The sequence below is a fragment of the Camellia sinensis genome, chromosome 2, assembly GCF_055761805.1.
Source record: "Camellia sinensis isolate YWXY chromosome 2, ASM5576180v1, whole genome shotgun sequence".
In the NCBI taxonomy this organism is placed as follows: domain Eukaryota; kingdom Viridiplantae; phylum Streptophyta; class Magnoliopsida; order Ericales; family Theaceae; genus Camellia; species Camellia sinensis.
The window spans coordinates 44694128-44838306 of NC_138962.1; the positions used below are offsets into that span (position 1 = coordinate 44694128).

Genomic DNA, 144179 nt, shown 5'->3' on the forward strand with positions numbered 1-144179 from the left:
TCTGTATGAAATGTGATTTGGTTCATGTTTACTTGCTTATGTGAGTTTGCTGTAGCGTTTCTTTGCATAACATTTGCATCTAGATGTTTCATTACAACCCTCATTGCATAATCATAAGTTATGTTTTGCATCGTGCATATCATTTGCATCTTGCCCCAGAACTACGCTGGTTTGATTCCTTACAAAAGGATACATAGGCAGCCTGCTGGCGCAACCGTTCTTTGTTATGTTTGCTTGTTTGTCTGAGTCTTCGGCCTTGTCAAAAATGGGTCGTCTCTGGGCTTTGACATTCACTCCCGTCATTTCATGACTTCCGAGTTCTGTCAAAGAGGGCAACTGTAGACACCCCATTTTTGACTGACCTTAAGACTTAGACGTCATCGTTTGTGCACTCAATGATTATGCTTGTTTTGAGTGCCCGAAGTTCTCGACGGAACGCCTTGTCTTTGAGCCTCTAAACCCTTTTTGTTTTGTACTTGTTTTTGGGCCAAACCTTGGTGCCTCCTTCTTGGAAGAGGGAGGGGCCTTGTCGGCCACTTTTCCCTCTTGTCGACTACTTAAAGTGGTCGGTCGGCTAGTTAAGGTGGCCGGTCGGCCACCTAAAGTGGCTGACAGCCATTTGTTCCCTTTTTCAGATATTTCTTTGCCAGCTGTGCCAGCTGTTGTTCACTGAAGGCTATCTCCATACACGTGTATAAAGGGATGAATACAAGCCTTTAGCTTGATTTTCTATATATAGGGGGGTCTCTCTCCCATTTTAAGAGGTTGGATATTTTTGAGCAAATTTCTCCTTCTTTCTTTAGAATTCTCTCTCTCTCTCTCTTCTTGTTTTATGCTTGATAGTTAGAATTCTCTACACATTTGCACACTACCCCTTAACCAAATTGGACCACCTTGGAGCTGAGGCCTCTTGGAACCTATTTTGGGTTGTTGGAAGGTTGTTTGAGGCTAAGAGAGTGGCTGTTTTGTGCTGTGCTTCAAAGGTATAAGACTTACCTCATTTAAGCTCTTTGTACATAGTTGTTTTGCCATCTCTTTATATTGTTTTGGGCCTAGTTTTCAACTATAAAAAGTTCTGATTTTTGGGCCTTAACATGTTAGCGTGAAGTTATTTTGTGATAAGAGGTTGTCTACCCTTCTTGTTGCCTATTTGTATGAACCTTTGCACCATCTTTTAGCATATTAAATTCAAACTTTTTGGGCCTTTATACCACTGAAATTCAAAATTATTTCAGTGGTAAAATGCATGTTTTGAAGTCCAAATTTGGAGGGGTTAGCCTCCCCTCCTTGTGTCTCACTTGCATGCCTAGTTAGCATCACATGATGGCATGTTTTTGTGGCTTAACTTAGCTTATTTCCAGCATGTGTTTGCCTCTTATTTGACATGATTTAACTCTGTTTTGGGCTGCTTTGGTCATGTGGGCCTAGTTTTGTATAGTTGTAGTGCAAATGGCTTCACTAGCTTGGCATTTTAGGCCCCTAAACATGTTTTTCTTGAGATGATTGCATGTTTCAGTGACTTTTTACATGTAATTTCACTGTATACAGCTCTGTCACATGCTCTTTTATTTCACTCTTTCATTGCTTTTGAGAGTTGTGTCTTGAGTCTTGTTTGCAAGCTAACATGTGAACATGCTTTTCTAGCACTTTGTACCTCAATCTCAGCATCTTTTAGCCACTGTTTTGGCATATTTTAACTCTGTCCAGAGCTGGTTTGATCAATTGAGCTTTGTATTGCATGCCTATGGTGTTGTGATCTTCACTAGCTTAATGCTTTAGGCTCTTAAGCATGTACTGCATGAGTTGCTTGCATGATTTAGTGTCATTTTGCATGCCATGTCAGCACTAAAACATCTGCAACTTCCCTCTATTCTTCACTCTTTACTTTGTTTTGAAAGTGGCTTTGAGCCTCTTGTCGGCCTGAGTGTGGAATTGAGGCTCTCATGCCTAATGGTTTTAATCCTCTCTTGAGGGTTTCTACTAACCAACAGTATGAGGCATTTTTCATGCTCAAGGCACTTATGGTTCAAGTCCTCTTTCCAGTAGAGGACAATCACCTTGGACTTAATCGACTAAAGGACTAATCGGTAATGTAAAATGTGTAAATAAAATGAACAAAGTAAAAAAGGCAAGATAATCATGTTATGTTGCATTGCATGTGTTTGGATCGAATGTTAATCCAAACACAAGAAAAATGGAACGTTTCATACTTAAAGTGATGAAACATGTCATTTTTCTTGGTCACTGTCACCCTTGATCATGCATGATAGGGTGGTGGTTATTTTGGTCTCGTTTGTGCACTCATTAACCTTGTACAAGCTTGACTCTGTAGCCATCATGCATTGAAAATACTTGGTTGATGGCTTGAGAGCCAAAAGCTACACTCCTTTGAGCTTAAGAGACAATAAGGAGGGTAGCAGTACATACATTTCTTGAAAATACATTGCTTTGCCTCTGTTTGCTCTCTGTTGCAGCAAAAGCAGAAGTCCAAAAATGGGGGTAGCCGACTGGCCACTTGGAGTAACCGACCAGCCAATTGAGGTGGCCGACAGCCACTTTTTGTGGCCGACCGGCCACTAGTGAATTTTTGTACAAATGTGTTTCTGTGTTGGAGCAGAGGCAATCTGGAAGTTGGTACAATTTTCGATGATCAAATGAGTACAAACAGAGGCATCTGATGGCAAGGTAATGGCATTTTTTGGGTGGAACAACTGAGCAGGCATGCATCCCTCGTCCCTCGAGGCCGTTTAATTGCTTTATTAGTTTGTTGTAGCTAATTAATACAGGTGTTGTAATTAATTAGTTTAATTTGGTTTGTAATATTTTAGCTAGCTTAGAATAGTTAGTTAATTTATTTCAATTGTCGTAATTAATTAGCTAGAATAGTTAATTAGGCCTCGTTTGGCAACAAGTCGGTTTAGCCAAAAAGTCAAAAAGTTACTAAAAAAGCCAAAAAGCCAAAAACTCATACCAAAAAGTCAAAGATTCTCTTTTCTCTCTACTTTTTGCACATCTTTTCGTAAAAAACTAAAAAGTCATCCCAAAGATACTAGTTTTTTTTAGCTCATATTTTAGCCAAATAGCCAAAAAGTTACTAAATTAGCCTGTTCCCAAACGAGGCTTAGTTTCGTTTTGTAATAATTAGCTTAGCTTAGTGTAGCTTAGCTTATTCATTCGGACCCTCCTTCGCAAGGGCGTGATGTTGTAATAAGTGTACGGGTGTGTGTGCACGTCTTCCAACCCCATGTCTTTCTCCCTTTTATTTATCTGCTTTCGATGGTTAGATTAAGGATCATGTTTTAATTAGCATATCTTATGCTCGCATGTTTGCATCATTCATTTGTTTTGTATGCACTGAGGCCCAGCGCATCATTCAAATTGCATTGTATTTCAACACTTCTTTGTATACGTGTTTATCACATGTTGTTCAAATCGAATCATATGCCATATTAGTAGCTGAGCCTATTAATTGCATTATTGCATGTGTTGCATTAGGCATCTAACATAGTTAGGATCATGCATTGTTTCTAACTAGCTTTTGTTTCGGCTTGGAGTACTCAGTAAGTTTTACGTTTTAGCATACTTGCATGAGTGTGAGTGTTGCCATGTTTCGCATGCTTGCCATGAGGCTATGTGCTTAAATGATTAACTGCGTGAATGTCTGTGGATGAAGGCTATGTGCTTAAATGATTAACTGCGTGAATGCCTGTGGAACAATTCGACGAATACGTGTTTTAAGCCCACTTTGCGAAGTGGCAAATCATGTTTTAAGCCCACTTGAGGTGGCAAATCCGCGCTTTAGCCCACTTGAGGGTGGCAAATTTATACCATTTTCGAAAACATATATGAGTTGAATTTGTTCCAATTCTTGCAATTCTAGTCTATACTTGCTTGTGTGCGTCACATAGTAAAGTTAGCTAATAACCGGAATAAGAACACATGAGGTTTATAAAACAACATATCATGATTAGTAGAGGCCGATCTTTTGATCGGGTCAGCGGGGGTGCTCATTTCATGACCTTCCCCCTTCGTAGCCAAGTTCCCGAGTCGAGGCAACTTTGGTGATGACGGACACGTGGCCTTTGGCACGAGTCAAGGTTTCCTAAATTTTCCAAAATAAAATATTTAGGTGGCGACTCTGTAATCTGGCAAAGCTGTCTAGTTTTGGTATTATTTGATTCAAAATCAATTTTCCAAAATGATTTGCCGAATTGGACTCTTTGGTGTTTATCAGTCTCACATTGCACTTTGTGAGATTAGATTCAAAATCGTGACAGGAGTCCGAACTGTAGGACCAATTCGAGCTCTCCAAAAGGGAGCGCAAAGAAAGTCAAGCTATAAGTCCTCTTGGTCCATAGTGAGGTATATTTGAGACTGGTTATCCTTGTGGTACTGGATGTTGTTGAGAGTATGGTTGACCTTTCTGAGCCAGTCCTGCGAAAGGACCTGCGAAACGTGCTGCAATAGGAGGAACAGGTGTTGTTTCTCTCTCAGCCTCAGGAAACCCTTGTAACCCCCCGGGTGTGAATTCGAACAGAGGGTTAGTGAAACCCTTTGTGCTAGGCATGGTTTTGAACATGGGATTTGGAAACATTCTCATAATATTTTCTTGTGTTGGCCCAGATCCACCAATTTGTATGGCTTCGTTGTTAGGTACAGAGATATTTTGATTTACCACAGGCCTTGAAAGAGGCTCATACCATGACTGAGGTATAGGTGATGGTCTTCCATAATTTTGATTACTAGTCCGACCATTAGTATGTTCATTACTTTGCGTAGGCTGTTTATCTCTAGCCAATCTTTGCTGAAGAACATTTAAATTTTCCTCCATATGCTTTGTGATAGTTGGTTGATGGGAATTCATTCGATCCATGAAAGATGTTACCCATCTTTTCATTGTATACATTAACTGCTGTCTCATGGCATCTACCAAGCTTTCTCACAGATTCATTGGCTGGGTAGAAGGAACAGTGGATGGTCCAATTCCATGGTCTCGTCCAATATTTTGAACATGTGGTGCATGTTCCGAGTTACTGGTTTGTTCGACCATATGTTCTGATGAGATAGGTGCTTCCATAGGATGTGTTATCACATTATCCTCTAGATCAGGTACTTCTACCTCTCCCTCTACACCTTCTTTCAGGCGTTCGCTTTCTCCTTATCTTCTACGTTTAGCCATTTTAGAGTCCCACTGGGCGTGCCAAAAAAATATATTGGTTTTTTTGGCTTTCGAATGTTAATAATGTAATTTTAAGCGTGATGATAAGAATTAATTAGTCCTTACAGAATATTAATTGACAATTAGTTATCAGACGATTGTGTTATAGTTCTCTCAGCCTCAATAAAGAGGATTTTTACTAGTGGCTTGTTTAGGAGAATTTAGTAAATAACAACAAATGAAGAACAATTTCAGAATCTGAATTTCATTAAGTAAATGAAAACTTACAATAATCTGACCCAGCCTCGTATAGGTTTACAACAACATGTTATTTGAAACTACTCCTAGGAAATGAAGTGCAGTACAGGAATTGAAGTGCAGAAATATAAAGAACTGTAAAAACTGGAAGGAAAAATGAAGTAAATAAACTGATTTTTTGATCTAAGTCTGGGGCCTTCATTCTGGGGCCTTCTCTGCTATTTATACTCTTCAATGATAACCATTGAAGTGGGCTTCCCACTATCGAAATGTCCTTCCATGATCACTGAACATGCTCTCTCACAGTCAGTCCCACTACACCACTCTTGCAGTTAGGTTTCCCTCCTTATTTTAAATTTAAACTTTGTGAATAACCGTTAGGCCACATTATCTTGTATCCTTCGATTGTTTCAATGCGACGCAGATGTATTATTACTAATACGAACTGCCATGTGTCTGACTTTGGTTGGCAACTTGTATTAACTCCCCAAATTACCCTCTTCGTGCCACGTGTTAAATTGGGATTGGCTTTTACAAATTATACAGCCAACAATCATACAACTAGTAGTTGACCTGTGCAATGCACATGCTTTTTAAAACAAATATTTGATAATACAATGAGCGTTATAAAATAAAAATTTAAATTTTAAAAATTTAAGTATTATTTTAATTATTTATTTTGATAATATTGGCTTTACATTCTATAAAATTGTTGCTTGAATACTTTTATATATATATATATAGATAGATAGATATATTAATTTAGTTAAATTGTTTGTGTATTTTGATAATTTTTGTTCTATCATATTATAAAAATATAATTATCATATAATAATTTTGCATGATATACATTAAATTATAAAATAGTAAAATAAATACTCATTTTGATATTAAAAATAATAGTGAAATTAGAAGAAGAATTAGTAACATAAATAATTCTAACTATTTAATTTTCTTTTGTATTCATTTGGAAAATAAAAATATGTAGAAATATAAATGATATAAAATTTATTAACAGCAGTGCTGGGGACCCCTAGTGGGGGGGACCCCAGCACCCCAGCTCCATGTGAGGCTCTCTCACAACAAGACTAAAAAAAAAAAAAACAATTTTGAGTCAATCAAAAAACAGTGGGGGTGGTGGGGGTCACCCCCACTGGGAGTCCAAGGCATTTTTCATTTATTAAAATAATTAAACATAAATATGTTGCAGTTGGATTATCATATAACAATTTTATATGATATATATATATATATATATTAAATTATCAGATTGTAAAATAAACACTCTTAATTAAATTAAAATATTAACTATATAAAAGAAATTCAACAATGACTAACTAATAAAAAATCACATAACAACAGCTAAACCCAAAAAGAAAAAATAATGAAAACATCCAAATAATAGAACAGTGTGTGAAGTGATTAATCATTTATAATGTAATGTCAAAACATAAATAAACTTACTGTTTAACAATTGAAAAGGTAACTCAAACAGTAAATTCAAACTTTAGATGTTCCCTGAGAGCATCATTGTTGTGCAAATTTTTCTTCTTAGGAGTTGTGATTATATAAAATAATGTAGAAAATGAAATATAATTTCATATATAGAATCATTATAAAATTTAAACGACAAATCCGTAATATAGAATAATGTAGAATTTGTATTGGGTATAAAATAATGCACAGGAAAATAAGAAGAAGAAGAAGAAGAAAAAGAAGCAATTTAGCATTAAAAAAAAATCCTAATATTCTTGAAAGAATTAAGAAAAAATAAATAAAACACAAAAGTGGTATTGTGTTTGTGGATTATCTCAATTTACCATAAAAAATATATGAAAAATAAATATTTGTCGAATAGAGTTTATATAAAATAGATAAAATTAGTACAATTTAAATCATGTTTGGATTTGTATATAACCTTATATGTAATTAAGAAATTCAGGCTGACGTAGCTCTTTTATAAGAAAAAAAAAAAAAAGCCTTTATAAAATTGTATGATTAATTTTAATAATATGAAATATTACTTTTAATAATATATATATATACGTATGAAAAAAAATATTACTTTTAATAATTATATATATATATATATATATGTATGATTAATTGGATGTAAAGTAACTGGTTCCATTGGATTAAAATATGTAGTGTGACACATGATCGAACCTTCTTTTAAAAAAAAAAAAATGAAACGGCAAACATATCTTGTGCGGGTACACCTAGTTCGTACTTCAACCAATTTAGTTATGGCTATGCTTTTATTACTCCATTGAGGTTACTTTAATGTGACGTAATCCATTATGCTTGCTTGTGGATTTGTGCAACGAGCCAACTTGGTGAAGAAATATGTTCTGTCATTCAAATTATAAAATAAAATTAAAAAAAAAAAAAAGTAAAAGAAGCTCTAGTGTGTAGTGCGTACACGTTAGTTGGCTCAGATATCTTGTGAGAAATCAAAAAAAAGTGTGTACGTGTTTACTTAATGACCATTAAATTACCTTTCAAATACTAAGAAAAAAGAGATCATTAGATGAATTTTATCGAGTTCTTTTATCGATGATTAGTTTAAAATTGTAAATTTCATATTTAAAAAAATGTATTAATCTAATCTAAAATTATAATCTTTCATTGTTCTGAACTAATGAAAATTTATTTTTATTTTACACCCTTTAGTAGAATGTGAACACCATTTCATTTACATAGGGTGATTAATTGAGACTGTTTGGCGAAGGATATTATGTGCTCTTTTGGGAACACAGTTAAAAGCTGCGTTTGTAGCTTAGGCATAGAAAAGTTAGCTTGGCTTTTTTTAGCAATAAGTGATTTGGAAAGTCTAAAAAAATAAGTTGTGAAATTACAATTATACCTTTTGTATTGATTAGAATTATACATGGATAAAAATATAAATTTCCTAAATTGGGTGGGAATATTTTGATCATTTGATTGTTATGTGACATCATAAATAAATATTAACCAAAAAAAGTTAAAAGTAACTTTTTACCAAATTACTTTTTAAAAAAGCCAAAAAAACTTGCTTAAAAGTCAAAAATTAACTTTTAATCATTTTCCCAAAACACCCTATATTCATATGTTTTGTTAGTTTCCAACAAGTCTAATTCTAAAGGTAATGTTATATAAAAATAAATTCTATATAAAATATTGTGACATTTTTCAAATCAATAAGTTCAATACAACACATGTAATACAATGTACGGGAAAGAAATAAATCTTCTCGTATAATCCTATTGACCAAGTCTGCGCTCCTCCATACAACGTCGCCTTATCACCTGAAAACACAAACGTGAGCTAGCCGGCGGGTGTGTGCTGGAAACCTCTCTGATGCCTAAGTCAGCAAACTTGACAAATAGATAAAGCTCTATGAATTCAAAAAGCAAAGTTGTGTATTACCTCTCCCAATGTGATGTTTGTGAGCTTTTATAGGTTTCGCGTGGCACAATCCAAATAGGACTTCTACTCCTCCATGTAGAGTCCCCCTAGGATTCATACTCCTCAAAGATAATGCTTATCCTTCAACACCCCCCTCACTGCTTAAACCAAGTGAGATGGTTTTTAACATGGCCGAACTACCACATGACCGAAATAACACTGGCTATGCTGAGCCGCAGAGTAGGCCGAACTATCCTTAGTTCGGTTCTTTCTTTTCTACTCCATATCTCGGTTCTTTCATGTACAAACCATGGTATGTTCAAACTGAGCTACCGAGTAGCAAAGTTTTGATCATTCTAACCACAATACGTCATGACCGGACTAACTTTGAGACCGGTCTAACTCCAAGTTGCTTCCGGACCGGAGTAACTTTATCTTTCTTGGGCCGGAGTAACTTTTCGGCCTTTTTACCCAGTCCTTCATACTTTGGGCCATAAAGTCCATCTCATAGCTCGGCCCAATTTTCACCAAAAATTACCCTCTCAATTGCCCCTTAATTCCATCTGCACAGCATGATTGGGATTACTTGTCTACTAGCCAAGCTGAAGTTTTTAAGCCTTTCCAGCCGAGCTAAAAACCGTTTAGCCTCTCTAGCCGAGCTAAAAAACTCTTTAGCCTTCCAGCCGAGCTAAAAACTCTTTAGCCTTCCGGCCCAGCTTATTTCACTCCGGGCCCTGCTTGTCCGGTCAAAACGTCTCTTCAATCACAGCGACTGTAACGCTTCCCTTTCCAATGACACGTGGCAGGCTCTGATAGGCTGTGGACAGCTGTCACGCCGCCCTCGCACTACGAAAAATTTGAACAGTTCCCGCTTTTTCTCTCTCGTCCTTTTCACAAAACAACCCCTCTACCCTTGAATCATTCATCTACACTATTCTTCGTCTTCTCTTTCTGTGCTTCTACTTCTTCAACTACCAAGCTCGTGCTCTTCATTGCTGCTACTGTTTCCATCTCCAGTTCCCTCTTCTTCAATCTGGTAAGCAAATCCATTTTCCTTCCCCTATTTTTGCTTTCGTATTTATTCTATGCATTTTGTTTACTGTATTTTTGCAAAACATTTTCTTCCATTTCTGTTTCGCTTCTGTACTTTCATGGAAAAACTTTAACAGTAGAACACATGAGCATATGATACATCTTGTAGAAAACGAGCTTTTGATCCATAATCATGATGCAACCGAACTAGGACACTGTTTATGTTATATATGTAGATCAATCCAGACAATAACCGAACTAGAACTCGTAGAAATAACAGTAGTTTCAGTAAGTTACCAACTCCTGAATCACTCTAGCCGAGATAAGCTCACCGAACGAAGTTTGAACTCATTAAACTAGGAACCTCGGTCTTCAACCGAGCTAAGCCGTGGGGCTAAGCCAGCTTTCCTAGTTTCTGAACCAAACTCAGAAAGCTGCCCTTAGAGGCTCTACCGAAGTAACAAACTCATAGTTCAACCGATTTAGACCTTTGGGGCTAAACCAGCTTTCTTAGTTTTTTAGACCGAACTCAGAAAGCTGCCCCTAGACGATGAACCGGTCTAACAAAATTGTTTCCAAAGCAAGTATGCCGAGATGTTTGCGAAGGTCTGGCTAATAAAAACCCTGCTCAAACCGAGCTACCAAGAATTTTGCCGAACCGAGATAGAATCTGTCCACAAAATCGAAGTAGGGCTCTTTTACCTTGCTTTTAATTTGTAGCACGGTCCAATGATCTGTGCTTAACCCCTTCGTTTTCTACTTTGCAGACTTACGTTGCCCAGGCACTCCTCTGTGCGCTCAACCGAGCTACTGAGCACAACTTTTGCACCGATATAAATTATTCATAATTTATACCATAGATGGGGAAGTATAGGTACCTAGTAAATACTCTGGGCGGCTTAGCCGAATTCAGAAAAGACTACCATATACCTGATGACGTCCACCTGATTTTGGCCGAAAAAGACGTCATTCCCTGGGGTAATGAAGGCTTTGTCCCCTTCACCATTTTATCCATTATTGAAACCGGACTACGATTTCCAATCCAACCTTTAATCTGCGAGTTTCTTAAACAAACTAGATTATGCCCAACCCAACTATCCACCAATTCATACCGCATCATTATAGGAATAGCCGAACTGAACCGCCAAGCCGGACTAAACCTTGGCCTGGCCGAAATTTTCCACCAATACTCAATTGGTTCAAAAGAAGATGGGTGGGTCTACTATTTGAGAATACGTCGTCGTCGAGAGAAGATAATAAAACATACACCGGATAAGGACTTAAACGACGATGACTTTTTCTGGGTGTCTGAGAACTTTGAGGATCATCAAGCCCAAATTCCTGGCCGACCTATAAATTGGAAAAAAGGAGAACCCGGTATACTTACTTCGGTCTTCTTGCTTGTTTTTTTATATTTCGGTTTTTTAATGTATCAACCGGACTAACAGTTGTCCTCTTTCGCAGATTCTGCCCACCTTCACTCTTTATACAGTTACCTAAACCTAGCCACTTTGCGCGCCGCACTACGGTATCCAGAGCGTAGCTGGGCCAAATTGCTGAAGTTCGAGCCGACCTACAGATACAGTGGTCACCGAAAAGCCAGAATGACTGATTTTCTTCTTGAAGATGCCCTAGAGCCGGACCCAACCTTACCACAAATCAGACTAATTCCACTCGCTGCTGAAGAGGAGATGGCCAAAAAGAACAGGGTAAGGGCTCTCTTGACCGAAACCAACAGGGCCGAAGAACTACCAGCAAGTCAGACCCAAGAAATGGTGGTGGCCCTTCCTATCCAACAACCGTCCTCATCCCGCCGAACCAAGCGCGCCCGGACTGCCGAAACCGAACAAAGTTTGGTTAACGAAGAAGAAACTGCTCTTCCACCAAGCCTGCCACCAAGCCCCCAACCGGAGCCTTCTGACCGAACTACTACTTGCTGGGTACCAAAACTTACCTTCAACAACCGAGATATCCAAGACACTGACTCGGTTGTTGCTGAGAAGGATCATCATTTGGCCTTCAACCTGGCCAAGAGTGTGTGCCTCCCCAAAGATATGGAGAACCACCAAAAGCAATTGAACACCGAACTGAAGGGCATCCGGTCTTCAACAAAATCCATGATCTTGGTAAATAGCTCCGTCCGTTTTTCTGTCTAATTTCTCCAACTTTCACTTCGGCTCAAGGGAAGTCTTTGTTTTGTCAGGCCATTCAGAAAAACAATATCACTTACAGGAAGGTGGTAGAGCTCAGGAAAACAACAAGGCAAGCCGTGGCAGAAGCTGAAGCGAAGGCGACCGAGCTAGAGGAGGCCAGAAAGCAAATGGCCGAGCTACGAGCTGAGAACGGCCGACTGGCCGGATTGGTTAGTTCGGCCGAGGCAGAAAAGCAAAAGGCCACCATTGTGCTAAAAGACAAGTATCTGCGCGAGCTGGTGAAGCTTGAAAAGAAGAAAGATACTGTAGACACCCCATTTTTGACCGACCTTAAGACTCAGACATCACCGATTGAGCGCTCGGTGACGTTGCATATCGTGCTCGTTCAGAAGTCTTAGAGTCGCGGCCGTAAGCCCCGCCTCCAGATTTCCGAACCCTCTTCTGTGCCTTGTCTCGGTTTGCGAACCAGACTCGGTTTTCTCTGTTTCTTTTCCTGAGGGGAGGGAGAGGTCCCGTAGACCATCTCTCAGTGGCCGTGGGCTACACTTGGTGGCCGTGGGCCATTTTGCCCATTTCAGAGCCCGGTTTCCATTTTTTCGGGACCGTTGGCCGTGTGACTCGGTTCGGGACCGCCTAACCATCTCCATTTGCTCTGATTTTTGGCATACATCTTATTTTCTCCCTTTTGAGGGACACTGGGGTCTGAGAAACCCACTTCGTGGCCGAACGCCACTTTCGGTGCTTAACAGCCCATTTTCGGGACCCCGAACTGCGTGTTTTGGCCCCCGAGCATTCGTTTTGCATCGGTTTTTGTTCATTTTTGGCAGGTACCTCTGTTTTATCACCGGGAAGGCCGTAGAAGGGTGGGAGGCCAGCAATTATCTTGGCAACCAGTTATGTTCCATTTTCGCCCTCCGACACCCGTTTTTCGCACTTCCGGGCCAATGTTGAACACCTTGGAGCCATTTTCTTCAAACCCAAACCACATATTTGTGATGTACACACATGGGAGGACCCTAAAAGTTCATGGCCGGCCACTAATGTTTCTTGACCCTTTTGAACCCCTCCTTCCGGGCCAATGTTGAACACCCTTGGGCCACTTTCTTGAACTTTGAACCACATATTTGTGTTGTACACACATGGGAGGACCCTAAAAGTTTATGGCCGGCCATTAATTCCATTTGAACCTTTTGAACCCCTCCTCAAAATGGCTTGTTCTCTCTCCTGTTTTAGAGTTTCCAAATTCGAACCACAGGGTTGTGAAGAGGAGACCTGGGAGGCCACCAATATGTGGTGGCCGGCCACTAAAGCCACTTGGCCTTTTTGACCCTTGGCCGGCCGGCTATGGGGGGTGGCCGGCCGGCCACATCCAAGTCCAATAATGGGCCGGCCATGTTCCTCACACTTTGCACTTTACAGCTGTATAGCTGTTTCCCCCAGAAAATATCTCAATCCGGGGGATATTTTGTGGGGGAAAGCTTGCCTCCTTTTTCCCCCACCTTTACAACCTCTTTTTGTTCCATATAGCCAGCTGCCAACACTTGTAGGAGGGGTTGGAACAAAATTGCTTTGAAGCTTTACATACAACTCTCCCTCTATCTCTCCCATTTTCTCAAAAATATCCAAGTTCTACACCTCATTTCTTCATCATTGTCAAGCTCTACCACCACCCCTCCATTCCAGCAGCAAGGGGAGGAATTCCAGCAGCTTAAAGTCATCAAAGTTGGTCCAAGAAGCAACAAAAGCATTGGTCTTCAAGGGTGAGTAGCATTTCCCCCTTTTTGGTCCATTTCTTGCACCTTTTGTAAGCCATACATACTTATTGATTTGAGCTCTGACCAAAACTGAAAAGGTCATTTTTTTGAGCTCATTTTCTTGTCTCATTAAGGGCTCAACCCTGTTTGAGCCCTCCATATTGCACTTGCTTCAATATCCTCCTTGAATGCCGTTTTCTTGCATGCTTTGGCAGCCTATCATGCTTCTGTTTTTGGTCTTTTTACAGGCCTAGAAGTAGTCTTATTTTGGCCCATTATTCATGTTTCATTAAGGCTCTTTGGCTGTTTGATGAATATTTTGTATACTTTGTGTTATAGCCTCTTTTGAGCCTCATTTTGCATTGCATTTCTAGCATGTTTGTATACTGTTTTGGAGTTTTTACAGTTCTGTAAATATGCTTATTTTTGGTCCCTCTTCAATGTTGTAGAAGGGAATTTTTCAGTTTGGGCTTTGCATATACCACTTGCCTCTTTGGCCACCTTTTGGCCCTTTTTATTGCATAAGAGCTTAGCTATATCTATGTTTGTTTTTAGGGTTTTTACAGTTCTGTAAAGTGGCTTATTTTTGGCCCCTCTTCAATGTTGTTGAAGGGCCCTAACCTATTTGGAGTTAGCAACTGTGAGTTGCTTCATAATCTCATGTTTAGGGCCATTTTCGCATGCCATTGTTGCCCTATCTTTGCTTGCTGTTTGGCCATGATTTGTACTGGTAAAATGCTTATTTTGAGGCTGCCTTGCTTCTGTATTTTCATTGCATGTCCATATTGTGCATGTTTGGTATAGCTATAGGCCATTTCGGGTGCCAAAATTCATATTTCGGGAGAGATTCCATGCATCGGATGTGTTTTCGCCTCATTTCAGGGCTGTTTTCCCCCACATTTCAGTGCTTAAATTCCATTAGCATGTTTTCATATCATTTCCATGCCATTGCATTGCATATGGCATCGCCTCGGTTTGCGTGCCCGTGTGCACGCATTTCGAGGCACTTCATTTTCAGCCATCGGCCTCTTATGTGAGTGTGGCTGAGGCTCTCTCATGTTAGTATAAGTCCATGTTGCATTTTATATATCATTTTCCATGCCATCGCATTGCGTATGCCATTGCCTCGGTTTGCGTGCCCGTGTGCACGCATTTCGAGGCACTTCATTTTCAACCATCGGCCTCTTATGTGAGTGTGGCTGAGGCTCTCTCATGTTAGTATAAGTCCATGTTGCATTTTATATATCATTTTCCATGCCATCGCATTGCGTATGCTATTGCCTCGGTTTGCGTGCCCGTGTGCACGCATTTCGAGGCACTTCATTTTCAGCCATCGGCCTCTTATGTAAGTGTGGCTGAGGCTCTCTTATGTTAGTGTAAGCCCATATCGCATTTCATATCATTTGCATTGCGTACGTCATTTTCTCGGTTCGCGTGCCGGTGTGCACGCATTTCGAGGCATCTCATTTTCATAGCATTGTGTATGTTAGGATTGTATCTTAGTTGCATTTCATGCATGTCATGCATATTGCATCGTGTTCGGAATAGGAGTTAGCCCGGGCACGGGAAACGAGGTGCATTTCGTACTCCGAGTGACGGAATGTGTCTCAATTCCCCAGTCACCGACACTCCGGATCATCCATGATGGAGTTAGGTCTTATTGTGTTTTCATGTGCAATCATTCTATATTGAGTTGTGCAATTCGACTCCTCGGCCATCATGCCTCGGTATGCGTGATTGGTGGCACGAGGATCGAGGCATGCATATATTTGTGAAAATACATTGCTATGCCCCTTTCTTGCTCTCTGTTGTAGCAAAATGAAGAATCAGCAACTTTTCGGGACTTGGCACGCGTTTCAAGAATAACTGCTAAACAGAGGCTAATCGGGGCATCTCGGTGGATTTCCGCGCAAGACAACCCGGACATGCATCATCCATCAGAAGCAAGGCAGTCCCTAGCTTGCATGCCAGTTTTATTTACTTTCTTAGTTAATTTATTAATTAATTAGGAATTTGTATATTATTTGGACTGTATTATTTGGACTGTAATATTCTTTTATTCGGGACTGTATATTTATTCGGACCCTCTGCGCGAGGGCATAACTGTAATAAGTGTGCGTGTGTGTGTTGTATGTCTTCCAACCCCACGTCTTTCTCCCTTTTATTTATCCGCTTATGATGGTTAGATTAGGGCATTTTTTTTATTAGCATACAGTATGATAGCATGTTTGCGTTCATTCATCTGTTTTGCATGCACCGGGCTCGGCGCACCATACTAACTGCATTGTACTTTCAATTCCAAATTGAATACATGTTAGTTGTAGCATTTCATATGCCATGTTTAGAATAGCCGAGCCTGCTATAGTTTGCGTTTTTGCATGTGTTGCATTAGGCATTTCTGTATACTTAGGATCATGCATGATTTCTAATAAACTTCTTTTTGGCTTGGAGTACTCGGTAAGTTCTATGCTTTAGCATCCTTGCATGCGTGTGAGTGACTGCCATGAATAGCATGCTTACCATGAGGCTAATTGCTTATGTGATATATTTGCCTGAATGCCTGTGGGTGAAGGTTGGGTTATTTGAATTGGAACAATTCATCAAATGTGTGTTTTAAGCCCACTAGATAGTGGTAAAATCATATTTTTCTAAGCCCACCTGAGGGTGGCAAATCCACGTCTTAGCTTACTTGCGAGTAGCATCATCAAACCATTTTCAAATAAACAAGCATGAAATGTTTTGTTCCAATTCAGGCGATCCAGTCTATACTTGTATGCTGTGCGCATCACATAGTAACCTAGGCTAATAACCGGAATAAGAACTCACAATGTTTTCAAAAATAGATATCATGGTTAGTAGAGGCCGATCTTTGATCGGGCGAGCGGGGGTGCTCACGAAGTGACCTTCCCCAATCGTACCCAAGTTCCCGAGCCGAGGCAACTTTGGTGATGACGGACACGTGGCCTTTTGGCACCGAGTCAGGGTTTCCTAAATTTCCCAAAATAAAATATTTAGGTGGCGACTCTGTATCTGGCAAAGCAGTCCATGTTTGGCACTTCTTTCAAAAATCTGTTTTCTCAAAACGATTTGTCGGATTTGGACTCTTTGGTTCAGACTCAGAAGCGTGACTACTAATCGAGTCCGAGCTGTAGCGAGGTCCCCCGCGGGCTGGTTACAGATACCGAGATAACCCAGCTGAAGGAGAGCGCAAAAGGAGCCGAAAAGAAAGGCTTCAAGAAGGCAAAGGATGCATATGTCAAGCAGTGTGAAGCCGCCAAGGAACTTTTCTTTAAGTGCGGCTGGAGGGCAGCCGTTGAGAAGCTCGGCCACGATCCACAGACCGAGCTTTTCAACCCTCCAGCCTACTTCATACCGAACTCCCTAGTGGAGTATGCTGATGCCATTCAACAAAAATTTCTCGAAGGCTCAGATTCTGACGAAGACTCTGCTTCTGAGGATACTCCGGTTGTCAATGCGGACCCGTCAGTTCGGCCGGAGCCCACGGTGGAAGACCTAACTATTGAACAACCAGGTGAAACCGTTGTTCCGACCGAAACCACCCTTGTGACCGAGAACGAGCTCCCGCCTGAAACCGGTCTTCATGTTGATGCCGATGCTGCCTTTGATGCCGAAATTGAAGATCTTTTCTCTTGATTTTGTACTCTCTTTTTTTTTTTTTTTGGCTAGCTTTTTTACTTTTGTAACCGGGCTACGGCCCCTTCTTTGTATTTGCTTTTTGGTGAATGAATATTTTCATTATCTCTTACTTCGGTTGATGTGTATGTTAACACTTCCAACTTTTATCTCGGTTTTTGCTGCTTAAACTAACTATGCTTACCAGCCAACCACTCCTTATCCGACATAATTACTTCGGCTGAGGAGTACTCAGAGTTGGTTTATTCCAGCCAACCACTTTTCAGCCTTATCCTTACTTCGGCTGAAAAGTACAAAGAGTTGGTTTAATCCAGCCAACCACTCTTTCAGCCATATCCATACTTCAGCTGAAGAGTATAAAGAGTTGGTTTAATCCAGCCAACCACTCTTCAGCCATACCCTTACTTCAGCTGAAGAATACAAAGAGTTGGTTTAATCCAGCCAACCACTCTTCAGCCATACCCATACTTCGGCTGAAGAGCACTAAGAGTTGGTTTAATCCAGCCAACCTCTAAGTTAGTTTTTCCAGCAAACTTAGAATAATGTTTGGTTATTCCGACCGAACGTCCTGCAGCCTGGATCCTTATCCTGGGCTTAGGAAGGGTGTTGGTTTATTCCAGCCAACCTCTAAGTTAGTTTTTCTAGCTAACTTAGAAGAATGCTTGCAATATTCCTAATTTCACTAAAGCTAAGCTTTTACAGAGAACAACTCATGCTGGAAAGAATCGATTGTTTTATTGAAGAAAAAGAAATTACACATGTTTGAAAGGAAAAAAGCAAAAAATAAAATAATTTGAGATTGGCCGTGTTCCATGGCCTAGGGATTGCTTTGCCGTCCTTGTCTTCTTAGTGGTATGCCCCTTTGCCTGCTAACCCAACCAATTTGTAAGGACCTTCCCAGTTTGGCCCTAACTTGCCATCTCCTGGTATCAAGGTGTTTCCCATCACTTTGCGCAGTACCCAATCTCCGATCTTGAATTGTCTTGGATGCACCGTTTTGTTGTATTTTCTGATCAACTCTCGTTGGTAGGAGGCAATGTGAACTAGTGCTCTTTCCCTTCTTTCTTCTGCAAGGTCAAGTTCTAATGCTATGGCTTCTCCATTCAAGTCTGGATCAAAATTTTCGCTTCGAATTGTGGGGAGGCCAACTTCTAGTGGGATTACTGCTTCCATTCCGTAGGCTAAGGAGAATGGTGTTTCTCCTGTCGATCGCCGAGGTGTGGTGCGGTAAGCCCATAAAACATGAGGAAGTTCATCTGCCCACTTGCCTTTTGCCTTCTCTAACCTTTTCTTCAATCCATCCAAGACGACTTTATTTGATGCTTCTGCTTGACCATTTGCTTGAGGATATGCCGGTGTAGAATTGTAGAACTCTATCTTGTACTCTTCACAAAAGCCTCTGAAGATTCTGCCGTCGAACTGAGTACCATTGTCTGAAATTAGGGCTTTTGGTATGCCAAACCAAGTGATGATATTCTGCCAAACGAACTTATTCACATCTTTTTCTTTGATTGATGCCAATGCTTCTGCTTCTACCTACTTTGTGAAGTAGTCTGTTGCTGCGAGGAAGTACTTCCTGTTGCCGGGTGCTGTTGGAAGTGGTCTTACTATGTCCAAGCCCCACATTGCGAAAGGCCATGGGCTGGTTAATGGTAGGAGTTCTCTTACTGGTCGATGTATTTGGTGTGCGAATTTTTGGCATTTCTCACACTTTTTCACATATTTTTCTGAGTCTGCCTGCATGTATGGCCACCAGTATCCTTGTGAAATGGCCTTGTAAGCTAGCGATCTTCCTCCTTGATGGCTTCCGCACACCCCTTCGTGTATTTCAAACAAGAATGCTTCCACTTTGCTGGGGTGAACACATTTTAGGTAAGGTCCTGAGAATGACTTCTTGTATAATGCCAAGGATGGGAAGAGCCAAAATCGCTACGACTTTGCTCTTATTCTGTTGGCTTCTTTTTTCTCTTCTGGTAGGATGCCGTCTTTTAAGAACAGGATGATGGGATCCATCCAAGAGGGGCCTAGTTCTGTGCAACATACCTCTTCTGCTTCAGGGTCTTCTATGCTTGGTCTAGGTAGGTAGTCGATCAGTAGTGGATGAGGTATGGAGGTATCTGCCATTGAGGCGAAGCCTGCTAGTTCGTCTGCTCTGCTATTTTTCTCTCTGCCGATTTCTTCTATCCTTACTACTTCAAATTTCTTGATCTCTGTTCTGACCAATTCTTGGTACTTGGTCATCCTATCATCCTTTGCTTCGTAGTCGCCAGAAATTTGGTTTATCACCAACTGTGAGTCGCTGTATACCATTAGTTCGGTGGCCTTCATATAGCATGCTGATTTGAGTCCTGCGAGAAGTGCTTCATACTCCGCTTCGTTGTTTGATGCTGGGAAGCCAAGGTTGATTGCTTGCTCTATAACCAGGCTGTCTGGGGAGATGAGGACTATGCCAAGTCCTGCACCATGCCGGTTGGATGCTCCATCTACAAAGAGCTTCCACATCTCTCCAACGAACAACTTCCAGCAAGTTGAGGGGTCAGATGATGTCGTGGGGTCAAGAATGGTGTTTTCTTCAAGGTCCATGCTTGCTGTCTGCCCCTCGCCATCTGATTGTACTGTTGGTGAGTATTGGTTTGTTTCTTCCTTGCTGTCTTTAATTTGGTTTGCCTTGGAGTCTGACCGAGTGCTTTCTGCTAGGGGTTACGCTATTCCGGCGTCAACTTCCATCCCTAGTTCGGTTGTGTCAGTTAGGTCGACTGGGCAGATATGATGACTTCCTGGAGTAAATTCTGCAACGAAGTCTGCCAAAGATTGGGCTTTTACTGCGGTTCTCGGTTGGAATTTGATGTCGAATTGTCCCAGCTCTACTGCCCACTTTAAGATTCGCCCAGAAAAGTTTGCCCTCTCAAACAAAGCTTTTAGTGGAAAAGCTGTGAGGACAACTATGGTGTGGGCGTGAAAGTAGTGTGCCAATTTCCCGGAGGCCATCATTAAGGCTAATGCTAGTTTTTCCAGTGGCAAATACCTTGTTTCGGCTCCCAGCAATGTCTTGCTGACATAATAGATGGGCAGGTGTTAGATTCCTTCTGTACGAACCAACACTGCGCTAACTGCGTGCTGAGAGACTGCCAGGTATAAGAAGAGTTCTTCACCAGGTACTGGAGTGACGAGCAATGGTGGGGAAGACATATATTCCTTCAAGCTTTCCAAAGCCTGGTCGCATTCTTCATCCCACTCAAACTTGGCTTTTAAGGCATGAAAAAATGGTTGTAGTCTATCTGACGACCTGCTTATGAATCGATTGAGCGCAGCTGCCATGCCGGTGAGATGCTGCACTTCCTTCACTGAGTTCGGTCTCTCCAAATCTTAGATGGCCTTGATTTGGGAAGGGTCTGCTTCTATACCTCGGTTGGTCACAAGGAAACCCAGGAATTTGCCAGATCCTACTCCGAATGCACACTTGGACGCATTAAGGCGCAACTTGTGCTTCTTTAAGATCTCAAACATCTCGCCTAGGTCTTTAAGATGGTCATTCTCATCCTTGCTCTTGACCACCATGTCGTCGATGTAAGCCTCCATTGTTCTGCCTAACAATGGTTCAAACATCTTGGTGACCATCCGTTGGAATGTTGCCCTTGCGTTTTTCAGGCCAAAGGGCATGACCTTGTAACAGTATAGTCCTCTTCGAGTCGTAAAGGACGTGACCTCCTGGTCTGGTTCATGCATGGCGATCTGGTGGTAGCCTCTGTATGCATCCAGAAAGCTAAGTCGATTGTGCCCCGCCGTTAGGTCCACCAGTTGATCTATCCGTGGTAACGAAAAGCTGTCTTTTGGGCATGCTTTGTTGACTGTTTTGTAGTCAACGCAGACACGCCATTTGCCATTCTTCTTTGGCACTACGACCGTGTTGGAGATCCATTTCGGGTAGTGCACCTCTCTAATTGCTCCTGCCTCCAGCAGGTTACCTACTTCTTCCGCCACTATTTCGGCATGGTGGAGTGCCGATCTGCGTGTTCGTTAGATGATTGGTCTGGCGGATGGGTGGACATTAAGTTGGTGACTGATGAAGTTTGGATCAATGCCTGGCATGTCGTAGGGTGTCCAGGCGAACACTTCGATGTTAGAGGTCAAGAATTCCAAGACCTCTAATCTCTCAGTGCTGGACAACGACGAACCGAGCAAAAAGAACTTATCCGGGTTCTTTTCATCTATTCTTACCTCTACCAAGTCCTCCACTGCCTTCTGATCAGCCTCTTTGCCGACATCCGCGAATAGCTCATTACTTTCAGGTTCTTCCACCGAATGAACGTATCCTTTGGCAGCGCGGCTGCCATTCACCGTGGCGAAGCATTGCTTTGACATGATCTGATCCCCATAGACTTCTTCAATTATACCGGTGTCATTGGGGAACCGCATTACTTGGTGGTAGGATGACGCCACTGATCGCATGGCATGCAGCCATGTTCTGCCCAAGATAATGTTGTAAGTGGAGGGGACCTTCAATACCCAGAACTCCACTTGTTTTGTCACGCTTCCTGCTCTGACTGGAAGAATTATCTTACCGACGGGCCATTCTGGCATGGAGTTGAATCCAATTAGGGGAGATACAGCAGGCACCAAGTCTTTGTCTTGTAGCTTTAATTGTTTAAATGTTTCGTAGTACATGATTTCACATGAACTGCCCTAGTCAATCAGAATCCGCTTGACGTCAAAATCCTTGACTCAGAGAGTGATGACTAGGGCATCATTGTGAGGACAGTATATTCGATCCAAGTCTTTATCCGAAAAAGACATGACGTTTGTTGCCTCTGCCTTTCCCTTCTTGATGGCAGGTTGGGCACTTAGCACCTCTCTAAAGTGCTCAGCCTTTTTGATTGATCCCCTGAGCTCGCATACACGCTCAGGTTCAAAAACTCCATGTATCACATTGATAATGCCTTGTGGCGGGGCGTCAATTGGCATTCTGTTAGGGTGGTTATTATGGTCCTGGGGGGCTGGCTGCGTCCCTCCTTCAATGTACTTGTCCAAGTGGCCTGCTGCCACCAACTCTTCCAGGTGTTGTCTCAACGGTGTGCAATTCTCAGTGCGGTGTCCTTTTTCCTTATGGAAGGTGCACCGTGATCTTTCGTCATAGTACTTCTGTGCTTCCCCTAATTTGGCTGGCCACTTGATGAAAGGCTCATCTCTTATTTTGATAAGAATCCGATATATCGGTTTTTTGAACACCGTGGTTATGGCAGTGCGGATTCTCAACCATCTTTTATCCGGGTCTTCTCTGTTATCTCGTCTGCCACGTCCGTTTCTATTACTTCGGTCTACCGTGTTGACCTTTGCTGAGGTCTTCTTTTCTGGTGCTGTGGTTGCCCCAGATTTTGCTTTGGCACGTGCGCCATCTTCTTCTACCCTGATGTGCTGATGCACTCTTTCCATCAGGGCTTCCATGGTGAGGGGTGGTGTCATGGTGATCGAGTCCCTTAGTCTGTTCCCGACTGGAAGGCCTCTTTTATACTGTGCAATGGCGAGATTGGTGGGGCAGTCCCTAATCTGATTGAATGTCTCCCAGTAGCGACTGTTGTAGGATCTTAGAGTCTCTTTATCGCCCATGTCGATGGAGAGTAGCTGGTCGATCTCCACCGGGGTTTTAGTGTTTGTTCGGAACCTTGTTACGAACGCCTCTGCCAATTGTGCCCAGGAGGCTATGCTGCCTTCTGGAAGTTTTTCAAACCAAGTCAAGCCTAGGTCGCCAAGGCTTGATGGGAAGAGTATGCACATTAAGGCCTCGTTTCGCCTGTATACAGCCATGACTTGGCGAAAGTGGCTCAAGTGTGAGTAGGGATCCGTCTTCCCTTCATATGTAGTGAATTTTGGTTGAAGGAAGCCTGATGGTAAGGGCGCGTTTTCAATCGCCGGAACAAACGGTGAAGTCTGCAGCCTTGCTAATGCTTTGTCTGTTGGTTCGTAGGCAGGGCGTGGTATTGGCATTCCAACATCGACGCTTCTATGCGTCCGAGGAGCCAACCGTTGTAAGGCAGAAACTCTGTGCGGATCCCGCGCCTTGGCATCCTCCTTGCATCGTGCTTTTTCTTCGAGCACGGTTCGTAAGTCGGATGATCTGGGTAACTCCGTCTGTCTAGATCTGGTTTGGTGTGAATGCGAGGGCCAATACGTGCTTCTTTCAGTGTATGATCTTTCAGATCTCGTCCTCTCAGACCTGGGGTGACGAGTTCTGGAAGACCAGGATTGAGTGTCGCCTGTCCTGAGGCTTCTGCTCTCTCCTTGCGAGGGTGTGGTATTCCTACTATGATTTTCTGAGTGGCGAGGGGGCGTCTTGTTTTTGCGCCCCTCTCCTGTCGCCACTTCTTTTTTCTTCATCTGGCGTTTCAAGGCCTCCATGTCCGCCGCCATCTTTCTTATCAATTCGTCTTGTTCCTTCACGCGATCTTCTAGAGCTTGAGGATCAATCCTCCATCTTTGCTTATCAGGACTTTGCGAGTGAGAGTGACGGGGGCTGTTAGTCCGCCTCCCCCTAGCATCCCTCCTGGAGTTATGTCGTTGGGGCTCCAAGCCCGCCATGGGAGGGACAGAAGGTAATCCTTCACGCCTTGCGCCTCCATCTGGAGTTAGCCCGTCGACGACGGACTGCGGCAATTCTTCAATGTGTGCCATTGTTTGAAAAGAGGAGAAGCTTGATCAAGAGGTTTTGTTCTGTCTGTTTTTCCCACAAACGGCGCCAATTGTACGGGAAAGAAATAAATCTTCTCGTATAATCTTGTTGACCAAGTCTGCGCTCCTCCGTACGATGTCGCCTTATCACCTGAAAACACAAACGTGAGCTAGCCGGCGGGTGTGTGCCGGAAACCTCTCCGATGCCTAAGTCAGCAAACTTGACAAATAGATAAAGCTCTGTGAATTCAGAAAGCAAAGTTGTGTATTACCTCTCCCAAGGTGATGTTTGTGAGCTTTTATAGGTTTCGCGTGGCACAATCCTAGTAGGACTTCTACTCCTCCATGTAGAGTCCCCCTAGGATTCATACTCCTGAAAGATAATATTTATCCTTCAACACCCCCCTCACTGCTTAAACCAAGTGAGATGGTTTTTACCATGGCCGATCTACCACATGACCGAAATAACACTGGCTATGCTGAGCCGCAAAGTAGGGGTGCAACTCGGGCGGGTTCGGTCGGGTTGGGGGTCTGCCCAAGCCCGACCCGAATTGTATTTGACAGTGCCCAAGCCCGCCCAAGCCCGACCATGAACCCGAGCATTGCTGCCCAAGCCCGGCCCAAGCTTTGTATTTTGAACTCGGGTTAGCCCGAATTGCCCGAATTGCCCGAGTCCAGAAACCTATAGGTAGATCTAAGGGTAGACATAAAAGATACTAATCTAATGGTAGAAGACTAACCAAAAAAAAATAAAAAATAAAAATTAAGACTGACTCTTTTACTTAATAGAAGACTAACCAAAATAAAAATAAAAAATAAAAATTAAGACTAATTCTTTTACTTAATTTATATATATTATATAATTTATTAAATTATATATATATTATATATTATATATTATATAATTTATATAATATATTAAATTCAATTCGGGTTGCTCGGGTTGCTCGGGTTGGCCATTAGTTCTGCCCAAGCCCGGCCCGAATTGCAATTCGGGCATCAAAAATCTGCCCAAGCCCGTCCAAATTACAAGATATAGTTGCCCAAGCCCTAAAAAAACTCGGGCTGGGCTCGGGTTGCTCGGGTTGAGCCCGCCCGAGTTGCACCCCTACCGCAAAGTAGGCCGGACTGTCCTTAGTTCGGTTCTTTCTTTTCTACTCCCTATCTCGGTTCTTTCATGTACAAACCATGGTATGTTCAAACCGAGCTACCGAGTAGCAAAGTTTTGATCGTTCTAACCACAATACGTCATGACCGAACTAACTTTGAGACCGGCCTAACTCCAAGTTGCTTCCGGACCGGAGTAACTTTATCTTTCTTGGGCCGGAGTAACTTTATCTCTCTTGGGCCGGAGTAACTTTTCGGCCTTTTTACCCAGTCCTTCATACTTTGGGCCATAAAGTCCATCTCATAGCTCGGCCCAATTTTCACCAAAAATTACCCTCTCATACAATAATCAACAAAATTTTTAAACATACTTATGAAAACGAAGCAGTCTCATCAACACATGCTTGGAAAGTTTATATGTGTGGACTTGTTTGGAATGTAAATTGATTTTTTTGTTTTTTTATTTGTTAGTTATTTTAGTTTAGGATTAAAAAGTCTTGTTTGGAATAAATTTTTGACTTTTTTGACTTTTATAAGAGAAAAAATAAAATAATTATGAATTAAATGTGACATATTATTCTATTTAACTAAAATGTCATATTTTATCTTATATAATTATTTTAATCCTAATAGGGCACCCAAACGAACATGAACTATTTTTTTTTTTCTTCATTCTTTTCCCTGTATACGCTTTATATACTTGAAAATAGGTCATTCCCCTTAGAAATAAAACTTGAAAATAGGTCATTCCCATTAGTTCATTCCCATTAGAAATAAAACTTGAAAATAGGTTATTCCCATTAGAAATAATCAAGGACCTAGCATCTTTTTAGGTATACAAAAAGCCGAGTTGACATAACATCTTTTTATTAAAAAATATTTTTAAATATTTTTGTCAAAATATCTTACGTTGTGTTTTAATTATAAATTTAAAAATAAAAAAATAGATTAATAATTTAATTTTTATTTAATTTAGATTTTTTGGTACATTTTTTTTTTCTTTTTCTTTCTAAATCCTTAGTCGGCACCATTATATTAAGAATTCTTATTCAACTTATTTATTAGTAAGTTGTGTTTTAATTTTTAATTATAAATTTATGAAAAATTAGTGAAACATCTCTCTTCAATTTTATGTCGTAGGAAAGGTCTGATGTGTTTTTTTAATTAGCAAAGGTCCCTTGATGAAATTTTTTCTATGATTATACCAGAGAAATTTTGGTAGCGTTTGGTAGAGTTTTCTAAATATGATTTGATAACAGAGTGGGTGTTTGGGAAGTTGCTATTTTAGTAGACTATTTAATTTTTGACTATTTTAGAAGGCTAAAATTTTTGTATTTGGAAAGATAATTGAATTTTTTTTTAGTAAGCAGTCTCATCAACACATGCTTGGAAAGTTTATATGTGAGCTCGTTAGAAATATGAATTGGCTCTTTTGTTTTTTTATTTTTTAGTTATTTTAGTTTAGGACTAAAAAATCTTATTTGAGATAGATTTTTTGACTTTTTTTTACTTTTATAAGAGAAAAAATAAAATAATTATAGTTTAAATGTGACATATTATTCTATTTAGCTAAAATGCTATATTTTATCTTATATGATTATTTTAATCCTAATAGGACACCCAAACGAGCGTGTACTATTTTTTTTTTCTTTCTTTTCTCTTTCTAAGCTTTTATATGCTTAAAAATAGTTCATTTCCGTTAGAAATAAAGCTTGAAATAGGTCATTCCCATTAGAAATAATCAAGCGCCCAACATCTTTTTAGGTCTACAGAGAGCCGAGTGGACCTAACATCTTTTTATTAAAAAACATTTTTTAATATTTTTGTCAAAATATCTTAGGTTGTGTTTTAATTATAAATTTAAAAATACAAAAAAATTAGATTAATAATTTCATTTTTATTTAATTTAGATTTTTGTTACATTTTTTTTTTCTTTTTCTTTCTAATTCCTTAGTCGATACCATTGAATTAAGAATTCTTACACAGCTTATTTATTAGTGAGTTGTGTTTTAATTTTTAATTATAAATTTATGAAAAAATTAGTAAAACATCTCTCTTCAATTTTATGTCGTAAGAAAAGTCTAATATGTTTTTTTAATTAGCTAAGGTCCCTTAATGCAAATTTTCTTTGATTATACCAGAGAAATTTTGATAGAGCTTGTTAGAGTTTTCTAAATATGATTTAATAATAGAGTGGGTGTTTGCGAAGTTGTTATTTTAGTAGGCTATTTTAATTTTTGGCTATTTTAGGAAGCTAAAATTTTTGAGTTTGCGAAGATAATTGGATTTTTTTGTAGTAAGCAGCCTCATCAACACATGCTGGAAAGTTTATATGTGAGCTCGTTTGGAATGTGAATTAGTTTTTTGTTTTTTTATTTTTTAGTTATTTTAGTTTGGGATTAAAAAGTCTCGTTTGGGATAGACTTTTTGACTTTTTTTACTTTTAGAAAAGTAAAAATGAAATGATTATGAATTGAATGTGACATATTTAACTAAAATGCTATATTTTATCTTATATGACTATTTTAAACCTAATAGGACACCCAAACGAGCATATACTATTTTTTTTCTTCTTTCTTTTCTCTTTATACGCTTTATATGCTTGAAAATAGGTCATTCCCATTAGAAATAATCAAGGACTTAACATCTTTTTAGGTATACAGAGAGCCGAGTGGACCTAACATCTTTTTATTAAAAAATATTTTTAAATATTTTTGTCAAAATATCTTACGTTGTGTTTTAATCATAAATTTAAAAATAAAAAAAAATTGATTAATAATTTCATTTTTATTTAATTTAGATTTTTGTGATTTTTTTTTCTTTTTCTTTCTAAATCTTTAGTCGGTACCATTGAATTAAGAATTCTTATTCAACTTATTTATTAGTGAGTTGTGTTTCAATTTTTAATTATAAATTTATGAAAAAATTAGTGAAATATCTCTCTTCAATTTTATGTCGTAAGAAAGGTCTAATATGTTTTCTTAATTTGCTAAGGTCCCTTGATGAAATTTTTCTGTGATTATACCAGAGAAATTTTGGTAACGTTTGTTAGAATTTTCTAAATATGATTTGATAATAGAGTGGGTGTTTGGGAAGTTGTTATTTTAGTAGGCTATTTTAATTTTTGACTATTTTAAGAGGCTAAAATTTTTGTATTTAGAAAGATAATTGAATTTTTTTGTAATAAGCAGTCTCATCAACACATACTTGGAAAGTTTATATGTGAGCTCGTTTGGAATGTGAATTGGCTTGTTTGTTTTTTAGTTATTTTAGTTTGGAATTAAAAAGTCTCGTTTGGGATAAATTTTTTGATTTTTTTGACTTTTAGAAGAGAAAAAATTAAATGATTATGGATTGATTGTAACATATTATCCTATTTAGCTAAAATGCTATATTTTATCTTATATGACTATTTTAATTCTAATAGGGCACCCAAACGAGTATGTACTTTTTTTTTTCTTCTTTCTTTTCTCTTTATACGCTTTATACGCTTGAAAATTGGTTATTTCCATTAGAAATAAAGCTTGAAAATAGGTCATTCCCATTAGAAATAATCAAGGACCTAACATTTTTTTAGGTATACAAAGAGCCGAGTGGACCTAACATCTTTTTATTAAAAAATATTTTTAAATATTTTTGTCAAAATATCTTAAATTGTGTTTTAATTATAAATTTTTTTTAAAAAAATAGATTAATAATTAAATTTTTATTTAATTTACATTTTTGGTACATTTTTTTTTTCTTTCTAAATCCTTAGTCGGTACCTTTGAATTAAGAATTCTTATTCAAGTTATTTATTAGTAAGTTGTGTTTTAATTTTTAATTATAATTTTTTTTAAAAATTAGTGAAATATCTCTCTTCAATTTTATGTAGTTGGAAAGGTCTAATATGTTTTTTTAATTAACTAAAGTCCTTTGATGAAATTTTTCTATGATTATACTAGAGAAATTTTGGTAGTGTTTGGTAGAATTTTCTAAATATGATTTAATAATAGAGTTGTATTTTGATTTTGGCATGGTTTGGAAAGTGGGTTGGCTTTTTTGGCTTTTGGCTTTTTTAACTATTTTATCCTGCGCCTAAAAAATCTGGTTTGGGAAGGACTTTTGACTTTTTTGGCTTTTTTGTAAGAGAAAGAATGTAATGATTATAGGTTGGATGTGATATTTTGTTTTATTGGATTAAAAACATATTTTGTTTTTTATGACTATTTTAGCCCAAAAAAAGCCCCCAAACTCTCTTCCCAAACCATGCCTTTGTGAGTTTTGGAAATTATGATTTGAGTGTAAAAAATTTGTTCGGTTATGAGTTTTAAAAAGAGTTTTGCATTAAGTTTTAGAGGGAGTTTTGAGTTTTTGAAATTAGAAAAGTTATTTGATTCAAAAAATTACAACTCATAACCAAACACATTATTAGAAAAGTTATTTTTTCACATCAAAAAATTACAACTCATAACCAAACACATATTACAATTTGTTCGGTTATGAGTTTTAAAAAGTTATTTGATTCAAAAAATACAATTCAACTGTTTATATTTTTCACATCATATTTCAATAAAAACTAATAGTAATGAATCAAAAATAAATCAAAACCCATAAACGAAAGTTAGAATATCTCAATCATTTATCGTTTTAATAAATTTCTCAGTATATCATTACTAGTACCAAATCATCATTATGCAAAATATAAAACATGTATCTACAAACTTTTAAAATTTTCTTCTTATCAAACTAAAGAACAAATTCATAAAATAAAATAAAAATACACAAGGCTAAACTTGTGAGAAAATAATCTAACAAAACCATCCGATCCACATAGCATTATTATCATGGATACTAATTAAATTATACCAAGGTCATCGTATTAATTATTAAGGCTATTTACATATTGCTTGTATCAGGGGACGATTTGTTGCAAAAGAGTAATGATAAAAAAGAAGAGTTTAGGAAGTAATGAGTGATCTTTGAACTTCTTTGCAAGGGAAGTGATGGTGAGCCTTCTTATTCTCTCAAGTGGTTCTACCAACCCAATTGATTTAATTTTTTTTTTTTTCATTAGTATTAGAATATCAAATTTTACAAATATCAAAGCAATTATGTGAAATTCAACAATCGACTATTTTTAAAAAATTATACAATACATATTCATGAGTTTAACACTAACAACCACTGCATTATACACGAGAGACTCTATGATAAGAAGTAAACAAACAACTAAATAAACTTTATTATTAACCTTCTAATCTCCTAGTTTAGAATGTATAAAAATGATTAATTGAGCTAGCCCAATTGGCTACCTACTCAAATGAATTAATATGATGAATATTTCATAGTTTTTTCAAAACTTTAATGCTGTGTTTGGTTGGGGGATTTGGAGAAAGATTTGGAAAGGAAAATGAAAAAGGTAGGTGAAATGTGAATAAAACATGCTTATATTTTACCTAGTTTTACACACCTTTTCCCTTTTCCTTTCCAAATCTCTCTCCAAATCCCCCAACCAAACACAGCATAAATTGGCAATGGTGGAAGACAAAATTGGTGGAACCAAACTAACCTATTAAGACGGATATAAATTTTGATTTTCAGCTAATTATTATTTTATTATTTTGATAATGTATAGTTTATAATACTATGAAAATAATTTTCATACTGGTATAAAAGTTGTAACATTATATTTAAATATTTTTATATTTTGAATATTTGCATTAGAATATAAATGGCCCATGATAGTCATTTTTCTAATAAAAATTTAGGAAACGGGATATTTATAGAGCGACTTTTATCATTTTTCTTAAAATTTTCAATTCCACAATCAACAAACCCAAAATGTTCAATGTGGTGTTAATTTTCCTCACGATACTTTTCTCTTAAGAAATAATCATAAAAGTAACACTAATCAATATAGAGATAATAAAAAATATATATATATTTTATGATAAAGTTAAAAATTCATGATCTAGTTTGGCCTCTTTTAAAAAATGAATTAAAAGTTATTTTTTAATTTTTCACCTATTTTGGGCATATCATTTCTCACATTTTTACACGTTTTTTTTTTAAAAGATACAAATAAATAAAAAATTTAACTTTTAACCATCTTCTCAAAACACCTCTTTATTTGGGATTAAGCTTATGCACATGGATTGATTGATAATGACATTTTCACAAAAGTGAGGATTGATCATAGAAGATGGAATAAATAGATTTCAAAGATAAAAACGTTTCACCAAACTGTTTATTTTCTTTGTTTAACTCAAAATTAATTGACTTTTGTCTATTTAAGAAGAAGAAAAACATTCACTCTAAAACTTTTTTTATGTTGGGGGAACTACTTGTTGTTCAATATATGATTTACTAGCTCCTGTATCTATCATGGCATCTATACTAAGGGTTTTTGCTGCAAACTTGATTACACAAGAGATCTCAACTAGATTTGGTTTAGGTATAACCGGATAATTGAATGGTAAAGATGTAGTATCTGGTTGGGCTTTAGAGTATTGACTAAAGGGTTGAGAATCAACTAGGTTGACTAATTCTAATGAATTCATATGTTCTTCAATTAGTTTGTCTTTTAAAGGGTACTTATTGTGAAATTGTTCTAGCTGCTGTTTAAGCTGTCTATTCTCTAATTCTAAACATTCTATGTCAAAACTAGTCTTAGTTTCTATCTCGTGTATTTGTATCTTAAGTTCTCTTACTTGTAGTTCTAGTTCTCTAATTGTTAAATGTAATTCTCTGCTTTCTAGACTATGATCTTCTTTAGTATTTCCTAATGCTATCTTATGTGTCATATTTAATTTTTCTAAACAGACTATACAATAGGTTATACTGCATAATAAACATTGAGCTCGTTTATCTTTAGCTGGAAACCAATTACAATAGTTGCATCTAGTGGTATCAAATCCTAATCCTATTTGAAAGTTATTCTGACATTCAGTATCTGCATTACATTCCATCATAAAGAAAGTATCTTGGGAAGGTGTTAGTCCTATTTCTTGGTTGAGTTGTTCTAAAAGATTATCTATATTAGTATCACTTTCTGAATCACTATCTGAACTTATGGCTTCTATTTGATATTCATAATCGCTGACTATACTATATACTTCTGAATCATCACTAGTTATGCTAACTATATCTTCTTCTAAGTCTTCTATAATATGTAGTCTTTCTATTTGTTTATTAGTATTTGGTCTTTGTCTTTTTGGCCAATTTTTTACAAAATGATTGGATTCTCCACATATAAAACAATTGCATTTTTTACTGTTGGGTTTTCTAACATATCTTTGTTTTCTTTTATCTTTTTCTTCTCTGGGTTATTTCTTATAATTTGTCCTATTAAAAGTTCTACTTTTTCTAATAATTTTTTGTTTTTTCCATGGTTTTCTATATTTTTTCTTTCAATATTTTTCTTTTCTATATTTTTCATATTTTTTGTATTTTTTCCTATTATATTCATCTTCATATTGCTGAGGAGTATATATTACACTGCTACAAAAGCCGTAACTTTGTTTTTTCAAGTCTTTCTGTATTTTAACTTCTATACATTTTTCTCTGAGCTTATAAAATGTAAAAACTATTCTAGGTCCTATTCCTAAAGTTCCTCTTATTCTTAATTCTCCTGTGGCTATTTTTGCTGGTAAACTTGCATAATAAGTTGACCATTTGTTTTCTATCTCTCTTCCTAATTCTCCTAGTAATTTTCTAAAATATTTATTTCCTATTTCTTCATCAAAACTTTTTCCAATTCTTGCTGCTATGGCTAAGTATTCTTTACTAAAAGGTACAATATATTTCCAACTTCCTAATGTTATTTGGTCTAACTCAGTTAATGCTACGCTTTGAGCGGAATCATTTCCTCTAGAAGGATCATATCCTATAAGTATTTCTTTAATAAAATTTGTAAAATTCCACGGGTTATTTCCTAATTCTTTGAGCTGTTTAATTGTTTCTTCATATTTCCCTTTGAAAGTTAAATAAATATTATAAGCTGAATCTCCTAGAAGTGTCTCCATATATTCCCACATATCCGTTGATTCATAGGGACTAGTCATCCATGCTTTTACTGCATCTTTTTCCCATCTTTCTATTACTTCCTGCCATATCTGAGGGTCGAATCTAGCTAAATCTAAAAGGGTTCCTTGATTATGGACTGACTGTAATTGTATACTCATATCTAGTTGTCTACGCTTTCCATGAAACTTATAGCTTTTATTTGGGTCTGTGTGACTACGTCCTGAACTGGCTAATGGTCTTCTTCCTCCTACTGCATACTGCATTGGTTCTATTGGATCTTCTACAGTTGGTTGTGGATTATTGGTTCCTGAGCTTTCTGTATTCATATAAAAAGTATCTTCTAGGTTAGATTGTTCTGGTATTCTAAATATTTTGCTAGGATGTATATTATCTTCTATGATATCATCTACATATTCTGTATGAAATTCCTGATCTAAAAATGATACTGCTTCATCATGGGTATCTCCTCTGGCTAAGTATTCATAATATCTAGCATCTAGTATTTTATTCATGTCTTCTAGGGTAAATTTTTCTAAATCTATCTCATCAATATTATATATCTTATTTTGTGATACTGTTTTTTCTTCTGTCATTACATAAAGCTGATTTATTTCACTACGATTATCTTGATTTTCTTCCCTATCTATACTACTAAATTCATCATCTTCAGATTTTTCTAGTGCTACATAAGTGTACTGAGTAAATCTTACTGCATAATTTCCATCTGCTGTTTGGTATAATAAATTATCTTGAGGGGCTAATCTCTTTTGTCCTAGAAAATCTCCTAGTTTCCAATCTAGTGCTGCATTATTTTCAGAATTAAATTTTTTAGCTGGTAATGCTTTTATTCCTTTTGCGCCTAATAATTTAACTATCTGATCATTAGTAAGTCTATAGTGAGTATTGCTTTCTGAGACTGCTAAACCTAAAAATCCTGTGCAAACTAATAAATTCTTTTCTCCCTTTTTCATTTATATCCTCTACTCTTTATTCCTATTTTTATTTTTTTATGAAAGGTCAAGATTGGTAGTAAAAAATCTGGTGTAAAATAAACTATTCCTCCTTTTGAATTCATATCTAGTTCATAACTACCTAAAATACTCTGTCCGGCATCATTAAACCTATCATCATAGAGACATACAAACACTTTAGTTCCTAAATTTTCTCTGGTTAAAGCCTTAACTCCTACCACTACTAATCCTAAATGAGTCATTTTAAGGTGTTCATTTACTGCATATTTATAGCTTTCCCTTTCTATTAAATTTAGCTCTATTTTCTCATCTTCTTGAGTCATACTAATCATCTATTCACCATAGTGTTTAAATAAATATTATTTTTTATGAATCTTACCTAGCTTATACACATATTTAGCTGGAATTAATTCTAACTTTTCTTTTTAAAATTTTTCTATTTGCTGTTCTACATCTATAAATTCTTCCACTTTAACATCTTCATCTTCATTACGCTTTTTACTACTACTTCCTTTAATTAGCTGTTTAAACATATTTATTTTCTATAAATTCTACACGCTGGTTTCCTAGGTAATTTAAGCTTTTCAAAATATCTAGCTATATCTTCCTCGTTTACTTGAGATTGAGGTTTGTTGGATTGTCCTTCTATTCCTTTTCCTTTCTGAAGTACTATTTTTTCTAAAGGCACTAGGCGATTTTCTAAGCTATGTAGTTGTTCTGATAGGTATTCAAATTTTTCACACAATCGAATTAAAAATAAAATTTCTATATTATTTTGTCTTACTGATATTTTATCTGATTGATTTATTCCTTGATAACTACTAATTCCTTCTGGGTTATTATGAAAATCTTCTGCTTGTTTTAAAATAGTCTGGTAATCTCTATTAGCTTTCTTATCACTACTCATAAACTAAGACCTTACAAGTTGTTCTAAAATTTCTAATTTTTGTTTTAAATTATCTTGAATTTGATTAATTTGTTCTATTTGTTTAGCTATTTGATTTGTAGCTGAAATTAATGTTTCTATTTCTAGCTTAGTAGGAAATTTTTCTAAATTTAAATCTATTCTTTTTTGTAGGATAGAACTACACTGATCTTGGATATAATCTAATTTTTTATCTTGATCTTTAATTATAATACGATTATTACGGAGATGATCTATAGATGAGATAAAAAGATTACTAATTTTATCTATGTCTTTTTTAATATTTTCTGCAAAATTAATTTGATAATCTATGATGCTATTTAGCTGAGGATTATGTTCACTATGAAGCTGATGTGTAAAAGTTTCTTCAAAATTACAACAGAAATTATTTTTATTTATGCTAAGGCGACGGTTATGGCTGCTGAGTTCTAAATCTAGATACTCTACTTTTTTCATACACAAAATTAACTCCTACTTTAAAATTATTACAGGCTACTATAATATGAAATTTATAACTAAAATCTCCAAAAATAAAAACTACTCTATTACCATAAGCAAAATGCATAAACTAATTTAAACTGTCCTAAAACCGAACACTGCTCTGATACCAATTTTTTGGGGGATGAGTTAGTGGTCTACCACTATTTGGAATTGGGCTGAGAATTATCTAATTAATTCTACAGTTATGCTAAAAGATCTTCAAGCTGTTGTATGGCTAACTTTAAGGCTTCTTGTTTTATAGTTAGCTGTCTATTTATCTGAGAAATTTTTAAACTGTAATTTTCTAGAGATCTGTTAGAAGCTAATGATAAAAGAAACTGATATCTAAATTTTTGATTTTCTAATTCTTGTATTAGTTCAGTACTAATTTTAATTTTATTCCTAAGGTCTTCGTCTAAGAGCATATACTTTTTTGATTTTTTTTTTTTTGAAATTTAATTTTTATTTCTAAGGTCTACGTCTAAGGGCATACAAATTTTTGATTTTTTGAAATTCTTATATGGACAATATTTCCTTAATATTTCTACTCGGGTTGCTCTCCTTTTATTCTAAATTTTTTTTCTATGGTAAAAACTATTTTTAGGAAATGTTTGTTTTCATTACATGTACTCCCACCTTGAGACTAAGCCTCGTTCAACATAGTATATTTTTATTTTCTATTTTTTACTTTTCCCTTTCTGCCTACAATTCGCCCTCCAACGCCTAACCACGGCTCACACGAGCTCTTCAGCTAAGGTCACTCAGTAACAAAATAGAAAACTGAAGATACTACGAAGGTTCAAAGCATGTAATATTAATGAGCAAACAAGCATTCCATAAACTTAGTTTTCCCAAAAAGAAAATAAATTTTTAGAATAGAAGAGTTACCCTTTCGAAATATTTAAGAAAAAAGAGAAACTACTCACACTTCATATTAATAGGAAATATACTTACAAAGATTATATTACAGACTCTGAAACTCTGAAAAACTTAATACACTTAGAGGTTTTTGAGAGGGGTTGGAAAATTTACAACGCAGAGTGAAGTGGTGTTTTTCATTCTGCTTTCTTCGTTGGCATGCAAGCCAATTTATACAACTCAAAAGAAAGATAAAAACAAAAACCCTAATCTATGTCCTATGACTAACCTACAAGCCTAGACTCTAGGCTTTTTGAAAACTTTCCTAAACATATGCAAACTTTGACGGAAAATTGTATGCATATAAAGACAAGACATAAATGTATACAATTATATGCTTGACTTAAATCACTATTCTGGATATAGATAAATTTTATTAATAAAAGATTAGGATAATGATATCGGGTACTACTTTGGGCCCCATCGCATATCATTCAATCCTTCTTTTTTGACAAAATTTTGACACTATAATTTATTACAAGACACGTGTAAAGATTTTCACAGCTTTTCTTTAATAAAGCAGGATAAGAGATATCCACTTTATTAAAGTAGTGAGTGAAGGAAAATCCTTATCACTGACAGACTCACAAAATATCTACAAAATCTTTTTTTTTCTTTTCTTGGCGTGCATTTTTCTGATATCTGAGGAGAATCTCTATCTTCTATGGATTTTGTCTTCTTTTGACAGAGAGCCAATTATTGATGCTGACCCATGGAGTGATGCTTCTAGGCGGGTTCTCGAATGTTTTGCAAAATTGAAAGAGTCACGTAGAAATACTTTTTTAAAAGATTATATGAGTCTTGTAGTGGGACCCCCCTTTTTTTTTGGGGGGGGGGAGGATTCAGATCCATCTCAGAAATCATGCACGTGTTGATACCTCTTTTTTTTTCTTTTTTTTTTCTTTTTTTGCATTAAATTTTATTTTTCATCTAATTTAAAAATAAAAAGTATATCTCATTATTTGGATTGTTTTGTTTTTACCTAATTTAAAAAAGGGCAATTACTAAAAATTCCTCCTTGAAAAAGGTGTGGCCTATTTAGTCTCACAACCTTTTGTTTATACTCAAAAGTCTTGTAACCTTTTTCTGTTTCTCTGCCTTCGTTGTTTTTTGCCTCTTTGTCTTTCTGATTTCTAGCGATCGTTGACGAGTAACCACGTCTTGCTTTTTCTCTTTATCTTTATGATATAGTCACTAGCAACCAACGACTACCTTTGATTGAGGTTCATCAACAATCACCACCACCGATTCCTTACTTTACTCTCACCGACGGTGAAGAAAGATATTTTCCGACGAAAAAGATGAGTAAATCTACTTAGATCTGATGTAGATCTACATCAAATCTAAGTAGATCTATATCAGATCCGGCTAGATCTAATATAAAAAATAGTTGCCGGAGTACAATCATTCCTCTGTATCTGTCTTTCACCTTCGTTCTCTTAATTTTTTTTATATTTTTTTTACTATACACTTCTCTTTTTTTGTTTTAATGAAAAAAAATTTCAAATTCTGAATAAGTTGTTTTTGAGTTTTAGTTACAGGCGATGAAAACTATAAAATTTTGCAATTTCAATTTTTTTGATGTTAGAATGAATCATGGTTTAAAACTGTAAAATTTTTCAGTTTTATAACATTCTTTAAAATTGTAAAATTTTGTAATTTCATAACATGTTTTTTAGTTTGATTAATAAGGATAAATGCTTAATAGATTTTTTCTTTGAAACTGAAATATTTTACAGTTTCAGAGCTTACTTTTCAGTTTGATTAATATTGGAGATTATTTGCTTAAACGCTATAAACATTGAAAAATAACATACGTTTTTTTCCTATTGTTGCTGTTTTTTGTCGTTACATTTTTTTCTTTCTTTTAGTTTATCAATGTTTAGCACATTTTTTTTATGTTTTTTTGCTCTAATTTCTCCATTTATTCATTTTTTTTCTAACAATATTTTGGACATTCCGGTAAATATCCAACAATGTTCTTAACGTCCAACGAACATTTTGGAAATTCTGGTGACTTCAATTGACGTTCAGAACATTCCGATGAACTTTCAACGATACTCCGGCGGCTTCTCGGTGATGTTGAACATTACAGCGAGTTTCTGATGACCGCTTGACAGAAGTCTGAGGGGAGTGGGATGTAGCAGCGTCTGTAAATTAAAAAAAAAAAAAGATTTTTTGGTAACAATTAAAAATAAATAGGACTAATTGGTGTAAGTGTTTTGTTTTGGGATTAGATGGGTTTTGAACTTGGTATACGGAATTATTGGTAAGTTCCCCATTTAAAAAAGAAAAAAATAACAATGCAAGCTCCAGCCTAGCAACTGAATAATCTGGGCCGCCATATCATGGCTGAGCCCATTTGTTGCGAGTGGGCTAACAAATGGGCCATAAAATTTGTAAAGTGGCTTGGCCCATTTGATTTTTGGGCCTACATGTTATTGTTTGAACAATCGGTATCAATTTTTCTAAAAAAATAAGGCTATGGTGTGTATTTCTTTTGTATGACCCAAAGAACACACGAAAAATTATTTGAGCCCCTTGGGTATATGAGTCTCTATAGTTGTATGTTTTTTTTGTTTTTTTTCCCAAGATAACAATTAATATGTTAATAATTATATTATAAAGTATGTCAACGTCTCTCCATACACTCGAATCTTAAACCACGGTCATTCTTTATTTTTTGGGGGACAAAAGATAATTTAAAGAATAGGACTTTACATATTTAAAAAAAAAAACAAAAACAAGTTTTGATTATTTTTTTAAATAACATATAAGTTAACTATATCAAAATAATATCAAACATAAAAAAAAAATCTATTTTATATTATTTTTATTATTTCTTGTTATTTTTTCTTTATGTTTTTATAGTAGAGATGCGTTAGGAACTACAAAGTGGTGAACAAAATGAGAAAAAAAGGCCATTAATAGGTGGTTGTTGGTTGGAGGAGAAAGGTGGTGGTGGATGTTTAATTTTTATTTTTTCAACAATTGAAATAAAATTAGCTTTAAATATAATTTTGTTAAAAATAAATTTTTAATAAAAAATATAAAAATTTAAGAAGTAATTATCCTGTGACAATGTACCAAAACCAATTGCTAAGACCTAATAATTATATGAGTCTAAAAAAAAGAATAATTAATATATAAGTTTATTTTTTAAATCCAATAATTTATAAATAAAAAATAAATGTGATAGAAAATTAACTTAAATATTTTAATAGTGTCACATGATTTAGGACTAGTTTGGCATCCTTAAAAAAAGTAAAAAAAATTAAAAGTTACTAAAAAAGTTTAAAAATTATAACTATTCACAAAAAAAAAAAATCTAAAAAAATTAATTTTATAAAAAAAAGTATAACTCACTTCTCACGTGAGTTGTACTTTAGCTAACTTTGGTTGGACAAAAGCAACATGCGGGTGCACAAACAAGACAGTGTTGTTCGGCCCTTGGGAACCTATTACGGATCCCGTTTTGATAATCTAAACCGTTCAATGTGTAGAACTCGTCGAATACTATGCAATAATAAAAAATCACGTTGATCGGATATCGCTAATTATATGATCAAATTAGTTTTTGTATAAAAAATGGATGGTGTTATAGTTAACGTTTGACAAAAAAACAAATCCGATCAGATAGCTATCGATATCCGATCAACTTGATTTTTTGTAAATATATAGTACTCGACGAGTTCTACATATTGACGGTTCTGATTAGTAAAATGGGACCCATGGTGTGCCCCCACGGGCTGAACAACACATTTCAATTCAATGCCCGAAAAGGAGGCAAGCATCTCCTATACACTACTCTGCACAATATTGCCACCGTACTGTTGCCTGCTCACCAAAAAACTTCTCTTATATATTAATTTATACAATTTTTTAATACACATTTTTTCACAAAAAGTCAAAAAATTATCTCAAACAATCATATTTTTTTCTTAACTTTTTAATTTAAAAAGTTAAAAAGTACACTTATTTAGGATATTACAAGCAATCCCTTAATCTCAAAAGTGAATCAAAATTGTAAATTTGAATAATAATACTCATAAAAAAAAAAAAGAAAAAGAAAAAAATATCATTAGAAATGCACACGATGAGTAAATTTTATCTTAAAAAAAAACGCCATCATGGCACCGCAACCTGGACGGGTTAACCGACAGGTGTCCAGTAGTAGCAACACACAAAATACCTACTGCAGCAGATCTACGTCTCCTCTTTTCCTCCAACGCGTAAGTTCTCTGCAGATATTTTCTTCTCTCTCCTCCACCCCGTCCTCTCTTTCTCTCTCTAAAGCCAACAATTAACACATTCGTACAGATCTACTTTCTTCCCCAAGCTCCTTTAATTTGTTCTTCATTCATCGTCTCGATCTCTCCTCTGGTTTCTCGTTCCTTTCATGTTGATTCTCATCAGTTACAGTTAGTTTTTTTCCATTCCGTAACGCTCACGCTTTATATGCATTTGTCTTTGTGTTTATGTTCATTAAGCAAATGCCTTGTTCGCTTCTTTGAATCAATCAATGTTAATCTTTGGAAGAAGAAACAGCTTCATGAAATGGATTATATTTGATTATCTTCCAGTAAGTTGAACATTTAATTGTGTTTTTTGTCTGTTTATTTTATTTCAATTCTTCTTATTTGAGCTTGATTCACATTTTGGCAACTTGTTATTGATTCACTTACTTGTTACTGCTCTCTGGTTGGTTTGATTTTCAGAATCTGTTTTCAGAATTTTAATTTTTTTTCTTGTTCGAAAATGTAGAAACTAGTTTGACAGAAATAAACATTAAAAAAAATTATTCTTCATTTTCAAAAATTAATTTCACACTCGAAAAAGATGACACCACTTGATGATGAGTGTTTTTGATTTTTTTTTTTTTAACGCCAAATTAGTTTTTTGGAATTTTGATTTTTTTTTTCTTCAGAAAACTGATTCTGAAAACCAAATAAAACAAAGTTTATTTATTTAATATTTAAAATGGGGCAAATTATGCAAATGGTCCGGTAGTTTACACGATGTGTCAATTTGGTCATGTTGTTTCAATTTGCTCGATTTTGTCTCTTAATTTAACAGATTGGTTCATCTTAGTCCAATAAATAATAAGTTTGGTGAATAAAAAGTCTACACAATGTGTTAATTTGGTCCGTGTAGTTTACACAATATGTCAATTTGATCCTGTTGTTTTGATTTGTTCGATTTTGACGGGGACCAAATTGACACATTATGTAAATACAGAGACCAAATATACACATAGTTTGACTTTCCGTCCATCAAACTTAACGACCGTTATTTATTGTATTGAAATGACAGAATCCGTTAAATTAACGGGCAAAATCGAGCAACTTAAAACAATAGACACACCGTGTAAACTATAGGACTATTTATATAATTTACCCTTTAAAATATTGAACTGTTTGTTCCGGGTTTATCTTTTGAAAATCTATGTTTGTTTTGTTGGATATGGTTGTTTATTAGTTCATTTTTTTAATTTTTTAATTTTATTTATTCTAATTTCATGAATACTGTGCCCGTGCTGTGTGATTAGAATTTCATTCTGCAGTTCTTTGTTGTAGTTTTGCATTTTGTTCTTTCTAAAGATGGTATTCTTAGGGGTTCGACATGGATATGTTTGTCTGTGTAGTAGTATGTTGATTATCAATTAAGTTGTACAATGGTGCAGAACAATAGAAATTATTAGGGTAAAATCACAATAATAATCCTTGTAGTTTACCTGGGGTTAATTTGGGTCTCTCCAGTTCTAATTGTAACAACTTTGCCTTTTAATTCTACATTTTGTTTCCAATTGGTCCAATTGATAACATTCGTCAGGATTTTAGAGAGAGAAATAGTCACGTACTCATGTGCCCATACAATGCAAAATGGGAAAATAAACAAAAGTTAGTGCTGGTTCTTGTAGTTTGTCCCCTGTATCAATTTGATCCACGTAATTTCATTTTGTAACAAGTTTGCCCCTTAATTTTGCAATTTGTATTTAATTGGTCCAAATTGAAAATAGCTTTGCGGATTTTTGACAAAAAATTAGCCCATGCAACTCATGTAGCTACTCTAGAGGAGCAGAGCAGAGCTAATGGGGATAAAGAGACAAACTAAAAGAACATGGTAGTGAGAGAGAGGAGCTTATTATACATTCTTATGCATGCATTGTACATCCTAGATCTACTTTATTTCCCAACCTCCTTCATTTGTTTCGCTCTATACAACACTCGTTGTCTATATCCCTCTTTTGGTTTCTAGTGCTTCAAGAACCTCCTTTCCTGGCAGTTGTTATAAGTCACAGTTACGTTATTGCATTTCATAACGCTAATGCTTTATATACATTTGTTTATGTATTTATGTGCGTTAAGCATATACTTGAACCGTATACATGAACAAATGCCTTGTTTTTGTGTAGGCAAACGTTGATTCTTTCGCTTCATTGAATTACTCACTGTTAATACTTGGAAGAAGAAGCTTCAAGAAATGGGTTAACTTTGATCTTTCTCCAATAAGGTAAACATAGAGAATATTTTTTTGGTCCTTTCATTGTATTGGAATCCTTCTTCGTGCTTGATAGCTGATTCCCAGTTTTTCACATTTTGGCAACTTCTTATTGATTCATTTACTTGTTATTGGCTCTAGAAGTTCCTCAGTTTTTTATTTTTTATTATTTATTTTTTATTTGTGAACTGTTTTCTTCTTGGTTTATCTTTTGAAAATTTATTTTTGTTTTGTTGGATATGCTTGTTCTTTATTTATTTCCCTTTTATCTCTTATAATTTCATTTCACGAACATTGTACCCATGTGATTTGAATTTCATTCTGCAATTCTAATTGTGTAATAGTTTTGCATTTTGTTATTGCTAAAGATGGTATTCGTAGTGGTTCAACATGGATGGATATGTGTCAGATATATAGATGAAGAAGAAGAGAGAGAAGATTTTATTGATATGTAGAATTGTGTCTTTTACAATGAGATGAAGTAGCCTATTTATAAGCCAAAGTAGATCAGGGCTTATGTCATGGATTACATCATAAAATATGGCTGATGTCTAAGAAGTACGGACACTTCTAAGAAGGTGACATATCATGCCGTGTTCGTGTCGGACACCGACACTTTGAACACTTTCCCGACATATATTTGACACTCTTCAAAACGGGTCATATTTTTTAAAGATTCGGACACTCTCTGGACACTTGGAAGACACATATGTCCATCGCTTAAACACACGATTAGACACAAGTGAAACTTATTATAAGTTTGAGCAAAACAACTTAAGATACAATAATAAAACAAAAACTATATAATTTATAGAAATTAGTGTCATATTGCATTTTTTATTATCTTTAAATGATATATTCATATATGTAATATATAATAAATATATAAAATTATATATTTTATGCCTGTTCCCTACGTGTCGTGTCCTGCATTTTTTGAAAATTAGCTTGTTGGCATGTCCGTGTTGTATCGTGTATCCGTATCCATACTTCTTAGGTTGATGTCATGATGACACCAGGATATGGATGATGTCATGGATGACATCATAAAATAAGACTGATGTCATGAATGACATCAGAATAGGGCTGATGTCATGGTGTGTCATGGATGACACAGACACTAACACTTAATACTCTCTCTCAAGTTGGTGCAAATATATCTCTCATGCCCAACTTGTAACAAATTGGATGAAAGACTTTACTACTAAGACCTTTGATAAACACATCAACCAATTGATTTTCCGACTTCACAAAAGGTATACACATCAAACCTTTATTCAATTTTTCCTTAATAAAATGTCAGTTAATCTCAATATGCTTGATTCTGTCATGTTGAACAGGATTGTGAGCAATACTGATGGTAGCTTTGTTGTCACAGTACAGTCATAGGATCACCACAAACAATTCTTATATCACTCAACAAAGACTGAAGCCACATGAGTTCACAAGTACCATGTGCCATAACTCGGTATTCTGCCTCTGCACTAGATCGGGACACCACTGTCTGCTTTTGACTACGCTAAGTGACTAAATTACCCCCTACGAAAGTGCAGTAACCAGATGTAGACCTCCTGTCATCTACAAAACCTGCCCAATCTGCATTAGTAAATACCTCCAACCTCAAGTGCCCATGATTAGAAAACAAAATTCCTTTTCCCGGGCAGATTTAAGATACCTCAAAATACGATACAGAGCCTCCAAATGTGTTGTACCAGGATCATGTATAAACTGACTTACTATCTCAACTGCATAGTCAATATTCGGCCGAGTGTGAGATAGGTATATAAGCCGTCCAACAAGTCTTTGGTACCTTTCCTTCTCCACCAAGTTACCAACACCACTGCAAAGATGATGGATAACCTCAATAGGTGAATCAATTGGTTTACAGCCTAACATGCTTGTTTCTTTAAGAACATCTAGAATGTACTTCTTTTGAGAAATAAAGATGCCTTTGTCAGATCTGGCAACTTCAATTCCAAGAAAGTACCTCAACGGGTTGAGATCTTTGATCTCAAACTGCTTGGCCAACTGCATCTTCAGATGTGTTACATCTCCTTCATCATTTCCTGTCACAACTATATCATCCACATATACAATAAGCACAGTTACCTTATTTGCGTTGTGTTTGACAAACAAGGTATGATCTGCATTGCTTTACCTATACCCAAACCTCAACATTGCTTTTAGAAATTTGTCAAACCAAGCCCAAGGAGACTGTTTCAAACCATATAATGCTTTCTTCAACCTGCAGACTTTCCTAACTGCAGACTGAGTGGAGAATCCTGGTGGCACATCCATATAAACTTCCTCTTGTAAATTCCTGTGAAGAATGGCATTCTTCACATCTAGTTGTTGCCAAGGCCACCCCAACTTAGCTGCACATGAAAGGATGGCTCGAATGGAATTCATGTTTGCTACAGGAGCCAGTGTTTTTAAAGGCGAAAGCGCAAGGCGAGGCATTTTACCCTTGTTGAGGCGAGGCGTAAGCCTCGAGGCGTTGAGGCGTAAGCCTTTTGAATTTTGATTTTTTTTTGATTTTTATAAAATACAAAATTAATTAAATATAGCATAAAAAGAGTAAAAAAAATAAGAATTACTAAATAAAATTCTTAAAAGCCATCCTAAGCATAAAACCAAAATTAATTAATAATTTCAAGTATTATAAGAACCTTATAAGTCATTCTCAATGAATACTATAATAAACAAATAACTTAAAGTGATGGTCATAATAACTTAAATTCCAATTGTTCAATAAACAAAATAACTTAAACTCTAATACTCTATAAACAAAGCAATAAATAAATAATAGGTCACGCTAAGTCATCCTCATTAATGTTGTCATCATCTTCGTTCGCTATATCTATAATGGGATAGGTTCCATCATCTATTCCACCAACTTCTTCCAACTCTATATCTTCATCTACAAGGGTGCATCTTGCTGCCTTGCCTTTTCCTCTATCATTTCCTAAACAAAGAAATAGGATTTCAAATTAATTAAATACACACATATAATAATATATATGCAACTAGTCCATAATTGTTTAACAACTTACTTGAACCTTCACCAACTTTTCTTTTCTTTGCATTCGAAGAGTCAACACTAATCGTAGTCGTAGTTGATCGATTCTACACACTTCTATCATAGGTAGTGATAGGCACAGTCCTAATTGCTTCAACATCGAACAATTCTTCTTCATCAAGCCAAGAAGCATCAAGGGGGAGGATGGGATATTCTTTTTCAGGAATCCATTCATCATCTGAATCAATTTCATCAATTAGTATTGGATCGTTGTTTTGTCTTCTTCTGATACTCCTCTCTCTTAGTTTAGTGTGGTACTTCACATATACCAAAGCATTCAAACGTTTGTGCTCAAGCCTATTCCTCTTTTTTGTATGAATCTAATATAATAATATAAGAAACGACATATAACAAGTTAGAAACATGAATATTTTATTTTATGCATAAGAAAATTTAGGAAAGAATGATATATTACCGACTCAAAGGTGCTCCAATTCTTCTCACATCCCGAAGCACTACAAGTTAGACTAAGTATTCGAATAGCAAATTTTGTTAACTCTGGTGTTTTGCTCCCAAAACAAATCCACCAATTAGCTACATAATTTGAAAAATGCACAAATAATTTCAATCTCGTATTTTAATTTTAAAGAATGTAATTGGAAAATTATTTTCATATTAGTTTCTTACCGGGAGAGCATATCGCTTTGGAATCAATTGCAACACGATTTCCGAATTCCCCTTTTTCTTGATCATAATAGTCCAATTGGATATCAGCCTTGAGACGCTCATCGTAACTCAACATTCTATCCATGCACTGATACAATCCTTGCCTCACCTCCTTAACATAGGAGAAGGTATCTCGATAGCGCAACTGAGGGTTTAGATAATAACCAGCAGCATGTAAAGGTCTATGAAGTTGTGGTGTCCACCTTGCATCTATCTTATTCCAAATTGGTCCGTACTTTCCAACATTTCCTCCACAATTAAAAGCAATCTTTTCTTTAGTCGAATCCATCAACTCATAAATGTAACCCATAGCAGGCCTCTCCTCTGAATCAACTTCTCGCAAAACACTAACAAAGGTATTGTGCTTTTTGTAAAAAATATATGTATTATTGATTGATAAATATTGTTTGATATTTATTACAAATGGTGAGTGGCTCATTATATAGGAGAGGGTGAGTGTAGTAGGTGAGGAGTAGGTGAGGAGTAGGTGGTGGTAGGTGATGGTAAATGGGTGGTAGGTGATGGTAAATTCTAACAGCCCCCCGCAAACTCAAGGAGGATAGAAACTAACCAACTTGAGTTTGAAGAGAGGAACAAAACAAGAAAATACATAAAAATAAAAAAGGATAGGAGACACTGTATGGTCGTGTCAGACCGTTGGTGAAGACACTGAAAAGTGGTGTCATAACGGTGTAGAGGACACTGTATGGTGGTGTCATAACGTTGTAGAAGACAGTTTATGGGGTCATGTCGGACCGTTGTAGAAGACAGTTTATGGGGTCATGTCGGACCGTTGTAGCAGACAATGTGGTGACAGTTGTTGGGACAGTTTACGGAGTCTTGCTGGACCCTTGTAGAAACTAACCGGAATCAATGTCGGGGCAGTTTACAGAGTCTTGTCGGACCCTTGTAGAAACTAACCGGAATCAATGTCGGGACAGTTTACAGAGTCTTGTCGGACCCTTGTAGAAACTAACCGGAATCTATGTCGGGACAGTTTACAGAGTCTTGTCGGACCCATGAAGGAGCTAACCGGAATCAATGTCGGGACAGTTTACAGAGTCTTGTCGGACCCTTGTAAAAGTGGCACCCTCAAAAGGTGTGCCCAATTTTGTCAAAAGGCGTGCCATCAAAAGGCGTGCCCAATTCATCAAAAGGTGTGCCGGACATGATGGCGAGGCACGTGAGTGCCTTGGTTGGCGTGCCCGTTTGTCGTCTGGCGGCAAGTGGCGCGCGATACGCGTGGCTGCCTCGGCTATTTAATCAAGACGGAGGCTGAGGCCGAGGCAGAGGCAAAAAACCTATGAAATCCTGTGAAAACCTCTTCGTTGTGCTGAGAGAGAGAGTCTGTAACACTCTGTTGCGAGAGATATTCTGTAACACTCTGTTGCCCAGAAAATGGCCTCTTCGTCTCGGAGTCTGCTCACTCTCTTTCCCGACCTCAACGAGTCAACAGGAGAAAGAACTGGTGCGGTGGCACTGGAACCTCAACCAAGCGCCCCGGAGTTTGCTCCGTTGAACTTTCCTATGCGGTCTGTGGAGCAAAGAATGGCAGTGCAGTCGGATGTGGAGGCCAATCAGTATACTTTGAAGGCATGTGTGGAGTCCATGACGGCGGTCACAAACTTGTCGAACCGGCTGCAGAGTAGGACAAATGAAGTGCAGCATTTAAACGCCCAACTGGCTCTGCTCCAACGCATGTATAAGGATGCGCGAGCAGAGATAAGTGTGCTGAAGGCAGAAAATAAGGAGCTTAAGCGGAAGGCCACCGTTATGTTCCGATTTGGAGGGCCGCCATATGCTGCAGTGGAGGAGCAGGGAGTAGTGATCATGCCCAGTGGAGTGGGACACACGGAGGCAACACCGGCAAGGGCCGCCCAGGACGGAGGCAAGAAGAAAAGACCGGCGGCAGAGTAGAGAAGACAAAAAAAAATCCCACCTGTGAATGTGGTTGTTTGTTTGTATTTTTTTTTTTTTGTGTAAAATTGTGATCGGGGTTGATCCCTGAGATGAATAAAATATGGTTTGGTGTGCAAAGCTAGATGGTATGAATGGAATTGGAAAAAGAGTAAAAATAATGTAAAAGAAAACTAAAGAAAGAAATAATAAAAATATATTTGAAATCAAACGGAGGAGAGAGGATGATGTTTGTTTGTTTTTTTTGTTTTTTTTTTTTTTTATATAATAAAAAGAGATATATAGATATATATATATAAAATAAAGAAAATGGGGAACAAGGAGTGCACCAATTAAGCTTTTAGAATAAAAAAAAAAATTTTGGGCGGTGGATGCAATGTGCTGATGGTGTTGGGTGGAAAATAGTTTAAAATGGAAAAGTATATATATAATTAGAAGAAGAATAGTGAAGTGGGTGTAATAATAATAATAATAATAATAATAATAATAATAATAATAATAATAATAATAAAAGAAGAGAGAGTGGGGGACATGATGATGAGGATAAAAGGAATAAAACAAAAAAGTGGTTGTGATGTGGTTGATGTTTGTGCTCGGTGGACTAGGATAGTGGAGGTTAAGATATTATAATGGATTGGTATAGGGCAAGTGTGTATGTAGCTGCCGGTGATAGGAGAGAAATTTAGGGTTGGTTTGAATTCCTGCAGAGAAAACCCAGATGAGTAAAATGAGTTCTGATCCGATATCGGCATCATCGGCACCGACATGGGTATGAAAGAACTCAACAAACATCACTTGAATGAGCTCAGAGATGGCTTTGAAATCATGAGATGGGTAAGTCAAGTTGAGATCTTGGCCTTCATGGATCTTAGGGTTTTGAGGTGGAAGAACCAGATCAGGAAGTTTCTTTGATAAAAATGATGATGAAGTTGTTGTTGATGAAGGTGAAGATGAAGATCTCTTGTTCTTTCTTGAACCTCCTCCAACAGGAATGTTTCTGAGAGATCCACCTTCAGTCCAATACCTTCTACAAGTCTTGCAAAAGTACCTTGGTTGTGTGAGACTGTAGTTGTTGTAGTAACAAAACTTGGTGTTAGATGAATTGCACCTTGGACAGTTCAAAGCTTGTTCTTTCTGAGGCCTAACCTTCCTCTCCATTGAAGAAGGCGGCTTTAGGAGAAAAAGAAAAAGAGGTATGGATGGATTGGGGCAAAAGTTGGCTGCTTCGGGGTCTGTACAGTTTGTGGTGGCCATCTGGGTCATGTATTTAAAAGTGAAGGCTTCAACTTCTGTTCATATTGCTGTTCGGAAAGAGCATACTGATCAGCAAGCTGCTTCAAATTACTTCTTAACCTCATAAAGGTGACTTCACAGAGAGAGAGACCACGCAGATGCCAACATCGTCATCATGCTCATCGGGAACAAGACTGATTTGAAGCATCTCAGAGCGGTTGCTACAGAGGATGCCTAAGGTTTTGCTGAGAAAGAAGGCCTTTCCCTTTGACTTTCCGTGTGGGTTTGGCTCCTTTGGGCCTTACTCGGATCTGAGTTCGCCGGTGGAGTCTGTGATGAGCTCCACCGAGACAGATAGTGATGAGGAAGGTATGTGTAGAAAATAAGCTGAATAGGTTGAGGCCCGGCGGGCGGCCAAGGCGAGATTGCCGCCCGCCGGGGAAGTGAAACTATTAGGTTCTAAACCTGCTCTGATACCATGTAAAAAATATATGTATTATTGATTGATAAATATTGTTTGATATTTATTACAAATGGTGAGTGGCTCATTATATAGGAGAGGGTGAGTGTAGTAGGTGAGGAGTAGGTGAGGAGTAGGTGGTGGTAGGTGATGGTAAATGGGTGGTAGGTGATGGTAAATTCTAACACTTTTGATACAAAAAGCAACATTAGGCCAAAATTTTGGATCAAACAACACAGTTGCACGAGCCTTTACCCCTTCAACCTTTCTTGCCCAACTACTAGAAGCCCACTTTTCTGAAGAAAATATAGCTTGGAGTGGTTGTTTTTGTTTGTAAAGACTTTGGAGAGTAAGATAAGTAGTGGCAAGCCGTGCTACTGTTGGACGGAGAAGTTCACTGTTCTTTGTAAATGATCTCATCACTGAAAGAACCCAACAATGTCCATATATGAACTTGACCACTTGCCTAGCTAACGAGAGAGTTTGGTCATAGACTTTCAATTTTCCAATGTCCTCCAACATTAAATCAATACAATGCGCAGCACATGGAGTCCAATACAACTTCTTCCTCTTCTCCATAAGTCTCGACCTAGCATTGACATGGTTTGAAGCATTATTAGTAATAACCTGAACAACATTATCTTCCCCAATTTCATCTACAACACTATCAAGATAGTAAAACATCAACTCCCCATTTTTTATAGTATCAGATGCATCAATTGATTTTAAAAACCAAGTTCCAGCAGGGCTATTTACAAGAAAATTAATAAGAACTCTACTTTTCCCATCTGTCCAACCATCAGACATAATTGAGCATCCATATTGTTTCCATGCTTTCTTATGTTCCTCCATCATGACATTTATATCTTCTACTTCTGCTTTAAGAATCCAGTCCTCAATTCATGCATAGAAGGGGGTTTGAAACCAGGTCCATAATTTGCAATTCCATCAATTGCAGCTACCCAATACGGATCATTCACTAAATTAAATGGAAGAGCTTTACAATATATAAAACACCCAATCTTTCGGCACACATCTTTTTTTTCTTCTTGTTTCCATTTGGAGTTCAGTATAGATTGTCGTGCTTGAGAACTAGCAAATTTATCCATTGGACCTCTCGGTTTTGGAGGTTGTGTCATACCACTAGTATCGCCTTTAATAGATTGAGAGGCACCACTCTCGCCCTTTGCTCCAGCACCCATCCCAGTTTCATATAGCATTTCATTGCGGGCATTTTTTTGCTCAAAGAAATTTTTTAATTCATGTTGGCATTCCAACTTTACATCCTCAGGAACTTTTGAACACGGTTTAATACCTTTATGCGTGCTGCTAGATGATTTTTAAATTGACTTATAATACCACTACAAGTTTGATCACAAAATTTACATCTAAAATACTTTTCCCCATCAACTTCTTTTACATACTTCCAGACAAAATCTTTTCTTTGGCCTTTGGGTTCAGTCATTTTTTTTGTTGTTGTCCCCACAAACTTATCAACAGTAGCACTGTATAAAAAAAAACAAATAAAAAAAAAAAAACAGATACTGGTTAAGTGGGATGGGATGGCAAAAAGAAGAATAGAATATTAACAATAATAATAAAAAATTAAAGTTTATCAAAAAAAAAAAAATTAAAGAAATAATAATAATAATAAATTAAAGAAGTAGAAGCTAAGTTATAATAATAATAATAATAATATATTAGACAAGTACAATAGAGATATTTGTGTGCACAAAAATAGAGAGATAGATATATACATCAGTCTTTGTTCAAAAACAAAAAAGTTATGTACATCACTGTCGGAATGGAGTAATAGAGAAAGAACCAACGAGAACACAAAGAGAGACGATGCAGAAAAACGAGAGAGAGAGAGAGAGAGAGAGAGAGAGAGAGAGAGAGAGAGAGAGACTTTGTACCTGAAAAATCCTAGTTCGTTGGAGAAGATTAGAAGACTGATTTAAACTTGTTGGGACTCTGATTTGAAGAATATCAACTTACAAGGTATATATATCTTCTTCTTGAGCAATTTCTGTTTCAATCGAAGTCATATATAACAAGTTTCCATTAAATACTCTATCATTTCCCTTTTTTGATTTTTGAATTGAACTCCGCAAAGGCTTGCGCCTCACTGTCGAAAGCGTGAAAAGCGCATAAAGCGCGACAGGTGCTTACGCCTCTGCGTTTGACACGTATGCATAGCTGGTGTCTCGCCCAAAAAAGAACGCATCTGTGCGTTTTCCGTATGCCTCGCCTCACCTCAAGTCGCGCCTCGTATACGCCTTTGAAAACCTTGACAGGAGCAAAGGCTTTTTGATAATCCATTCCATATGTTTGAGTATATCCCTTGGCCACTAGTCTTGCTTTGTATCGTTCGATTGTCTCATCAACCTTCTGCTTAATGGTGAGCACCCACTTACATTCCACTGATTTTTTTCCACTGGGATAGAGACTTAACTCCTAGGTATTATTCTTGCTTGGGGCTTGCATCTCTTCTACCATAGCTCCCTTTCACTTAGGATCATTAGCAACTTCTTTTCAACCCCTGTGGGATACACACAGAAGATAGAAACGAAACAAAAGCATGATATACAGGAGACAATGAATCATATGACACAAATTTAGAAATAGGGTGTTGAGTACAAGCCCTAACTCCCTTTCTAAGAACAATAGGAAGGGGGGTTTGGGTTTGCAGTGGCTGGACAGGTTTAATTCTTCCTTGTTGGAGAAGTGGTTGTGGAGGTTTGCTTGGGAGAGGGATAAGTTGTGGCATAGGGTGGTGGTTGCAGAGTATGGTGTGGATCATGGTGATTGGAGTACAATGAATGTGGGGGTCTTATGGGTGTGGGTTGTGGAAAGATATTTGGTTGGGAAGGGGGGAGTTTTGGGAACAAGTTTATTTTCTAGTGGGTTCTGGTGTAAGCGTTTGGTTTTGGAAGGATCAGTGGTGTAGTGTGGGAGGTGTTGCAGGATCGGTTCCCGTTGGTTTTTCGTCTTGTGATAGATTCGGATGTGGTGGTGGCTTCTTATTTTATTTTTTTTGGAGGGGGAGGGACGCTGAGGTTGTTGGTGGGATGGTTTGGGATTTTATTCTTCGTCGGTAGGTTCAGGATTGGGAGCTTGGGTAGATAGTGGATTTGCTGGCTTTTCTTTATGGGCTGCCAATTGCAGGTGTAGGGGATGATGTCTTGGTTTGGGGATGGCTAGGTTCAAAGGATATTTTCTCAACTTCTTCTTTTTATCGGGGTTTATGTGGTGTTATGGAGGGGAAGTTTCCTTGGCGTCGGATTTGGGTCACAGGTGTTCCTTCTAAAGTCGCTTTCTTTGTGTAGACTGCGGCTTTTGACAGTATTTTGACTATCGATAATCTGGTTTGTTGGCGGCATGTTTTGGTTAATTGGTGTTGTATGTGCTGTGTTACTTTGGAGTCGGTGGACCATTTGCTTGCTCAGTGTCCGGTGGCTTCTTGCTTGTGGGCTCTTATTTTTTCTACTTTTGCGGTGTAGTGGGTTCAGCCGGAAGGAGTGTTAGGGGTTTTGTGGAGTTGGGCAAGGGGTTGGGTGGGGGAAGAGGCCTCGAAAGGCTTGGGCTTTGGCTCTTCTATCTTTGATGTGGCTCATTTGGCTGGAGAGGAACCGTCGTATTTTTCAAGAGGTTGTCCGCTCGGTGTATTGGTTGGAATCGAGGTTTCTCCATGTTTTGTGCGGTTGGGTGTCTGTGTAAGTGGATCCAGATTTGTTTACCTTTTTGGGCTTTTTAGATGACATGATTGGTGGATTTGTTTAGTTTTGTTTGTTTTTGTGTGTGGTGTTCCTTTCTTGGGGGTGCCATTTTGTATTCTTTTTCATCTCCTTGATGCTTTAGTTTCTTAATAATATTCTTATTTATTAAAAAAAAAAAGGGGGGTTAGAGATGCTTTTTTTACTAGCAAATGTGAGTTTTTCCTTCTTCAAACTTTGTAAAAAAATTAAAGATCCAAGTGTTTAAATTGAGTACAAGTGTCAGATACATCCCACACCCTTACTATTGTCATATCCAATGTACATAGGTACTTCAGGGGAAATATAAGAGTTTATGAAACACAATGCACTAACCTATCTTAGAATTTGATTTTATGTGTTTCAAAGCTCACTTCAAAATGTGGTTTCCATTTGTGTCCGCTCAACCGATGCCCTACAATTGGTCAAGCTCTAGCTTTGCATGGCCGCTCACAAAGCACTCCATAGGCGCACATATAAAATCCTACAAGGTCTGTTCGTCTAATGCTCTATAGGTGCTCAAGCGCTTTACCTTTGTGTACATGCGCTTGCTCAATATTCTATAGGTGTTCATGCCCTCAAGCTATTGAGAGGTGCACCTGCTTAACACCCTACTGGCACTTGAGGGTTGTCAGCACGAATCCTAATTTTTAATTATTTATTATTATTTTTTTGACCATCTTTCCTTAGTTCATTTAAACAATGATCATTGCATCATTCAAGACATTTGGATGACTATTTTTAAAGATTTTGGATCTATTTTCTCTCTCTATATAGTAGCGTTATAACTGTTAAGACTCCATTGATGAAAATCACTTTGTCTTTGATTTGAAACCACACAATATCATTTGATTTCAATTCATTCATCTTGATTGATTAACTTCACCTCAAAACTTTGACAATTTACTTTCAATCCCTTGGTCACTGTGTCGTTTGGGTAATATGGGTTGAAGACGAAGATATTGTTGAAGCTTGTAGTGGACTCAATTGTAGTTAAACATAAGAAGTTACAATTCCTTCAATTTGAGCAGTTTTTGGGTGTTGGGATTGTTGTTTCCCTATAAAATTGGGCTCCTATAGGTTTTCGTGTTAAATCTTATGTCTCATGGTTGATTGCTTTAATTTTGGTGAGATTGCTAAAATTGATAGTTCAATTGTCTAATTGATTGACGAATAAAATGCTTAATTAGTGGATGAGTTGTGATTTGTTATTTGTTGAGCAATTGACTTTCAGAGAGAAATGCTAGGAAATGATAAGAAAGGGTGGTTGTTATGGTTGTGCTCACCACGATCTTGATTGGCCAGAGTAATAGAGAGAGAGAGAGAGAGAGAGAGAGAGAGAGAGAGAGAGAGAGAGAGTCTTTGAGGAGAAATGTATTTAATTTCTTAGTTATGACTCTCCAAGTGGTCATGTGAGCCGTACGTGCTAATTTTCTGTCAATTTTTTTTTACGTTGGGTTGCAATTGGACCAATTAAACACATATTACAAAATTTAAGGGGGAATTTATTCTGGTCGAAACTAATAGATCAAATTGGCACAAGCAGTGATTTTTAAGGACCGTTAGTATAATTAGTATTGTTCATTTTTCCATTTTGCCCATGCAGAATGGACACATGAGGAGTATGTGACTATTTTTCATCAAATATTAAAGACAATAATTATTAATTAGACCAAATTGACACAAAATACAAAATTAAAGGGTAATTTACTATAATTTGCCCATATTATTAATATGTAACATGTAAAACTATCGTCCATGAGGAAGGCTAGCAATTTGGACTATGAGGTTTTTGTTTCATATATTGTCATAACTTGCTTACAAAGGAAAAATTTGTACTTATATCATACTGCCATGTACAGTAGCGGGCTGGAAATTATATGCTGAATAAATTCATCCATTTAGATGTAATATCTAAAATTGTGATTCAGATTAGTAAAACTAGAATAAAAGTTATATTTAATAACATGATTTGACAAGAAATCCCTCATTACATAGTTTGGAAATTTTGCAAACTGCTAGCATAAGAAGATTGTGGCGTGGAGGACATGTGTACACTATCTGTATACTTTCACAACCATAAGTTATGTAGTTTTAAATTCCCAATCTCCTCTTACAATGTCAAGGTATGCAAAAATTCAAATGTGTCGACCATTGGAGATTGAAAATTAAATTATTTCTTAAGAAATCGAAAGCATAAAAAATTTAATGAAAACAACAGAATTATTAGAGAACGACCTATGAGGATGCTCTGTTGTCTCCATTTTTATTTTATTTTATTGGGAAGGATCTTTAATCTCCCTTTGATTGCCAGGAACATGATACATGAAAGTGATCCTTGAGAAAAGTTAACTAAAGGAAAGGAAAATAATAATATTTAGTTTTCTCACATGCATTGGGTTAAAAAGAAATTTCTAAAAACACGGAACTACTTTCCTGCACTGCTATGCATAATCCAGTATAAAATATATGACTAGTTTTGAAGGAAAATATTCCTGTTAAAAAAATGATTATGGTAGGATCCATAACCAAGCACACATGTTATGGAGGAAAATGACTTTCATTATCTTTTTCCTTTTCTTTTCCTGTCAATCAAATGCAGCCTTATGGATCACTGGAGGGGGATTATTCAATGTCAATGTTTTGTGTCTGACCAATCAGTGTATTTGAATCTTCATCAATCAAACACAAGTACATAAGGAGTCCATCATTTCAACAATCATATAAACTGTATACAGTTAATACAGCATCTCAGGCATGCAGTTTTTTTCTTTATTGCACAACTTTACATAGATAATTGATTTTTGGTCGATCACAATATGGCAATCTAAAACTGGTTCAATAGATCATTTCACACCAAATCTGATTACTATTATGCTTAGTATTCGTCTTGCAGCGCATCTGTCTCAATGATAAGAAGCCTGATGTCACAATTGAGGGTGGAATATTGAACTGGCTGACATCCATCTAATGTGGTTGACCTCCTTTGCTAATGCAGTTGTAGCCTGGAAAAAATTTCAAGAATATAATGACGGGATCAATATCAGAACAATAGGATTTGGAATTTTATAAGTGGCAATTGATTTTCTAAGGCGGCTTAAACTTTACCCCAACTTCATTGCTTTTGCTGGGGCTTCATTCTTCTGAGGCTGTGGCGGGCTTAGCTGGAGACTGATGGGTGCATGGAAGTTGAAACCAAGGAGTCCACGTGAAACATGGGAGCTTCTGTTTGCTTCATTGACACACTCTGCTCCGTAAACCTGAGATGCAAAGCTTCTCCTCAGAACTGGCTAGAGATAAACTTCCAGTTTTCGTGTCAAAGATGATAAAGGGTATATAATTTTCAAATGATATTTTGGAGTTAATATTATTTTTGCAGACCACATACCTTTTTATGCAGTTCTGTATTCTCGTGATGCAGTATGTTTACCTTCTTGTTTAGCTCAATGTTTTCCTGTTGAATGAGGCCCCCCTGTAATCAAATCAATGAAAATCAGCTCCTTTATGTTAGAGAAACTCTTAGCTGAAAACTGAGAATTCTGGCTGTTTTTCCAATAAGACCTTCCGGTTTAGTTCTTTTATTTCATCAGTTAAAATTTGGTCCTGCAGAAAACAATAACTACAGTTAGGAACATTGATACACTTTACATGGGGTATCATGTACCTTATGAGAAGCTAAGTATGCATTACCTTTCTCACATGGACACCTTTCAAACTCATTTCCAGTTGATTTTCCAGATTTTGTAAATCTTTGACACCCAAACCAGAAAGTTCTTCTCCCATCAGTTGCCTGCAATTATTTCAGTGCCCACTATTGGTGCATCCTCAAATTTTAATTTCAGCTATATCTTTATTTGTAAGTTATTGGAAATAATTTTCTTCCAGCATAACATAATACCTTTTTCCTGCCATTCTAAAGCTTACTTCTAATATACTTTGAACTGACAAGCTCCTCCAACATCTTGCTAATGTTTGAAAACTTATACTTGGCATTTCTTTTGAAAATTTAGTGGTTTGTTGTACTGATTTGGAAGATGCCAAAATTTACTTAGTTGTCCTTGTTTGTTTCATACTGTCATTTGTCTCTGGTTCTTTGTCATGTCCATTGACTAATCTTTCTCAAATAGTCTTCAAAACTAGATCTTTTGGTGTACATCTGGTTGGCATAAATCTCCTACAATTGTAACATAATCTTCTGCTTTATAATGAATAGATCTATGTTGCACAAGCTTTAATGTAGTTCTGATAAGGCACAATTATTTTGATAGAACATGGATGACAAGATGTTAGAATGGAGTGATTCTACAAAATACATGTCTAAATTTTAAATGTCTGCAGAGGGGTTTATTAGGAGCACGGCCTTCTATGGTGATCAAAACATATTAGTACAAGGTTGCAGATGACAAAGCTTAAAGAGTACTAGAGTAGTATAAAGTTGTAGTCATGGATTTTGTTTAATCTGAATCTAGATATCACAAACCCTCCTTAGGTACTGAAAATATTGTCTGGGAATTACTATAAACAGGTGAGTCTTAGTTGTTGGATTTGTGGCTATAACTCAATAGAAAAGCAGAGGCTTAGATCTCTCTTGGAGACACCATACCACCATTGACATGGATGGCTCTTCCATGGGGTGGTCTGCCTTCTGTGCAAGACCAGTGAAGTCATTAATAATTGCACCATGAATTGCTATGCTGCCTTTAGGCCAATAGCTAGTGATGTTTAAGATTTACAATAATGTGAAAAAATCTTACCTGTGGCTTTCTTGCAAGTACTGCAGCTGTTGCCTCAAACTTTCTGCTTCCCTTTGCCAAAACTAGTAATTATGAAAAAGAAGTTAATTATGTCCAATATAATTTAAGAATGCAGCAGGACCAACATTATTAAATTGAAGCAAAGACTGTTGGGTAGATAGTCTTTATAATGTGCTTAAACCAAACCAAACCAAACCAAACCAAACCAAGCCACGCTAAGCTTAAGTCCCATCAAACGGGGTCAGCTGCATGAATCTTTCTTCTCCACTCAACTCTATCTAAGGTCATTTCATTAATTAAATTAAAGAGATTCATATTTTTATTTACTAAACTAGTCTATGTCAATCTAGGTCTATCCCTTCCCCTAACACTGCCATCTAGCGTCACTGTATCGCATCTCTTCACTATTGCCTCTGTTGGTCTCCGCTGTATATGACCAAACCATCTCAATCTATTCTCTCTCAACTTATCTTCTATTGGTACTACTCCCACTCATTCTCGAATATACTCATTCCTAACTCTGTCTTTTTTAGTCTTGCCACACATCCACCTTAGTATTCTCATCTCAGCAACACTCATCTTCTCTACATGTTGTTTCTTAGTTGTCCAACATTTCGTCCTATACAACATCGCTGGTCTAATAGCCAATCTATAGAACTTCACTTTTAGTTTAATGGGTACTCGTTTATTGTACAATACTCCAAACGCACTCTTCCACTTAAGCCATCCCTGCCTTAATTCTATGAACCACATTTGCTCCAATCTCCCCAGTCGCGTGATAATGTGCTTGAACAACTATAAAATAGACTACTAAAACAAAAGAGAACAAAAACAGCTATGGCCTAGAGTGCAATTTGCAATTTCTTTGGGGGGTTCTAATATGGATGAAGAATTATCACAAAATGGAAAAGAAGATTGAGAGCTTGGATAATCCAGTGCTACTAATATATACATATATATATATATATATATATGTTAAATAACCTATTTGAGCATATTAAACAACCCATCAACTTGAACAATTGCTTGTGAAATCTTATCATGGATGTTTTTAGTGATGAGTTGTTTTTTTGTTTGTTTTTCTTTGATTTGTGTTGACCATGAATGCTTAGCCACTATAGCTTGAGGGCAGCATAATCTTTTTAAATTCCCAAAAGGAAACTTTGTAATTTCATTGTGGATATCTTTTGAATATATTGAATTACTTTGTTCATGCTACTTGTATATTTGGGCAATAGATGGTGCACACCACATAATTACGTAGTTTTGCATACATGTATAAATTAGAAGCCTCAGTTGTAACATCTGTATAAATCAAAATGAGTCTGACTTTATGCATAACAACACTAGTATTGTGGCCACATGTAAAATATGATATTTCAGTTTTCATGTTGCTTTCTCACCCGAAAGTCACATTTAATGATTTTCCTATTATCTTTGTGTGCCTGGGCTATTTGAAAAGCGTTATTGTTATGTTGGTAGTTTTTATTATTGTTTTTGTCTTTAGAGATGAGAGGGGTGATATTGTGACTTTGAATGATTTTGATACAAATACATGGTTTTTGCCATGTTGGATGAGTTAACTATCTCAGACTAAAACAATCTCTCTCTCTCTCTCTCAACTTTAACTATATGAGGTTAAGATCAAACCCAATCGAACCTCATATGGATAGAAACTTACGGAGAATCATCTAGAGATTGCCAAGAAAGAAAATAGCACAGTTTCTTAGGGCTGATGTCATTAATAACCACGTCTGCATGAGGGAAACATATTGACTTGATCGATTTTCAGATATCCATGTCCACATGAGGGAAACACATCCTCAAGTTTAGGAGTGATTTGATTGAAATTCATTGGTTTTTGGTATTTTTTCGCCAGCATAGTTGTTTGGCTGTGCTTGGTTGTTTATTTGCGACTCCAATTTCGTACTTATGATTAATTAAGATGAGGAGTATGTTAATTGTCACTTATAGTGTAAGGCTGTGAATGTGAAGACTTTTTTCCTAGGGTATTGTTGGGTATTATTTCTGTGATTACACTGTGTTGCCTTATGTGTGGCTATGTTGGATGGAGGGTAGTGATAAAGTCATTGGTAGTGAAGGGAGTCGGTTGAGCTGTGTAGGAGCTCTTGGAATAACCCAACCCTTTAGATTAGTCATGAAATTAGGCATGATCACAGTAGTTACTTGGATAGTTACTTGTATAGGGCGGTAAGCTAGGTCACCTTGACCATTGGATAAGTTAGGTCCCCTTCTTAACCAATGGATATCTGAAAATGATTGGACGCCCACATTTATCACTATATGTGACTTCCACCTTGTGTGATTTTGTATCACCATGTGGGATCACTTTATGTGATTTTATACGACGCATGGAGATATTGTATAGGTTATGCCCGTTTTGTTAGGGACTAAGTTGACATGGTTTCTTTTAGAAATAAGCTTCATCCCGGTGGCTCTTGCATTATGGCAACGTCATTTTGGCTTATGTGAAGATCAATGGGTTGCTCCGAAGGAGTGCACATGTGCTTTTGGTTAGGTTTGAAGGGTTTGGCGGTAACAAGAGAGCCAAAACATTGTGGTCCTGTATTGTTTTAGCTATCTTTTGGATTATTTGGCTAGAGAGAAACGCATGAATCTTTGATGGAAAGGAATCAGATGCAGAGGCTTTGTGGGATAGGACGGGATATTTGGCTTCGTTTTGGGTTTTTGCGTCTCCTTTTAAGGAGTTCTGTTTTTCTTGATTTCTAGGGATTGGGCTGCTGTTTGCCATCCTTAGTGCTAGGAGTTTTCTTATTATTTGCGCTTTTTGGGTTTTTGGTTTTTATTTTGTTTTGTGTCTGTTTTGACCTCTATCTGTGTATGAGGACTTCTTGTCCTCTTTCTTGTTTCTTGCTTTTGTTTAATAAAATTCTTTGTTGATGCTCAAAAAAAATCTCAATGGACTAGTGAGCATCCTAACATTCCATGCATTAATCATTCTACACATGGAAATAGAACCTTGTTTTTGGTACGGGTGAAAATTGAACCCCATGTCCAAGATGGGAAAGCATAAGCCACTTCCACTGGACTAGGATGGTCTGCTCGTCATGGGAGAGGTATGTAGTAGCCAAATATGAGCACAGATACACCACCTACTGAAACCGCCCTTAAGCCACCCAATTGATTGTTTTTAGAGTTTCTCATTCTCAAATTCAAACCATTGCAAGATTATTGCAGAAAATCCTCGTATAAAAATATAAGCATAAATTTATATATTTATAGACATATATAGATATAGGCGCTTTCGTGGCGCTTTCATTCTCAGGGTATTTTGGCTGGAGATGATTTTGCGCTATCTCGCTTCCACATGGAAAATCGATTACTTGGGGCATGATGGTCTCATGATGTCTATGGAGAACGAGTACAGATCATAAGAGATATGTGCTTGGTTGGAGAGCCACTTGACAAAGACAAGGAAAGTAGAGCGTGAACCACAGAGAAGGGCATGGTTAAGTATAGAGTGAGTGTGTGCCTGATACTTGGAGATCGAGACTTGGAGGGACTAGGAAGGAGTGATTGGAGGAAGTGAAGCTTGACTGAGCCTATGGGTGTCAAGCATGTCTTCAAGTTGAGAGAATGATGTGTTTGGGTGTCTACTAGGCCCAGTTGAGGGGTGCCTCAAACGCGTCCATTTGAGCAGATAGAGAGATGCCTTAGTAGCCCTTTGTGCCTAGGCTTGAGGTTATCGTGTGTACTCTCCTCATTTGGCATGGCTCGATCCTTGAGGGGAGCATGGGAGACGCATGATTGGTACGAGGGGTCATCTCATTAGGCTAACACGTTGATCCAAGGCAGTTGGAGATGTCAGCGTGGCAAACACGTATGATATAAGATGACATGATGTGCCACTTAAGATATATGTACCTATAAGATAAGATCAGGGAAATCTATTTGGGCTTAATTATAGAAGGGAAAATGGTAGTTCTTGTCCAACTATGATTTTGGTTTGAGACTCCATGGATACGTGCTAGGAATTTCAGTCATCACTAAAATTTATTTTTCCTTTTTTTAACATTTCCTAAACTTGCTATGTGTTTTCAGATTGTCTTGACCTCCTGGTTTAGCCATGTTGTTGAGTGAACCGCAAATGTGCATCAAATTACTTGGAGCATATTAACATTATAGTGTTGCATATTCCTGAAAATGGTTAATAGGTATTGCTTTTTACACACGTGTAGTAATTTTGCTGCAACATATCCAAGAATCAATGTTACTTGTGTGGTCATAGGTTCTAATCAATTTTTTTCTATTTGATATTTTCAAGCGGTGGCTGATATTCTCGTAGAATAAGAAGTAATGTGGTATGTTGCCGTGATTTCTAAGAAATGTTGAGAATCTTGGTTGAGTTACTGGAGAAAATGAAGATAATAAACCAAGCATATGTGTGCTATATATTTGCACAATCAGACTCTTTGAAACATTATATGCATAGGAAAGCTAGGAAAGTCTGTGATTTCAGTGTTTCTAGTGTCCAAATTGTATTTACTTTTAGAAATTCTCCCCATCAACTGTTGGTTGCTGAATCAGATTATTTAAGATTAGAAACTCAATATGCAGGACCTACGAAACATGGATATGCGACATGATATTGACACACCAACAGGTCAATTTTCAAAAAATGCAAGTCCCGACACACTGTGTTACATGGACTCGGCACTTTGGGGCGAAGTACCCGTGTCGACACGACACGACACGACACGGGTGCGGGTGTGGGATTTGTGTCAGTTCGCCTCTTCTCTCTCGGACACGGCTCTTTACAGACAGCAAAAGAAATGAAAGAAGAGAAAGGAAGAGAGAACCTGGTTGCTGTTGGCTTCGATCATCGATCACGATCACGATCACGATTAGGGCTCTCACTATTGATCACGATCATCATCGTCTTCGTCTCGGAGGGCTTCGATCATTTTCGTCACTCTCTTCTCTCACTGCCGATCTCGATCTTGATCGTCTTCGTCTCTCTCTTCGTCTCTGTGCTTCTCTCTCTTCGTCTCGTCTCTGCTTCTCTCTCTCTTCATCTCTCAATCTATTCGTTTGTTCCCTCTTTGTCTCTGTTATTGATCATATATAATATAATTTATATAATTTATAAATTATAATTTTTATCATATATAATAAAATATCTAATTATTATTTCTTAAAATATAGTATAAATTGCATTACATTAACATCTAATTATTATTTCTTAAAATATAGTATAATATCTAATTTTTGTAAATTATTATTCATATTACATTTACATTAACATATAGTATAAATTGCATTAATATAATAATATATAATATTATTCATCCAAAAAAATTATATAATATAATATATTATAAATAATATAATTTTTGTGTCTAAAATAAAAATAACTTATTTTATCATATATAATATAATTTATTTTATATCTAAAATTATTTTTATAATTTTTATTTGTTATTTATATAATATAACTCATCTTCATATAATAAATATATATATATATTTAAAAATCTATTTAATGTATCCCCGTACCCGTATCTAAATTTGGATACATATCCATGTATCCTTAATTTTTAATTTTGAAGTGTCCGACCCTTAGACCCGCACCCGCACCCGCACCCGCACCCGATACCTGTATCTGAGTCCGTGTTACCGTGTAACTTAGCCGACACATAAGGGACACACGCAGTATATTTAGTTTTATATAGTTGTGATATGTCATATATATCTTTATTTCCTTGAAGGATGATAAAAAAAAATTGCAACATGACATTAATTCGTAAAGTTCAGAAGAAGAGAGATATATCTACATTGCTTTTCTTTTATCATTCAAATTTATATTATGTTTCATATGTGTCTAAGTGATGGACATGTGTGTCCCCCAAGTGTCCAAATATGTCTAGGTCTAAAAAAGAGTAAAAAAAATTATATGATTCATTTGGATGTGTGTCTGATGAGTGTTGGTGTTGGACACGACACAGAACCTTTTTATAAGTGTCTGTTCGTCTTGGTGCAGAACCATCATTGCCTTCCATTCTCATCCAAGAGTTTCCATACAGGGTTATGAGATATCTTGTTGCCTCTTTTGCTTCTCAATTCCTTTCAATTCGGCAAATTTAGAAGCATTGTGTCACATTTTCTTAGGCATGTGAAATGTGTGACATCTTATTGCCTGCTTTTTTTCTCTTTGAAATACTTTCCTTAAGAAAACCTTATATCTTGGATGCAGGTATCTAGTATCTCAGTGCCTTTTGTTTCACGCTTCAAGGAAACTGCAAAATCATATCATGACTCTATTTCACTCATGTTTTCCCAATTCAAAATAGCCAACATATTCTATTTGTGTAGAAGTCTTGGGGCGAGCTTAAGGTGCTTATGGTAAATTTCATTCCCTTTTAAATCTTGATGAACACATAACTATGCAAGCATATTTTTAGGATCTTGTACATCATGTAAAAACTGAGTTGCTGTTGTTGATAAATGGTTCTTTTATTTACTACTGCTAAATTCTTACCTTTGGGAAGTAACCTCTCATACGTAATGTGTTCACTCTGTGTTAACTGGTGTGAAACGAAACTTCCTGCATCTCTGGGTGAATGCCTTCTTGTAAATGCTTTAAGACGCAACTTTCTACTGCTACTGTGACAAACAAACTATTCTTACCTTTGGGAAGTAACCTGTGATAAACACTGTGTTAACTATGTGCTTACTGGTGTGAAACAAAACTTCCTCCATCTTCCCGATGAATTCCTTCTGGCTAATGCTTTAAATTGCAACTTTCTAGTGCTTCTGATTGGTCAAGAAAAACGAACTATCTCTCAATGGAACTATATTGAAACCTGAAACTTGTGGATCCATCAGGAGCTTCTTCTTACAATGTTGTTTTGGGACTTCTGTTCATTCTTCTGCAATTGGAAACACCAGAGCATTAGCTCATTCCTTGCCTCTCAGGAACAGAAATTATATTGAAGACAATTGTTTTTGGGCTCACCTCCAGTGGTCCACAAAAACAACCTTAGCATAATTACTATTGAAATTATGCCTTATCAGTTTAAAACACCAGTTGATGCGTTGGGAGATCGACCATCAATTTTAATCCTTATGTTTGAATTTTCATGGACTCCACCAACAATCTGATTCAGATATGTGCATCAACTTTTTTAGCAAGAATGTATATTCTTGGTAGCTAAGAAGCACGGATATGGACATGTGACACACCACAGGCATGCTGGTATAACAATTTTCAAAAAATGTAGGACACATGGGGGGACACATGAAAAATTTATAGGTTTTATGTATTTGTTATGTCATATGTCATATATATAAACATTTCATTCAATAATAATAAAAAAAATCCAACATAACACTAATTTGTCAAGTTTAAAGGAGCGAACGATTGATAGGTATAAATCTACATTGATTTTCTGTTCTCATAGTATCGTAAATTATGTTGCTCAAACTTAAGATGTATTTCATGTGTGTCTAAGCAATGGACACATGTGTCCTCAAGTGTCCGAAGAGTGTCTTGGTCTAAAAAAATTAAAATAATAGGATTCATTAGGATACGTGTCTAACCTGTGTTGGGAAATACGGACATACCACCTTCAGTTAGTAGCTCTTTGTGGTGGTCCTATTTATAGAGGGTCATCTATACGATCAAGAGTTACTTATCAGTATTTTGAATTCAAACAAGGCTGTGATAACACTGTTTAAATTTAAACACAATGCTCTTGTTAAGGCCCCAAAAGCTTTGTGTTCGAGGCAGCATTAACCAAATAAACCAAGTTTAGAAAAAAGCCAGAGGTTCCTGCAAGATAGAGAATCACTAGTCCCAGTTGCTAGTCTTTTGTTTGTTCTCTAGGGGAACATCAACAAAGATTTTGGTTCTTTGTGTTCTAGTGAAGGACTTCAAATCGAAAATAGAAGAGTATTATGATAAATCCGGTAGTCTATAGTTTTTAGAATATAATGTAATTTAATTGAATTAAGGGATGAAGAAAATATAAAAGTTGTGCTCTAATAAAGCCCATTGATCATAAAAAATTGCATCTTAGTTACATTTATAAGCCCGAATAAATAGTCTGTTGTTTCAATGTTGATTTTTTGTTTTATTTTTCGTCAGAGCTTACAACTCTGGATAAACACTTTTGACTTTTCAATCTTGATTATCATCATTTTTCTCACTTTAGCTATAAAAAACTCTTATGATGAGTTTCGTTTTATTTGATGTTTCCTATGTAGCAGGACACCTCTGTGTTTATGAAATTTTATGCCACCTTCACTGCAGTTCTATGATTGTTCTGCACTATTTTTTCATAGCCAAACTGGTCGATAAATTTTATTTCTACACCTTTTGTGTTTCTAATTTCTTGCAGTGCTTTTTTATGGGAAGCTAAAACATCTGATAGATTTCAGCTGCAAGAGAATCTTGATTCACTTTATCTTAAAATTTGAAGCTAATTTGGAGCCACCTATCATATCTCTTACAGTGTTCTGGTTGTGATGGCGAATTGCAAACATCCATGAGGAAAATTTCTCTTTCAAAGCTATACAAGAATACCCTGGGAGGTTATTTCCTTTGCTTTAGGCAAGCATGCAAGAATGAGCTCGAAGCTAATGATTCTTATTTCATTGTTCTAGATTTTTTTGGTGCATTCATATATTCTATCAATAGATAGTTTTGAATGCTGCAAATCACTACTCTTTGACCCAATGATACCAATGGGAAGTGATAGCCATTTACTGAGTAGGCACTAGCTTAGAGCAATGAATATGTGGATAAGATGTTTTTGGCATTGTTTAGCTGTTAGATCATATCACCACAGGGAAGTGAATCTCTCGCCATTATCTTGTAGTGTCCTTTTGGGCTTGGTATACTAGCCAGCCATTTTAAGCTTTATTTCATTCAGAACCCCACTTTTTGCCTTTCCTTTTACCTTATTTTATTTCTATTCACAATTGCATGGCAAAAATGGGAAACATGGACTGGGGCAACAATGTCAAAGCTAATGAATGTGATAAGCTTGAAGGGGTATGTAGCTCTGTCACTTCCCGTCACTTGCTTAGAAGGAGGGGGGCGCCTATTAACAAGAAAATGACGTCTGCTGTTCATGAAATCGTTGTCTGTCCTTTTGGTTTAGTATTGTCCCGTATTTTGATCTTCTATGGCTCTCTTGCCTACGAGCTTAACCTTGACAAATTGAATTCACTTGCGTGGAACAGTTGTAATTTCAATTTTGAATATTTCAGGAATCAATTAAGGTTTTCAGATCCTCAAAAAAAATTAAGGTTTTCAGGTCTTTTATTTTTCTTCCAATTTTTTCTCCTCCTTGATCAATCTTAGAGAGAGGGACAAACACAAGACAAAAGTTGACCAAGGTCCATCACATCAGAAAAAAAGGTAGCACATCTAAGAGAATCTCCACCGGCATACTGCCAAAGCCCAAATATAGCAACATGTCATCCAAATTGCTCTTCCAATGGTCTGCCAAAGGTTTGGCAATGCCAAGTTTGCCACCCCATCTTTCTAATTGTGCCCCACCCACCCTTATATTTAGCTTTCCCAAAAACTCCCTCACAAACTGCAATATATTTCATGGCCAATAAATTTCTAACCGTAAATTACAGAGACTGCAACCCAACAATAAACTCATTTGTTTTTAGAAATAAACCAAACTATAATTTAAAAATCAAAATTAAAATCCAAAAATTAAAACCACAAGCGGAGATCAGTGAGATTGATGGCTAAGAAAGATGAAGTTGTGATCACCTGCCCTAATTCTGGAGGCACCAGCCTTCTTCGGCCCTTTTCTTAACAATGAAGCTTTCGCTAATGAAGAAGCTTGATACGTGAAAGAGAGAGAAACCTTCGTTCTCAGTTGAGACTTTTCTTGGTGTGGATTCAGTGATGGGTGAGACAGAGATGGGGACGTGACGGGTAAGAGATGGGCTTGTGATAGAGGGATTTGGGCGTGAGAGAGATGTGAGATTTTTTAATGATGGGTGGCCTGGTGTTTTTGTATATATATACAAAGCAATTCACATCACGGCCCAAGAAAAATCAAAGCCAAAAATAAAATCATAATAAAGCTCAGCAAATCAGAGCCAAAAAAATGATATTTGCCAAACAATATCACTTGTACTAGTGGAGCAAGATTGTTAAAAAATAGCAATTTGACACAATAGCTAGACAAAAAATGGCAATTTGACACAATGCCATTTAAGCAATTATCGTTGGAGACGCTCTAGCACTAGAGGCCTCTAATACAGCTTCCTAGGTATCATACCTACCACTACAGAGCCCATGATGCACCCCCCGAGGTTTGATCATGGGATGTAGGAGTCGTTGAGATACCTCTTGGTTGTCAAACCAAGGGAGATAGGTAAAGCCACCTATCCAGAGGTGAGATGGCCTCCACGATTTTGCAACCCTATAAAAGGGATTCTTTGCGTACAAAAATATATATCCATTCACCTTCAAATTAGTGTTGTCATTCCCTTTCCGTACCGGATTGTATCAGCCGAAATTTACTGTTCCGACTAAAAAAAACTCCACACGGTCTTTAGTTTCATTTCAGTCAAAATATTGGACTGTTCCATTCCCTCTCATCTCAGAAATTTCGGTGTGTTTTCTGGCGTTTCCAGTCTTCGATGTTGGTTTTCATGTGGTACAAACAAAAATAAAAAATTCTTCAACCAATAGGCAAAGTTTCTTGTATAGATCTGCTTTCGGAGTGGTCTGGTTCCGGTGAAAAAGCCGAAAAGTTGCCTCTTCAAGAAATGACGAGAAAACATAGCTCACTCATGGACGGAAGACTAGATTCACCAAAACGATGAGAGCATAGAAAGCTCTGGAAGAGAGGAAAAAATTCAATTCTAATGTCTGATTTTTTCAACTTTATGATGTGATGTGAGATTTTTATTTGTGATAAATATACAATAATTAATGTGAGGTGTTTTCAACTTTTAGAACTATGAAAAATGTTGGTGGAGATTAGTGCCTAAAATGTGAGGTGGGAATCAAGTATTAGAACTACAGTGATCTCCAGCTATCTTGGTGCCTAAAATATAATCAAGCTGGATTGTGGAGATTAACGATCCTATGAACACTGAATAGGCTTCATAATACTATTAGGCCCCGTTTGTTTGGGATTATAGGGAGGGGATTAGGTTTGATAGTGAGGTAGGACTATTATATGGGGTGTTTGTTTTGACAAATGGAGAGGAGACTCCTAATCCCTTGGTATTAGTAAAGGCCTTGGAAAGGAGATTGGGAAGGAGGAGGTAGAGATGGTATTAGAAAAATAGTGAGGGATTAGAAATTTTTTTATTTTTTTTATTTTTTATATATTGGAATTTTTTTTTAAATATTAATATTTAATTTTTTATATTTTTTTATTTGTTTTATTATTTTATATAAAAATAATTTAACAATTCCTACACTAACAACTATCATCAAAACAAACACAATTTTACTTAATCCCCTCACTAACAATCCTCTCACTATTAATCCCCTTATTATGAATTCTTCCATTCTACCTTTGGAAACAAACGGGGCCTTAAAGTCCTAACATTGTCAGAGAAACAAGTGTGGGCTTAAAGAAGCAGCAAGATTATACTTGACATGTGAAATGAAATTTCTAGAGAGATTTGTTGATTGCATCCTGAATATTGATTGTTTCAGTGATTATTTTGTTTGTTCTGTTTCATTCCTCGAATGCTATCTACTATAGCATTTGTTTCCATTTGACCAACCAATTTCTTAATATTAAAGAATTTGAACAAAAGAAAACTTCACTACAACCATGAAAAAAAGGATGCTTCCTAGATTTCACATCTAATTGAATGACAACCACCAATGCAGCAACCTCAGGATTTACTTTACCGAATTATAATATCAGCTTTGTGGTATTTTTCTTAATTAATTCATCATAGTTGTGAGCAAATCTCCATAATTTAAAGTAAATTTACCACTCTTATCAAATTTTCATGCACTGAAGTAATGGTGGACCTATAGTAGTAGTAAGTTACCCAAACTTGCTTCATATTGCCTTGAAGAAGAAATAAACAGATTATCCAAACTTGCTTAATAGTGTAGAAGAGAGAGAGAGAGAAAAAAAAAAAAAAAAAAAGCAGTGAACACTAATCATCAAAAGACCAATATCAGTTTCCAATGCATTGCCTCAAAATGGTTAAAATTTATCCTAGATTGGGTGTAAACTCTGAGAAGTTGAGATGTAGTTCTTTCTTTGTTACACTAGTTGATCGATATGCTCTTTCTCAATGCTCGACTATGACACAATTGACATGAAATTATGCATATTGTTTTCTATTTCAAATCGATGTGGAATGATATATATATATATATATATATATATATATATATATATGTAGTTTATAAAAATGGTGATGAAAGCTTGAGGATGTTGCATTTCTCAGACAACTGTTTTTTTTTAACATACATTTCTATTGTTTGGGAACATGTTTTTTTAGTGACTTTTTGGTTTTTTAGCTAAAATATGATATAAAAAAACTAATATGTTTGGGATGACTTTTTGACTTTTTACGAAAAGATTGCAAAAAGGAGAGAGAAAATGAAATCTTTGACTTTTGGTATAGGTTTTTGGCTTTTTGACTTTTTGAGTAACTTTTTGACTTTTTGATTAAAACAATTACTTGCCAAACGAGACCTAAGGCAAGAAGTAAGCAATTTTTTTGTTTCTGGTAACCTGTTAAAATGTGTGACACATGCTTGTTACTAAAAAAGCTGATGCATTGTAAAAACGTTGATCTCTTTTTGTGTTAGTATGAAAGTTGGTAAGTGGGTCCTTTTCACTTTTCTTCCTATTGTTAGCTTTTTTAACCACAAACAATCAGACCTGTTTTTTTTTTTGTGTGGCTTATTTAGTCAAAAACAGCTTTTTTAGAGATAGCCAAACAGGGTGATAGAAAATTTCAGTGTACCCTGAGATGGTCAGAAAACAAAACCATTGCCTACTGCCAGAAGGTGCCGATATAGCATTATATTACACACAAGAAAAGAACACAATTTACAAGGACTAGACACCAGTTTGCCTACAGATTTTGTTGATACGAAGAACTGTGATGTTTATTGCAAGAGGTAGCAAAAAGCCACTTATATATGCCTCTACTGATGCAGGAAATATTGAGGGAAGTTGAAGGGGGCGGTTCGTGGAAAGATTACCTGGACCTCTGAAGCAGGATTCAGCAGTTGACGTTGTTCCTCTTTCAGTTTGTTGTATCGCTCGATTACAGATTTCATGCTGATGAAAAGAGCCAAAAACAATGTTATTGTTTCTCAAATATATGTTGTTTGTGTGTTCATTTGAGCTTATGGTAGGAATTTCAGAAACTAATTCTATGGTGAGAAAAAGTAGAGTCAAAACAATATTATCATACATGTGCTTGTTTGAGTGAACTTAGAACATGAACAGGATATGATTTTTTTTTTTTTTTTTAGGTGAGGAAGTCATAAAACAAAGGCAATAAAATTTACAAGTTTACAAGGAACATACTCTTGGCACGCCCAACAACAAATGAAAAACGATTACATAACCAACATAAACTGCTACTGCATCCCCCCTAAGAAGGAGGGGGGGATATACAAGAACAACAGAAAACAAAATAACTCAACTCTGTCCATATATTATTTTTGTCTCCAAGTAAACCCTACCATCAGAGATAATAGATGGAAACTTGGGATAAATATGGGCAAAGATGCAAATAAACTGTTAGATAATGTCTCAATGGGACCACATAATTAAATGTGGTGTTATCATTTATAAGAAGCCTACAATTTAAGTGATTCAATTTAGTTAATAGGCTTAAGGGTATATGTGTTATGGACCTAATGTGTAGATACTAGTTGTATAATTTCTATTTCTATGAAGGGCAGAAATAGAAATTAAAACATATTGGTTAAAGTTAGTTTTCATTCCTTTTGAACTTCCATAACTTTTCAGTTTTTGAAAATCAATAAATAGAAATTAAAACCAATAATGATTAAAGTTGGTTTTCATTCCTTTTGAACTTCCACAACCTTTCAGTTTTGAAAACCAATTACAATCTTTAAAAGGTTATGGTCCCTATTCCTTCCCAAGTGGAAATAAGAACACTGCCATTTTTTTTCCTAAATCCTCTCAAGGAGAAACATAAGGCATCAAAGAGGAAAGGATTAGAAGGTAATAACATAATCAATAACAAAGAGTTCATTGATAATCACGCTTCCGTTTAACCGTTCATCAATGGATTCAGGTATGTCATTTTGTCTTGATTTCTTGATAATACGCATGGTAAACGATCCAAAGTGTAAGGTTTATGTTCTGAAATTTATGTTTACATAAACATCACAAAGCTAATAAAACACAACAGTCACACTCACAAATCAACAACCCTCAAGCCAAATCAAAGATGATAACCAACCCCACATACCCCCAGTTTCTACTGCAGATAAACACATGAAATCCAATAAGCATCCCATTCCTCACAGTCGTAACATCCTAGCCACTAACCAAAGCCATGATGGAGGAAAAAATCTATCTCACGAGAAATCCCAACAGAGTCACATGAAGCTAGCATGATCAGTAACCATAAGCCACGGTCTTGGGAGCTGTAGCGAAAAAACAATAGCCCCACAACAACAAACCAATACGTAGCCAAAAATATCAAGAGAGCAATCATCACATCCCCCAGTCCCTTTCTTAATAGATCACAAGCCTCAAACCCTACGGCAGTGTGCCCTTCGCTCTATATCAGGTGTGGCAATACAATCAATTAGGATGGGTCACATGACAAGAAGCAATCAAAAAATCGGTAGCTAACCTCCCGCTCATCTCCCAATCTCTAACTCGGCTAGTCTTGATTTTATGTTATATCATTGGTGATAAAAAGTAAAACATATAAGCATACATTGTTTAGAAGCCGTTTGTTTTTGTTTGTTTTTTTTCTTCTGTGCACCTTAATTTTTGAAGTGCAAGCTACTATCTTTTGTACTTTTTGGTTTTGTGCGCATAAATCAAATTAAATTAAGCCTTGTACCTTTGTCTCCGTCGTTTTTAGTGTTTTATCTTTACACAGTTTTAAGTCCAAATATAGAGAGGGTGCTGTATTAGGTAATATGATAGCTAGCTAGTAAAAGTTCTCTTTAAATCCCTTATGAACAAGAATCGTTTTTATCTTCTTTTTTCTTTTGGGTCCATCTCGCTTGTATAACTCAACATGCTGCCAAAAGTCAGCCCAAACCACTTGGGATGACACCAATATTCAATATATGTTGTTTTAAATTTATATCTACTTAAACGTTTAGACTTATAAATGATGAGTTCGTTCAAGTCCTGTTTGGCAAGAGATTTTTTTGACTCTTTTTGGTTAAAATTTATAAAAAGATAAAATAGGCTAAAATTGTAAGACAATGTTACATCAAACGCATAATTATTTCACTTTTTCTCTTACAAACATCACATCCAATTATAAAAAAATTTAACAATATTTCAAACACAAAAATTTTAACCTACTAAAATAACTAACTTTCCAAACAAGATCTTAATATCTGGCTTACTTCTAGGAGGAGGGAATGGGGAAAGGGAGTCGTTAAACACTAGTTGCAAAGGGTGACAAGTTATACAAATTCAAATAAAAAAAAGTAATGATAGTGCGGTGAGAGTCAAACCCCTCACCTTTCTTACAAGAGGGGCGGGTGATAACAATTGGAATAGAAGCTCATTGATTAATATTTTAAGATTCACTTTTGTTTGTCTGTTTGTTTGTTTGTTTTTTTTTTTTTTTTTTTTTGTGTCTAATATGTAATTCCATTTTTACACAAAAACCAATAATCTCTTCCTAGGAGTCAACCAGACATGTAGCAACATCATGAATCACTCATATTTAGTTTTCAATATGTTACTCTATAACATTGTATGTGTCCAACTAGAGATACGACACACTCCATCAAGCACGTCAAAAAATTTCTTGCTCCATCGAGAGTTTTGTGCAAGTCTACTAAGATTGGTTATGGGTTGAAAATTTTTCTTACCCCATTAAGAGTTTTGTAGAAATCTACTAAGTTACATATCCAATTTAGGATATCTCACAAACTCTATCTGGTGTATCAAAAAATTTCTTACTTCGTAAGGAGTGTCTATACAAGTTCACTAATATTGGTTTAGCTATGAAACTATTCATACATCGTTAGTTATCGACTTTGATACCATTTGTTGGGTTATCTAAGGAGCCCACAAATGCAAAATAACGACATGACTCTATACGTTGGGAAATAATGGAGGAATTTACATGCTTAACATTATGACCTAACATATATTATTTGGAATTTATAAGCAAAGAAAAAATCTACTGTCATTTCAAACTATCACACTAATATTACTTTACTCTTTGAATTATCAATTTGAATAATTACTCTCTTAAACTGTTGCATTAGTTCACTATACCTACCTGTTAATGATGTTAATATTTTTGACATATTATCACACTTGTTGGAAATACACATAATTAATTGACAGTATTAATTCACTTTGTCCCAAAATATAAGGAGACAAATATTCATGCACTATGTAGCAATGCACAATCAATTATTAATAAAATATTCAATAATATAGATGAAATATTAATCAATTGCAACAAACTATTGTCTTTAGATACAAATAAATTAAGCAAATCACACATAAGAGTTTGTGTGTTAATTGGTGTGATATTTCATTAAAAATTTAACTCCATTGATGTAATTATAATTTGAGAGGACAAAGTGAAATTTTCCCTAAAGCATTTAAGCTTATAAATATGGTGAATTCATCTATACTAAATGAAGGCTGAACCTAGTGTCTAAGTTTTTGCTTGTTTCTCCTTATGTCATGTGTTCTTCATTTTTTTATTTTAAGAAAAAATGGATAAATGGGGAGAGTGGAACTCGAACATTGGATTCTTGATATACTAAAAAAGACTCTTATTACTTGAGTAGTACATAATATACAATAAATATTTTATTTTATTTTTAAATATCGTATTGTGTGTGCCAACTATTAGTCTAATTTATGTTAGGACTCCTTTTTTTATTTTTTTATTTTATCCAATATAAAAAATTTCTTCTATATATACTCCAACAAGTTTAAAATGTACATGCATCCATTATTTGTTATGTAAAACAAAAAAATAAAAATAAAAATTGAACAGTCAAAAACTATTCTAATTCAATTTGACTCGAGTTATCTCCTACTTTTTTTATTTTTTTATTATAATCTAGGCATCTTCTGTTCATCCTAACTCAATTTGACTCGAGTTATCTTGCATTTGGATGTCAAAAATCTTTAGAAGCCTAAAGTTAATGATTAGACAAATCTCTAATATCTTATTAAAATATTCGAACTTGAGATCTTAAATTTTATTTTTTAATTTTTATGGCTTTGCCAACCCTTTAAAGTTAGGAAAAATTAGTCTAACATCCCTTTTCAACTTTTACTAGTAGGAGAGGTCCACAATATATTTTTGAGTTAATTACCTAAAAATCCTATTTACAAATGTTATGGTGACTCAAGTCCTATCTAAGACTTTTTTAAATTAATAAGTCATATTTAGTAAAACTAAGAATACTATCAGTTTTTCTCAATTTTGAAAACTAAGAACATTATTAATTTTACATAACAGTATTTCAGATAATTGTTTCACTAACTGATAAAAAAACAGAGTATGAGATTTGACATGGATAGGCCCATAAGGTTTACAGCCCACAACAAACAACCTCAAACCCATTGCTTGGGACCCATAGCATAACCCGGCTGGCAAAGCCCAGGACAGCTGGAGGCTATCTGGGCATGGAGGGCCAATGACATTCGGGCACATGGCAGGTGAAACACAGGCCACATCAGCAGACAAAGATCTGCAGAGTTATTGCCACAACACATGACCATTAATGCAGCCCATCACAGCATTTATTACGACAACACCTCCCCGTCGGAACAGAGCCCCCTCACCCTGAACAAGGTAAGCTACGGCACAGGCTTTCGGCGGAAGGGGGCACGTTGCAAGGGACAGTGAAATGATTACCAAAGGATATAAGCAAGAATCGAAGACAAGAGGAAGGTTAAGCTTTTCTATCTCTCTCTCTCTCTTTATATATTCCTTTTTCCTCTACTGATTTGTTTGCCGGAGGGTTCACTAGGGGACTACCCCGTTCCCCTTTGGACTTGCTTGCAGGTCATCTGGTGGAATCATCCGTCTGGATCGGAACTTGAAGAGCTTGGACTAGCTCGACCCATCCACCCAGGATGAACTGCATCATCAGTTGGCCCCGTCTGTGGGAACTTGTGGTTTATTCGTGCGCTAGTTGTGTTCATTATCTTCGGAGCCCCCCTTTCTCCCCGTTACCTTTTCCTCTCACCCGTCCAGGTGTATGGTCACGACTAGGTCCATGGCTTCTCACCATAATACCGCTGATCATCAAACAGACCCTTCCCATCCAAACAACCCACCACAGTACATCATCGAACTTACCAACAGCATTAACTGCGTGGCCGAGCAAAACCAGGCCCTGATCAGTGCTTTACTCCAAAGAAACCTCCCCGCTCCACCTCCAGATATTCCACCTAACCAAGAAAGAACCCCGGTCCACACTGCTCCACAACCCCCTCCGCTCAACCCAGAAGGTTTACAACCTCCTCCTCTTCCACATATGAGCCTACCACCTCCACCCCCACGCCCGTCAGTCGTGGCACTAGCCCCTGAGGGGGAAGCCAGCCGCGTCCTGCCTCCATTGACCGACCATGGCGACAACATTCCCCTCTGGGACGCTGAACTCCGAGCTATGAAGCTCCAACTACAAGGGGTCATGCAAAACATTCAGCACAAGCCCTCAGTCACCGCCAACTTGCCTTTTGTTGCCTCCATCCGGGACAAACCATTGTCCGCCAAGTTCAAAATGCCCACCATTGACTCTTTCGATGGCACGACGGACCCAGTCGACCATCTGGAAACCTACCGCACCCTCATGATCCTCCATGCTTTCCCTGACGAGATCATGTGCCGAGTTTTCCCCGTGACACTGAAGGGATCAGCTTAGCTGTGGTTTAGCCAGTTACCGGCGGACTCCGTCTCCACCTTTCAACACCTCAGTGACTCTTTCCTGAGCCATTTTATCGGAGCCCAGCATCAGAGATGCCCAGCCACCCAACTCCTTAACATTCGTCAGACCAAGGGGGAGTCGCTCCGCAGCTTCGTCACCCGCTTCAACACCGAAGCCCTTCAAGTAGCAGAGAATGACGACAAGGTCATCCTCACGGCTTTCATGGCCGGCCTACAGTCGTCCGATTTTCTTTTCTCCCTCTCCAAAAGCCCTCCAACCACCATGGCAACCCTACTATCCAAAGCCCTGAAGTACATGAATGCTGAAGATTCCCTGGCCGCTCGGCAGGAGCCAATCACTAAAAATCCGACCCCTAGAGACAAGAGGAAAGACTCAGAACCCAGGACCGCCCAGTATAATATTCAAACACCCCACTATAGTGACCGACCCCACTGAGCCGATCGGTCGGCTCTGACCCGACCGCCCGGTCGGTTCGAGCGGTACACACCACTCAACTCTCCCATGGAACACGTCCTCAATCAGATCCAGCGGGACTACCCCCTCAAGTGGCCCCTGCCTTCACGAAACCCTTCCAATCGGAAAGATCAGTTCAAATACTGTCGTTTCCACCAAGACCATGGCCATACCACCGACGAGTGTATTAACCTCAAAGATCAGATCGAGACCTTCATACGTCAGGGCCACCTCAGCCGATTCACAGACACCCGCCCTCAGTAGAGGCAAAGAACCGACCTTCCCAGGAACAATCGCCGGCATACACCATCCCGGAACCAAGCCCCACCTAACCAAGGCCATGATCGCCCACCGCCACAGCCTCGACCTCCAGGCAATCCCCCTCCACCAGTCGGAGAAATTAGAGTCATTTCAGGCGGCCTTGCTTGCGGGGGACCATCCCGCTAGGCTCAGAAGGTAGGGCTCAGACAAAGCAGTGGCGACGGTGGACCGACCTTCCAAACAGTCAAAACAGTGGATCGAACCCATCACCTTCACGGACACCGACTGTGCAGGAGTCCGTTACCCACATGATGACCCCCTTGTCATTTCTGCCATCCTCTCCAACTACAAGGTGAGACGAGTTCTCATAGACAATGGCAGCTCTTCAGACATCATCTTCCTTAATTGCTTCTGCCAGCTCTCCAAACCCCTCTGGTCGGTTTCACCGGCGACCGTGTGACCTCCATCAGCTCCATTGATCTACCTATAACCATTGGCGAACACCCGAGGCAGACCACTAAGTTGCTCACCTTCCTTGTGGTCGACTGCCCCTCTGCTTACAACATCATCCTTGGCCGCACAGCCCTAAAGGCCTTCCAAGCCATCACATCCACCTATCACCTTGCCATCAAATTCCATACCGATCTCGGCGTCGGAACTGTCAAAGGAGAACAGACCGTGACCAGGGAGTGTTATGTCGCCTCACTCAAAGAAGTCAAGCTGAAAGAGGCCATGATCATCGAAGGGCTTGACGTCCGAGACGAGGACGAGCTGGTCAGAGGAGAACCTGTGGAGGAACTTGTTGAAGTTAACATTGATCCCACCAACGCAATCAAAACTGCCAAAATCGGTAGCCAACTACCTTCCCTAGCCAAGGCCGACCTTACCGCTCTCCTGACCGAGCACAGAGATGTTTTCGCCTGGACCCATTCAGACATGCCAGGCATCGACCCCTTCTTCATAACCCACCGCCTCAGCATCAAACCCCACTTTCGACTCCACCGCTAGAAGCAACGCATTTTCCATCCGGAGCGCAACACTCTTATAGCCGAGAAGTTGACAAGCTCCTTGAGGCCCAGTTCATCAAAAATGTGGACTACCCTAGATGGTTGTCCAACGTGGTCCTCGTCCGCAAACACAATGGCAAATGGCGACTCTGTGTCGATTACTCTGACCTGAACCGAGCTTGCCCTAAAGACAGCTACCCCCTTCCCCGCATAGATTTGCTGGTCGACGCCACGGCCGGTCATCAAATGCTCAGCTTCATGGATGCCTTCTCTGGGTACAACCAAATCCTGATGCATACATCTGATCTGGAACACACATCATTCATTACCAACCGAGGTACCTACCACTATTGTGTAATGCCATTCGGGTTGAAGAATGCTGGGGCCACCTATCAACGGCTGGTTAATACCGTTTTCCATCACCAAATAGGTCGGAATATGGAAGTCTACGTCGATGACATGTTAGTCAAAAGAAAATATTCCTCCGATCACCTCACTGACTTACGAGAGACCTTCGCCACCTTGCGCAAGTACCAGATGAAGCTCAACCCAGAGAAGTGCACCTTCGGCGTAGGATCTGGAAAGTTTTTGGGTTTTATGGTCAGTCAGTGCGACATTGAAGCTAACCCTGAGAAGATCAAGGCCTTGGTTGAGATGCAGTCACCTAGGACGGTCAAAGAAGTTCAAAGACTCACCGGCCGAGTGGCAACCCTCAACTGCTTCATTTCCCGTGCAACAGATAAGTGCCTACCATTCTTCAAAGTTCTTCGGTAGACTTTTGAATGGACAGCTGAATCCGAAGAGGCCTTCGAACAGTTAAAGCAATGCATGGCTAATCTTCCCCTTCTTTCACAGGCAATCAAGGGCGAGCCCCTCTTCCTCTACTTAGCAGTGTCGAGCACCGCAGTCACTGCAGCTCTCCTCAGAGAAGATGGCTCAATCCAACGGCCGGTCTATTACATCAGTCGGGCTCTCAGGGGAGCGGAGCAGAACTACCCCTTATTAGAAAAACTATCCCTAGCCTTAGTCATTGCCTCCAGACGACTCCGCCCATACTTCCAAGCCCACTCCATAGTGGTCCTTACCGACCAGCCCCTGAAAAAGGTCATGCAGCAACCAGAACTCTCAGGCAGACTAATGCAGTGGTCAGTAGAACTTAGCCAGTTCGACATCTCCTACCGCCCTCGGACAGCAATCAAGGGGCAAACTGTAGCTGACTTCATCCTGGAGTTCACCAATCCGGCCCCGACCACTACCCCTCTACTCCCACCAACTCCAACAGAGCCAGAAGATCCTCATTCTTGGACTCTCAATGTCGACGGTTCGTCTCGCAGAGAAGGAAGTGGGGCCGGCCTCATCCTCACCTCCCCCGAGGGCGGCTATTTCAAATGTGCCCTCCGTTTTTTGTTTGAAGCAAGCAACAATGAGGCCGAGTATGAGGCATTGATAGTAGGACTCCGCCTTGCCAAGGACATTGGTGTCAGCCACCTCCGAGTATTCAGCGACTCCCAACTTGTCGTCGGTCAGATGACGGGGGACTTCGACGCTAAAGAAGACACAATGCGAGCTTACAGGGATATGGCACTCCCCCTTGTTCGCCTCTTCAATACCTTCCACATCAGGCACATACCTCGGGCGGAAAACTCCAAAGCAGATGAGATGGCTCAACTGGCCTCTGCTAACCACCCTAACCTCAGCCATGATGTCCGTCTCGAATACCTACACCACCCGGCCAATTCACCCGACCTGCAAGTTGTACAGTTCATCCAAAACGAACCCATCCCTTGGGCATCCGACATTCTCCTATTCTTGACCACAGGGGCACTCCAGATGACCAACAGCAGGCAGCCAAAGTCCGATCCCGAGCATCTAATTACATCATTGTCGATGGTATATTGTACAAGCGCGGTTTTTCCCGGCCATATCTACGGTGCCTCAATCCAGCTCAACTAACTTATGCAATGCAGGAGATCCATGAGGGAATTTGTGGTAACCATTCAGGCGGCAGGTCCCTTGCCCACAAGATACTCCGTACTGGGTATTTTTGGCCAACTCTTAATCAGGATGCAACCGATTTCATGCTCAAATGCGATAAATGTCAACGTTTCGCCAACATCCCCCATGCTCCTCCTACAGAGTTAATCACACTCTGCAGCCCTTATCCGTTTGCCAAATGGGGGATCGACTTGGTTGGTCCACTTCCCACCGGTCGAGGCCAGACCAAGTTCGCGATTGTCGCCATTGATTACTTCACCAAATGGGTCGAAGCCGAACCCCTTGCCACAATCACCGAGCGGAACACCACCAGGTTTATCTGGCAATCGATCGTTTGCCGATTTGGCATCCCTTAAGCCATCATCTCCGACAATGGCAAACAATTCGATAACGCGAAGTACAGAAAATTTTGTGCAGATCTCCAGATTCAACCATACTTCTCTTCCCTCGGTCATCCCCAAGCAAATGGCCAAGTCGAGGTCACCAACCGTTCTCTTCTAAAAATCATCAAAACTAAGCTCGAAGCTGCTAAAGGCCTTTGGGCTGAGGAACTACCAAATGTACTCTGGGCTTACCGAACCACTGCTCGCGCTCCCACTAGGGAAATCCCTTTTCGCTTAACATATGGCGCTGAGGCAGTTATTCCGATAGAAGTCAGTCTGCCCACCTCCAGGGTTTTACATCCAGATCTCGCCTCAACCAAAGAGCTCCATCGAATAGACCTGGACCTCATCGAAGAGCTCAGAGAGATTGCTGCTGTCTGATTGGCTTCGTACCAGCAGAAAATGAGAACACACTACAACCGCAGAGTTCGACCACGAGAGTTCTCTGTAGGGGACCTTGTCTTGAGAGAAGCGACTCTTGCCACAAAGAATCCAACCGAGGGCAAACTGGCAGCCAAATGGGAGGGACGCTACGTTGTGAAAGCCCGACCACGACCAGGCACTTACCGACTTCAAGACATGGAAGGCCGAGACCTCCCCCATCCTCGGAATGCGGAACATTTGAAGCGTTACTATCAATGAGTTCATACTTTTGTATTGTCAACATTGTTGTATTTTCCTCTTTAATACATAATGCAAATTTCGACCGAAGTTCTCAGTTTTTATACTTCAACTGTCTGTATGTCGCTCCCATGACACTTTCACTTGCAGCACTCAAAGCCTCAGCCAGACTGAGCACTTCAAAGCCTTAGCCAGACCGAGCACTCAAAGCCTCAGCCAGACCGAGCACTTCAAAGCCTCAGCCAGACAGAGCACTTCGAAGCCTCAGCCAGACTAAGCACCCAAAGCCTCGGCCAGACCGAGCACTCAAAGCCTCAGCCAGACTGAGCACTTCAAGGCCTCAGCCAGACTGAGCACTTTAAAGCCTCAGCCAGACTGAGCACTTCAAAGCCTCATCCAGAACTGAGCACTCCATGCTGAGATCATCCTATCCACGAAGTTTCGTAAAGCAGGACCACGTTTTTAACACTCAGTCACATTTTGAAACTTATTCACAATTCCAGGACCACATTTTTACTTAGTTAGATTCCAAAGGTGTTCTCACGTATTTCATTTACTAATCAGATTATCTCCCATCCCACCTAGCTTGTTTCTCCAATCTCTTCTCTACAAGTTTACAATTAACCGTTTAGTTACGATTTGCAACCTACTTTTCTGTCCTCATCCATGGATTCTTCATCCGTACTTATTAAACTGGAAGTACTAACCCCATTCGAATATTATGTTCTACAATTTCATAATCCAATTTTTCAATAAACCACTATCATCCTTTCAATTTTCATACAAATCCAATCTCATTCTGCAAGGAGGAACTTTTAACTTAACTTTGCACGAAATTCTTATTGCACAATTTTTATGACCAATTTTTATGACAAGACTTCATTCATTTTAGACAATACAGGCCAACAAAGTCAACTGACAACATAAATGAAATTTTATTCATTTACAATGTGTACACAAGTTCATTACAATAAAAAAAAAAAAAAAAAAAAAAAAAACAAAAAAAACAAAAAAAACAAACAAACAAACACAGAGAGGGGGCTCTTCATCTTCCTTGGTTATTCCTCCTCGCTGGATATAAGCTCTTCTTCTTCAATGCCCTCGTCCAGGGGGGTCTGGGCCACATCATCTTCACCAATCGTTACACTACTCAGGTCCAAGTCTGGGAACAGCTCTTCAGCTCTGCGTTTGAACATCTTCCAACCGCTATCCTAGAACTCAGCCATTTCGTGCTTGTAGAAGTCTCACTGCTGGAAGCTCTCAATAATTTCTGCCTCCGTCCTACCTCCAGCAGTCGTCCTTGATGGGCCCACCGCCACAGATTCTTGCCCAGCCAGATTCCTGGCGACTGCAGCATCTACTGCCATCTGAAATTCGGGAGTCCTTTTGTATTGCTCCACTGCTGCGACGCACAAATCGGGGTAGGCCGCCCTCTCAGAAACCGCCTTCGCCCTCTCTTCGTCCAGCTCTCTCTACAAGGCCCCCCTTTCAGCAGCCGCCGTTGCCCTTTCCTCTTCCATTCCCTTCCTCAGACTCTCCATCTCCGCCATCGCCTTCGCATTCTCTGCCTCCAACTCCCTCACGAGCCTCCCCTTCTCCTCCTCTGCTTTAGCGCGCTCATCCTCCAACTCCTTCAACAGATCTCCAATTCTGGCATTTGCCTCATCTTTTTGCCTGACCAGCTCTTCATTGCTGCTCATGGCCTCTTCTTGCCGCTCGACTGCAACAGCGCAGGCTCTTTCAGACTCCTCTAACTTTTTCTGTTCGCCAGCCAGTTGGAACTCGAGCGACACGACCTTACGACGTGTGTCCTCCAGCTCCAACTTGACTACTTGCAGCTCGGCATGGGCAGTCTTCCAGTCGGCACTCTCCTTCTTCAACTTGGCCAACTGGGCCTTGACCTCTTCAGTTTTTAGCTTGGCAGCCCCTGCTTTCCTTAGAAGAGCCCCTGCCAAGGTGGTTACCTCCATTTGGGCGGAGCATAACCCCCTCAGCAAGTCAGCCTCATTGAATCCGGATGCCGAGCGCAGGGCTGTCTCCTCCACAATCTTCACCAAGTGGTCTGCCCCCGCCCTAGCTGGGCCTTCTTCTCTCTCCAACCTTCCAGCTACCGCGCGAGCGTGATAGATTGCTGTGGCCAGATGGACCCCTCATTCCTGGGGGGCAGGGCCCCTTTGGGTCTACTCCCTCCCGCTCGGCTCAGCCTTAGTCAACCCAACTCCTACTTGCATTGTTGGGGCAGTCTCCACAACCTCCAGTGTTGGGGTGACCCCCACCACCTCTGGGGTATCCTTGACCACAGGGGCCTTCACTTCAGCTGGGGCCACCTTAGCCCTCTTGGCCCCAGACTCATCTGCAGCTCCCTCTGGGGCACTCCTCTTCTTCTTCTTCTTCAGAGCCTCCCCCTCCTTTCTGGCCTGTTCTTTTACAGGATCTACTGGGGGCGGTCGTGGCTCAAAACTGCTTAAGTCCTTCCCTCCTAGCGGCCTTGGGCGCTGTCGAATCCTCTCCCGCGCGATCGGTTGAGGCAGTCGGTCTCCTCACGTTTCCTTCAACTTCGTGGCTTTGGCAAGTATGGCCTGATCCTCTACTTTCTGAACTTTTCTTCTCGCCTCCAATTCTGCTCGGTTGAGGTCCCCACCCCTCGGCTGCTGTCCCAACCCTGCCTCAAACAATGCGGACGGCTGAACAAGCTCGTTCCATTTGGCCTTCTCTCTCTCCCTCCACTCCTTCACCCTCTTCACTCTCTCTTCCGCCGCTGCCCCCAGTCTTGACTCCATCGACCTAGTGGGCACCTTCCAGATGGTGCGCACTCCCAGTCCCTTATTGGCAGACACGTAGAACCACCGTGGCCGCCACTCCTTGATCGATGTCGGCAGCCCCGCCACCAACCCTCTCCCCATCACTGCCTGTAGGGTGACCCACGTCTCTTGTTGCCCCGAAGCCTTATAACAGGAAAAGAACTCGTCTACCGCCATGGCTTCCCTTCCATTCGCCTTGGGCCACGCGCTAGCACAGGCCAGCAGAATCTTCCATGCATTGGGCATCAACTGCCCCGGTGCTACCTCTAGACGGTTCAGTATGTCAACCACCACTTGAGGCAGTGGCAACCTCAGCCCACCTTTTAGCGCCTCCTCGTAAAGGGAAAACTCCCCTGGCCTGGCATCAGACGGCCTTTCCCTTGATGTTGGCAGCAATAACTCCACCTCAGCCGGAATCTGGTATTTTTCCCTGATAGCCTCCAAATCCGCCGCAGTAATTGTGGATTTGTCAGCCTTAGTGTGCCACTGATCCGGCTTTACCTGGCTTATTGGCCTTTGAGCCAATATTAGGGCCGACGCCTGCGATTGTCCCACCGGTTCCCCCACCCCCACCATTTGTGTCTCCGTCCTATATCGCGCTTCTAGCTCCTCTACATCATCGTCTCCTAGGGGGTCCACCCTCACATTTACCACTTCTTCTTGTGCCATTTCTAGGGTTTGCTTACGAATCACTTTTGACGCAGGAGCAAGGAAGTTGAGAAAATGTTGCACAGGTGTGTCGTGCGCAATGAAGGAATTAACACTTGGGTATTTTGAGTTTTTGTAAAAAGGTAGGTGAAACGAATTATACCAAAAACCCACGGTTTACCCGTATTCCATGGATCCAAATTAATTTTCGCCCGTTTAAAAACCTTTCAAATCAACCGCCAAAACCGCCTTTTCAAAACCCCCCCCGTGACCTATTGTTTCATTTCTGCTCCAACGCTTCACTTCCCCCACGATATTGCCACGTGTATGGCCACCATGCACTGTCCCCTCCCCTTACCCTGTCCTTTCCATTTCACATCATCACATGGCACGCCCCCCTTTTTTTTTGAGCCCCGCGCCGTACCGCTCGGCCACCCTCACGGTCAGCTCCCCCCGCTCGGCCACCCTTGCGGTCGGCACGTCTCGCGGTCAGCACGCCTCACGGTCAACCCCTCCCGCTCGGCCACCCTTGCGGTCAGCGCGCCTCGCGGTCAGCACGCCTAACGATCGGCCTCTCCGCTCGGTTTGCACTTCTCTTCCTTATTACTATTCCCTTCGTTAGACTAAAGCTGCACTCGGAAATGGGGGACTACTGACATGGATAGGCCCATAAGGCTTACAGCCCACAGCAAACAACCCCAAACCCATCGCTTGGGACCCATAGCATAACCCGGCTGGCAAAGCCCAGGACAGCTGGAGGCCATCTGGGCATGGAGGGCCAATGACATTCGGGCACATGGCAGGTGAAACACAGGCCACATCAGCAGACAAAGATCTGCAGAGTTATTGCCACAACATATCACCATTAATGTAGCCCATCACAGCATTTATTATGACAACACCTCCCCGTCGGAACAGAGCCCCCTCACCCTGAACAAGGTAAGCTACGGCACAGGCTTTCGGTGGAAGGGGGCACATTGCAAGGGACAGTGAAATGATTACCAAAGGATATAAGCAAGAATCGAAGACAAGAGGAAGGTTAAGCTTTTCTATCTCTCTCTCTCTCTTTCTATATTTTCCTTCTTCCTTTACTGATTTGTTCGCCGGACGGTTCACTGGGGGACTACCCCGTTCCCCTTTGGACTTGCTTGCAGGTCATCTGGTGGAATCATCCGTCTGGATCGGAACTTGAAGAGCTTGGACTAGCCCGACCCATCCACCCAGGACAAACTGCATCATCAAGATTAAATATTTTTGCCCTTCTACTTATTGCTTTGATTTAACTACCCAATAAAATCGAGACTATTATCATTTGTTTTCAATTTTAAAACTAAAAACATTATTAGTTTTTTTATTTTATTTTATTTTTTCAATTTTGCACATCAATATTCCATCATCATGATCTTTTTATAAACACAAAATTTTCAGTTTTGCACAAAAAAGTAATTCAGTTTTTTCAATTTTTTCAAAATAAAAACTTTTTTTTTTGGACATAATTTTTTTTAGTTTTTTTAATTTGAAAGTTAATGTTTTAAAGTTTTGAAAATCAAAATAAATGCCAAATTATCATATTCTTTAATAGATAATCATAAACGATGAACAATCATTGTTTGAAGGGAAATTTCAACTATTAAAAATTTAATAGCACTTGAAGGTTCAAAAAATCTTAGTTAGGATTTAATGGAGTGTAAGTTCATAAATTAGGACTTATGTGTTAATTTTACTATATATATATTTTTTTATAGTGTAAGGTCCTCAAGTCCATCACCCGTAATTACAGACATCAAATTTCTTCTAAAACCACTCTCTTTCTCTCTTCACATAATCATCCTCACCTTTTCTCTAGATAGCAAAGCAAAGCAAAATTAAAGCAACAATGGCTCTATGGATCACAAATGTTCAGAACCTCTGACCAAAAATGAGATAGCCAACCTTCTATGATTTCGTTGGTCGTTCTAGTGGAATTGATTTCGAGTTGTTCTTTGTTCGTTGATTTCTATTTGATTTGTGTAAAGATTTCAATTTTGCATTAGGTTTTCGATTCTGATTTGTGGTTCGCATTAGGTTTTTGATTTTAACTTGTGATTTGGAGATCACATTTTTATAATTTTGTTGAGATCTTTGTCTTTGAAACATTAGTCGAGTTGATTTCAAGTTGATTTTGAGTTGATTTCTTATCATAAAGTTGATTTCGAGTTGATTTGCAGTAGACATGTTTGTTGTTCATTGATTTCGAGTTGATTTGGATAAAGAAAATCACACAGGTGAGTATATGATTTGGCTAGAGAAAATCAACAAATTTCTTTGACCATTACACAAAGAAATTTAGCCAAATCTTTTAAAATGTTTACTGTAAAGGTAAAGAAATCCCATGATAGAGAAAATTAACATGCCAGAGAAAATTACATATATTGATTTCAAGTTGATTTGCAGCAGAAATATCATTGTTTATTGATTTTGAGTTGATTTGACCAAAGAAAATTACAAGTGGGAGCGTATGATTTGGCCAGAGAATATCAACATTACAAGGGGAAGAAAATCAAATTTTTTTGGTCCTTACACAAAAATTTATCCCAATTTTTCAAAATGTTTAGTATAAAGGCAGAGAAATCTCATGACAAAGAAAATTAACATACTAGAGAAAATTATATACACATAACTAGCTTGAAGAAGAAACTCAAAAGGGGGGTAGTAAGTAAATTCTAAAGAAAATTAACAGGCCCAATGGGAATTTCAAAGAAATTTCATATCTCAAAGGAATATTTTAATGCCAGAGAAATTGCAGAGAAAATCAACATGCAAGAGAAATTTCATTTTTACAAATTTCTTTAGCTATTGCATACAAATCTGGTAGTCTAATTTGGTCAGAAAAATTTCAAATGTCAGAGAAATTTTGCACACACACATACACAACTGCCAAAGTTATGTCACACATATATTTGTTCATATGAGTTTGTTATTATACTCAATTTGACTACTGCAGTGGATAAACTCATATTCAAGCATAAATTTGAGTAAAAACATTTCTATCCTCAATATCTTTTTGTGTATATATTTGTTGAAGGTTGCCTGAAATTTCTCTGTGAAAAGACACAATTTACTCTGGTTTGGTTAAAACACAAAGAAAATTATGAGCAAACCAGAGAAAATTAGTCGAATACATAGAGAAAATTGTCAGCAAATCACAGAGAAATTTATGAATAAATCAGAGAAAATTTAATCCTAGAGAAATTTCAAAATACAGAAAAATAAAGAAATTGAACAAACTAAAGAAATTTCAAACCAAAGAAATCTCAAAATACAGAGAAATTTGTCTGTGTTCTGAAATTTCTCTAAATTAAATTTTTTTTGTGTCGAAAGTTCTCTGAATCGAAATTTCTCCAGAAAAATAGTGAGAGACCCCAACTATTATGAAAATATTACAATCTTTTATACTATAAAATCTTAATATTAGAAACCTCAAAAAAAAATTCTCCCTAAAGTTACATCCATTTGGCTTAACTCCCCAAACACCCTTTTTTTCTCGCAATGGAAAATAATCACCATGTTCACAGGTGATCATCCCAAACATCATCTTTCTCCTGTGAAAGAACCAACATTTGTCACTGTTCTAGAAGCATTTTGCTATGCGACGACCTAAAAAACCTTCGTTATCATCTTTCTTAATTAGGCATAAAAAATTTAAATGAGACTCTTGAAATTATTTGAATGAAATGCAAAATTAATAATTATGTTCAAGTTTAAAACTTTAAATTTGTAAAAAAAATTTAAACTACCAATAGAATCTCTTAGAAAAATTCAAGATTAAAATAGTTCTCCCTAAATTTATTTATAATATTAAGAGTAAATTATGCAAATAGTCTATATAGTTTACACAATGTGTCAATCTGGTCCATGTAGTTTTAATTTGCTCGATTTGTCCCTTAATTTAACGGATTGTGTCATTTTAGTTTAATAAATAACTGTTGTTAAATTAATTGAACGGAAGGTCAAACAATGTGTCAATTTGGTTCATGTACTTTACACGATGTGTCAATTTGGTCCCTGCAGTTTCAATTTTCTCGATTTTGACAGGGACTAAATTCACACATTGTGAAAAATACAGGGACCAAATTGATATATTGTTTGACATTCCGTTAAATTAACTTAACAACCGTTATTTATTAGACTAAAATGACACAATCTGTTAAATTAAGGGGCAAAATCAAATAAATTGAAATTACGTGAACCAAATCGACACATCGTGTAAACTAAATGGACTATTTACATAATTTTCCCTAATATTAAAATACATAAAACTGAGACCTCTTATTATATGTGAGAAATTACCATGCAACATGATGTATGTGTTGTCTCATATTAAGAATTTGCCTCCTTAAAATCATGTGCGTCCCAACAAAGCAAATCCTTTCTATTATTTCAAGCAAAAATTATTAAGTAATTTTGAAATGTCATATGACATTGCAGTGTTCTTAATAAATAAAAATTTGTAAAATATATTAAGGGGTTGTTTAGAATGTTCTAAATAAGTGTAGTTTTTGACTTTTTATGAAATATAGATTGGGTGTGAGTTGGGTTTGAAGTGATGTAGTAGAGAGGTAATGTAACTTAAATAAGATGATATGACTTAAATAGAATAGTGACTTTTTAACTTTTTGTCTTTTTTATATTACAACAAATAAGGTCCAAGTATGTCATCTTTGATCTTTCAATTACTAATAAGGGGGATTAACATTGTTTTTCCAATAATTTTTTTTACTACATTATTACTTTAAAATATATACACATTTAAAATATCACATAATATTTCGAAACTACTGAATAATATGCTACCTTATTGTACAAATGATAAATACATTTACATGTTTTGTTCTTGCTTATGTGTTTGCATATATGCAAGTAAAAAGAATACTTTTTTTATGCATTTAGTGTGTTGTATCATGTCTATGTTGTTATTTTATATTAAAATTATATATGCAAGTAAAAAGAATACTTTTTTTATGCATTTAGTGTGTTGTATCATGTCTATGTTGTTATTTTATATTAAAATTATATTTTATTTATTTATTTTAGGGCCATGCTACAGACCCCAGTGGGGTGACCCCCACTGACGACCTCCAGTGACGTGTCGCACTGGGGTTGGCCGAAAATCCAAAAAAAAAAAAAAAAAAAAACAGTTTTTTTGGTCCAATGGGAGCTGACCCAGCACCCCCAGCTGGGGTCTCAGTCATTTTTCATATCCTATAATATCTCCTAAATATTTGATTTATTGTTGTTTAGTTGTGTACATAAATAAAACTTCAACGTTGATTGAAAACACAAAAAAAACAAGTCTTTCTTCACCTTCTTCTACTTTGTTGGTTTCTTTGAGTATACTATATTAAGTTTACAAGTGAGTACTGGATAATTTAAGATTCGTGAAATTCACTTTGCTGCACATAAGTGATTTCAAAAGTCGTTATATATTACGTAGTTCCCTCTTACACACAATTCTGTATTTACAATTTTATTTATTGGAAGTGGAAAGATTCTCAAGCAAACCTAGGACTTACTTTGCCACTAGTTTGGGAAAACGAAAAGGATAGAGATAAACAAATGGGTAATGCTAAGAATATTAAATTTTTTACTAAATAAATGATCAAATGTCTCACATGATTCTACACCCATGTAAGATATTTGGTCATTTATTTAGTAGAAAATTTGGGACCTATAACATTTTCCTAAACAAATTAATTTACCAACTTTTTAATCAATTACTTATATTTGTGTAGATTTTACAAATGTGAGTCGATAAAAAAAAAAAATTATAGATTAATTTGTATCCGTAACAAAACTAACAGAAAAATAAGAGAAAAATCTAAGTAAAGAACCTTAGTAAAGTATAATTCCTAAGCACCACTTTTTCTGCACTTACATGTTCGAGCATTCTTAACTAAAATTGGTACAAGGAAGAACCAAATTAAGGTATAAATCCTTTTTAACATATTCATGGTTAGTTATTTTATTTTCAATAATGTCCATTCCTTTCCAAGAAAGAGAACTTGGATGATTTTGATCATTTCTATTTCGTTTCACGAGGTTACACTTGCAATCATGAAAATTTAAAATAAAAAAGTATATAAATACTATGCCATTGTAAGTTCTAAAACTTTCTTCTGAATTTTTAAGAAACATTGATCATGAAATGAAAATCTTTATTCCATACATGAAAAACTTCGTAGAAATTTTATGTAGATTCCTTCCTCAAATTGGTGCAATCAATTGCAATATCTATGCTTCAAATAGACACAATCATATGAATAATTATTTTGAGGAAAATTTCAATTCTTCTCAGTGAAAAGAGAACTTTGATTTCAACTCCAAAAAAATCCACTTTTAAATCCTTCAGTGGCACCATCTAATCTTCAAACATAAACCGTTAATGGCACCCTAGTATCTATGCTGCAGAAGTGCCATATTAGGCATACATCTAAACATCCTAAGCAAAATCTACCCTATGAAATCTTATATATCTTTATGAACACATGATATGATGAGATTCATTAGTTTCTCTACCCAACATTAGATGCAAGATCAACTTCAATATATATATATACTACTTTATTAGACCCCATTTTACTCTTCAAAATCTACTCAAAATTTGTTGACTAAAACATATATTATTTGGGTAAATAGAGGAAGAAAAGTCTCAAGTTTTTATTTGTATTTTTATAAAGGTTCAATTCACTAATTTGAATCCACATACCATAATGAGGTAAAGTAGCTAGCTAGGTCATATAAACTTCATATTTGAAAGAGAGAGAGAGAGAGAGAGAGAGAGAGAGAGATTATGGGAATTAATCAAACCTGGTGCTTGCATAGTCATAAAGCTTGCCAGTGCTTGAAAAGATAATTAGTCCAACTTCAGCGTCGCAAAGGATCGATAGCTCCTTAGCCTTTTTGAGCAATCCATTTCTTCGCTTAGAGAAAGTCACTTGCCTGCTTGATGAATTATCGATCCTTCGAATCACAATCTTTCCTCTTCCCATCTTCACTTCTCTGTTATTTTTAGGGTTTTCTTCTCTCCAAAACCTGTCTCTCCTAGATCCACAAAATCAAATCACAAACAAACAACAACAACAAATCATGAGAATAATACAAGAAAATAAACCATAATAACCACCTAAATTATAGAAAGGTCAGTAAACAACAAAGATCAAAGTAGAAACTACATATATAGAAATAGCAAGCAAAAATGAAAAAATAAAAAACAAAAAGAAAGAAAAAGACAAGAAATAATAAAGGAGACTCATATACAGAACTTACTAATTAGAGCTGTGATTGAGGACTAGAGAGAGAGAGAGAGTTCTTTTGGAGAAATGTTAATGAAGCAATACTTTTCTTTATATGGAAACTAAACAAGAAAGTGGCTTCAAAGAAAAAACATGGAGCGTTTCTGTGCAACCAAAAGTCACTTTACCATTTTTTCTGTTTAAAGATTCAGCAAATCAGAAACACCCATACTAACGCGAGTATATATAAGAAAGTATTATACTCGCGATTTAATGATGACACTTGTCGATACAGACCAAACGAAGGGTTGTTGACGGACGAGAGGAGACTAGGATGGCGAGCAATAGACACACGTCGAGTAGGGAAAGAGGGTATAGTGGTTTTGTACTCGAGCGAGTGGGGGATATGATATGAGTTCCTCGTACCGTGTTTGGGTGTGGAAGTAGTTAATAATTTTTTTTTCTTCAGAATTTTGATGGTGCTGTCTAAGTCTAACGTATAGATCACTGACATGTGCTTTCCTTTTTTGCCCACCTCGGACGTTTTTATTTTGGAAATGTTTGAGAAGCCTAAAAAAAAATTAAAAAAACAATACTTACAATTATGTGACAAAATATATATTAATTTTTGTTTTGTTATATATTTAAATTTGTTTGTTTAACTATATGAGTGCGTTTGTTTGGACGGACTGGATAAGGAGGGATTGTAAGTCATTGGACTATTAGTCCTGGGATATATTGTCCCGGGACTATTTGGTTGTACTAAATTTGTATCCTATGTTTGTTTAGTCATGGAATTAAATGTCTGGATTGGACTGTTTTTAGTTATCCAATGTTTGTTTGGGATATTATGGAGAAGGATAAATGCTCAAATGACTATTTTATCCTTTTCAATTATTTACTAAGTAATAGCAATATTGAACATAGCTTTAATATTTTAATTATTTTTAGCTAGATTAAATAAAAAGTTGTTTTATTTTATTTTTTGCACAATATTTTAATTATTTTAATTTATTATTTTCAATTAAATTAAATTTATAATTTATAATTTATATTTTTTATTTAATATATAATTTTAAATTAAACGACAATAAATTTTTTTTATTTAATATATAAATTAAATTTTCAACAACACTAAAAAAATTTAATTTATAAGGTCATAATTTATAATTTATTATTTTTAAACAAATTTAATTTATAATTTATATTTTTTATTTAATATATAATTTTAAATTAACAATACTAAAAAAATAATTTAATTTAATATGTAAATTTAATTTTTTAACAACACTAAAAAAATTTAATTTATAAGGCCATAATTTATAATTTATTATTTTTAATTAAATTAAAATTATAATTTATAATTAAATTTTTTTATTTAATATATAATTTTAAATTAACAACACTAAAAAAATAATTTATAAATGTTCAAAAGACTATTTTATCATTTTCTAATTGTTTGCTAAGTAATAGCATGAAGGGTAAAATAGATATTTCACAAAATAATCCCATAGGATACTAATCTCATGGTTTCTATCCCACCTCCCCCCATGGGATATGATAGTCTCATATTTGTGGGACTAATAGTGCACAGGGATTATTAGTCCGGAGCAAAAAAAATGAAACAAACTATGGACTATTAGTCCGGTGGGACTAATAGTCCAATCCCACTCTCTAATCCTTCAAAACAAACACACCCTATACTTCATGTTTGTTTGGGCGGACTGGATTAACATTCCCATGACTAATAGTCCTAGGACTACGAATCCGTTGGATTATGTATCCTATCTTAACTAATAGTCAAGTTTAAAATTTTTTTTTTTTTGATCGGCAAAGAAAATCTTTATTGATGAAGGTATGCAAAAAGTATACAGGACATCAATAAAGAGGAGCTTGGAGCTAACTGAAGCTCCAAGCGCCAGTTTAAAATAGTCAAGTTTAAAATAATTAATCCGTACTTCAATTGTTTAACCAAACATCAGATTAATAATTTTATTGGACTATTAGTCCAATCCCAAGCTCATCCATCTTATTGGTTAGACTAATATGGAAAGAAAATATATGAGATTAGAAATATAGTGATGAGATTAATGGATTAAAATATTTTTAATTCTATTTTTTCAAATAATTTATTTGTGAAAGAAATATTTTAAAATTTTAATATATACTAAAAAATATGATTTTTTTTATTTATATTTTGTGAATTTTTAAATGATTTTTATACAAAATTTATATTTTTTTAAGCGTCTCTAGATTAAGTGGACTTAAAAGTACAAAAATAATTATAATTACAATATTAAAAACAATACTAAAAGTTAAAAAAATATTAATTTTATGGGCAAATTACATATATTCCCTCGAGATTTAGCTAAATTACAGATACTCCCCTGAGGTTTGAGAAATTACAAATATCTCCCTAAAGGTTTTATTTTCATAACAAATTAGGGAGTAATTTGTTATGAAAATATAAACCTCAGTGGGCAATTTGTTATGAAAATAAAAACCTCAGGGGGGTATCTGTAATTTTTCAAACTTCAAGGGGTATCTGTAATTTAGCTAAACCTCGAGGGAGGTATATGTAATTTGCCCTAATTTGATCTATAGTATTACTAATCTGGTGATATACAAACTATTATTTTTTATCTTACATTTTTAATCTAAGACTACTACACTAATAATCTGCTCACTTAATCTCATCATACTCTTAATCCCATACGGAGCCAAACAAACGAGGCCTTAATGATGGTGCGCCCAACTCTAACGCCACATCATTGTGGGTAAATTTGTGAGTATAAATATGTGATTTTCTAGCATTACTCTTTTATTTTTGGGCCTGGCCTTCTCTTATCTAGATATGGCCAAACCTATTGTTCGGACTCATAGAATCCATTACTGATATCATTCTTATAATTTGAATCATTTATTTTATTATTCAAATTTGTAAGATTTATCATTGGTCTTATTTTTATATTGAACTATGTTTTATAAATTTTTTGTGTATATTATTTATAAAAATAATTAAATCGATTCAATAATCGTAACATATTCAATTTATTTCATTTGTCACAAAAAAATATAGTCTATTTTTAAAAACATTCTTATCGTTCAATTTTTTTAAAACAAATGTGACAGATTGAATATATTATAATTGTTAGATTGATTTAATTTTTTATGTAGATATATATAATAAATTTTTAAAATAAACAATTTAAATTATTAAAATATAACGCATAACGAGTATCACGTACCCAATAAAACCATTCAGTTCATATCACGTGTCGGAGGAAATCCATCGCGGAAAATTTGATTTGAGAAAATTCCACAACTTTCTTGGGAAAATAAGAGAGAGAAAATTGCCCCATTCTCTTTTCTTTCTAAAATTGACATCACATGTACACACTGCGTCAAACTTTTGCATTTACTATTGTACGGGGAGGAAATAATTCTCCTCGTATAATCCTGTTGACCAAGTCCACGCTCCTCCGTACGACGTCGCTTTGTCACCTGAAAACACAAACGTGAGCTAGCCGGCGGGTGTGTGCCGGAAACCTCTCCGATGCCTAAGTCAGTAAGCTTGACAAACAGACAAAGATTTATGCTCTCAAAAAGATTGTGTTCAATTACCTCCTCCAAGGTGATGCTTGTGAGCTTTTATAAGTTTCATATGGCACAATCCTAGTAGGACTTGTATTTCTCCATACAGAGTCCTCCTAGGATTCAATCTCTTAAGGATAATGCTTATCCTTTTACACCCTCCCCCACTGCTTAAACCAAGTGGGATGGTTTTCTTTACGGCCGAACTTCCTTTTGACCGAAGTAAACTTGGCTATACCGAGCCACAGAAGGCCGAACTATCCTTAGTTCGGTCTTCTCCTCCAACTCTTTACTTCGGCTGCCCTGTTCGACCTTGATGCGCTTAGATCAAACTTCCAGGTAACAAGTTCGGACCGACCTAACCAATATAAGTCACGACCGGACTAATTCCGACACCGGCCTTCTTAGAACATACTGCGACCGGACTAACTCTGAGACCGGCCTAACTGTGAATTGCCTCCAGACCGGAGTAATTTTACTCTTCCTCGGGCTGAAGTAACGATCTCTTCTTGAACCGGAGTAATTTCGTCTCCTTGGGCCGAAGTAGCTTTGTCTTCCCAAGGCCGGAGTAATTTTGCCCTTCTGGGCCGGAGTATTCTGTATGGCCTTTTTACCTAGTCTACTGCGTTTTGGGCTTCAAAGCTCAACTTGCAGCTCGGCCCAATCTTTCCCAAAAATTACCCTCTCAATTGCCCCTTAATTCCATCTGCATAGCATGATTGGGATTACCAGTCCACTGGCCGAGCTAGTGTCGTTTTAAGCTTCTCCAGCCGAGCTAAAAAATACTTTAGCCTCTCCAGCCGAGCTAAAAACTCTCGAATTTTAAGCCGAGCTAACTTTACTCCTGGCCATGTTTTGTCCGGTCAAAAACGTCTCTTCAATCATAAGGTCTGTAACGCTTCCCATTCTTATGACACGTGGCATGTTTTGGTTGGCTAAGGACGGCTGTCACGCCGTCTTCGTGCTCCGTGATTTTGAAACAGTTCCCGCTTCTTCCTTTCCTTTTCCCTCTCTCATATTTCACAAAACATCCTTTCCTTTCTGAAACCTTCACCTGTATTCACATTCCCTATCTTCTCTCTCTGTCTTCATTTCTTTGCTTCCAAATCCGTGCTTTTCGTTGCTGCTACTGTTCCACCTTTAGCTTCTTCTACTCTAATCTGGTGAGTAAGCCTACCATTTCTTGCTTTTTTGGTTGTTCTTCCATCTGTTTTTGTTTTGTATGCTTTTTGTGAACATTTTTCTCCTTCTATCTGCTTGGCTTTTGTACTTTTTTATGAAGAAACCAGTAGAACTCTATGTATGTATGAACTATTTCGTAGAAAAATAGTCTTAGATCCAAAATCACCTAGCAACCGGACTAGGAAACTGTTTGTGTTATGTATGTGGATAGATTCAGAACGTAATCGAACTAGAACTTGTAGGAATATCAGTAGTTTCTTCTGACCCACTCTAGCCAAGATAAGTTCACCGAACAAGCTTGCTCATACCGAACTAGGTACTTCGGTCTATAACCGAGCTAAGATTTTAGGGCTAAGCCGGCTTTCTTAGTCCTCAAACCGAACTCAGAAAGCCGCCCCTAAGAGCTCAACCGAAGTAATTATACTGTAATCGTTTTAGGCCTTGGGACTAAACCAGCTTTCTTAGTTTTTTAGACCGAACTCAGAAAAGCTGCCCCTAGACGTTAAACCGGTCTAAACTGCTCAAAACCGAGCTAAGAAACCTTCTGATGAGCCAAGGTAGAACCAGCCAACTAAGCCGAAGTAGGATTTGTATATCTTGCTTATAATTTGTAGCGCGGTCCAACGATCTGTGCTTAACCCCCTTGCTTTCTACTTTGCAGACTTAGGTTGCCCAGGCACTCCTGCGTGTGCTAAACCGAGCTACTGAGCCAAAATTTTGTACCGAAATAACTTATCCGTAATTTATACAACAAATGGGTAAGTATAGATATTTAGTCGAAACCCCTGGTGGCATGGCCGAATTCAGGCAGGACTACCAGATTCCTGATGATGTCCAACTGGAGTTGGCCAAGAAAGATGCTACTCCCTGGGACAATGAAGGCTTCGTCCCTTTCACCCTTCAATCCATAATAGAGACCGGACTACGGTTTCCTGTCCAGCCGTTAATTTGCGAATTTCTTAGACAGACTAGGTTATGTCCCACCCAACTATCCACCAACACATATCGTATTATAATGGGGATAGCCGCATTAAACCATCAAACCGGACTAAATCTTGGCCTAGCCGAAATATTCCATCAGTATTCCATCGGTTCGAAGAATGCTGGGTGGGTCTACTACCTTAGAATTCGTCGCCGTCGAGAGAAGATAATTAAACATACTCCGGATAAAGATCTAAATGATGATGATTTCTTTTGGGTCTCTGGGAACTTTGAGGATTTTCAAGCTCAAATTCCTGGCCGACCTATAAATTGGAAAATGGGAGAGCCAGGTAATTTTACTTTGGTCTTCTGCTTCGTAAGTTATCTCGGTTGTTTAGTCTACTAGCCGAACTAACACTTCTCTTTTTTTTGCAGATTTTGCCCATCTCCATTCCCTGTATAGCTATCCTAACCTCGGAGTCTTGCGAGCCGCTTTTCGGGTTAAAGAAAGGGATTGGGCCAAGCTTCTAAATTTCGAACCGACCTACCGTTACAGCGGTCGACGGAAAGCAAAGGTGACTGACTTCCTTCTTGAAGAGGCACCGGAACCGGACCCAACTTTGCCCGAGATAAGACTTGTTCCATTAACCGCTGAGGAAGAAATGGCAAAGAAGAGCAGAGTCAGGGCCCTTCTAACTTCAACAACTAGAGCCGAAGTAACACCAACTACTGAGGTGCAGCCTGCCGTCGTGGCCCTTCCTTCACAACGGCCTTCTTCATCTCGCCCTTCAAAACGCGCCCGATCTACGTCAGCCGAACAACAACTAGTTGATGAAGTCGAAACCGTCCCCCAAAGTCCTCATGCTGCGTCCCAACCAGAGCAAACGGACCGAGCTCGATCTCCGAAGTGGGCTCCGCCTTTGATCTTCAATGACCGTAACATCAAAGCCACTGACTCGGTCGTGGCTGAAAAAGACCACCAACTGGCCTTTAATCTGGCCAAAAGTGTGTGCCTCCCCAAGGACATGGAGCACCACTTGAAGCAACTGAACACCGAAATGAAATCAATTCGGTCTGCTTCCAAGTCCATGATCTTGGTAAGTAGCTCTGTCTGTCTTTTCCTGTCTAAATTTTTCCTAACTTTTACTTCGGCTGAGATGAGATTTTTGTTTTGCCAGGCCTTGCAAAAGAACAATGTCACGTATAGGAAAGTCCAAGAACTCCGCAAAACCACAAGGCAGGCGATGGCGGAAGCCGAAGCAAAGTCGGCCGAACTACTACAAGCCGAAAAGAGAATGGCCGAGCTAGAAGCGGAGAACGGCCGTCTTGCCGATCTAGTCAATTCGGCGGAAGCGGAGAAGCAGAAAGCTGCCATCGTTATGAAGGACAAGTATTTGCGGGAGTTGTTGAAGCTTGAGAAGAGGAAGGACGCCGAAATAAGCGAACTAAAAGAGAACATGGAGGCGGTCGACAAGGGGGGGTACAAGCGAGGTTTCAAGGAGGCAGAAGTGGCCTACGTCAAGCAATGCGATGCCGCCAAGGAGCTCTTCTTCAAGTGCGGCTGGAGGGCGGCTGTGGAGAAGCTCGGTTATGATCAACAGACCGAGGTCTTCAACCCTCCAGAGTACTTTATACCGAAGTCCCTTGCGGGGTTTGCGGATGCCCTGCAGCAGCAATTCCTTGAGGGTTCAGATACTGACGAAGATTCTGCTTCTGAGGATACTCCGGTTGAAAACGTGGATCAGATAGATCGGTCGGAGTCTAGAGTTGAAGATCTGACTATTGAACAGCCAAATGACACTGTGGCTCCGGTCGATGCCACTATTGTGACTGAAGGAGTCCTGCCGCCAGAGACCGGTCTTCCTGCTGATACTGATGCGGCCTTTGATGCCGAGATAGATGAACTTTTCTCTTAAATTTGTACTCTTTTCTCTGTAACCGAACTAAGCCCCCTTGTAATGACTTCTTTTTGAATGAAAATTTTACTTCTTTTATTCCAGTTGTTGTGTGTATGCTTGCGTTTGTAATGACTTCCTTTCACTCCAAGTGTTATTTCGGTTTTTGGTTGGTTAAACTATACTTACCAGCCAACCACTCCTTAGCCGACATAATTACTTCGGCTGAGGAGTATTAAGTGTTGGTTTATTCCAGCCAACCACTCTTCAGCCTTGCACTTACTTCGGCTGAAGAGTTACAGGTGTTGGTTTATTCCAGCCAACCACTCTTCAGCCTTGCACTTACTTCGGCTGAAGAGTAACAAGAGTTGGTTTGTTCCAGCCAACCACTCTTCAGCCTTGCACTTACTTCGGCTGAAGAGTAACAAGAGTTGGTTTGTTCCAGCCAACCACTCTTCAGCCTTGCACTTACTTCGGCTGAAGAGTTACAGGTGTTGGTTTATTCCAGCCAACCACTCTTCAGCCTTGCACTTACTTCGGCTGAAGAGTAACAAGAGTTGGTTTGTTCCAGCCAACCACTCTTCAGCCTAACACTTACTTCGGCTGAAGAGTTACAGGTGTTGGTTTATTCCAGCCAACCACTCTTCAGCCTTGCACTTACTTCGGCTGAAGAGTAACAAGAGTTGGTTTGTTCCAGCCAACCACTCTTCAGCCTAACACTTACTTCGGCTGAAGAGTTACAGGTGTTGGTTTATTCCAGCCAACCACTCTTCAGCCTTGCACTTACTTCGGCTGAAGAGTTACAGGTGTTGGTTTATTCCAGCCAACTATTTGAAGTTAGTTTTTCCAATTAACTTATAGTATTTGGTTATTCCGACCAAATGTCATGCAGCCTGGATCCTTATCCTGGGCTTAGGAAGGATGTTGGTTTAATCCAGCCAACCTCTGAGTTAGTTTTTCCAGCTAACTTGGAATAGAATGCTCGCAAAAAACATAGTCTCGAAAGCTAACTTTTACAAAGAATAATTTGTGCTAGAAAGAATTGCTCATTTTATTGAAGGAAGAAAAAATTACACATGTTTGAAAAAGAAAAGCTAAAAGTAAAATAACTTGAGATTGGCCGTATTCCATGGCCTAGGGATTGCCTTGCCGTCCTTGTCTTCTAGGTGGTATGCCCCTTTGCCGGCTAACCCAACCACCTTATAAGGACCTTCCCAATTTGGGCCTAACTTGCCGTCTCCTGGGACCAAGGTGTTTCCCATTACTTTGCGCAATACCCAATCGCCAATTTTGAATTGTCTTGGATGAACCTTTTTGCTGTATTTTTTGATTAATTCTCGTTGGTATGCGGCGATGTGGACCAACGCTCTTTCTCTTCTTTCTTCTGCAAGGTTGAGTTCTAAGGCTATGGCTTCTTCATTTAAGTCTGGATCAAAATTTTCGCTTCGAATTGTGGGGAGGCCAACTTCTAGTGGGATCACCGCTTCCATTCCATATGCTAAGGAGAATGGTGTTTCTCCTGTTGATCGTCGAGGTGTGGTGCGGTAGGCCCATAAAACATGAGGAAGTTCATCTGCCCACTTGCCTTTTGCCTTCTCTAGCCTTTTCTTAAGTCCATCCAAGACGACTTTATTTGATGCTTCTGCTTGCCCATTTGCTTGGGGATATGCCGGTGTGGAATTGTAGAACTCTATCTTGTACTCTTCACAAAAGCTTCTAAAGATCCTGCCGTCGAACTGAGTTCCATTGTCTGAGATCAGTGCTTTTGGTATGCCAAACCGAGTGATAATATTCTGCCAAACAAACTTCTTCACATCCTTCTCTTTGATTGACGCCAGTGCTTCTGCTTCCACCCATTTTGTGAAGTAGTCTGTTGCTGCGAGAAAGAATTTTCTGCCTCCGGGTGCTGTTGGAAGTGGTCCTACTATGTCTAAGCCCAACATTGCGAAAGGCCATGGGCTAGTTAAAGGTAGGAGTTCTCTTGCTGGTTGATGTATTTGGTGCGCGAATTTCTGGCATTTTTCACACTTCTTCACATATTTTTCTGAGTCTGCTTGCATATACGGCCACCAATATCCTTGCGAAATAGCCCTGTAGGCGAGCGACCTTCCCCCTTGATGACTTCCACATACCCCTTCATGTATTTCGAATAGGAAGGCTTCTACTTTGCTGGGATGAACGCACTTGAGGTAAGGCCCAGAGAATGACTTCTTGTATAATGCCAAAGATGGAGATAGCCAAAATCGCTGCGACTTTGCCCTTATTTTGTTGGCTTCTTTTTTCTCTGCTGGTAGGATGCCGTCTTTTAGGAACAGGATGATGGGATCCATCCATGAAGGGCCTAATTCAGTGCAATATACTTCTTCTGCTTCGGGGTCTTCTATACTTGGTCTTGGTAAGAAGTCGATGAGTAATGGATGAGGGATCGATGTATCTGCCATTGAGGCCAGGCCTGCTAGCTCGTCCGCTCGGCTGTTTTCCTCCCTGCCAATTTGTTCTATCCTTACCACATCAAACTTCTTGATCTCTGTTCTGACTAACTCTTGGTACTTGGCCATTCTGTCGTCCTTTGCTTTGTATTCGCCCGAAATTTGGTTTACTACCAGCAGAGAGTCACTGTATACCATTAGTTCGACTGCTTTCATGAAGTGTGCTGACTTGAGTCCTGCGATAAGCGCCTCATACTCTGCTTCATTGTTGGATGCTGGGAAGCCAAGGTTGATTGCTTGCTCTATAACCAGGCCGTCTGGAGAGATGAGGACTATGCCAAGCCCTGCACCATGTCGGTTGGATGCTCCATCCACAAAGAGCTTCCACATCTCTCCAACAAATAGTTTCCAGCATGTGGAAGGGTCAGACGATGCCGTGGGGTCAAGGATGGTGTTTTCTTCAAAGTCCATATTGGCTGTCTGCCCTTCGTCCTCTGTTTGAACTGCTGGTGAGCCTTTGTTTGGCTCCTCCTTGTCGTCCTTAATGTGGTCTGCCTTTGTGCTTGATGGACTACTTTCCACTAGGGGTTGCGCTATTCCGGCGTCAACTTCCGTCTCTAATTCGGTCGATGGACTACCTTTCACTAGGGGTTGCGTTATTCCGGCGTCAACTTCCGTCCCTAGTTCGGTTGAGTCAGTCAGGTCGACTGGACAGATATGATGACTTCCAGGAGTAAACTCTGCGACGAAGTCTGCCAAAGATTGAGCTTTTATTGCGGTCTTTGGTTGGAACTTGATATCGAATTGTCCCAACTCTACTGCCCATTTCAAAATTCGCCCACTGAAGTTCGCCCTTTCAAACAGAGCTTTTAATGGAAAGGCCGTAAGGACGACTATGGTGTGGGCATGAAAGTAGTGCGCCAATTTCCTGGATGCCATCATTAATGCTAATGCTAGTTTCTCCAATGGTAAGTACCTTGTTTCGGCTCCCAACAATGTCTTGCTGACATAAAAGATGGGCAAGTGTTGTATTCCTTCTGCACGAACCAACACTGCGCTGACTGCGTGTTGAGAGACTGCTAGGTACAAAAAGAGTTCTTCACCAGGTACTGGAGTAACAAGTAGTGGTGGGGAAGACATGTATTCCTTTAAGCTTTCCAGAGCTCGGTCGCATTCTTCATCCCACTCAAACTTGGCCTTTAAAGCTTGGAAGAACGGTCGTAGCCTGTCCGACGATCTGCTTATGAACCGGTTGAGTGCAGCCGCCATACCAGTAAGATGCTGCACTTCTTTAACTGAGTTTGGTCTCTCCAACTCCTGGATCGCTTTGATCTGAGAGGGGTCGGCTTCTATACCTCGGTTGGTCACCAGGAAGCCCAAGAATTTGCCAGATCCAACTCCGAATGCGCATTTGGACGCATTGAGGCGTAGCTTGTGTTTCTTCAGGATCTGGAACATCTCGCCTAAGTCTTTCAGATGGTCATTCTCATCCTTGCTTTTGACCACCATGTCGTCGATGTACGCCTCCATTGTTCTGCCTAACAATGGTTCAAACATCTTGGTGACCATCCTTTGGAATGTCGCCCCCGCGTTTTTTAGGCCAAAGGGCATGACCTTGTAGTAATATAACCCCCTTGGTGTTGTGAAGGAAGTGACCTCCTGGTCTGGTTCATGCATGGCGATCTGGTGGTAGCCTCTGTATGCATCCAAAAAGCTAAGTCGGTTATGTCCTGCCGTTAAGTCCACCAGTTGATCTATCCTTGGTAGAGGGAAGCTATCTTTCGGGCACGCCTTGTTGACTGTTTTGTAGTCGACGCAGACGCGCCATTTACCATTCTTTTTTGGCACTACGACGGTGTTGGAGATCCATTTTGGGTAGTGCACTTCCCTTATTGCTCCTGCCTCCAGCAGGTTGCCCACCTCTTCTGCCACTATTTCGGCGTGGTGGAGTGCCGATCTGCGTGTGCGTTGAATGACTGGTCTGGCGGATGGGTGGACATTGAGTTGGTGACTGATGAAGTTTGGATCAATGCCTGGCATGTCGTAAGGTGTCCAAGCAAACACTTCGATGTTAGAGGTCAAGAATTCTAAGACTTTTAATCTCTCAGCGCTGGACAATGATGAGCCAAGCAAGAAGAACTTATCCGGGTTCTTCTCATCTATTTTTACTTCCACCAAGTCTTCCACCGCTTTCTGATCAGCCTCTTTGCCGACGTCAGCGAATAGTTCATTACTTTCTGGCTCTTCCACCGAATGAACGTATCCTTTGGCAGCTCGGCTTCCATTTGCTGTGGCGAAGCACTGTTTTGACATGATCTGATCGCCATAGACTTCTTCAATTATACCGGCGTCATTGGGGAACCGCATTACCTGATGGTATGATGACGCTACCGAACGCATGGCATGTAGCCATGTTCTGCCCAGGATGATGTTGTAGGTGGAGGGGACCTTCAATACCCAGAACTCCACCTGTTTTGATACACTTCCAGCTCTGACTGGAAGGATTATTTTGCCGACAGGCCACTCTGGCATGGAGTTGAATCCAATCAGGGGAGAAACTGCAGGTGCCAAGTCTTTGTCTTGCAGCTTTAGTTGTTTGAATGTGTCGTAATACATGATCTCACATGAACTACCCTGGTCAATCAGAATCCGCTTGACGTCAAAATCCTTGACTCGGAGAGTGACAACCAGGGCATCATTATGGGGGCAGTAAATTCGTTCCAGGTCCTTATCCGAAAAGGACATGACGTTTGTTGCCTCTGTCCTCCCCTTCTTGATGGCGGGTTGGGAACTTAATACTTCCCTAAAGTGTTCAGCCTTCTTGATTGAACCTCTAAGCTCGCATACGCGCTCAGGTTCAAAAACTCCATGAATTACATTGATAATGCCTTGCGGTGGTGCGTCGTTTGGCATTCTGTTGGGTTGGTCATGATCTTGGGGGGCTGGTTGCGCTCCTCCTTCAATGTATTCGTCCAAGTGGCCTGCTGCCACCAATTCTTCTAAATGCTGTCTTAGGGGCGTGCAATTCTCAGTTCGGTGCCCTTTTTCTTTGTGGAAGGTGCACCGTGATCTGTCGTCGTAATTCTTCTGAGCTTCTCCAAGCTTGGCTGGCCACTTGACAAAAGGCTCATCCTTGATTTCGCTTAGAATCCGATATATTGGTTTTTTGAACACCGTGGTTATGGCAGTGCGAATTCTCAGCCATCTTTTGTCTGGGTCTTCTCCGTTATCTCGTCTGCCACGTCCATTTTTGTTACTTCGGTCCACCGTATTAACCTTTGCTGAGGTTTTCTTTTCTGGTACCGTGGCCGCACTTGTTTTGGATTTGGAACGTGCGCCATCTTCTTCTACCCTGATGTGCTGATGCACTTTCTCCATCAGGGCTTCCATGGTGAGGGGTGGCGTCATGGTAATTGAATCCCTTAGTCGGTTCCCTACTGGTAGGCCTCTTTTATATTGCGCAATGGCTAGATTGGTGGGGCAGTCTCCAATCTGGTTGAATGTCTCCCAGTAGCGACTGTTGTAAGATCTGAGGGTTTCTTTCTCACCCATGTCGATGGAGAGTAGCTGGTCTATCTCCACCGGTGTTTTAGTATTTGTCCGAAACCTTGTTACGAACGCTTCTGCCAATTGGGCCCAGGAGGCTATGCTGCCCTCTGGGAGTTTTTCGAACCAAGTCAAGCCTAAGTCGCCCAGACTTGATGGGAAGAGTATGCACATTAGGGCCTCGTTTCGCCTGTACACAGCCATGACTTGGCGAAAGTGGCTCAGGTGAGAATATGGATCCGTCTTCCCTTCATATGTATTGAACTTCGGCTGAAGGAAGCCTGATGGTAGGGGTGCGTTTTCGATCGCTGGGACAAACGGCGAGGTCTGTAGTCTTGCCAATGCCTTGTCCGTTGGTTCGTAGGCCGGTCGCGGTATTGGCATTCCAACCTCGACGCTTCCGTGCGTCCGAGGAGCCAACCGTTGTAAGGCCGAAACTCGGTGTGGATCCCTTGCCCTGGCATCTTCCTTGCATCGTGCTTTTTCTTCTAGCACGGTTCGTAAGTCGGATGACCTGGGTAGCTCAGTTTGTCTGGATCTTGTTTGGTGTGAATGTGAAGGCCAATACGTGCTTCCTTCAGTGTTTGATCTTTCGGATCTCGTCCTCTCAGACCTGGAGTGACGAGTCCTTGAAGATAAGGAGTGAGTGTCGCCTGTCCTGAGGCTTCTGCTCTCTCCTTGAGAGGGTGTAGTATTCCTACTACGACTTTCTGAGTGGCGAGGGGGCGTCTTGTGCTTGCGCCCCTCTCCTGTCGCCATATCTTTGGTCTTCATCTGGCGTTTCAAGGCCTCCATGTCCGCCGCCATCCTTCGAATTAGTTCATCTTGTTCCTTTACGCGATCTTCCAGGGCTTGAGGATCAATCCTCCTCCTTTGCCTGTCGGGACTTTGAGAGTGACGAGGGCTGCCATTCCGCCTTCCTCTGCCACCCCTCCTGGAATTATGTTGTTGGGGCTCCAAGTCCGCCATGGGAGGGACGGTAGGTAATCCTTCACGCCTTGCGCCCCCTTCTGGAGTTAGTCCGTCGACGGCGGACTGCGGCAAGTCTTCAATGTGTGCCATTGAATGAGAAAAGGAGAAGCTTAGTCAAGAGGTTTTTGTTCTTGTCTGTTATTCCCACAGACGGCGCCAATTGTACGGGGAGGAAATAATTCTCCTCGTATAATCCTGTTGACCAAGTCCACGCTCCTCCGTACGACGTCGCTTTGTCACCTGAAAACACAAACGTGAGCTAGCCGGCGGGTGTGTGCCGGAAACCTCTCCGATGCCTAAGTCAGTAAGCTTGACAAACAGACAAAGATTTATGCTCTCAAAAAGATTGTGTTCAATTACCTCCTCCAAGGTGATGCTTGTGAGCTTTTATAAGTTTCATATGGCACAATCCTAGTAGGACTTGTATTTCTCCATACAGAGTCCTCCTAGGATTCAATCTCTTAAGGATAATGCTTATCCTTTTACACCCTCCCCCACTGCTTAAACCAAGTGGGATGGTTTTCTTTACGGCCGAACTTCCTTTTGACCGAAGTAAACTTGGCTATACCGAGCCACAGAAGGCCGAACTATCCTTAGTTCGGTCTTCTCCTCCAACTCTTTACTTCGGCTGCCCTGTTCGACCTTGATGCGCTTAGATCAAACTTCCAGGTAACAAGTTCGGACCGACCTAACCAATATAAGTCACGACCGGACTAATTCCGACACCGGCCTTCTTAGAACATACTGCGACCGGACTAACTCTGAGACCGGCCTAACTGTGAATTGCCTCCAGACCGGAGTAATTTTACTCTTCCTCGGGCTGAAGTAACGATCTCTTCTTGAACCGGAGTAATTTCGTCTCCTTGGGCCGAAGTAGCTTTGTCTTCCCAAGGCCGGAGTAATTTTGCCCTTCTGGGCCGGAGTATTCTGTATGGCCTTTTTACCTAGTCTACTGCGTTTTGGGCTTCAAAGCTCAACTTGCAGCTCGGCCCAATCTTTCCCAAAAATTACCCTCTCAACTATCTTTTTGCGGAAAAATGGATTGAGAAAATTGTACACTTTCTTTGGAAAATTGGAGACAGAAAATTCTTCCATTTTCTTTTCTTTCTGAAATTGACTTGTCACATATACACACTGCGTCAAACTTTTGCATTTACCGGGTGCCCAAGTTACCTTTTCTTTGTTTTCTAGTCCCTTGGACTATCATAACCAACTTAATATTTTTTAAAAATAAAATAAATTGAAAACTACATAACTTTGTTCACACTAGCTTGTGCATAAACTTATTTGGATTATTCCATTGACCTAGTAAAATAATTTCACCTAGTAGAAACCTGTGATTCCTATAATTTGTTTAAGTTCGGATCTTTTAAAGTGATTTTAGAAATGATTTTTCGATGACCAAAATTTAATTTTACAAAAATTGAATGTACAATAATCAAAAGTCAAGAATACAATAGTCATTAAAATGTTCACTATAGAAAAAAATTACTCTATAGGATCCAGACTCAATTCGTTCAGTGTGTTTAGTCCTTGTAGTTTTAGTTGTATCATTATTTTTTTTTATATTGTATCAATATAGTTTAATTAATACGGTTTGTTAAAAAATTGATAAATCAAGGACAAAGTTGTTTATTCAAAAATAAATGAACCATTTTAAATTGAGTGATTTTATTTACACTATGAAAACATTTTATTGCACCCTTATTTTTTTTTTTTGGAGGGGATAAATTACAGCACTGATCCCTTTCGTTTGAACAATTTCACATAATTTCAATTTGAATAATTTAGTCCATGCACCTGCAATCTTATTGCAATTGGACTAAGTTTATATAATGTCCAAAATTCAAGAGAAAAAATAATATAATTAGAATTATATGAACTAAATTAATATAGGAAACAAATTACCATGGTTACATATATGTACCCAATTATTAATTATTTGCCAACTAGCTGTTGTGACTCATGAGCTCATGAATCAAGTATTTAAGAGCAACTCTAAGGGTAAGAGGCAAAATGCCTTATAAAGGTACATAGAAAGTTACTCTTTTTATTTTTGCCTAACTAGTTTAGCTAGTGTATATTCATCCATACTCTTTATTTTAGTTAATCAATCAAATTAACTTAACTAATTTTAATTTTTTTAAATATTATAAACAAAGATAAATGAATAAATAACCTTTTTATGACATGATACCTATCATATGTTAAGTTATTTTTAAAATGTATATAATGTATCATATGTATACATTATACATAAGTTATTTTTATGAATGTCTTTTTATGTCAACATATGTATACATATGTTGACATGGCATTTATAAATATTTTTAAAAATGTATATAATTAAATTATTTTAAAATATATATTAAATTATTTTTTAAAAAAATATTTTCAAACGATCATATTTTCAAATGGTAATACACAAATATAAAATTAAATCAATTGGATGCAATATACAATACAAAACTAACTAAAAGAAGAGTACTTGATTAGATGGAGGATGCAATTTTAGCGAGAAATCATTTTGCCTCTCAATGAAGGCTTGCTAGTTGTGGAGAGCCAAAATTAAAATAGACATTGCCTCTTTTGATACAGAGCCCCTTGGAGGAAGAAAAAATCAATTACACTAGCAAAAATGCCTCAGAATGCTCTATTACCCCCTCCCTTAAAAGATACTCTAACTAGCTGAGTCACAGCTCTGTGGAAAGCTGTGGTTTGTTCAAGGTATAGTAGGAATGAAGGAGGTTGGGTTCCAGCTTTGAGCCTCTCAAGTGGGATATCCACAGTATGGCTGGACATTGTGAAACTTCTCTCAGTAAACCAACAATTGGGTGAGTTCTATGGTGATCATTTTAGAATTAAGGTTGGAAATGAAGGGAGAATCATGTTCTGGCATGATACATGGCTCAACAATAGAGACCTGTAGGTTCAATTCCCTAGACTATATAGTTTATCCAATGAGAAAGAGGAGACCCTTCAGCAAATCAGTGCCAAGAAGAGTAACTTGGGGCTGTGGCAGTTTAGCTTTAGAAGACAGTTATTTGTTTGGGAAGCTGAGGAGCTGCAGAGATTGATGGGCCTGTTGGAAACATCTACATTGGTTAGCTCTGATTGTGTTGATTCTTGTTCTTGGCTAGCAAATAGTTCAAGTCAGTTTTCAGTATCTTCTGTGAGAAGATGATGGGATGTTGCAATAGGGACTGGCCAGGTTGTGTCTAAAGGGGTATGGGTTGGTTTAGCTCCGCCAAAAGTGCAGTTCTTTTGTTGGTTGACTTGGAGAGGCAAAGTTAAGACTTCAACCTTTCTTTAGAGGATTGGAGTGCTACATGCATCAGCAAATAATATGTGTGTGTTTTGCCAAGCTGAGGTGGAATCCTTGAATCATGTGCTCCTGTTTTGTCCACCGATTTGGAAGTGTTGGTCTCAAATGGTAAGATGGAGTGATCAGGTTTGGGCAATCCCTGGATCAGTTCAGGGCCTTCTGCAGTGGTGGTTTGCTGGTAAGAGTAAACACTGGGTTTCTAGATTATGGGAGGTAGTCCCATCTGTTATGTTATGGTCTGTATGGAGATTGCAAAATGAATGTATTTTCAAAGGGGCACAACCTATTTTTGATGAATTTTGTGATAAAATGAACGTGCAGATTGCTATGTGGGTAAAATAGAGTTTGGAGGTTGATTATTTAGTTGATGATATTGTTTTCAATTTCAATCAGATCAAGTTATCTGCATCAGGCCCTCTGTAATTCTGCTTCAGGTCCTCTGCTTCAGGGTGTTTGATTCAGCTGTTTCAATGAGTGTTATTGGCTGCTTCAACGGTCTGGCCTGTTTTGTTGGTGGGTCTGTTTATCAGTGGCATGGAAACAGAGTTCTGTTTGGTGTTGCAAGTGTTTTCCTCAGAGTTGTTTTGTTGATTGATCAGAGTGTTGTTTAATCTGAGTGTTGTTTCTGATGTTCCAGATTTTGGTGTGAGCTTGCCACTCATCTGTTTCTGATGTTCCTTAGTATGTTGCCACTCAGCTGTTATGCTGTTATGCTTAGAATCTTGGGGTAAGCTTGCTCAGATTTTGTTGCTATTTTGATGCTCAGATTTTGGTGCTCATTTGCTCAGTTGTTCTTTTGTTTTTTTATCTTTGCTTCTTTGCCTTTGTTTTGCATTGTTTGTTGGTTTTTAAACAACTAGGAGGTTGGAGCTTCTTCTAGCTCCAAACTCCTCTTTATTGATGTAATTCGGTTGTTTTTCATCAATAAAGTTTTCTTTGCCGATCAAAAAAAAAAAAAAAAATTTGAAATCGCAAACAACTTAGTTTATTTATAACCCTATTAGAAGCCCTTCACCGAGATTATCTCAATGACAAAAGTGGCATAATACAACTAGCATGCGAGTTTCATAACAACTCGGGGGATTGAGAAAAGGTAAATATCCTACAACTTATTTTTAAAAATGTACAAGGTTTCATTTGGAAAAATTAAAAAAAAAAGTTTATTTTTGTCTTTTCTGATTTTTTTTTTAAACTTTTAGTATTTTTATATTTTTTACATTTTTGGTTTCGTCCCAACTAAAAGATTCTAAAAATAAAAAGCAATAATAATTTTAGAAAAATTTAACTAAAAATGAAAAATAAATTTTAAAATACTTACAAAAATTAGCTTATTTTTTTCTTTTCTAAACTTTTAAAAAAAAAATTAAAAAAATATTTTAAAAATTGTCTAGTCAAGACGAATCTAAAAAATAAAATCATTTAATCTAATTTTTAAAAAAGTCAAATTAAAAAAAAAAATCAACCCCCAAAAGAAAAAGTATATGCCTATACATATAATAAATTGATGTGGGATGCAATAATAAAACATTGTAATTTGAGATAAAAGTTTAGTATAACTCAACTGCCAAATCAATTTCTAAAATATAAAAAAGTTATATCACATTACTCTTGAGAAAGTAAGTAGGGACGGAACCATAAATTATATTTAGGGGGCCAAGGCATGTGTGTAAATTTAAATTTAGGGCAAATTACATATACACCCCTCCAGGTTTGGTTAAATTACAGATATCCCCTTGAGGTTTCGGAAATTACATCCCGCCCCCTGAGGTTTGTATTTTCATAACAATTTACCCTCTGAGGTTTATATTTCATAACAAATTACCCCCTAATTTCTTATGCAAATATAGCATTCAGGGGGGAATTCGTAATTTCTCAAACCTCAGGGGGGTATCTGTAATTTTGTCAAACCTGGAGGGGTGTATATGTAATTTGCCCTTTAATTTAGTATTGGTACATCCCTATAAGAAGATAATATTTTACATAAGAGTGAACAAAGTAATTTATGAAAAGAAAATAAGTAATTTCTGAAGTTTTGATCTAATAATGAAGTTATTTTGTTGGTTGATAATATTAAAGTAAATAAAAAAGTATACATGCCTTTTATTTAATATAAAAAACAAAATAATGTGACATGCACATCTTTTATAAATAACAATGCCACTTATACAAAAAAATTAACCAAAAAATACTCAAAATAATAGTACTAGTACATCTGTACTAAAATCATAGTTGATGTTTGGCAATTGACTTTTTTTAGTTGGATTTTTGGCTATTTTTTAGTTTGAAATTAAAAGTTTGTTTGGTTTGACCATTTTTGGTTTTTATGACTTTTGCGAGAAAAAAAATAAAATAATTATAGTTTGAATGTGATATTTTGGGCTATTTTGGAAAGATGATTAAAAGTCATCTTTCAGTTTTTAACCCATTTTTGGTCACATTATCTATCATAGGGAGATTTACTAATAAATTCCAAAATTTGAACTTATGAACCAGTTGGTCCCATTTTTATTCTACTAAACCGTTTAGTCCCATTCAATTGTGAGGGACGTAATTACCCTCATTTAACCATTATTGATGCTGCTGTTAGGGGAAAATTGGGTGTGGTGCATGTGTGTCTCACGTGCATAATTAGTGAATGGATGTGTGGTGTGTTGCAGGTGATACATTGTGAGGGTGTCACAGAATGGCAAAGCGCTGTAAAGGGTTTTTGTTTTTGGCTGGGTTGGTGTGTTTGGAGGTTTACACAGGCAGACACACACACATTCACAACACACACTCAAGACCGAGATGCATACACATTGATAGATTTGGACACACACCCAAGGGACCATTGACACACACACGGTTGAGGGAGGGAGAGGATTACACCCAGCAGCCTCAGCATCTCAACATCTCTATACTCACACAAGCAGATCGAACACATCGAATCGTTGATTCCACCGTCTCGATCCTTCGAGAATGGAAACCTAGGGTACGAATTGATGACCGCTTGATCGAGCCCTACGACGACGTTATTGTTGTCTTCGTTGTCGTTTTCAACAACGAAGATTATGCGGGGGAGGATGATGCCATTGTCGGAAGAAGTTGTGGTGGTGGTGGTGGAGCTAGGGTTAAGGTTTTGGCGGCGGCGGCGATGGCGGAGGCAGACGTAAGAGACGAGGAGGAGGGTGGAGAGGAGGACAAGGAAACCGAGGGTGATGGCGATGGCGTAGCCGAGGCCGAGGCTGGTTAGGTAGTTGGTTGTGGAGTGGGGGGGGAGGTGGTGGTGGTGCTCGCCGGGAACGGCGGCGGTAGTGGGCACACACACACAGCACACACCAAACCTAGCTCTCTCTTCTCTCTCTAAGACACACACACTGTTGGCTTCAACACACCCCACACACACACACACAATGATACACACACAGAGCACACAACGCACATAGTACACACGGAATAAGCAACGTTTCCAAAAAAAGAACTGATCCAGCAAAACAGTCCCACATTAAACCAAGGGCACTCTCGTCCACACAGTTAAACAAAAATGGAAAAAAAAAAAAAAAACAAAAAGGACCAAATCAACCCACCAGCAGGACTATTTGGTATAATAGAATAAAAGTGGGACTATTTGGTATAACAGTTTGTAAAGTAGGATTTATTGGTAAATAATCCTATTTTTTATACGTTTTCAAAAAAAACTAAAAAGTCCGGTTTTAACTATCTTCCCAAAACAATCATTTGTTTTATTTGCTTATTTAGTCTATTTTATCTTTTGTGCTTATTTAGGCAAAAACCATTGCCAAACAACCAACTTAATTTTACACCATCCACTTCATTTTTGAAATCAACTTTCAAAATAAACTTTCATGGTTAGTAACATTTTTCATAAATAAATTGATTAGATTATATTGATGCTACTAAGTAACATGTGAAATAGTTGGAGAACATCTTATCATATATTATGAAAAATTAATTAAATAAAGATATAGAAAAAGTATTTTTAAAAAATAGGAACAATCCCATTACATATTTTACAAATATCATAAATATAGAGGTACAAACGTAATTTTTCTTACTCCGCTACTAAAAATAAGCATGGACTGTTATCATCAATATTTAATTTTTCTTTATCAATTTACAAGAAGTTATTTACAAAAATTTAAAAAGAATTACATTTAGGGACACTTTTTCATAAATCCCTTTTTACGTACTTATGTTCTATTTAGTTCATATTATTTTCTTATATTCCAATAAGTTCTATGAGTAGCATAGTTATCAAAATACCCCTAATAATATTCATATTTATAGTGTGAATGTTCTATGATGTGAATATTCACACCGTCAATGTGAATATTCACATTGTAAAATATAAATGTTCACATCAGTAAATTACTTACCGTTCAAAAAATATTTATAAGGGTACAAATGTCCATAAAATACTTTAAATATAAGAATTAAGATTTAGTAGATCAAATGTTCAAGAAATAAAACTTATTGAAATACAAGAATATCTTATGGACTAATTAAAATATAAACACTTAAAAATTTTTTTTTTAATAAATCTCCCTTATATCTAAATAATATTAAACACAAATATTTAAGTTTATCCCATTTCATATATACTATGTATTGCATAGGGAACACTATTATGTCACCAACCCAATTCATGTTTATTGTCTTTTAACCAAAGTCATTTATTAATATATGATTTTTTATATTAGTGTGTTACAGAGATGTGCAATTTTGATTGGCCACAACCACGTGGTTTTGCTTCTACAGACCAATAAGATTCGATGTTACCTTAAATCAGCATTAAGGCCTAGGGTTGAGGAAGCCTTGTAAACTAGAGGATTAAAATAATTTAAGTTTCATGCCTCCAACTAAGAGATTGGCCAAGTGTCAATCATCAAGAAATCATATGCATCCATTGACCAACAAGAAACCTTACTCCTCAAATATTTTAAAAAAAATAAAAATAAACTTACCTCATAACCCTATGTCCTAATTTCAATCTTTAAAACCAAAATATTAAAAAAAAAAAAAAACTAAAACTAGAAAACTTCCTTTGGTCATAACCCTTTTAAGATAGTTCTTTGCAGTTGAGCATTTAATTATAACATTAACAAATATATATATATATATATACTAGCGGTAACTCGTGCGATGCACGGAAAAATAGACTATATATATTTTGTGTAAATAATAAATCATCTTAATCTTAAATTATATCTTAATAGCGACAAGTCGTAATATTAAGCCATCTAGGTAGATGTTAACAATAATTAACGTACAAAATTTTACAATAAAATTTGATATGCATAAGAAATTATTAATTATAAAAATTGTTGAGAATAATAGTATTACAATTACTTGATAACATAAATAACTTGTATCAAACTAAACAAAACATTAAAAGAGAGAAATTCTATAAGCTCAGAAAAATTATCATAAATTTACTTGGACTTTTAAATCAATGATGTATATTATTATTGTGGGATCAAATTATGAATAAATATCAACTTTTAATTATAATTTATAAGTAGTTTTTAAAAGATTTTAATCTAAGTTTGTTGCCTTGCTTATAAAAAGAACTTCTCAAACAAATCATTGATTGATTATATTAGCAACTCTCTATCTTTGATTTCCTCTATTAATGACACACTCATATCATATCAAAATATAAATCATTCTCCATAGTTTGAATAATATTTGCATAGTTTCTACGTCATTTTAAAAAAATTAATCAAGATAAGAATGTCATAGGATTATAAAAATTATATAAGAGAATAGTTTTAATCCATTTTATTTATAAAAAAATGATAAAAAATTATTTGAATTGTACTTGAAAAAATATAACAAATGATAGCTTTAATCATTATATACCAAAAAAAAAAAATTATATCAGTTACTCAACGAAAAAATGGTCAAATACAAATAGAGTCATGAACATTGAATTAAATCATATGGGCTCTAAATTGATAGTATAATCTAGCAAATCAACTAATAATAACATAGAGATATTGATAAATATGTAGTACTTCCCTATCATCTTTGTATTATATTAATTAATTTCATATATTATATGAAAGTTTTATTCGTCTCGATCCTTCAATAAAATAAGGATCAAGAAAACAAATTTGATAAGAAATTGATTCTAAACTTAATTATTGAAAAAACAAAAATTTTAAAGAGAGAATTTGGAGATGGGATTGAAGAAATACTATAACGAATGGCAGCCTTATTAAAAAAAAAAAAAAAAAAAAAAAAAAAAAAAAAAAAAAAAAAAAACATAGCAATGATCTAATGCAAATTATTTTTAATAACTAATAGAAAGAATCTCAAATTATTACCTTCTATAAATATAGTGAAGAAAATTAATTTTGTGAGATTTTTGTGCTACCTTCTCCCATGTACTTTTATTATTTCATTATTAATACTATTCTCATTCAAAGCGATAATTTTTTATTTTATTTTATAATCTTTATCATTTGGTAGATAATAACGAATAATAAAAATTATCAAGAGAAGGTTAAGAATTTAATAGGAGATAAGAAGTTATAGATAAGAGCATTTCATAAGATAAAAAATTTAAAATAAAAAAAAGAATAATATATGATAGGAGAAAAAAAAAAGTAAATCAAAATAAAGATTTAGATATATATGTTTTTGATAGATATATAGATTAACAAAATCATATCTTTATCTAAATTTTATTATTTTAATTTTTTGAAAATCAATTATTTAATCTTTATCTTTATCTGTAGGCCATGAAATTAATCTTTATAAATTATTTATCAATTTTTATATGTTTATTTATCTATAAGTCATGAAATTATTTTTTAAAATAATTTTTAAAATTTTTATCTTTATCTATAGGTCATGAAATAAATTTTTATAAATTATTTATGAATTTTTATATGTTTATCTATAATGAAATTAATTAAAGTATGAAATGAGGGGGAAAAAAAGAGAGTAATTTTGTTTTTTTTTTAAAAAAAAAAATCAATTATTTATCTTTATCTTTATTTGTAAGCCATGAAATTAATTTTTATAAGTTATTTATCAACTTTTATTTGTTTATTTATGGGAAGAAATTTTAAATTATCTATAAGTTATCAAGTTAATTTTTTAAAATTAATTGTTTATTTTTTATCTTTATCTGTAGATTATAAAATTAATTTTCAGTTTTTATATGTTTATCTATATGGACAAATTTTGAAATTCAAATCTTTATCCATAAATAATGAAATTAATTTTAATTTTAATTAATCAAACAAATAAAAAATGAAGAAAAATAGAAAACATGAAAGGCAATCAAAAAAGATTGCCACGTAGGAAAGAGAGTGTTTTAAAATTATGAGAATTTAGGAATAAATATTTGAAGGCTTTTGACAAAACAACTACATTTAGTTATATATATAGTATAGATATATATAATGGTAGTTGGTGTAAATCAAATGTGTTTGTAATTTTCCTTTTGAATTTTGTGATAATTAGCATAATTACCCGTGATATGCACGGATATAAATAAATAATCAAAAATTAATTTTTAAAATTAAATAATAATCTAAAAAATTTATCTAGAATACTTAGTAAAAATAATTTAGAATCAATTTAATTTTACTCATTTTTATCACAGTTGCATATAAGAGAATTTTTTTTTTTAATTCTTATGTCATTAATTGTGCACTCTAAGTTCTTAATAATAAATACATGTCATAATTTAATTGGAAAAAATTAAAAAATAAATCACAAAAATTATATTTATGATAAAATATAAATACATTTCGTCTTATGAGTTTCGTAAATTTAATTTATCATATGATAGTGGTAAATTACATTTGTCAATATATTAATTTTTTCATATTTTGTAAAGTCTAAAAATTTGTCTAGCATGAAAATTATAATTTATCTTATGTTATAAGATTTACGTAAAAATGAATTAGAATTCACTTATGATATGAAATTTAAGCTTAACATTAGATTTCGCCAATTTGTTCTTCATCTAATCGTTAAAAATTATCTTTGTCTATTCCCAACTTATATGAATCATTTGACCTATCTATTTATTAAATTAGTAAATGAATATTTGCAAGTATTTTTTATAATAATTAAAAATTTTGAACTTAGTTTAAAAAAATTATATATTTATGTTTAAAACAATTAAATGAATAGTTATACATATTTATGGATGAAAATATTATCTAAGATAGAGTTACCCTAAATTGGAGGTCATATTATAGTCCTAATAAATTTAAATTTTATCATAACTTATCAATCCGTGACTGATAAAAGTAAATTTGAGGGGTTTTTAATATTGGATTAAATACTAAAAAGTAGTTAAGAAAATTTAGTTCAATCGATTTTTCTGCCAATAATTTTTTATTTAAGCCTAATCCTTAGAGAATCGTCTAGTTCATGTCCAATCCATGAGTTAGTAGACCCACCTATTTATTTAATTTTTAATTAGTAAATATAATTTTCAAAAAAATATAACAAAAATAGGAATTATGTACATATTTGTTTGGTATATTTATTAACAATTTTAAAATTAATTAAGAAATTATGTAATTATTCTTAAAATAATAAATTACACCTTATATTTTAACTCGTGTTATTTTTGTCATTTCAATTTTAATTTGCTCAATTTTGATTCTAAATTTATAATTTTGTCTCAATTTGGTCTAATTGTTATAATTGCTAGTGTTTTTTTTTTATTGAAAATACACACATGAATAGCATCTGTTATAATTTTATAAATAAAATTATAAATTTATTCAACTCAGTAAATTAATGTCAACCAACTCAATAACTACTTTATTTTAAAAACCTTAACCGACATTATCAATTGAACCAAATTGATACAAAATCTAAAATTAATGGTCAAAATCAAGCTAATTAAAAATGCAAAGATCAAATTGACATCAGAGACAAAATGCGATGACTATCGATATAATTTACCCTTCTCAAAATATGTCTAATATAGCAATATTAAGATTTATTTATATCTGAAAAATTATTTAGGACCAGATCAGGCTAAAACTGGAATAAAAAATCGATGGCTTATCAAAAATATTTAATAATTATAAATCCAAATTTGATCAATTTTTCATTTAATTTTTTCCATAATAGAATTAGGTTGTTTAATAATTATAATTTATAGTTTCAATTTTTCTTTGTATTTTTTTAAAAATATTGTAAAATTATATATAATTATAATTTCTTTTGGAACTTTCCTTTCAATCTCAAATTAATTATAACTTGAATTATATATAATTTATTTTTGACTTCTCATCTACAAAAACTAACAATGAACATAAATTATTTTTTGAACATTGTAAAAAATAAATAAAGAAATATATTATCAATAATAATAATAACAAAACATGTTTTTATTTATCATGTGACATCTCATCACTATATTGATAATAGAAATTAATAATAAAACTCATTACAATAATATAGTAATAATATATCAAATGATAAATAATATGTGATCACAATAATTTTTTATAGCTATGCAAAAGTTTCAAAATGATATATAAAAAAACAATATGATCCATATTCAATTTTTATATAGTAAAATTCACACTTAACCTCAATCACACATTCGTTTTCTAAATTAATTCGTCACCCAAACTATCTATTATTCTTTTAAATAATATTCACCTTTTTAAAACTTACCCAAACATACTCTGACCGAGCTCATCATCATCGTTGTTGGTGCTATGCTCACCACCTCCACTAACCACTATGTAACTCCGGTATAGTTTTTTATCTTTGCAAATTTAAAAAGACAATGTTGAGAAAATAAAAAGGTACTGTTAGAGTTTTAAAGAGTTGAAAATAAAAAATGAAAAAAATATGCGGTTTTAGTTTTTCTTATTCCATATATGGGTGATAATTTTTTTTTTTTTAAATCCATAAATTACGGAACATTGTTCATCATTTAAAATTTTATTTATTGATTGGTAAGTCAATTAAATGTTTTTAATTTTTTACAAATAAAAAAATTTGAAAATTTTGTTTAAGAAATTAAAAAAATGGCCAAATCATAAAGAACAATATTATAGACACCCCATTTTTGACGGCCCTTTAAGACTTGGATGTTCGTGCAGGTACATCTGATGGCGAGTCTGATTGCTCACCGATATGAATGGCAACGGGCCGGGACGAGGCCGGGGATCACACTCCCCGTCCTCGATCCCCGATGGTAGAAATTTCCCTGTCCCCGGTCCCGATCCCCGACGGGGAGCCTATCACCACCCCTGCCCCTATCTCCCAACGGGGATCGGGTTTTCCCGACCCCGATAATTCCCCGGCTAAAATTAAATAAATAAAAAAAAAACAACAACAACATAAACATCCAACAACAACAAATCTGAGCACACACTCATCAACAACAACAACATCATCAATAGATCATATATTCATGAAATGTAAAAAAATAAAAAATAAAAAATCTAACACATCATTTTCTTCATCTTTATTAGATTTGAGCTCAAATGGATGAGGCGATAGAAGCGACGGAATGGAGGGACGACAGCGATCGGAGGGAGGCAGAAAGATCGTCGTGAGGCAGATCGGGAGGGAGAGAGATCGGAGTGAGATCGAAAGGAGGGAGAAAGATCGGAATGAGATCGGAAGGAGGGAGAGAGATCGGCGTGAGGCAGATCGGAGGGAGGCAGTGATGGAGGTCGGGGTGAGGCAGTGAGGTCGGAAGGAGGTAGATCGGAGGGAGAGAGATCGGAAAGAGGGAGGGAGATCGGAGGGAGGCGAGGGTTTTAGAGAGAGAGAGAGAGAGAAGAGAGAGAGAGACTAAAACTGAGTCAGAATAATTGGTAATAGTGGTACATCTTCATTAGGAAACATATATATATATATATAGGGAGGGTTATAACTGTAATTTCCTATCGGGGTAAACGGGGACGGGGCTGGGGCCGGGGCGGGTCCGGGACTAGGGAAGGTATCATTGTCCCCGGCCCGAAAATGATCGGGGATTTATTTTTTAATACCATCCCCTGCTCGCGGAGAGTTTTTTTCAGGAAAAAACCGTTCCATTCGGGGTCGGGGGGTCCGGTCCCCGTCGGGCCGGTTTCAAATTGCCATCCCTACTCACCAAACGCTCGAAGTCCGCAGCAGAACGTCACATGTTTGAGTTTTCCAAACCCTACATCCTTCTTGCTTCATTTTTGGACCATTCTTAGGTCTTTTCAGCATGAGGATGTTGATGGCCTGCCGGCTATTGATGTGCTTGCCGGCCATCAATGAAGCCTTTCCGGCCATCAGTGTTTCCAGTAGATATTTTATGATATTTTGTGCCAGCTGTATGCACAGGTTCATGCATCTTCTAACACGTGTGTGGGTGGATCTTTGTGAAGGGAATTTGCATCTTCTATATATATGATCCCTCTTTTGCATGTGAGGGGGTTAGAAAATTTGAAGACAAAAAAATTCTCTCTCTCTCTCTCTAGATTTCTCTCTCTCTCTCTTGTTATTTTGTGCTTTAAAGTCTAGTTTCTCTACACTTTTGCACATGAACCCTTGATCAAACTTGACTACCTCGGAGTTGAGCTAGGTTTTAAAAATCAGACCGGTGAGTAAACTGAAAAAATAATCGGGTGGACGGGCAATTGAACTGGATCGAACCGTGCCGTCATAATTATGTCATAAATAATTTTTTAAAAAATATAAATTAACAATATAAATATTCAATATTCATTTTTTTAAAAAAAAAAATTCTTAAATATTTTTAGTGATGTTTTCCTATATTTAAAAAAAAATTCCTAAATACAAGCCATAACACTTGACATACTAACAACAAATAAAATTAAAGATGAAAATTTAGCTGTTAAAAACAACAATCATAATAATAAAAATTATGAAAGCATTCAACTAAAGTAATCCATAAAACATAAGTTAACAAAAAGACAAAAGTAAGTCCAAAGTGTACCGACATAAAACATAAATCTCAAGTAACAAATGTAAAAAGATGTTTACAACATGACATCATTCTTAAAAATAAAAATAAAAATCAACACAACACAACACAACATCACAAACAATCTTTGATTTTTGCCTAAATCTCCTAGGGACGATAATTTAGCCAATCATCATCATCATTCTCATTCGCATTTGCACTAGAGCTCGGGTTGTTTGATCTATTACCAATGTTCACGTCACTAAAAGATCCCAAGTCGATATCATCTCCAAGAAGTTCTACCTCCATATCATCCTCAACATCATCTACAATAGTTAAAATAAAATCATTAAGCTATAATTTTGATTATGATAGATAAAAAAGATTGTTGCATAATGATGAAACATTATTTTCTAACCATCTTGTAGACCATGACATTGCCTCTTATATCGTGGAGGCTCATCTTCTTCATAAAGCATTTTTTCGAGCTCATCATAATCAAGCAATGGAGGCTCCTCTTGTTCTAGTCTTTTTTCTTCAATAATCCAAAACTCGGTTTTGTCAATGCTTTCAATGTCAATGGGGTCATAATTCCTTGTTTTGTAATACCTCCTATATTGATTCAATTGTAAGACTAAATAAATGAATAAAACAAAGAATCCATTAGTTACTATATGAGAAGGATTAATTTACCTATTCTTCAATCGCAAGTTGTAATGAACATACACAAGATCATTAAGCCTATGATGTTCTAGTCTATTTCTCTTCCTTGTATGTATGCGTTCAAAAACGCTCAAATTCCTTTCACACCCAGAAGAGCTGCTAGTTTGACTAAGAATTCGAATGGCCAACTTTTGCAAATTTGGAGCACTATGTCCAAACATCTTCTACCATTCATCTTATTATCAAGAAAGAAAGAAAAATATTATAAAGAATAAAAAATAAAAAGAAACAAGAAATAGATAAATGAGATAAAATATTCTAATCAAAATCAAATAATAATGATAATTACTATTAAAAAAAAAAGAAGAGCGATTACCAGGTTGTGTTTTCTTAGATATAGTAAAGTTAAGCTCTTTTCCAAAACTATCTTGTCGATCTCGAAACAATCTAAGTTCATTCATGAGCTTAGTTTTACTTGATGTGGCTTTAGTTTCAATTACATCAAGTACACTATTCATAGCCTCTGGCTTTTTGCAAAATGAAGCTTTATCATATTGAAAAGCTGGGTTCAACCAATAAGCTGCTGCATGTATATTCTTCCGCAATTGATTATCCCAACGAGTTTTAATGATTGTTGTGTAAGGCCTATACAACCTCTTATTTCTCTTGAAAATATCTGTAATACCTTTGATTGCCCTATACATGCCTTCATAAACATATCCCATGGACGGTTTCTCATCTCCATCAACAATACGCAAAAGACGCATAAATGGCTTAACAATCTTAACAATGATAAAGCAATCCTTCCAAAATAGTTTATCTAAAATGATATCAATGGCATTTTTTCCTTTATTCTCTTTTGCAAACCTTGAACTTGCAAACTCCTTACTTGTCACCAAAGCTTGCAAATCATGCATATGCTCATGAATGCTATGCAATGCAAGGAAAGTAGTGGCAAAGCGTGTTGCTCCTGGGTGCACAATTTCAGTCCAACTCTTCTTTTTTCTCAACCAAGCTAACAACCATGATCGGTTATATATGTACTTTGTCACCGTTGATGTCTTAATAGCAAGCTCATGCACATGATTCATCTTGGAAATTTCACTTAAGATTAAGTTCAAGCAATGAGCTGAACATGGAGACCAATTTATAGATTTGTAAGTTGCATTTGCAAGTCCTCCAACAGCTTTATAATTTTCTCCATTATCTGTCACCATATGAACAACATTCGACACTCTGACCCACTCAATAACCTTTAGAAACAATTTAGAAAGAAGAGTAGCATCTTTGACAGCATTAGAGGCATCAATTGATGCAATTCCCATAGGGCTATACACAAGAAAATTTATTAGATTTCTTTGTCTACCATCAATCCAACCATCACCCATAATAGTACATCCACACGTAGCCCACAAACTCTTCAAAGTGTCAATATACAATTGAAGCTCTTTTTTTGAGTCTCTCAATAAAGGAACTCGAAGTTGATGGTAAGTAGGGACCTTATATCTTGGACCAATAGCAATTGTGGCATCAAACATGGGCTGAAAATAAATGGAGTTCACAGCATTAATTGGAATACAAGTATCATAAAAGAATTTGCCAACAATCATATGTGCTCTATGTATGGCTTCTTTAGTTTGGAGGGCACTTTTGATAGTTGGTTGTGAACCTGGAGTGGTCCTTGCTGCAAAATAATCACCGATTTTTGTTGGTTCATGTTTCTTTCCCTTCCCTTTATGTGTCATTGGTGCTCTACTCTTATTCCCACTTCCAGCTCCTTCATTGATTGAAATGCCCTTATTGTTCCGAGGAATAGTTTCCACAACCTCATCAGCCTTATCATCAACATTAACGTAAACATCATCACCCTCAAATTGAAAACCACCTGGACCATAAGGATTTAATTCATCATAATTTTCTGCACTTTGCTTCTTCTTTTCATCAAATGCTTTCAAAGACTCATGCATTTGATACTGAATATATGGGGGAACTTTTTTACATGGCCCAACCTCACCCGACTTCTTTGCAAGATGTTGCTTCATTCTATTAATCCCTCCACCTTTAATAGTTTTTCCACAATACATACATGAGTAAGTCTTCTTCCCATTGACATCTCGTCCCTCGATAACATGTGCCCATGCAATATCAGATTTTCCCCTTGTGGCTTGGGTGGAATTAGCTATTGAATTTTGGCCAGATGATATCCCTCATAACTACCAGGTAGAATAAGAACAAATGAAAAAAAGAAAAATGAAAAAAAAATACTCCTATTCAAATTAAAATTCCAGAAAGTAAGATTCATTACAATACAACACAATAATCATAATAAAAAAAATACTCCTATTCTGGCCAGAGACTCAATTATTAAAATAAAAAAAAAATCAAATTCAATACAATACAATAATTAAATTAAGCGTAGTTGAAAATTTGAAAGTTAATTTTCTTCTAATTATTAGATGCATGTAGTAAAATAGGTCATAAGAAAATGAAAATAATCATAATTATTCATGGCTATGCAAAACAAGAAAAAGGAAATCAAACAATTAATATAGTATATCATGTGACAAAATTTTTCAATCTATGTATAGCAACAACAACAGCAGCAGGACAATTAATTTTTCATTGTATCAATCTACACCAACAATTAATTTAGTGCATATAATCTAAACAACAGGGGTTGGAGGAGTTGAGTTAATTATTTGGTGTACAAGAGAGAATAGTCAGGAATAATTCCCATTCTACCAAATAAAGGTGAACCACAAATTTAGCTTAACATCACAGTGTGCATCGTGTTTTCACACTGGTAGGACACAAGTTATTTGTAATTAATGATTTATTTTATTATTATTATTTTTTATCAAAAGTTGATTTTTCCTTCTTCCTTTCATAGGAAACTGAAAGTTCAAAACAAGAAGTACATCAAATCAAATAGATCCAAACAAGAAGAACACAGGATTTTTTTTTATTATTTTTATTTTCTATGAAGGAAAACACAAAATAGATCCTTCCTTCAAGTAGACCCAAAATTTCTAAAAAACAAAAAAGAGATCAAAGATCCATCAAAATAATACCTGCAGGCTGGAGGCTGAGATTCTTTGGCAACAGTGGTGTGCGAATCTGTGTAAAGTTGAGAACTTGATTCATTAATGGCGAAAAAAAAAAACAGAGAGACAGATCGGCTGCTTTTAAAAGAGGAAGAGAGACCTATGTGAAGAAGTGAAGAAAGCCCTAGATGGTGTAGACACCCCATTTTTGACCGTCCTCAAGACTTGGACGTCACCGTTTGAACACTCGGTGATTACTCGTGTTTGTGTTCGTTTGGAGTTCCCGGAGGTCTCGGCTCGCGCGCCTTGCCTCAGGATCTCCGAACTTGACTGTTTAGTGTCTGGTTTTACACCAAACACTTGTGTTTTGCCTTGGAGAGGCAGGGTAGGGCTTGTAGACCATCCCCACCCACCACCGCCAGTGGCTAGAGGCCACCGGCTGGTTTTTGCTTCCATCGGCACTTTTTATTGCCGGCCGGCACTTTTTGTTACCGGTCAGCACTATTTAGTGCCGGTCGGCACTACTTTTGGCCAAGATGGCATTTTTGGCCGGCCGACTACTGTGCATCTGCTTTTGCAGATATTTTAAGACAGCTGTCTTGCTTTTTTCTCCCCTCCATACACGTGTATGGAGGGATCTCCCTCTTATGAAGCTTGTCTTGTAAGCTTTACAAGACAAGAAGTTCCATAAAGGGAGGGGCTGGTCTCTTGGCTTAAGGTTAGAGACTTTAGATATTTTGAGAGCTTAGACAGCCATTGTTAAGCTCTGATTTTAGGGTTAGGGTTAGATACACCTCCTATCTCTCTTTCCCTCTCTTTTAGTGCTCTAGGTGTTTTGTGTCTTACTATTACACACAAACACCTAGTGTTTCACCTTTGTCTAGTTATTGAGGTTCTAAGGGACTGATCTTAGTATTTTGGTGTTGGATTCAAGCCAAGGAAGGCCATTGGAGCATCATTGTTGAAAAAGGCTTCAAGGGTAAGAATCTCACCCCTTTATTCCCCATTTTTGCACTTTATTTCTACCTATCTTAAATTCGTTTTTGAGCTTGGTGTATAATACAAAAAAGTTCTATTTTTAGACCCTCTTGATTGTTTATTGAGGGTGTTTTGTGATTTGAGGGTATTTGACCCCTCTTAGGCCTTGAAAGGCCTTATTTTGTGCTATTTTGTGCTAGTTTCGGGACTTTGGTGTTTGGGCCTCTTCACCACTGAAATCTTGAGGGATTTCAGTGGTGGAGATGGTGCCTTGAAGTCTCTAAAGGGAGAGGGCCACCCCCTCTCCTTGTTGTCCTTGAAAAGGGCATATTTTGGCCTCTAAAGGGAGCCTATGTTTGAGTGTGTGTTGAGCATGTATAGGCTGTTTTTCATGCTTATATATCCATAATATAACATGATTTTAAATTGGTTTTGGTACTCCATGCATGCTTAGCATAGTTTCCATGTAATGCCTTGTGATCCCTTAACATGCCTTAGGTTGTGTGCCTTTGTTTCTAGCATGTTTTAGGCTTACATTTGTGAAGATTTTGTGCTTATCTTGACATGTTTTAGGTCTGTCTATAAGTGTTTGGGTTGATTTTGGCATGCATCATATAGCCTCTTTGCATTTTGGCTTGTTGGCCTTAGGTATGTGCATGCATAGCATGACATCTTTACATTGATTTGGTGATTTGGGGTCACCTTACATGTTATTTCAGTCCCATTTTCATGCTTGCGTGACTGCCTTGCATGCCTCTTTAATGCTTTGGAAGCATGTGTTGCATGCTCCATGTTTTGACCATCGTGCATGCCTCTAAATCTGAGCCACTTAGATGCCATCTAAGTAGTCCTTTAGCTTTGTTTTAACATGCTAAAAACCTGTTTTTAGTTGCTTAATGCATGCCATGTTTGTTGTGATAAATGTGCTTCAAAGCTTCATGACTTGCCTCAAGTACTTGGACCATGCTTGCATGCATTTGCTTGTCTTGTTTAACATGATTTGGCATCATTTTATGACATGATTTTCAATGCTTATGTTGCATGCTAATTAGTCCATGATTCCCCCTTTCAAGTGTGTTTGAAAGTTGTTCAATTTGTGCCTAAGTGTCGGCCTTTCAACACATGTATGTGTGTATGTGTATTCGGTCCCTCATTATAACACTTTGGCCCTTGTTTTAGGCCTTATTGGAGCTGCCTAAACCATGCCTAAGTCCATCTTTTTATTGGTTTGCATGCCCCTATGTTTGCTTGTATGCTTGCATAAGTTTGTTGCCATGCCATGTTGCATCCTTAGCTTGCATGCCTAGGTTGCATTGCATCTTGCATGCATGCCTTGTTCCTTGACTTAGTGATAGGAATTGGGCCTTGTTTGGTTGATTGGTTTGCATTTCATTTGACATGAAAATTGCATAATTGATTCCTTGGGCAATCATGCATGGAAATGCGTGATTGGTAGTCCGAGAATCGAGGCACATGTCCTTTTGAGGCACAAACGTAATAAGGGGCATGAGTGGTGCATACATGCTTTGAATTGTGTTGCCATGCTTTGCCTTGCCCTCTGTTGCTGTGAGTTGCAGGTTCTGCAGGCTTTATTTGCCGACCGGCAGTGTAAAGTGCCGACTGGCAATAATTTATCTGCCGACAGCTTCATTTTGTGCCGGTGGCCATATCACACTGCCGGTGGCAATTCCATTTAGCCGGTGGTGATCCCCATTGCCCAAGGAAGCAGTCCTGAGGTTTTGGCAACCTCCAGAGGAGTGAAGGAAGGAAAACAGAGGCAGCTCACGCATGGCGGCGCATTTCCCGAGGCGATTTCCTGTTTTCTTAGGATTAGTTAATTTGCTTAGTTGATTAGGCAATTTGTAATATTTAATTAGCTTGCGTAGTTAATTAATTTGTAATATTTATTTGGTCCCTCCGAGTGAGGGCAAATCTGTAATAAGTGTGTGTGGGTGGTGTGTATGTCTTCCAATCCCCACTTCTTTCTTCCCTTTTATTTACCTGCTTATGATGGTAGATTAGGGCATCTTTAAAATTAGCATACCTTATGCCATGCATGCGTGCATCCATACATTTGTATTACATACATTAGGCTCGGTATATCACGCTAACTGCATCTGTACTTCAATTCACGAATTGAATATGTGGTAGTTGATCGCATTTCACATGCCATGTTTAGGGTTAGCCGAGTCTGCCTAGATTGCATTTTTGCATGTGATGCATTAGTCATTTTTAACATGAACTAGGACATGCATGTTTGCTAACTAGTTCACTGTTTTGGCACGGAGTACGATGTAAGTATTTATGCTTTAGCATCCCGCATGCGTGTGAGTGTTGCCATGACAGCATGTTTACCATGTGGCTAGATGCTTATGTGATAAACTGTTTTGATGCCTGTGGGTGAAGGTTGGATTTTTTGAGTTGGAAAAACTCGTTGAAATCCGCATTTTTAGCCTACTTGCGAGTAGCAAATCCAAAACATTTTCCAAAACAAACGGATATGCAATACTTATTTCCAAATTAGGCAATCTAGTCTATACTTGTTTGCTGCGCGCATAACATAGTAATTCTAGGCTAATAAATGGAATAAGAGCACGTAATGTTTTCAAAATCGGATATCATAGTTAGTAGAGGCCGGTCTTCGGACCGGGCGAAAGGGGGTGCTCATAGCTGACCTTTCCCGATCGTACCCAAGCTCCCGAGCCGAGACAACTCCGGTGATGACGGACATGTGGCCTTTGGCACCGAGTCAGGGTTTCCTAAATTCCCCCATTAAAAAATATTTAGGTGGCGACTCTATATCTGGCAAAGCAGTCCATGTTTGGCACTACTTTTTCAAAAATCTATTTCTCAAAACGATTTGCCAGATTTGGACTCTTTGGTTCAGATTAAGAACCGCGACAATAAAATCGCGAGTCCGAACTGTAGTAGCATGAGGCCCCCCCCTTCGCGGGCGGGTCTACAGATGGCTGCTCTTTGAAGATCAGTAACGAAAAATAAAAGTATATCTGAATTTTTTTTAAAAATATATATATATATATATATATGCATGCAAACCTACCCGGTTCAATCAACTCGTGAACGGGTCAACTGGTTCACCGGTTAAACCGCGAGTTTTACCGGTTCTCAATAAATACACCGGTTTTTACACTTGACCGGGTTAAGAGGTCCAACCGGACCGGAACCTCACCCGGCGGCCGGTCCGGTCCGGGTTTCAAAACATTGGATTTGAGGTCCTTTGGAGCTTTGTTTGAGCCTTGAAAGGAGATTTGAGCTTGAGTTAGTGGCTGAATTGCACTTTGCTTCAAAGGTATTGCACTAACCTCATTTAAGCTTATTGTGCATACTTGATTTACCATCCTTTTCAACTGTTTTAAGGCTATTTTTGAAGTGTGAAAAACTTTGTTTTTGAGGCATAAAAATGGTAGTTTGAGTCTTTGTGAGTTGAGGGGTTGTTCCCTCTTTTTGTTTCTTAGCTTGTGAAGCTTTTTGTGCCATCTTTCATCACATTTAAATAAAACTTTTTGGGCCTCTTAACCACTGAAAGTTAGGGTTATTTCAATGACAAAAACCTTCTTTTAAAGTCCAAAATTGAAGGGGTTAGCCTCCCTTTCTTGTTGTCTTGTTGCATGCCTAGTTGCCTCATAAGTTAGCATGTTTTTGTAGCTTATCTTAGCCTATTTCTAGCATGTTTTTACCTCTGATTTGGGTTGCCTTAGCTCTGTTTTGGGCTGTTTGTGTTGTATGAGTGGTCTTTTGCATAGTTGTAGTGCAAAAGGCTTCACTAGTTTGGTCTTTTAGGCTTTTAAACATGAATTACTTGAGTTGCTTGCATGTTGTGGTGCTATTTTGCATGTAATTTCAGCATCATAAACTCTGTCACATACTCCTTTATTTCACTTTTTCATTTATTTTGAAAGTGGGTTTAAACCCCTTGTTGGCTTAAGTGTGAAATTGAGACATTCATGCTTAATGGTTTAATCCCCTCGGGGGTTCATTGTCAACAGCATGAGGTCTCTTTCAAGCTCAAGGCCCTCGTGGTTTAAGCTCACTTTCTATTAGAGGACACTCACTTTTGGACTAATCAATTAAAGAATGGATTGGTAATTTAAAATGACTAAACAAAAATGAACAAGTGACAGAGGCAAGATAAAGCATCTTTCGTGTTACATTGCACGTGTTCGGATCGGACGTTAATTCGAACACGAGAAAAATGGGATGTTTCATACTCAAAGTGAAGAAATGAGCCAATCTCCTTGGTCTCCATTGCCCTTGATCACACATGATAGGGTGATGGTCTTAAGTCTTTTTTTTACATACAATGAAATTGTATTCCTTGGTTCTTTGGCCATCATGCAAAAATTTCTTGATTGGTGGTTTTGGATCCAAGTGTCCCACTCCTTTGAGGTTTTGAGATGATAAGGAGGGGGACAGTACAAACAAACCCTTAGAAAAACCTTCATTTTGCTCTGTTTGTGCTCTGTTGCAGTATGGTGGTTCAGAGCATCAGTGGCCGGCAGTGCCCCATCTATGGCCAGCAATGCCTCATTTCTGGCTGGCAAGGCATCCTTTTGGCTGGTAGGGGGTCGACAGGCCACTGATGTGATCCTCAGCAGAGATTTGGTAAGTTGGAGCAGAAAGTTCCAGGAATATGCTCAACCCTGCAAACAGAGGCTCTCGGGAGCAAAACAGAGGGCTTTTCGGGACAAAAACTGAGTGCATGCATCTTCTATTTCCCGAAGCAGAGTAGTGGCAGCATAGCTTAATATCTCGCATGCTTAGTTAGTGTACATTCGTTTTAATTAATTAGTTTACTAGTTGATTAAAGTGTTGTAATAGTTAGTAATTAGTTTACTAGTTATTCATTTGATTTGTAATAATTAGTCTGGTCAGCTTAATTAGATTAATTTGATTAGCTTAGCTTAGAGTAGCTTAGCTCTTATTCATTCGGACCCTCCTTCGTGAGGGCATAATGTTGTAATAAGTGTGTGTGCGTGTGTGCATGTCTTCCAACCCCACGTCTTTCTCCCTTTTATTTAATCGCATTTAATGGTTAGATTAGGGACATTTTCAATTAGCATACCTTATACTTGCATGTTTGCATCTATTCATTTGTCTTGTATGCACTAAGGCTCAGCGCATCATTCAAACAGTATTGTAATTTCAATACTTTTTTGAATACGTGTTTCAAAGCATGCTATCAAAGTGTCATGACTCAAACCCGGCCCTATGGGTTTAGCACCGTAACCGGCCAGTAATCCGAGATTACCGAAGGCCTGCTTAACAGTAGTATAGTAAAACAGAGTTCAGGGCCCAGCGGAAGCCAATACAGTAAATAAATAATGTCCATTGAGCTGTGACAGTCTGTATGCCAAAAAGATTTTTCATGCATTCATACATACAAACAGTACAGTCTATACAAAATTTACAGTCACACAGTACAGGGACCTAATCCCTTGATAACAGTACAGTTAGTAGCTGACAGTCTATACAGTAATCCAAACAGTATGGAGACAGACGGGGGAAAAACAAAACACCCCAAAGCCATAGCATGGCAACTCGGAACCTCGCAGTGAGGCACAAAGGCTGGCTTGACAAAACTGGAGTCTAATCCACGCTCCTAGCTCCGATCTGGTGGCTGAGCACCTACATATATATATATATATAAACAGTGAGCTAAAGCCCAGTGAATAACATAATGCGTAAAGAGGTTAAGAATGAAATGTCCTTACAGTAATGAAAGCAGTTCATTAAACAATACTTCAGTCTTTCAGTCAGAACAGTTATTCAGTCATATGTGGTACATCCATTAGTATAGCAGTAAACAGTAGGTCTTAAAGACCGAACAGTAATGATGGCCATCAATCAGTAAACAGTAGTGGTTCCACGAGGGAACCGACAGAGATCTCTGTAACAATAGCAGTAACAGTATACAACAGTTGCTAAGGATGCCACAATACATTTCAGAATATAGGACATATATTCAAACAATTAACAATAATTACTTCAGAAAACAGTTTCGTTAAACAGTCAGAAAACATTCTCAGTTGAACATATCTTTACACAATTGTTACTCACAGAGTTTGGGCTACAGTATGCTAGAGCGTGTCTCCCCAGTCGCCAACCTTACACAGTTCACAGGTTGAACACACACTAAGCTACACAGTTGGGAAAAGATAATAACTTAACCCCTAATTTGCCTCGGTGTGTTCTACATCTATATCCTCAACAAGATGTCTTAAACTAGGTCTAAGAATGCCTAGAATGGGATGAGGATGCAAAGATGTACTCAAAAAGCAGTTTCAGAAGTTTCAGAAAAACAGAGTCCCGCTCGAGCGGACATGCAACAAAGGTACACGCTCGAGCGTCAACTTTCCCGCTCGAGCGTACTGTAAAAGTACTGGATGGGTGAAATCTCTGCTCGACGGACGCTCGACGCCCGCTCGATCGTGAGACACATGCCTCCGCTCGAGCGCCCAATCCTCCGCTCGAGCGGACTGTAAAACAGTGCAGAGAAAATACTGGATGCTCGGATTCCATGCTCGAGCGTCACTAGTCCCCGCTCGAGCGGAAGTGCAAAATCTGGAAAACCTAGATTGCACCTCCAAGCCAAAAACCAAGTTTTAACAACTCAAAACTCGACTTCTTGGGCTGAATTTCCTGAAAACATTTGTAAACACATAGTTAAACATGATTCAAAACTCAATTTGAGAAATCAAAGCCCAAGGGTGTTTAATTCAAACCCAATTTCAAACCATTTTTCAAGAACAAGATGAACATGCAAACATGCATGAATTCAAATCATTTTGAAGCTTCAATTTGATGCTCTAAGGAGCCAATTGTTTCCAAAACATGATGAAATCATGGACCATTACAAAATCATGCACATGCATGTAACAATTTGCCATGAACTCAACTCAAAATCCAACAATTCAAACATGCATGCATGGATTATGCTCTATATCAACATGTATGAACTAAAACATGACTTAGCTCTACAATTTAACATGAGCCATGCAAGAATTAGCTCAAACACAAGAATGAGAAGATGAAATCCTTACCTAAGTCTAGTATTCAAGGCAAGGAAGCTCAATTCACAAACAACCTTCAATTTCTTCAATTACCAAGCAATATTGAGATGAAATCAACTCCTCAAGTCTCTCTCTCTCTATGGTCGGTTGAACAAGAGATATGGCTGAGGAAAATGTTTTGATTCAAGTATGCAAGGCTCTAATAGTGACTAGGTAGTGGGCCACTAACAATGGCTTTTTGGTAATTAAGTCCAAAACTCGCAATCCATCAATATATAATCTAATTTAATCATACCTAATCAATTTTCTGATAAATATACCATTAAATCACATAATTTCCAATGATCCCAAAACATCAATCTATTTTCAATTCGGCCGCCGATAAGGCCTTCATTTTGCAGTTTAAACATAAAAATACCAGCAGATAATCAAACAATCGAACAGATAAAAATGCAATACAATAGATATGCTCAGTCAATTCAGTTCCAGTTTTCAATCAGTCCATTCAGTACTTCAGTTAGTTCAATTATCTGTCATAAGCAGTCCAGTTTAGCAATAATCAGTAGGTAATTCAGTAATTTTTTTCCGGTAAGCAATATGGGGGTTGTTACACAAAGTGTTGCAAATACCATAATTAAGTAGCCGAGGCTATTTAGTCGCATCATTGCATGTGTTGCATTAGTCACTTAACATAGTTAGGATCATGCATTTTTCTAACTAGTTTTTGTTTTGGCTCGGAGTACTAGGTAAGTTTTTATGCTTTAGCATGCTTGCATGAGTGTGATTGCCATATTGCCATGTTTCGTATGCTTACCACGAGGGTATGTACTTAAATGCTAAACTGCATGAATGCCTGTGGATGAAGGCTTGTTGTTTGAATTAAAATGATTCAACAAATGTGAGTTTTAAGCGCACTTTGTTGTGGCAAATCATGTTTAAAGCCCGCTATGTTTGGTGGCAAATTCACATTTTTAAACCCACTTGAGGGTGACAAATTCAAACCATTTTCAAAACAAACATGAGTTGAATTGTTCCAAGTCTTGCGACTAGTCTATACTTGCTTGTGTGCGTCACATAGTAAAGCTAGTTTAATAACCAGAATAATAGCGCATAATGTTTATAAAATGACATATTATGATTAGTAGAGGCCAATCTTTGATCGGGCGAGCGGGGGTGCTCATTCCATGACCTTCCCCTCTCGTACCTAAGTTCCCGAGCCAAGGCAACTTTGGTAATGACGGGCACGTGGCCTTTGGCACAAGTCAGGGTTTCTTAAATTTCTCCAAAAACAAAATATTTAGGTGGCAACTCTATAATCAGCAAAGCAGACCAATTTTGGCATTATTTGATTGAAAATCAATTTTTCAAAACGATTTGCCAGATTTGGATTCTTTAGTGATTATCAGTTTCACATTGCACTTGTGAGACTAGATTCAGAACCGCGGGAGTCCGAACCGTGAGGCCTTTCTTTTCAAACCCTTTCGAAATGTGGGGTGCGGAAAAAGGCGAGTCCACAGTTTCTGGCGACTCTGTTGGGGAATTTAGAGAACTTGACTCGAACTCATGATATGTTATTTTATTTTACACTTATGTGTTTCTTTGCATTGCATTTGTATCGGTGCGCCTAAGTCATAGTGTTTGCCATCTACTATTCTTGAGCGGTTTGCTAGAGGCTTGCTTGGAAAAGCTTGCCAAAAGGCTGATCGGTTGTGGGCTCTGCCACGATGGGAACACAAGCCTTGGATCTCGACTACCGCTGTACTGTTTGATCCTCTTTTCACTTCTCGGTGTTAGGTGTAAGAGGTATATTAGGCAGTTTTGCTGAGGTACCTTTTTTTTTTTTGACCAATTGACCTAGTCGTATATCGGAAGCCATAAAGACTGTTCCAAACTAGGACAGGTTACTCACCTGAGTGTAGGATTGTATGAAACCACTTGTTTGCGTAGTGAATCCCTAGGTAACCCTACCCCATCATAGGGGTGTTGTGGTTCTCACTTGCTTGATACGTGCTTTGGAGTGAAACTCTGTAGGAATGTATGTATCAGTTACAAGTCTGGGTATCAGTTTGAGTGTATCAGTTTTGAGACAGAAATTTGGGGCGTAAATCAGTGTTTCAGTACAGTTATCCAGCTTAAGATTGCAATTGTGTGTTGTTTCTGTTTGAGCCAAGGTGTTATGAGGTTTTCTGATTTTTTTGTTTCTTTTTGCTTTATTTTCTGTTTTGCAAAGGTAGTCTTTCACGATTGCTTCAAACGAGGTAGTTACCCCCCAAGCACTTTGGACTTGAGTAAGGCGACTGTACCAATCTAGGGATCTTGTAAGAGGACAACAAGTGTTTGCTTTGTTACCCTCGATTACAAGGCGAAGGAGAGTCAAGCATAACTCACCTGTTCGACAGTTACCTTTATTCAGCGAAGTCCAGTTTTCTACTTCCACTTCGGAAAGAGAGTACACACCAGTTCCGATAAATCAGCACCCCTTAGTCAATATGGAAGAAATACTCCACCAACTCCAACAGACTATTGAGAATATGCAGCTGGATACTGCCCGCCAAGCGGAAATTGCAGCCCAACAGGTTGAGTTGATCAGTAGGCTTCAGCAGCAATAACAACCACAACAAGCAGCAGCTTCTGCTTCGCATCCACCCCCAATCAGGGTCCCAATACCCGAGATTACAACTAATGTCCAGGAAAATGTGGACATTTCGGCAGAGCCAATTCCACCCCAGACTTCCAAAGCACCGATTTACCCGACAGAGGCGCCGTTTGAGTTTGAGGTCGACCTTACTGCACTGAAAGTAAGCAAGCTGGAAAAGCTCTTTAAACGAGCTCAGGGTGTCAATTCGATCCCGGATATAGAGGATGGCTATACTGATGCGGTGATGACATTGCCAGATAGGTTTAAAATACCGCATATAGACCGCTTTGATGGCTCGGGTGATCCTATGTATGGACTCACCTTTTTTCGCACCCCTGCCTTTTGGAAAGTTTGAAATGAAGGCCTCACAGTTTGAACTCCCGCGATTCTAAATCTAGTCTCACAAGTGCAATGTGAAACTGATAATCACCAAAGAGTCTAAATCCGGCAAACCTTTTTGAAAAATTGATTTTAAATCAAATAATGCCAAAATTGGACTGCTTTGCTAGATACAGAGTCGCCACCTAAATATTTTATTTTGGGGAGAAATTTAGGAAATCCTGACTCGTGCCAAAGGCCATGTGTCCGTCATCACCAAAATTGCCTCGGCTCAGGAACTTAGGTACGAGAGGAAAGGTCCTGAAATGAGCATTCTCGCTCGCCTGATCAAAAATCGGCCTCTACTAATCATGATATGATATTTTATAAACATTATGTGTTCTTATTCTGATTATTAAACTAACTTTACTATGTGATGCACACAAGCAAGTATAGACTAGTTTGCTCAATTTGGAACAATTCAACTCATGTTTGTTTTGCGAAAATGGTTTGAATTTGCTACCCTCAAGTGGGCTTAAAGATGCGGTTTTGCCACCAAACATAGTGGGCTTAAAACATGATTTGCCATAACAAAGTGGGCTTAAAACATGATTTTCCACAACAAAGTGGGCTTAAAACGCACATTTGTTGAATCGTTCCAATTCAAACAACAAGCCTTAATCCACAAGCATTCATACAGTTTAGCAAGTAAGCACATAGCCTCATGGCAAGCATGCAAATCATGGCAACATGGCAATCACACTCATACAAGTATGCTAAAGCGCAAAAAATTACCGAATACTCCAAGCCAAAACAAAAACTAGTTAGAAAAATGCATGATCCTAACTATACAAGATGCCTAATGCAACACATGTAATAATGCAACTAAATAGGCTCGGCTACTTAATCATGGTATTTTGCAACACTTTGATAGCATGCTTTGAAACACGTATTCAAAGAAATATTAAAATTGCAATGCAGTTTGAATGATGCGCCGAGCCTCGGTGCATACAATACGAATGAATGGATGCAAGCATGCGAGCATAAGGTATGCAAATTGAAAATGTCCATAATCTAATCATCGAAAGTGATTAAATAAAAGGGAGAAAAACGTGGAGTTGGAAGACATACACACACGCACGCACGCTTATTACAACATTACGCCCTCGCGAAGGAGGATCCGAATGAATAAAAGCTAACTAGCTATGCTAATTAAGCTAAGCTAAGCTATTACAAATCGAAACTAATTAACTATTCTAGTTAACTAATTATTACAAACCAAAGTTGAATAACTAGCTATGCTAAGCAAATTAAAGTAATTAAACTAATTAACTATCTAAGCTAATTGAATAATCACAACACTTGACACTTGTATGAATAAAGCGAATAGATGGCCTCGGAGCGAGGGATGCATGCATGCTTGGATTCTCCTCCTGAAAATGCCACCGCCTTGCCGTTGTAGCCTCTGTTTGCACATGCTTGAACACCAACAGTAGTGCCATCTTCCAGAATGCCTTTGCTCTAACTTAGGAGCACACTTGTGCAATTTTTCATTTATGGCCGGTCGGCTACAAATGGTGGCTGTCGGCTACCATTAATGGTCGGTCGGCTACTGTTGGTGGCCGTCGGCCACCCCTTTCCTAGACTTCTTCTTTTGCTGCAACAGAGAGCAAATAGAGGCAAAGCAGTGTATTCTCACAGAATGTGTGTACTGTTACTCTCCTTATCATCACAAAAGCTCAAAGGAGAGTAACTCTTGGCCCTCAAACCATCAACCAAGCATTTTCAATGCATGATGGCTAGAGAACCAAGCTTGTACAAGCTTAATGAGTGCAAAACAAGACTCAACAAAGCCATAACCCTATCATGTATGATCAAGGGTGGTGGTGACCGAGAAAAATGGCACATTTCATCACTCTGAGTATGAAACGTCCCATTTTTCTCGTGTTCGAATTAACGTCCGATTCGAACACATGCAATGCAACACAAAAGATGCTTTATCTTGCCTTTTTTACTTTGTTCATTTTGTTTACTCATTTTAGATTACCAATCCATTCTTTAATTGATTTGTCCAAAAAGTGAGTGTCCTCTAATTGAAAGTAGGCTTAAACCACAAGTGCCTTGAGCATGAAAGAGACCTCATGCCATTGGTAATGAATTCTCGAAGGAATTAAACCATTAAGCACGAGTGTCTCAATTTCACACTTAAACCAACAAGGGTTCAAAGTCACTTTCAAAATAAATGAAAGAGTGAAGAATAGAGGGAGATTGCAGAGATTTCAGTGCTGAAATGGAGTGCAAAATGACACTAAAACATGCAAGTAACTCATGTAATTCACGTTTAAAAGCCTAAAACATTAAGCTAGTGAAGCCTCTTTACACTACAACCACACAATACAAGCCTCAAAGGACCAAACCAGCTCAAAACAGAGCTGAAACCAATCAAAACAGTAGCAAAAACATGCTGAGATTAAGGTATAAAATGCTAGAAAAAACATGCTTACATGTTAAGCTATCTAGGCATGCAAACAAGACACAATGAGGGGAGGCTACCCCCTCCAATTTTGGACTTCAAAACAAGGTTTTTTCTACTGAAATAACTCTGAATTTCAGTGGTTAAGAGGCCCAAAAAGTTTGATTTGAATATGCCAAAAGATGGTGCAAAAGTCTACACAATTAAGCAACAAGAATGGTAGAACACCCTTTAACACAAAATAGCCTCAAGCTATCATGTTAAGCCTAAAAAACCAAAGTTTTTTTGTAGTTGAAAACCAGCTCAAAAACGATACAAAAGGATGGAAAAACAAGTGTGCACAATAAGCTTAAATGAAGTAAGTTTTCTACCTTTGAAGCACAGCACAAAACAACCACAATTTCAGGCTCAAACCTCATTCCAAAGCTCAAACTAGGCTCCAAGGGACCTCAGCTCCAAGGTGGTCAAGTTTGGTTAAGGGTTAGTGTGCAAAAGTGTAGAGAAAACTAACTTCAAAGCACAAAACAAGAAGAGAAAGAGGATTTTAGAGAGAGAGATAAAATTTTGTTCTAAAATGTCTAACCCCTCTAAATGGGGGAGAGCACTCCCTATATATAGAAAACCAAGGTTGAAGCTTGAAATCATCCTACCATACACGTGTATGGAGATGTACTTTAGTGAACAATAGCTGGCACGGCTGGCAAACAAATATCTTAAAAAAGAGACAAATGGCCATCGGCCATCATTAGTAGCCGACTGGCCACCACAAGTGGCCGACAAGAACAACTAGTGGCCGACAAGGCCTAGGACTGGCAGACAAGTTCCCTCTCCCTTCCAAGCAAGAGGCAACAAGGTTTTGGCCCAAAAACAAGCACAAAACAAAAAGGTTTAGAGGCTTAAAGACAAGGCGTTCCGTTGACGACTTCGGGCGCTCAAAACGAACACAAATAAGCATAATCATCGAGTGCACAAACGATGACGTCCAAGTCTTAAGGACGGTAAAAAATGGGGTGTCTACACCATGGTTCACTTGCAGCTATTCTCAGACATTCTACGGCCGATGGGCCTACCTAGACTGCAGAAGTTATCCCTCTTCGGCTGGACCCTGTCGGGTATCGTGGCCATTTGGTATGCTAAACTTGAAGACTCTATAAAGAGGAATTGGAAAGAGATGGTTGAGGCCTTTATTGCTCAATATTCCTACAACACACAGATCGAGGTCACAACTCGTGATCTCGAAGCAACCCGCCAAGAGTCGAAGGAGGGATTCTCCGATTTTGTAACCCGGTGGAGGGCCAAGGCCACTATGATGACCATCCAACCGGCTGAAAAGGACCAGATCTGAATGGTGATCCGTAACCTGCAACCGAGACTGGTACAAAAGATGATAGTCTTACCTTTGTCTACCTTTGCTGACCTCCATGAAATAAGGATGCAAATAGAGGATGTAATAAAGCAGGGTCTGATAGACTACGAGAAAGAGCAGCCTAAGAGGGCTTTCACACGCAGTTCCAATGCAACTACTGGCAATAGTGCAACTGTAAGGCCTTCAGATGTGGGCATGGTCACCACCACACCAAAAACTGCTAACCCCTTTGCCGGCACAGCCAATACAATGCCCCAAACTTCCAGCCATCAGGCCCGAGGCCAGAGGGTTTTCACCCCACTCTACATGTCTCTATCTGTAGCCTTGAGGGTCCTGATCGGAAAAGGGCATTTGAAACTGTTAGAACAACGCCCATTGCCCGATCCTCTCCCTACTAAACACAACCCGGCTAAGTACTGCGCCTTTTACTAACAACATGGTCATGATACCGACCAGTGCTTTAGACTTCGTCATGAGATTCAGGATCTCATTGATAACAATGTGATAGCGCCTCCCGAAAAGCCTAATGTCACTACGAATCCTCTCTCACCACACAATTAAGCCCCTCCACCCAACCAAGTAAACCTTATCCAAACACTGGCCGTCTCTTACGACCCCAATATATACATCACCCCCTCCCACCTACCTAAGCCAACGTTGTTCATCCCGAAAAGCACATATTCGTGCATGATGAATGCATCCACATCCCAACCCAAGCTTGAGGTGGTGACCGTGGTAGATAAAGACATGATAGCCTTGATGGAATATGGAAATGTTAGTTCAGCACCTGAGGGCTCCGTGGACTCATCTGAGGAGGAATACAACCTGTGCCATTACATTATGCCAACCAAACAGGCCAAGCCAAAGGTGGAGTTACCAATAGGGATGGAGGTCAATGTAGTCCGGTAGGATGGACCAAGCTAGGGATTGGATGGCTTAGCTGACCTCAATGAGGACATCAACAATCTGCAGTTCTTCGATGAGCAGGATTCGGAGGATGTGCAAATCAACCGGTTTGATCTGAACGGATCAGCAGATAATTCAGGGTGGCTCAGTGACGAGCCTGATGTGGGTGAGGGATTTCAACCAAAGCTGGAACAGCCGGAAGCAGGAACTGCTACAAGAGCCGGAACGGTCGTGGACAAGGGAGAGTTGCCGGAGAGCACCAGTACTAAGAATTTTGCTCAGGAATTGAGTAATGTTAGTATAGTTGATATAGAGCAAGAGGCTGTATTGAAGCGTTTTGAATAGAAAATAGCCGAGAATAGTCAGAAAGCTAGAAAAGCCAAAGGTCTTACGGGGAATGACTGTGATGTGGATGCGGGAATACTTACAACGGAACCAGACAATTGCCTGTCGGTTGTCGGAGGAATATGGTGGGAAGATGATGACTTGCATATTGCCCACACCGATGAAGATTGGGGACAGAATCTGCTAGACGATACTTGGTATTCTGAGGAAGTGGACCACATGACTAGGAGTGGGCAGTACTTCAAGCCCCCATACCTGGACCAACCAGAAGCATCCGGAAAGGACAAAGAGGCTGAAAAACAGAATGAGAAATTGTTAGAGGAAGAAGCTATACTGAAGCAGCTAAAGAAGATCCAAGCGGACATATCTATTGGGGGTTGCTCATGGCTTCGCGTGTGCACTGGCAAGCTGTCCTATCAGCAATGGATAAGGCTAAGCTGTCTATCGACACAACTCCAGAACAACTAGTGGGACTTGTCTTCCCGGGAGGTGCTTCACCTACTTTGACCTTTTCTGATAAGGAATTGCCACCTGAGGGCTATGAGCATAAGAAACCGCTATACATCTCAGTCGAATGCAGAGAGAAGTAGGTGCCGGTTGTATTGGTGGACACTGGGTCTGCAATTATTGTTTGTCCGTCTCGCACGGCCTATGCCATTGGCCAGAAGCTAGCGGATTTTGTAACAACAACCCAGGTGATTCGGGCTTACGAAAACACGAGTAGAGTGGTGATGGAAACAGTTCAGATCAAAACATAGGTCAGGCCGCCCCAACAGGACATTAAGTTTCACGTCTTGGATGTCCCGGCTACCTTCAATTTATTAATTGGGTGACCTTGGCTGCACCAAGTAAAAGCTATTTCTTCCACCTTGCATCAGATATTAAAGTACCCTCTTGGAAAAGGGGTAGCCATTGTTTTTGGAAATTCTTTCATACATCCTCCGCCTAAGGTCATTACACCGGTACTGGAGATTGTACACGGCGAGGAGGATGTTTTCTTGTCTGGTTTTACCTTGGCTGAGGCCCGGGTGGTGCAAAACATTTTAGCTATTGATGCGGGGTTATACATTAGTGCTTAATAAGTCTACCTCATGAACAAGCTACAATATATGCCCGGGATGGGATTAGGAAAAAGCGGCCGCAAGGGCATTACCGCACTGGCCAAAGTGCCACATAATCCTCATGCCTTTGGCTTGGGCTACACCCCTACCAGAGAGGACTGGGTGAGAAAAGGAAAGGAAATGACAGGAAGAGCCAAAGCAAAACAA

General features: G+C 37.7%; 2 protein-coding genes, 1 long non-coding RNA gene and 1 pseudogene across 8 annotated transcripts; 1 reads left to right on the forward strand and 3 right to left on the reverse strand.

The window, feature by feature from the left end:
* The first annotated feature begins 40679 nt into the window (after positions 1-40679).
* LOC114323475 (uncharacterized) lies at positions 40680-72256 on the forward strand. 6 transcript variants are annotated; one of them, XR_014360893.1, is made up of 5 exons: positions 40680-41049; positions 42883-42980; positions 57077-57410; positions 65068-65216; positions 71998-72256. It is a non-coding gene; the product is annotated as an uncharacterized LOC114323475 (long non-coding RNA). The 6 variants fall into 6 exon arrangements; XR_003651183.2 differs by lacking the exon at positions 71998-72256 and adding an exon at positions 67214-67754; XR_014360892.1 differs by lacking the exon at positions 71998-72256 and adding an exon at positions 67328-67754.
* Positions 46658-49884, reverse strand: LOC145820714 (dof zinc finger protein 1-like; annotated as a pseudogene).
* Positions 57183-93552, reverse strand: LOC114323474 (MADS-box transcription factor 23). Its single transcript, XM_028271093.2, has 8 exons — positions 93421-93552; positions 92962-93195; positions 72043-72121; positions 58833-58894; positions 57769-57868; positions 57640-57681; positions 57467-57550; positions 57183-57338 (listed from the first exon to the last, which is right to left on the reverse strand). Exons 2-8 carry the CDS (start codon positions 93141-93143, stop codon positions 57183-57185), a joined length of 705 nt encoding a protein of 234 aa, XP_028126894.2. The 5' UTR covers positions 93144-93195; positions 93421-93552.
* Positions 93553-124036: 30484 nt separating this feature from the next.
* On the reverse strand, positions 124037-125896 carry LOC114323418 (uncharacterized). The gene is made up of 2 exons (XM_028271017.2): positions 124189-125896; positions 124037-124047 (listed from the first exon to the last, which is right to left on the reverse strand). The coding sequence occupies exons 1-2, from the start codon at positions 125894-125896 to the stop codon at positions 124037-124039; spliced, it is 1719 nt and encodes a 572-aa protein (XP_028126818.2).
* Between the last annotated feature and the right edge of the window lie 18283 nt (positions 125897-144179).

Bases quoted from the DNA above. Each gene is read 5' to 3' on its own strand.
- LOC114323474 (XM_028271093.2), bottom strand. From the start codon at position 93,143: ATGGGAAGAGGAAAGATTGTGATTCGAAGGATCGATAATTCATCAAGC. The intron at 72,122-92,961 runs GTTTGATTAATT...TCTTTTCATCAG, and splicing joins TATGACTATGCAAGCACCAG to CATGAAATCTGTAATCGAGC. The intron at 57,682-57,768 runs GTAATGCATACT...TGTTTTCTGCAG, and splicing joins AAGGTGTCCATGTGAGAAAG to GACCAAATTTTAACTGATGA.
- LOC114323418 (XM_028271017.2), bottom strand. From the start codon at position 125,896: ATGTATTGTGGAAAAACTATTAAAGGTGGAGGGATTAATAGAATGAAG.